The following is a 120,710-nucleotide window of genomic DNA, read 5'->3' on the forward strand; positions in this document are numbered from 1 at the left end:
AGAGATTATGTTATTGGATGGGACACTCCTCAATGACACTTTCAGAGTGGATCAGACTCAGCCAATTCTGTCATGTCATTCTACAAAAGTCAATTTTGGTCTCTGACAGAGGACATCCACAGAGATTGGTCAGAGGTCAAAGGCCACATGGACATATTTAAACAGATTCTCTCTGGTAGCAGAACTGCTTGGAAAACAACCAACTTGTGTGACCTCAACTACACTTAGAAACCAAGATTAGATCCAGAACCTAATACCAGAACCAGAGCCATACTACAGAGCCAGAACTCTGGATCCACAGACCTTATGACACACAGCTCCTGGACAGGTGGTTTGTTACCTCTGTGTTGTGATGGCTCCTTTTCCTAGGATGTTTCTGTTGCCATGGTGATTGCTCAGTCACCACAGTAACAACTAAGATGTCATGGTTGCAGCTGTGTTTCCGTGGAGACGGCTTAGCAGCCATTTTGATGAAAGCTTAGTTGCCATGGCAATGCTCAGTTACTGTGGTTACCTTTTTTGTTGTATGTTGGACGTCTGCTGATTGGCTAAAGCCTTTGAAGCAATTGATGCTGATCTTTATTGCTAACAGCAGCTTGGGTGTAGTAAACCTTCTGTTAGGGCCACCTGAGGAAAAAAGATCCTTTTGGATATTGTTATCGTTGCTGACAGAGTGAAGTCCTGTGACTGGTTATCGTTCTGTTGTTATGGTAGTTATTTTTTCCTCTAGTAATTTATTGTGAAAAAGGCTTTTTTCTTCGGTGTGGTTCGGATTCTGGCTCACATTTAAATGGATCATCTTAGTTTATTCTACAGCATGTCATGATGGACATATTAATCAGAAACACTCCATGACAGTTTGTCCCAGGGAATTCCAACCATCTCCATGTGTTATCAGGATTTGTTCTTTGAAGATGAAGCCTCAGAGGGATTTGGTGCCTTTGTGGAAATGTGAAAGTCCAGTTGGACGAGGATCTGTGAGCTTTGGCCATTGATGAACTGAAAGCTGTTGTCTGTGTGTCTGTTCTGCTGCATGTGATCACATCCTGAAAACTGTTTCCATCTGAATGTAAAAATGTGGAGCTTCACCACATCATGTGACGAACTGCTGCTATAAAAAGATCTCCTTCTGTCAGACTAAAGATGATGGTGCATGCTTTGTTCTCGTCTTGATGAAGAGTCTAAAAATAAAACTGTTCTTCATCACCTGCTTGGTGTCACGTTATTAAGATTATAAATCTTCTCTTCTCAGAGATATTGGTGTTGGAATCTAATCAACTGAAATCCCTCCATCAGTTTGATCTGCAGACAGATTATGTTTAGTTCCGTCTTTCTGCCAACAATGGTTGCCTCCAGTGAAAAGCTACAGGCCCCTCATTATCGTCAAAACAGCCTTGTATTTAACAAACTTCTGCAGAGAGCATTGCAGCTGAAAGAGCAGTTTTCATCAAGAAAGTCAAGTTGCGAAATGTAGCTTTAGAATAAATTCCGGTCCTCCAGGAGAACGATGATCAGAACCATGGTTCGATCTGTGCAGAACTTGCTTGGTAGCAGGTGGTAGTAAAGTTATCTAGAAACCAAATGAGCTAGGAATGCCAGTAACAGAAACCTTTAACCACTCAGTGATGTTTTATGTGGCACCAAGGAGACAAAACATGCAGGACAGGGATCCTGGGGGCCAGGGATTCACTGCTGAATTGGATATTTGGGGCATATACCTGATTGACTAATACTTAGAAGTGAAACCGATCTTATCCACCGATCTTGTCTACATATGCGGTGGTCTGAAAATCACCCAATGTCGATGCAGAGCAGTAATTTGAGACGTTTTTGTTGTTTTACAGGTACTGATTATTTTTTAGCACAAGATTAAAATATTGAAGGAACTTTGTGATCATATAATATATAAAAATTTAAAGAATATAAGTTTTAATCAAAATTGGAATTGGATGTTAGGCTTTTTAAAGATAAGCAATTGGTGATCGCCCAAAGAAACTGCAATCGGTGCACCCCTCCTGAGGACAGGGATGGGATCTGCTGCTCTAAGTGCCGTGGCATCCTCCAGTTCTTATAGAGTTTCTTTACACAAAGGTACTTTATTTTCATCACATTCAAGATAGACGATTGTTTCTGCTACAATACAAAGCCCATACCATAGATTCATCAAGCTATTTCTGTAAATGACAGGACTCAGACTTAGAGTTGGAGTAGATTCATGCCTTGTCCCAATTCCTGAAGATTCTTTATTTCTTGGCAAACAGCTTCTTTGAGTCAGAACTGAAGGTGCAACCTCCTGTATGATATCAGTTCCTTTACAAAACACATAGACATAACATCCATGCAGCGCTTCCTTAGGTCATTATGACTAGCTCTTTAGTTAAATTGTTAACAAGGATCTAAACTCCAAACAGAGAAAACTGAGGTATGATCCTACTTGCCAAAAGCAGGTTGTGCAGAAGAATTTAATGTGTCTTTTGTACAACAGAAAGACCCGGATCATGCTGTAGAATTAAACACTGTGGTTCAAGGTTACCATGATTTCAAGGCTTTTATAATTACAATTATATAAGTTTTAACTATTATAGCTTCTATAACGAAAAGATCTGCACCTCACTGCTCTGAATTAATGCAAACTGAGTTCAGAAGCTTGGAGAGTTGATAAAACAGCACCTGTGTTCTGCAGAAACATTGGGTTATGTTGGTTTGTTCTGAATGAAATTATCTGAAATTTAATCTGTTTTTTCGATGAACTAACAAAAAAAAAATGCATGGAATATTTAATGACTTAAATCAAACTGGACCAGCTGATTGTGTCAGCTATGAAATGAAATGTTTCAGAGTCTGGCTGTGAAGGTGAAGTTGTGTGAGAAGAACCACTTGCCCAGCTGTGGTGGAGGAAGTCTGCAGTGACTGGTCCCGATGGATTTTAGGCCGCTATCCAGTCAAACATTGGATCTTAAAAGGAAGGTGAGTTCCTAGAAGAGACAAGCCTAAAGCTGAGATGATTTAGTTAGTATTTTTCTTAGGGGAGCTTTCCTGTTCCAGACATACAAATACAATATAAAGGCCTTCTTATGGGCTTCCTTTTAAGGCGTATCACAGTTTCCATAACAACCAGTTGCTGTTAAAATAAAAGCATAAACACTGAATTTCTGCTATTTGACACTAAGGTAACACTAAATGTTTACATAATTATTTTTTATAAAAGTCTACAAGATACGTTCAGGAACAGAAGAAGTTAATTTTTTTTAGCAACAAAGTACAAAAGTTTTGCAAAAAATAAAAATGATTTTTAAACATGGTTTCAGTCCAGATCTAAAGGTTTTTAAAGGAAGTTAGACCAACATGTTTTCTGTCTTTTGAACTAGTTTCAAGTTGATGATATCTAAAGATATCAGAAAAGGACATTCCCAAGTGAAAAAAAGTAAGTTTCTCCCCTTAGGGGGCAGGGCTTTGAGGATGTCATCATTTGACCAGCCAGTATCATCCAGCTACCAAAGGGACTCATTATCACCAAACTTGGTTTGATTTGGATTTTTTTTCTGTAAAAGCTATTACAGTTCAAATTTCTTGAAAAGTTCAATTATTCAGAGCCCAGACAAATCCTTTAAAAAACTCAAAAAGTCAAGCTTTTAATTGCTTTTAATCTCTAATGCCTTAAGTGCATATTGACCAAGTTTGAAGCTAATATCTCAAAAAACCTTGGAGAAGTTTGTGTTAGGAATTATGCACTAAGCCAAGAGTTACAGCTCTTCTTTGTAGGAATCTGACCAAATGTGTTAGTCCTCCAAAATCCTGACACTCCAGCGTGCAGAACACTAAGCAGAGTCATAGTTTAACACACCTCTCTGCAGCTTCTCTGCTGTTACCCACTCATGATTCCATCCTGATAGTTTCCTGCCCACGAACAAAATCTAATAAATTAGAAAAGATTCCCAAAGGAGTAAATCATGATAATTAAATTAAAATTAAAATATCTCCAATTAGGGGAAAAGTCAAAAATGATTAAATGTGGTTTATTTAACATAAGATGTCTGTCTTCAAAAAGTCTGCTACTTAATTACTTAATTTGTGATAATCACATTGATTTATGTTGCCTTACATAAACCTGGCCACAGCAAGAAACTTATGTGAACATAAATGAGGCAACTATCTCTCATTCTGGGTGAGGAGGAGTAGCAATCTTTCAGCCTGACTTACTGATTACTCCAAAGGCAGGTAATAATTACAACTCTTTTGAACATTTAACCCTTAGTTTCCCTCATCCAATTTGCAAAGCAAGAAAACTTCTTATTTTTGTAACTTTGTATTGTCCACCAGGTCCTTACTCTGAATTTGTAGATGTTTTTTTCTGATTTGGTGTTAAATACTGACAAAGTCATCATAGATAGAGTCTTTAGAAAATTAGGTGATTAGTAAGTGTTGGGGTTTTATTTTCAAGGCCCTTCCAGGTTGGATGCCACATTAATGTTGTGGATTTATATTCTATTCCATTCCCGGCCAGCTGGGAATTTATATTTGTACTTTAAGATGTTTATTTCCCTCCCCGGTAGGGGTGCTTAATATCTTATTTAATCCGATATTATTTGGGCTGTCATATATTGTTTATGAACACACGTCCTACTAGCTGAACAATAAATGAAAGAGTGATTCGATCACTAATCATGGTCAAACAGTTAATTCTGCATCTACATGGAATAAATTCAGCACAACTTCTGTTCAAAATATAAGAGTTTATTAATAAAAATCATTCAGCTCCAAGTCAAATATATAATCTGTTTAAAACTCAACTAGAAATAGTGAAACTCAACTAAACTAAACTACTATGTACAAAGAGGAAGGGCAAACATGGTTGAAAACAATTTAAGGCCCCGTCCACACAAAGTCAAACCCTGGCCTAAACGCACCATTTTTTCACCAAACCAGCCTCCATACGAAGCCGGCGTTTCGGGGGTCTGTAAACGATCTTTTTTATTAAGCCTTCAGAGTGGGAAGATTTTGAAACGCCGTTTTCGCGTTTCCATCTTTAAGGTCTGACCGCATTTTTTTTTTTTACACGCATGCGTCATAGCGTCGCCTCTAAACACGCATGCGCGACACAGTATCACAACAACAATGGCGCCGTACTGTGTTGAATGGTTGCTGCTCATGCTACTCACCCTGCTGTCGGGCTTACAACAGAATCTTCTTCTTCTGGAATATCTCCAGGAAGAACAGAGCAATATCGACGACATATTTCAGCACCTGAATTTGACTGAACCACGAAAATGGGCCCGCAGGGCCATTTTCCGGTTTGGTTGTTGTATAAATATTACTGTGCATGCCCAACATTCGTTGCCTGTTTTCGCCTACTTTTTGCTTTGGCACCACAGTGCCACTTACAGGCCTGGCATACATTTTGCAGCGTTTTCATGCATTCGTGTGGACGATCACATTTATTTTACGTCTTTACGACAAACGTTTTGGAAAATATTAGCGTTTCGTGTTCGTTTTGACTTCGTGTGGACGGGGCCTAAGATGGATCTTGTTTTTCATCATTGGTCACACCTCTGTGGGAATTCCTGTGGCTGCTTTTGGAGGCCTTGGCTGAAAAGGGGGGGTTGCAGAGATCCCACAGCTGCTCACCCACCAAAGCTTTATCCTCTTCTCTGGTCATCAGTTCAAGATGAAATATGGTCACTGGTTCCCAATATCCAAAAACCATGCCATATGGCACAACATCAGTCACTTAATTTGGATGGGATTAAACTGGTTTCAGATAATAAAGTAAATAAATCTTGGTGTTATTTTAGATCAGGACCTGTCATTTAAATCCCATATCAAAGAGGTTTCTAAATTTTCCTTCTTTCATCTGCGGCATATTGCAAAAATTAGAAATATCTTGCCCAGGGGTGATGCTGAGAAACTATTTCATGGATTTGTTACTTCAAGGCTGGTCTATTGTTACTCTTCACTAAGGAAGTCCACAAACTGTAGTTAAAAGCTTTCAGCTAAACCTAACTGTTGCAGCCAGAGTTCTGATGAAAATTAAAAAGAGAGATCATATCTCTCCTATCCTAACTTCTTTTCAATGGCTTCCTCTAAAATCAAGAATAGAATTTAAAATCCTCCTTTTCATATATAAAGCCTTAAATGACCAAGCTCCATCTTATATCAGAGATATGATTACTCTTTATGTTCCCAAAACACCACTTAGCTCTCAATCTGCAGGTTTACCAGTGGTCCCTAGAATTTCTAAAAATAGAACGGAAGGCTTTTTCTTTTAGTTATCAGGCTCCTCTCCTGTGGAACCAACTACCAGTTTTAGTCCGTGAGGCAGACACCCTGTCTTCTTTAAAGGGTAGTCTTAAAATGTTTCTTTTTGATAAAGCTTAAAGTCAGAGTGGCTCAGGTTATCCTGAGCTATCTCTATGATTATGCTGCTGTAGGCTTAGACTTCTGGAGGACTCAGGGACGCCTTTTTCATCATTCTGGTTCAATTCTCTGTTATCCCGTTTTACAGAATCTGTTTGTTCAATCTCTAATGTTATGCTCTCTCTGTTTTTTCTCTCAGTACCCTTGCCTTGTCTGTTTTTGTTTGGCTGTGACCAGGGCCGGTTCTAGCCCTTTGGTTGCCCTAGGCGAGATTGAGTTTATAAAACAACAATATAAAACCGGATAATTAATAACCAATATGCAGCTATGTACATTTTTACAGTAATGGATATTTGAAAATAGCAGCAACATCAGAGATGTGCAGAATGACAGCAGCAGGTTATTTAACTGACTAAGGTTTCTATCATTACATTTGATTTGATTTGTTCCTGCTCCCAGTGGTTGAAACCTTTATTCCACTCTGGATTCATTCTTGTGAGTGTAGTCTTTGTTCACTTTAACTTAAAAAAAAAAAAATAAATAAATAAATAAACAAACAGTTTTGAAAACCTCGGTATTCATTCTTTTCCTGCTTTGTGTGTCAACTTTCACGGTTGCTAAGCAACAGAGCATACTGCGGTAAAACCCGCCGAAGGGTAGACCTGGTCGAATTTACAGCCAAAACTCTTCTGGTCCCCTTATTTTCAAGGACTTCGAAGGATCCAGTCTAGGTAGACCGCGTCCTTGGAGGATGCGTCCTAGGTTTTCGAACAGAGCCTCTGATTAAGAACAGGGCTGCCCGCACTGACGCGGCTCAAGGATTACGTCACACGGAGCGTCGTGCGCAGTGAAATCAGGACATTTCCTCACTTTCTAAAAAAAACCCGGGACGCCCGGGACAGGACGTGAAATACGGATATGTCCCCGGAAATACGGACGTTTGGTCACCCTAGCATATATACTGAGAAAAAAATGATGTCAACATACAAAAAAAATGTTTGAACTGTTAAAAGAAAAAACTTGCCCTACCATTCATCTAATCTCCCGACGTCCAATCTCCACTCATTGTCCGACTCGCTGTTGTTCGTCCGCTGCCTTCTCTTCATCTGAAACATCTGGGTCGAACATGTGAGGCTCCAGACACAAATATTCTTCCTCCGATACATCAGAATGGTCTCCTGGTAGGAATCGCTCGGTTGAAGTCGAAATTTTGCTTTCAGATTTCTCGTTTTGGCTATCACATTTAGTGCAGTAGACCGCCATGAACGCTCCCGTTCTGACGTCACGACTTCCGGGTTGGAGGGCGCTTGAAAAGTGATCAGAGTCTTTTCCGATTTTCTCTTAAATGTGAAAAAATAAATAAAAAAAACTGTGGTATATTTATTTGTTCATATTTTGCTATTTATATATAAGTAAGGTTAAGTCAAACTGACGGACGCTTCATAACCGGTTTAATTCGCTTTTTTTTATAATTCTATGATTAATGGGAAGTAAGCCTAAGGGCGACGCTAGAGGGCGCCCCCAACACATTTGTCGCACTAGGCAATTACCTAGCTCGCCTATAGCAATCGCCGGCCCTGGCTGTGACACCACCTTGGAGAGAAATATCACCTGTGCTGCTGCCATCAACACTTTTGTTTATAGATGTTGGAGATCGATCAGTTTTTCAGTGTAGTCCTGTTTCTCTGACTGTGACTAACTGGATGTGCTCTCTTCATCCTCTGTCATGTGATCTGGCTTGGAGCTCATCTGCCTGGCTGTGTGTTTCCTGGAGCCTTGTTCTGCTGGAAGTTCTTCCTGTTAAAAGGGAGTTTTTCCTCTTCACTGTTGCTACAAGCATGCTTAGTGTGAGGGGTTGCCATAGAGTCAAAGAGTCAATACAATCAACTGGTTTTTCTTAGATAGAAAACTTTGAATCAATTTGACTGTATGATCTGATGGACTGTAGAGTGCCTTGAGATGACATGTGTTGTAAATAAACTGAATTGAATTGAATTTGTAAAATTGGGTAAAACTGTAAATATGTGTAACCTTAAACCATTTGATTTACTTTTGTTTGAGTGATAGTATTTTAAAGTGACAGTGATCTTTGATATAATTCTGATGGCTTTATCTACCTATGTACCCAAACAAAAAATATTTTAGTATGAGTAAAAACAGAAAAGACCTACAGAGCTTAGGTTATAGTTAGACGTAATGTTTTTACACAAGTTTAATTGCTCTAATGTTATTTTCTGTCTGCAGAGCTCGCTCTTCCATTTGGAGATCAAATTAGCATACAGTTGTCAAAACCCAGAACAGAGAATGCAGAATTCAAGGCAGAAAGACACACTTATTTCTCAAAAGCATTTATTATAAAACGAAGGATCAGTTGTAACTGCAGGGACGTCTAAAGTAGGAACCTCTGCAGAGGGAAAGTTCTGGTTAGTTACCACTTCAATCTGATGGAGGAAGATTATGAACACAGAGGCACTAACCTGGTCTTAAAGTTAACTCTGTATCCATAGGAAGAGGTAGATTCTAGCCTGACTGGCTGACAACATCACATGGCAGACACTTCCCAGAGAGTCCCAGATGATAACAAACAGATCCAAGCAGTCGAAGGAAGGTAGGACTATCCAGAAGTAGGAGCCAAAGCCAGTGTCAAAGAGGTTCACAGGAGTCCAAGCGAGAAGATCAGAAATTTGAAGAGGTACAGAAGGACGATGTCGGTGTCAGGAAGCAGATCCAGGTTCAGTCAAATGGTAGAATCAAGCAGGAGTCTGAAGACTGGTCAGGCAAACAGATCAGAACAGGAACAGGCAGGCTCAGATGTCCAAAAACAAAATGGGTCGGGATTAGGCAATCAAAACACAATCAGTTAAGCTAGGGAACTCTTACCAAAGCTAGAAGTGACTGCAGGTTTAACACTTACACATGAAAGGTAGTATGGATCTTCATGGAATGAGGGAGCTGGAGGCGGAAGGCCACCGGGAGGTTGGGATTTCAACTGGTGGCCCCTCTGCACCATAACTGAGTACAATCTGGAAAATCAGTGCAGCATGTTCTCATTCTTTTACACACACACACACACACACACACACACACACACACACACACACACACACACACACACACACACACACACACACAGGCAGTTACTCAAACATACGGGACCATAAGCTTCTGTACAGTTGCTGCATAATTCTGAGAAGCTCACTGTCACTTCTACCAGTGTTATTGCTGTTACCTTTGTTGCTTGTTTGTTCTTTTGTTTCCCTGTGCCCTTTTACAGGAGCCCACTAGGAACAGTTTCTTTTTTCAGACATATTAGCTGGTTGTATGGTTTTGTTGTCTTTTTTTGTTGTCTTTATTCTCTTTCTGTTTCTGTCCAAAGGAACTCTTTCCTTTCCACTGCTTTTCTTTCTTCTGTCTCTCTGTCAGCTTCAGCATTATAAGTCACATGTAAATTTGGTAACAAAATGAATAAATGAAGTAGCTGGCCCACTAATGCTACGTTTAGACCGGACGCAGCAAAAGCAGCAAATCGTCTGCTGCTTCATTTTTGCTGCTCGTACCAGTTAGTTCTGACGCGCGGCTGAAGCAGCTTTGCTGCTCTGCCTGCGCGGTGCAAAAGTGGCTCTGACGCGCGTTGGGCAGACCTACTCTATCCTTTCTCTGCCTTGCAGCTATATTTGCTGTGATCAGTGGGAATAAAGTTTTTAAGTGAGAAAATACACCTGAAAACTTCATCAGTGAAGTCAGTTCAATCCTGATGAACACACGTCCTGCCTCCCAATGTTATTTCTGTCGGAGCCGCTCAGACCCCCACATACCACCGGTGCGCCGACAGAAGGAATCCCTTCAACAGCAGCCTCTGGCCGGGTCGCCTCCTCGCGGTTCACCGCGGCGGCTGGTAGGTGTTTTTCATCTAAATAATCCGATCTGCAGGCACCAGAATAATAAAAGCGAACATATTCTGCCGGCAGATGTATGCATTTTAAGTTAATTATGCGTTAATAAACTGTTTAAGAGGAGTGATCAGAGCGGTCTGCGTCATCAGCGCTGTGTCTCTCTCCTAGCCAGCTCCCAGATCAGCTTCTCTGATTGGTTGACGCGGCGTGTCGAGCAGCAAAAATTAAATTTTTCCATCTCGAGCAGCAACGCGTTTGCGGCGCGTCACGCGCGTCAGATGCTTAAACGCGCCCGACGCGCTGCTTCAGCTGCTCAGACGTGCTGCGCCTGCTGCTCAAAACGCGCCGCGGGACCTTTTGCTGCGCCTTGACACGCGTCAACCATTGACTTTGCATGTAAACTCGCTGCTTCTGTCGCGCCAGCTGCGTCCGGTGTGAACGCAGCATTAGTGTGATCAGATTGACCTAAAATGCTTAACTTGGTTTCTATTTACTGATTGGCCCTCTCTTTCCGACGGTCCGCCTGGGTATGAAAACCTAAAGACAGGCTGACAGAGATCCACAACCACAGCAGAATTCTTTCCAGAACTGGAACTTAAACTGGGAAACCCCTGTTGGAGACTTTGTTTGTCGGTGAGAGTGAGGATTTCCCCCATTTATTTAGTGGAAGGGGGTTTGGGCAGTGGAACCAAATGGACCATCTTAGAAAATCTGTCATTGATGGTGAGGTTGACTGTGATACCTTCAGAACAGGTTAACCAGGTAATGAAATCCATGGCAATTTTAGGCCATCGTCGGGACGGGATGGGTAAAGGTCATAGAAAACCAGATGTGGGACTTCTGGACGTCTTGAACTGATTGCAAAGCGGGCAAGGTGCCACAAACTCTTGTACATCTGACCAAAGAGCCTCTGGATTCTGAGCTCTACACCCGAACAAGTAGGCCGAGACTCTCTTCTAAAAGTGTGGTGTCACTTGAGAGGACATTGAATGAAGAATGTAGGCATCGACCCCCCTTCCTCTTCCACACAAAGCAAACGCTCTACCATTTGAGCCAATTCCCCGCATATACAGGTGCTGGTCATAAAATTAGAATATCATGAAAAAGTAGATTGATTTCAGTAATTCCATTTAAAAAGTGAAACTTGTATATTATATTCATACATTACATACAAACTCATATATTTCAGATGTTTATTTTGTTTAATTTTGATGATTACAAATGACAACAAATGAAAATCTCAAATTCATCATATCAGAAAATTAGAATATTACTGAAGACCAATAAAAACAAAGGATTTATAGAAATGTTGGCCAACTGAAAAGTATGAACATGAAAAGTATGAGCATGTACAGCACTCAGTATTTAGTTGGGCCTCCTTTGGCCTGTATTACTGCAGCAATGCGGCGTGGCATGGAGTCGATCAGTCTGTGGCACTGCTCAGGTGTTATGATAGCCCAGGTTGCTCTAATAGTGGCTTTTAGCTCTTCTGAATTGTTGGGTCTGGTGTATTGCATCTTCTTCTTCACAATACCCCATAGATTTTCTATGGGGTTAAGGTCAGGAGAGTTTGCTGGCCAATTAAGAACAGGGATACCATGGTCCTTCAACCAGGTACTGGTAGCTTTGGCACTGTGTGCAGGTGCCAAGTCCTGTTGGAAAATGAAATCTGCATCTCCAAAAAGTTGGTCAGCTGCAGGAAGCATGAAGTGCTCTAAAACTTCCTGGTATGTGGCTGCGTTGACCCTGGACCTCAGAAAACACAATGGACCAACACCAGCAGATGACATGGCACCCCAAACCATCACTGACTGTGGAAACTTTACACTGGACTTCAAGCAACGTGGATGAAGTGCCTCTCTTCTTTTCCTCCAGACTCTGGGACCTTGATTTCCAAAGGAAATGCAAAATTTACTTTCATCAGAGAACATGACTTTGGACCACTCACCAGCAGTCCAGTCCTGTTTCTCTTTAGCCCAGGCAAGACGCTTCTGACGCTGTCTGTGGTTCAAGAGTGGCTTGACACAAGGAATGCGACAGCAGAAACCCATGTCTTTCATACGTCTGTGTGTGGTGGTTCTTGAAGCACTCACTCCAGCTGCAGTCCACTCTTTGTGAATCTCCCCCACATTTTTGAATGGGTTTTGTTTCACAATCCTCTCCAGGGTGCGGTTATCTTTCTTGCTTGTACACTTTTTTCGACCACATCTTTTCCTTCCCTTCGCCTCTCTATTAATGTGCTTGGACACTGAGCTCTGTGAACAGCCAGCCTCTTTAGCGATGACCTTTTGTGTCTTGCCCTCCTTGTGCAAGGTGTCGATGGTCGTCTTTTGGACAACTGTCAAGTCAGCAGTCTTCCCCATGATTGTGTAGCCTATAGAACTAGACTGAAAGACCATTTAAAGGCTTTTGCAGGTGGTTTGAGTTAATTAGCTGATTAGAGTGTGGCACCAGGGGCCATCAATTTTGAACCTTTTCACAATATTCTAATTTTCTGATATGATGAATTTGAGATTTTCATTTGTTGTCATTTGTAATCATCAAAATTAAACAAAATAAACATCTGAAATATATGAGTTTGTCTGTAATGTATGAATATAATATACAAGTTTCACTTTTTAAATGGAATTACTGAAATCAATCTACTTTTTCATGATATTCTAATTTTATGACCAGCACCTGTACATATACAGTTTATCAACTGCAAGAGTTTTTATCAAAGGTTTTAAGTTGTAGAAAGAAAATATTTAAATTTCTGATAAGGTAGTGTTAAAGAAAAATGATTATTTTTAGTCTTTAATACAGTTAATCTTATGGCATGTGTAAAAGGTATGTTGTATACTCTCCTTGTGAACATATTTCTTAATTTTGAACAAGTTTGTGAAGATAACCTTTCCTTGAACCAGATTACTGAATTTAAGTTTGTTCCTGAGAATTTATGGCAGGAAGAGGCCGCATTCCACACCGAGTCTGTGAGAGCTTATCTTGTGTTTTATGACCTTAAGAATTCTAGATGCCAGGACAAGCTTTCCGCCTTTTCTTTTTAAAACAAAGAAGCAAATGACCCCAGATGTTTGCAGTAAATTAGGTGAAGCTCTAGGCAGTGTCAGAGATGGCTTCTGGTTGGAGGACCGAGGGCCAGCCTTTTTTGAATGGATTAGATACAAGAGGATAAAGCTTTCTAAATAGAAGTTACAGATCAGATTTTGCTCTTGCAAACTCTCCAAAGATGTCTTGTACGTCTTTGCTTTCTTTCCTCCTATGTCAGGTAATGGAATGTATGTCTCTGTTGTTCTGCAGTTTCTGGTGTAGGTTTGTGCATTGTCTTATTTCTAAGTGTATGCATTGTCTTATATTGGATTAAACTCTGTAATTCTGTGACGTCAACACGCAATGCTGGTTTTCATAGAGACCACACGCAGCTCGCCGGGTGGACCTGGAAAGGGAAGAATGACAAGCCAACCTTTTTCCAAAGTTAACTATGTTAGAATATTTTCTTCCTTAACAATTGGGGGCTCGTGCCGGTTCTGGAGTCTCGGCGGGCGGCTGTTTGGTCCTGATTGATCCGTTTCGGCCCGACACTTCGGTGTGGTAAGACAGTATTTGATTATTTTTCAGTTGTCTGAAGCGCCGTGTGGTCGGACCGGTGCTGATTTGCTGTGTGCGGCCTCACAGAATTCAGAAGCTGCAGAGGTAGATAGAATCCCTCCTAAAAGAGTCGGTTGTTTAAGGATTTGAATAAATACACATTACAGGGAACTGTGGCTAGTTCAAACAGAGCCTTTACGTTAACTCTGACTTAAGCTGGGTTTTTTAAAAGAATGTTTTATTGATTGATTAATTAATTAATTGATTAATTAATAAAGATTAATTTATTCTTTAACCCTGAGGAACAATGCCTGTGCCTCTAAAAAAGAATTTCGGGTGTCTGTGTATTAATTAGCAGGGGCTTGTATCAGCCCGGAGATTTCGACTCATCTCCAGTGGACTTATAATTATTTGGGTTAATTGGATCGAGTTGTATCACTCATGGAAAAGGACTAATGGCAGGTTAATTGGACCGAGTTGTATCACTCGTGGAAAATAAAGGACTAATAGCAGGTTGGATCATCTTTCTTTGGCACCCTTAATCGGGTTGCTTATAGTATAAAGGACTAAAATAAATTATTTGATTTAATACGGGTTCAATCGCTCTCCCCAGCTGAAAAAAAAAAAAAAAAAAAACCTTTTGTCACTGGGCGGATTGATTGATCGAATAAACTAAATTGAGGCTTATTTTCGCCTCGAGCTTGACCCAGCTCTGAAGTGTAGGACTGAGAAGCTGAAATGAGAATAAAAGGGATTTGTAAAAGTGAAATTGGAAAATTAAAAGATGCGTCATACATTCTTTTAGCCGGCACCTGACATTTTCTTTTCTTTTCTGTCTTTTCTTGACTGAACTACAACGTTGTCTGTGTTTCTGTGTTTTGTATGTTTCTTTGTGTTTGTGTGCGTGCTTGGCTGTGGGTGATCTATGGGTGTGTGTCTGTCTTCCCCGTTATATTTTCCACCACGCGCTGCTGTCTATTTGTCTGTCTGTGTCTGAATTGTGCTGAGATTGTGCAGAAGTGATTTGTGTTTCACTACGTGGTATGCGGTTGTCTTGTGATTTTTGTGTTGGTGGATGGTTAATGAGATTGTGTATTGAAATATTGTCAAATGTTTGTGCTGGATGTTGTATTACTAACTTTCTGTTAAAATGTGCTTCTGTGGGACAGAGGTGTCTCCGTTTTGGATGCAACTTTTGTTTCACAGCAGGGGGATTGATTGACCCCCCCATTTGCATTTTGGGAGCGCTTCAGTTCTGTGCTATTTCCAGCTCATGCTTTCAGGATTCTTGGATTTTGATGTGAATTACTTTTAGAACTGTGTTTTGTGTTGAAATGAAAAGTACAAAATAACAGATTTACAGATGTTTTTACTTTCTCAGCGGGAGAAATGTGTGGCATCAGTTCCAGGCTGGAGCACTGGAATGATCCAATTGTTTTTTTTATAATACTGTAACATTGACAATCACTTCAATTTCTAGGTTTCCTGACAGGATGGAACACCCTCACTGATTGTAACAAGAGAACAAAAATGAGAACATATGGATGTTTTTCTGCTTAACAGTGTTTTCTACACTGTTAATGTAGGACATGTTGAAACACTAATGAATGACTTTGTTTCTTGTAGAATGATCTTCGTGTGCAGCCCATTTTGCATATTACATGACCACATGAACGGTTTTTGGGTTTTCCTACAGGGGGTCTAGGTAGCCATTTAATAACAGTGGGCTATCATGAAATACGGTTGTGTGTATAATATGGAGTTTTTAAAAAAGGTTCGCTCAAAACTGAACAATATTAGAACTATTGGATAATTATGTCTTTTTTTATTTTTTATTTTTTTCAACCATGGTGTTATAATACTTGTGTTTAAGACTTTTACAGGACGAATTTTGGTTTGAAATCTGGGGTAACATCCTGCATCTTTCTTACAATGGGGTGTTGATGAGTCTGCTTGAGTGTGAATGAGAGTGAATGTGTAGGCAGATGGCCTTTGATGGGTTTTAGGATGCTCTATGTAAATATGACCTCAGTTTAGTGTGTAGCTGTGTGATATTTTTCTTATTTTAAACTATTTAGGGACAGTAAAGGTTTTGTTTCATAAATATGTTTTTATTACTGTTTTACGGACAATTTTAAGGTAAAGACGATTACATATTTTGGTGTCACAATCTGGTTGAAGCTGAATCATCTGCTTGTGCAGTGAAATTAATATGAAACGAGAATTCAGCCTTGGTTTAAAGCAGATAAATGTAGTTATTAGGAAACTGTGTTATCCACTTTGACTAACAACACTAACAAACTAACCTAAATTCTAACTAAATAAACTTGGTTTATATTTCTTATGGGTAACTGATTGGACATGTTGAAATTTTAGCATAATGGGGGAAAGTTCTTCCATTTTTGTTTTTCCACCTCTAAATTGTTTTTCTTTTGGAAATAAGAAAACACAGGGGGATGTTATAAAGATAAGATATTACAGATGGAACTTTGAAATTTACATCATCTCAGTCTAGTTTGAATATTAGATGGAAGATTGGAGAAATCGTGGAACATCTTATGATATTTTGTTTTTTCAGCAAATTATTATATAAAAGTGACATAGATTCTAAATTGTTTTCAAAATGATAATTTTATTATATCAACAGGGGGAGAAGGAGAAGTAGACCCTAATTCCTGGTAAATTTTTGGATATGGTTAATGGTAAATTAGTTAATCAATAATTTTAATTTTTTTTCATTCAACAATAGTGAATTATGGATTTCTTTGATGTAGAGTCATATGGCCTTCCTGCTTTACTACAATATGGTGTATGTGATATAAAAGCTTCTACTAAATTAGATTTGATCATCTTAACAGTAGCTTCTGTTAAGAATAATATACAATTAGTTACATTGGTTCAAAATACCTTTTTACTCCTACTTGAGGAATTGTTAAGTTTTTTTCCCCCTACATTAAAAATTAATTTCAATAATATGGTTTTACTTGGGTATAAACCTTATTTTCTGTTGTTTAAGGAAACCCAGCAGACTGTATCAAAGCTTTTAACACTATAACTAATTTCTTTGTGCAACTGGAGAAAACTCACAAATATCCAAAAAATATAAAAAGCATTTTCTTTCAAGAGAGGAAGAAACCGGAGCACCCGGAGAAAAGCCCAAAATCTCAAATTTGTCCTAAAATGTATGTTGTTTCAACCACATGCAACCACAATCCAGTCAAAACTCTGCTGTAACTAAAACGAGAAAAAAAAAATCTGTGTATTTGGGTGTATAGTGTTGGAACGGGGTGTAGTTTTACAAAAGCCATGGGTGACCCAGCAGATCTTCCAATGGGGGCCAATCCTCGGCGTCAATCATCAGAGCCTTTGTCAGAAAATCTTGGCAATTCTCTGAAAGCGTTTCGCTAATCTCAAATTCGTTTGTGTCGAGGACCTTGTTGTGGACTAATTGGAACAGGACTTCTCCCAGCTGCCATACTGTTGTGGGTTCAGCATTGTGGTCGACTTGACTAAACCAGTCCATTGGGAGGTCATCAGAAAAACTGCCTAAAGCTTGATTAGGTTTTCTTTCAACAAAGCAGCTTAACCCAAAGTCTATGAGGTAGACTTGTGGCTCCTCTGAGCCTGTCCTTATCAGGATATTATCCAATTTAATGTCTCCATGGAAGATGTTTGTGTTGTGGAGGTAAATTGCTGCTTGTACCAGCTGTTTTATAATAATCTTGGCATCCTTCTCTTCGAGGGGAGCTTTTTGCTTTGTGAGGTAGTTTGAAAGGTTATCACAAGGCATGGGTCTCTCCATTATTAGAATTACTTCCTCGTCTAGATCGTACCAGTCTAGAAGGAACACCATGGACGATTGTTGCACAGTTGTATCTCTTAGTTTGAGCATGACAGCTACTTCCAGAGGAATATTTCTGCCATTCTCATCCTTATGGTTGTAGTTCACATAGTTTTTTAGGATGCGTTTGATTGCCACAGGTAATTCATCCTCCCGGCGATAGCCTGCAAACACAGACCCAAAGGCTCCTTCTCCCAGTTTATGAAGCTCAGCATATTTTTCCAGAAACTTGGATTCTTGGGAATCTGCCCCATTATCTGTCTCAGTAAACTTCACCTTCTTGCTAGGTTGTTCAATCAAGTCCTCGGCCTTCCTCTTAAGATTTCTCTCCCTTGAATCATTTTTGGTACTGGTAAGTAGCGGGTTGGGGCTGCTAGACTCTTTATTGATGTCCAATGAAGGCGAAGGTGTAGTAGGGACTTGCTCCAACTGTATCTCCGTTTTCATTTTCTTAGCAGGTGGTTCCGTTTGCTCTACTTCTGTCATTTTCCTTTTTGGACTTGTAATGGTCCTAATCTGGTTCTGACAACTTGTGGAGGGTCCGACCTCTTCAGAGATCATGGTCTTTTTTCTGGGGGTCTCCTCTTCCGCCACGTTATGAGGTCCACTATTTTTACTAGACCCTGACCTTTTTGGTGTCATGACACCGTCGCTATATTGTTGTGTTTTGACAGCTGAATCTATTAAGCTCATTATAGATTGCTTGACCATCTTTGTCATTGAATTTGTTGTCGTACAAGTGTGAGCAGCCTGTGTCTATGTCAGAAATGTCTCAGTCTGAGGTCCAGTTAGAATGTTTCCTTTTAAATTCATCTGTGATGTCATAACAGACATTCTGATGACATCATTTTAGAATGTTCTAGCAACCCGCCCACTTTTTTTTCCCTTTTTTCTTTTCCTTTCTTTTTTTTTCCTTTTTTCTTTTCCTTTCTTTTTTTTTCTTTTCTTTGTTTTTAACATTGTCCTGTCTGGCAATGTGGCAATAGGAATAATTGTCTTGATGCCAAAAAGAGCCAGGCAGATTTTTCTTTCACAAGTGTAGCAGTATGGCAATTGCCAAATAGCTTCACTTGTTTTATGCATATAAATTGCTTTATTATAATTATGCAGGGAGTTTTACAGTTTATATGGACACTGCAATGTAAATAGAGCAGAAAAACAAAAGAAGAAAAAGGAAAAAAAGAGAAAAGATGAAAGAAAGAGGAGATAGAAAGGAGACAATGACAAAACATTTTCAGTCTGCTTCATCACCTGCAACGAGATTGACATGGTACGAGACATACAATAAAGCAACACCTTAAAACTATCACTGAAGTAGTATTATTAAGTCTGACATGTACTCTGTGTTACCTGAAGATATGAATGTGGGCTTTCTGTATGGAAGTGAATCTCTGGGTACCTAGAACCAAGCACCTGTAATTGTTTGTGAGGGTGCACTTGTGCATGTAAAGTTTATCCATAGAGAAAATGCTCAATAGTGGTTGTGGAGAGCTGAAGAGGCACACACCCCAGAACACTGAGTCCAGCGCCGGGAGACCCAAAGCCCCAGACGCCCAAAGGGACCCCAAGAGCAAAGGCACCAAGGAGGGGCCAGCTCAGGAAATCAGACCCCCACCAAGGGAGGAGGAGAGACATCCCAGAGGAAGCCCCCCAGCCACCGCAATGCCAGCGCAGCGGGGGGCCTGGCCGCCAGGAATGAGCCAGTACCCATCCGGGCATCCACCTCCAAACACCAAGCTCCACCAGTGCACCGGCGAGCCCCGACGCCAGCCAGCGGAGGGAGAGCAGGACGGGGGGAATGGGCTCCGCACTTAGCGGAGACTTGAGATGTGTTTGGGAGAGGGGGCAGTTCAGACCCCAAACTGGGAGAAAAAAAACCCAAATCACAATCGCAATCACGCATTCCCTCCCTTGTGCCCCCACTCGCACCACAGAAGAAAAAAAAACTCACATCCAATAATACCAGGACCAAAGACCTGGCGGCACCGGTGGTTGGTACCGGGATTATCGGATAACCCAATAAGTGAACCTAAAATCCGGATGGGGGAGAGGGGAGCGGCGACACCACCACACCAACCCATCTCATCATTCCTGCTTCGAGCCCGGCCGCCCGCACACGGGCCGGACCACCCCCAGCAAGAGCCCCCCCCGGGACCGAGGCCACCCAACCAGAACTGCTCTGGTAAAATTCATAATATAACATTTGACTTCTATTTAGTATGATGTTATCAGGGTAATGCAGAGTCTAGATTTGTGACTTGATTTAGAGTTTTTTCAACAGTTCAGCAGTCTGGTGGCAGTGGGGAAGATACTGTTACAGAAGGGTGCAGCAGGGAGAACAGTCCATGTGGGGGTGGGGGCGCGAAAGGTCGCTGATGATGTTACGGGCTTTGGACATGCAGTGCTGGGATGAAATGTCATTAATGGAGGGAAGAGGAGCCCCGATGATCTTCTCTGCTGTTCTCACCACTCTCCTTACTTTCTTCCAGGCTGAGGCGCTGCAGCCTCCACACCACACAGTGAGACAGCTGGTCAGAACGCTCTCTATGGTGCTTCTGTAGAAGGTTGTAAGGATGTGTGGGGGCAGGTGGGCTCTCCTCATCTTCCGCAAGAAGTACTTGCACTTTTGTGCCCTTTTGACGAGTGAGGAGATGTTCATAGTCCAGGCGAGGTTCTTTGTGATGTGCACCCCCAGGAATTTGCTGCTGCTGATCACCTCTACAGCTGGGCTGCTAATGAGCAGTGGAACGTGGTTTGGTCCGTTGTTCCTGAAGTCAACGATAATCTCCTTCGTCTTTTCACATTCAGGATCAGACTGTTATCTCAGCATCATCCCACCAGCTGCCCCATCTCTATTATGCACTTGAAATAAGAGACTACAGTTGTTTTTTTCTTATTCTGATAAATATAAGTTGTCTTAATCCATTGGTAAAGAGACTCACTTCCCTGCTTAATTCAAGAAAAAAATAATTTATTTTAAGAAGAAATTTCCTCTCCACTGTCACTAAAGGTATGCTTGGTATAATTGCTTTGGAGTCAATGAGTCAATACAATCAGCTGTTTTCCTGAGATGGAAAACTTTGAACCAATCCGACTGTACTACCTGGCGGTCTGTTTTGAATCAGTATATAAATAAACTGCATTGAACTGAATTGAATTGAATTATCCACAGACTGTACACAAAGAAAGAGATAGGGTTCTAGAGGCCTAGTGAGCATCAAATTCAAAAATTCAAAAATACATCAGGAAAATGACCTTAAGGGATGGAGCCCTCACTGAATGTCCCAGACAGTGGAGGTTGGAAATTAAAAAAGTGGAGGAACCATAATGGGAGGAAAAACCCATGCATCGTATGTACCACAGACAGATAACTAAAGAATCTGATATGACCAAGTCATTGTTCATGGTGGATTACCTGGCTCAGGCTAAAAGGGTAGCTATTTGTTCCCAATTGTACTTTGAGAATGCCAGCTTCCTCTTACACAACTTTTATTTGGTGTATCTAGATATTATAATCCCTCTTTTTGTAAATATGACCTATCTGTGTTAAAAAGTAGGCCCCTCATCAAAGATCTTGACAGTGTTGTTTAATGAAAACATTGATTTACAAGCATTAATTATTTAACATTGTTATGTCAAAAGCCACAATTTAATATCCTGTGCAGCTTTACATTTTATTCCACCCATCCATCCATCCATCCATCCATCCATCCATCCATCCATCCATCCATCCATCCATCCATCCATCCATCCATCCATCCATCCATCCATCCATCCATCCATCCATCCATCCATCCATCCATCCATCCATCCATCCATCTTCCTCCTCTTATCCGGGGTCGGGTCGCGGGGGCACCAGCTTAAGAAGGGAGGCCCAGACTTCCCTCTCCCCAGCCACTTCTTCCAGCTCTTCAGGAGGAACCCCAAGGCGTTCCCAGACCAGCCGAGAAACATAGTCTCTCCAGTGTGTCCTGGGTCTTCCCCGGGGCCTCCCCCTGGTGGGACGTGCCCGGAACACCTCTCCAGGAGGCATCCTAACCAGATGCCCAAGCCACCTCAACTGGCTCCTCTCGACGTGGAGGAGCAGCGGCTCTACTCCGAGTCCCTCCCGGATGACCGAGCTTCTCACCCTATCTCTAAGGGAGAGCCCAGCCACCCTACGGAGGAAACCCATTTCGACCGCTTGTATCTGCGACCTCGTTCTTTCGGTCATGACCCAGAGTTCATGACCATAGATGAGGGTAGGAACGTAGATCGACCGGTAAATCGAGAGCTTCGCTTTTTGACTCAGCTCTCTCTTCACCACGACGGACCGGTACAGCGCCCGCTTCACGGCAGACGCTGCGCCAATCCGCCTGTCGATCTCCCGCTCCCTTCTTCCCTCATTCGTGAACTCATACATTTTATTCCATTAAATTTTAACTGTAAGCTTCCTAATTATGAAGAAAAATAGCCTCTTGGTCATCAGCAGGATTTCTCCTAGATTTAAATTCTGTTTTACATGTATCCTAATACCTCTGCCGATGGTTAAAAAACAAAGTTCATTCAGTACATTGAATACAATAATGTAGCTTTCCATTGGAGCTGTTCAGTTGTCTTTCTTGATTGTATTGCAAAGATGAAAATAATTTTTCATCATTAGACAGGCTTCACCCCTTTGGTTAGTTGTACTGTTTCAGAGTACTTATGAATAAAACTGGCTTGGTTTTAGAATTCTGTTGCAATCTAAGTCTGAGGTTTAAATAGGGACAAAACTGCTTAAAAATGCTGAGCCTAAATTATATCATAATGTCCATCTGATTTACATATGTATCATTAGCATTTTAAGCTGAAATAACTATGGGTTTGTCATGATTTATTGGCCGGAATTTGTTCCGTTAATACAACTTAAAGATTTGTTTTTTTTTTTTACTTTTATATAAAAAATGTCTCTGTCTAATTAAGATATATAACAAATATCATCACGATCATATAAAAAAGAAGAATTAGGGTGTCATAATTTTTATATAAAAGTAGAGGAAATATTTGAGGCCAGTCTGCAGAAGTTTTAAACATTGTCTTAGGTATAGTACTTGAAAAATACATTAAAAAAAAATAAAGTAGGGCTGTATTTCGGCCAGGGCTTTTCACTCTAGCTGGACTGACTTATTGATAGTATGAGCGTGGCCCAGAAGAGTCGTTAAGGTGGTGATAGCTTGTCATCGCAACACAGGTCAAAGCAGTACTGAGGTCAACTCTGCTGTTAGCTTTTAGTAAATTTTGTTGTTTACATGTATCTTGAGTACATTTAGAACATTTCTGTATGCAAAAGAGGTATTTTTCTGCATCTGTGTACTGAAATTTGAAACCCATTTTGTTACATTTGAAAAAAAAAAAAGCATTGGCTTCAAAAGTGGCAGCATCATGTCTTTGGGTTTCTTTGGCTTGGTCACAAATTGTTGTACCAATTGTTGTACCAAATGGACAATGGCTGGAGGTCATTGTTGTAGTAAATGACTAGAAACTTGAAACAGTGACAGAAAAAAATGCCACATTTAACAGAAGTAATTTTGAATAAAACATAAAATCTTTAAACTAGATTTTTTTTTTTTTTTGGTGAAGACAATGAATCCAGTATCCCACCAAATGAATGAAAACTGCAGCGCTTGCTTTAGACTCCCTTCCATGTGTTCATGTAAATGTGTTCATCGTTTCCATTTATAGTGTCATGTCTACAAGCACTGTAAACAAATGAGGGCAAACACATAAAACCTGTATACTTAAGCACACACTACACTTTAAGAGTGTCCTCTTGCTGCACAAACAAAGCCAAAAAAGCACCGGTCAAACAGGTCGTTTAGAAATGGATGGGCAGGTGGAGGGGAGGAGAGTTGAGGGAAGTGCAGAGGGAGACAGAGAAAGAGAGAAATACACCCTTTAAGGAGTATGCTTCGGATCCAAGGAGCAGTGGAACTACATGCTGCCTCACCTTTTTGCTTCTGGTTCTGAGAAAACCGTACCAGTTTCCAGCTGCTCCAAATACAGTTAGGGAGAGGATAATTTCATCCAGAGACACAAATTAGGGTTCTAACTGAACTAAGGCTGTGTCTGAATGTTTGCCCTAACCACTATATCAGACACTATACAGTGGTTAGGCCATTTTAGATGACTGTCCGAATGTCTAGTGGATGAAAAAGTAGTATACTAGAAAAAAAATCTCCCACAATGCACCTTGAAAAGTAGTGATCATCCATGGTAACCAGACGAGGAGATATATCCTGGAATGATATGCACATGGAGCTCTCCCCACAAAGCATTATGGGATTTGCTGTAACAGCAGCCTGCTGTCACCATGGACCAGGGGTGGGCAATTCCAGTTCCCGAGGGCCGCTATCCTGCAACTTTTAGATGTGCCTTTGGTTTGACACACCTGAATCAAGTAATCAGATGATTGAGAGGACTCTAAAATAAATAACTGCATGCTTATGAGGTAACTCAGCCATTTCATTCAGGTGTGTTTGACCAAGCATGGATCTAAAAGTTGCATGACACCGGCCCGCAGGATATGAAAGTGCCCACCCCTGCCATAGACTATCACTACCTGACAGCGGCAAATATGACAATGATGCCGCAGGCCCTCGTGGGTCGGAGGAAGAGTTATGTGACCAACGGGGAGCAAAATGTAGTGAGTTAACTCTTTCTAAGAAAGGAAAGAGCTGCTTTCCTACCCTGGATAGTGTTCCTACTGTTGACCCTGCAAAGGTGAAGGGACACAGTTAGGAGGTGGCCATGACCACTATTAACCAATCATTGGCCATTGACCGGAGTAGCCCTCCAGTAGGGCACGATTTAGTTTTGGTAAAGCAAGGGGGACACAACAGGCCGAGGGCTTGCTGCTTTTAAAGGCTCTGCCCTGAGGGCAGTGATTCGTCATCTGTCAGATTAAACAAGGCAGCTGGTCACAGGAACCCTCTGCCAACCAGAGAGTAGCAGCAGTGATACTCTCATGCGGACTGTCCTAACAAATACATGTATGAAAAATCAACCATAATATTACAACAAATATACAGAAATAAGTTATTCATATCAATATACCAATATTAAAGACAACAAATACTGAATCTATTCTCTTTTCAGAGCTTGTTTTTGTGTTTTATTTGGAGAATGGAAAGTTATGTGTCTCTACAGGTCATTTAGGTGATTAGAGAACAACTGCTCAATCAACGTGAATATTATGCTGAATCATAAATGAATAATGTAAACAGCTAAAATTTTAAAATATTCCTGCCTATAAATCTCACCTTGGCAGCAGAACCTTCACCAAAAGCCCCTGTAACATGACAGATTTAACTGGGCCAGAACCCGTCTGAACGTGCCAAAGAAACTAGGGTTGGTCCTCACAGTGACAGGCATGCTGCAGTCTTTGCACACACACCTCTCCATCCCTGCATCCTGGAGGATGCTGCAGCTACCAGTTACCATGGCAACAGCAGGATGAAATGTCTTATTGAGGGAAACTTGGACCAGGTCACCGCCAGAAATGCAGACCAGAACCAGAAGTGTTTCTGCCACCCTCATAAAGGCTGACCGAGACTAGGGTTGGTACTGTCAGAAACACAGACCCCAAACGGTTCATTTACTTCACCCCTTCCTCAAATTTCTCTCATAGAGATCCATGCATTTTAATGACACCTCACCCACCTGAAACCTGGAAAATGTTCTCTTGTGTTTTTTTCTAGCAAAGGACCTAAGCCATCTCCCCACCGTTAATACTCTCCAGCCCTCATAGCTTTTCCATATATTATCAGATTCACTGATTCTTATTAATTGTTCCCAACAAGGCAGGATGAACAGGACCTGATCTGATCTTCTCAACGTCAGTACTGGTGCACCCTAGGGGTGTGTAAGTTCACCTGTTCTGTTCATTTTATAAACCAATTACTAGTGTTGTGCCAATGCCATTTTTTGGCCCTGATACGATACCCGATACCTGGCTGTGCAGTATCGGTGGATACCGATACCATACGATACCATCTGTTTAAAATTGATGTGTGTGTGTGTATATGAAGAACTGCATACTACTTGGATGTAAAATAATTGCCATCATGGCTTTGTCAAGAGCTGCCTACCTTTGTGAAGCAGAAAAAAAAAGACTAATACCAAGTGAATCCAGAGTTTTTATTACCTACCTGAAATGGGTGACAATAGTTGAAAAAACCTTTGGCTTTCAAAATGGTATCGGTGCCCTATTTGTCGGTACTGGCCAATACCGATACCACCATTTTAGTGCTGGATTCGGGCCCTGTCCGATACTGGTATTGGTATCAGTGCAACACTACCAATTACTGCAGTTGTATTGCACCAAAGAACTATGTGTTCAAATTTTCAGATGACTCAATTTTTCTCTTCCTCATTTTAGGCACATCAGACCAAATTTGTTACAGACAGCAGATTAAAACCTTTGTTCAGGGGTGCGAGTAACACTTTCTGACCCTTAATGTCCAACAAACACAATAACTGATCACTGATCTGAGGGTTCTCCAGTGGTCATCCGCAATCAGCTAATTGTACATGTACTACAAATATCTTGGATTACAAATTGACAATAAATTATCTTAGATTGCTCAGGTTGATTATGTCCAGCTGAGGCTACATTTTTTGAGGGCCTTTGGTGTCAGTCAGAAAGTCAAGCACCTCTTGTACCGTGCTGCAATATTGATCATTGGTTACGGCATTTCTGCCTGGTTTGATAACCTGTCTCTCCAAGTGAAGGCCAAACTTACTTACCTTACCCAAAGAGCGTTGAAGTTAATGGAAGTCAAGCACTTCAAACCATCTTCATCCATCCTTCCATTTTCTTTCACGCTTATCCCTGCTGGGGTGGCGAGGGGGTGCTGGTGCCTATCTCCAGTTGTCTATGGGCGAGAGGCAGGGTACACCCTGTACAGGTCGCCAGTATGTCGCAGGGCAACACAAAGACACACAGGACAAACAACCAACCAACTCACACTAAGGAGAATTTAGAGAAGCCGATTAACCTAACAGTAATGTTTTTGGACTGTGGGAGGAAGCCAGAGTACCCGGGGAGAACCCACACATGCTAAGGGAGAACATGCAAAGTCCATGCAGAATTGGGAATTGAACCCAGAACCTTCGTGCTGCAAGGCACCAGTGCTACCCTGCTGCTCCTTAAAGCTACAGTGTGTAACTTTTAGCGACATCTAGCGGTCAGACTGCAGCAACATGAACATCCCCCCCCCACCGGGACAAAATGTCTTCCACGACGTCTGCATCACCTACCTTCTCAAGTGATGAGGTTTGTTTACATAGATAATTTTACAGATAGTATTTCATTAGTCTGTGTAGGGTATAGATTTCATGTAAACTTAAGATAATAAATATACCCGTTATTTTTTCTACATCGTTGTGACATTTTGGCGATCTCGCAATCGCTAGTTTGTTGGCTCTGCGCTGCCGTAGCGCAAAGATGTCTGCCTCCATGGCTGCGAGACCCGCTCCTATGTAATTATAAATAACAAATTCTAAGGCAACGCAAATATTAAGGTTAAGACGCTGGGCTCATAGATGATGATAAAATAACATAGTTATGTATAATATATTACATTTCTGACTTTATATCCCTGTAATTATTACACACTGTAGCTTTAAATAAGCTTCAACAAAACAATAACCAAACAGACCCAAAAAATAATTTTCTTCCTTCAACAGTATAAGTAAATAGTAGAACAGGCAATGGTATCCAAAATTTTTACCATTTTTATGGTAGGATCTCTCTCTCTCTCTCTCTCTCTCTCTCTCTCTCTCTCTCTCTCTCTCTCTCTCTCTCTCTCTCTCTCTCTCTCTATATATATATATATATATATATATATATGTATTTTATTTAGTGTTTTTATATGTGAATGTAGTGTGACCCATAGTTTGGACTATGTAGCAGCCAGAGTCTGTACCCAAGACAAATTCATCATCATATTCAGTCCAATTCCGTTTATTTATATAGCGCCAATTCACAAAACATGTCATCTCAAGGCACTTTACAGTTCACCAGATCATACAGTCAAATTGATTCAAAGTTTTCTATCTAAGGAAAACCAGTTGATTGCATCGATTCATTGACTCGAAGGCAATCCCTCACACTAAGCATGCTTGTAGCAACAGTAGAGAGGAAAAACTCCCTTTTAACAGGAAGACTAAGGCAAATGTAGAGGCGGCCCCGTGCAGGAAACACCCAGCCAGGCAGACGAGCTCCGAGCCAGCTTCCATGTCAGAGGAGGAAGAGAGCACATCCAGCCAGTCAAAGTCAGAGAAACAGGACAACACTGAAAATCAGGCAGTTATCCAACATCTATAAACCAAGTTGTTGATGGCAGCAGCATGGTGTCACGGCCAAACAGGAACAGACGAAGCGAAGCTACTATAAGAAAAAGCAGCAAGAGCATGACGTTAGAGATTGAACTAACAGATTCTGCAAAGTGGGAGAATAGAGATAGAATGAAACAGAATGATAAAAATAGGGGTCCCTATGTCCTCCAGAAGTCTAAGCCTATAGCAGCATAACTATAGAGATAGCTCAGGATAACATGAGCCACTCTAACTAAACCAACTATTCATCACAATGTGCAGAGCAGTATTACTGAACCTCCTAATCATGACCTCTGCTAAACCAGAAACAAACAAGAAACAAACAGGAAACAAACTAACTAACATTATTAATCTTAACAATGTCTGTAATTTTAAAGTTGTTTATAAAAGGATAGAGCCTGGACGCTCCAAGGGTCAGGGTTTAAAGAGCTGGCTCCTGATAGTCAAAGCTCAGGGTTTACGCTCACGCCTTCCTGTCAGTCTGCGTTCAGGGCTGCCGACCCTCCCTCCACTTCCGGTGGTGATTCGCAATTAGCAACAGCCTGTAGCTAGCAGCAGCCTTTAGCTGAGGCTCTGCTCATTTCATCCATCGGGCTCTCAGAGTGGCTTTCCGGCCTCCTCCTCCAGGTGGATCCGACCGAACCCGTCCTCCTGTCGGCCCCGAGCTGCCAGCTACGCGCTAAGGCGGAGAATTATCAAGCTTCAGTCGTCGGTTCTTTTAGTTAGCATCGAGCTAACAGCTATCCTGCCGATGAAAACATCGCGAGGAAACTTCACTGACAGGTGAGTCAGACGCACCGGCGGTGACCCATAAACATACCTGAAGAAACCCTTACAAACCTGCAGTACGTCCCTAAATGTCAAAAAGGACCCCTAACTAACCTGCAGGGCCTCCTGTCGTAGTTTGGGGGCCCCTATACATTTCAGAGACCCGTGACACAATCAGCAGAGGCCCCTGCACTCCCAAAGGAGCCCCACCACACCCACAGAGGCTCCCTGCCGTCCCTCCAGAGGCCCTTCTCACCTGAGCAGGAACGCCTTAACTGGTCACGTGATGCAAACTCCGTAGGGAGCATCGGGTCTGACATCTGCTCAGGTAAACATCAGCAGAACCACACTGAGCCCTCTGACCAGCTGAAGGGAGAAACACTGATGAAGCTGCTGCTCCTGGTCCAAATGGATACGAACTGGATCCTTGTGCATCCTGCTGGTTTTGGTTCAGTTTAGGTCCAAATGGGAAACATTCCTAAAAGCCACCAGAGATCAAAAGTTCCAAATAATGTTTTTCGACACTAAGCCTCTGTGTCAGAACATGCTGATAAAAACGATCTATATCTGATGCAGTTTAACTTAAAGCAGCTTAACTAAAACAGAACCAGGTAGCTGGGATGTTAGAACTACAGATGGTACCATCTGGCTTCTCTGGGCTGATTCCAAGTCATTGTTTATGACCTGCTGTGTTTTTAAAAAGACAAAATGTTGTTGAATCTAACAGATTTACAACATAATTTTCATTCAGAATGTCTCTCATTTAAGTTTTTTTTTGGTTTTGATCGATTGTCCTGAATCAGGTCAGTTTTAGGACTTCATTAACTCGAACTAAATATGAAATTAACAAAAGTTTAAGATAAATTTGGTTTCATTTACCCCCCCTAAGTTCCTCAGACCCGCCCTGCCTCTCTGTACTACTTTAACTGGTGCTGACTGGTCTTCATCTCTATCCACTCTTTTTATTCCCTGTTATTTTAGGAAGAACTCATGGCAGCTGGAAGGAACTGACCTCTGATTATATCTTTAATATTGGTCTGTTGTCTTAAGGCGAACATATATTTTAATTGGTTTCATTATCACCTGGAGTATAACCTGTAGTCAGCTAGTCCACTGATACGACTTTCGAAGATAACCAGCTGCAGGGTTTCGTTGATAGGATGGATGGTGTTCCTGTAGGAGCATTGTCTGCCTTTTTCAGGAAGGAGAAAGTTTGAACTGACCTGGCGGTGATGCTTCATGCTTCTGCAAACGCTCCAGAGACGTTCCTGCTCCACAGACGGGGAAAGGGGTCATTCAGGAAGGGAGTCAGTGCTGCCGTTGGAAAGTTGGATGTTTAAAATTCTGAGTCATCCAGGTCATGGAATACATGAAACAGACTCAAATCAGGAGCAGCCTCAGTGCCGCTAAGCTTTCACAAAAACGTTTTGACTCTTAGGCTCCAAAAGAGCTAATATGAAAAACAACGTCTGACAGTAAACTGGGAAACTTTAATTCTTCTTCAAGAATATTTTCCTTTTTTTTCAGAAATTGGGTGTTATTTTCCAGGATTCTGTTTTGTTTTTTTCTCATGAATTTATTGTTATTTAGTTTTCTTTGGTTTATTTATTTATTTATTTTCCAGCAGCGCCTTTGGACTGACAGTTAATTTTGTGCAAAAACTGAAAACCTAATATTTAAGCAAACTAGGAAAACTACAAATAACTGACAAAAGTCTTAATTTCTGACATTCTGTATTTTGGTCCAATAAATGACTGAACCGGGTTTTTATTATGAAACCTTCAGGCTACTCCAGGTCCCAGAGGGTCTCCCCTGTGGACGGTTGTGCCAGAATTGGATCAGAGCTCCGCCTTCATGAAGCAGACCAGAACCATGCTGACCTAGGAACCGATTCCGGAGCCCCCAGAGTCCTGCTGTGACCGTGACCATGTCAGAGAACCAGGCCAACAACAACAATGTTCCTTTGAACAACAACAACATGGGGCCCAACCGGGTCCGAAACCCCAACATCAACCAGAACCCGCTCATCAACGTCCGGGACCGCCTCTTCCACGCCCTTTTCTTTAAGATGGCCGTCACCTACGCCCGGCTCTTCCCGCCGTCCTTTAGGAGAGTCTTTGAGTTCTTCATCCTGCTAAAGGTGAGACATCCTACAGAAAGGTGACAGGATGAGACCAGGGGGTTTCATCAGTGGGTCAGTTTTCAGGGTCTTGGTTCCGCTGACTACAGTAGCTCAGAAGCAGAATTAAAAAAATGTGGTTTTACTGAAGCTCATTTGATGTTTGCTCAACTAAAAATGCTGCTGTCATAGGAGAGAGGTCTGCAGTAACACATTTTCGCCTCCATGTGTCAGACCAGAGGAGCTGATCTGGGTTTAGTGAACCTGTCCACACATCTTAGGCTAGCTTTGCACTGCAGCCTGAAGTCACCTATATTTTTTGGCCCATATGCGATATGTATCTGATCTTTTCATGACAGTTTGAACAACACAGATCTGATTTTTTCCAATGCGATCCAGGCCGCTTGGTGATTTGGTCCTGAATCAGATACGAGTCTGATCTTTTCACATGCGATCTGTCGGATGAATGCGACCTGAACGCTGTTAATACCCGACAAAGGTCACTATTCTGCGGCAAGAAAAACAACATCTATGGCAGACGATGATGCGGCGAGCAGTATTTATGTTTAACCATCTTGAAAAGATTGTGTTTTTATGGTTGGGAAAGATCGCTAGATGCGCTCCAGCACTACCATCCATGTTTACTTCAGTAAACACAGAGCACGCTGGCCTGGGACATCATTGCGTCCTCTACTGTGCATGCGGGACACTTGCGTTGTCACACAGGAGATCACATACAAGTCGCATATATTTGGAAATGTGAAGGGCAAGGCAAAAAAAAATCTGATTTTTACAAAAAAAATTGAATTGAGCTTCAAGGCCTGCAGTGTGAGCGTAGCCTTAGAGAAGGTTCAACATAGCAGCTCCTGTTGCCCTACAGCAGTGCTGAATTAGAGGGAGTCTCCCCAATCCAGGGTGACTTCCTTGCATGTCCAAGAGCAAGGATTTTGATTGATTCAGATATGCCAGCGGTATAGTCCCCTGGAAGAAAGAAGAGTCCAGGACTCCCTCATATAAACAGGCTTGAGTCAGAGCCGAGATTAGTTCTATACTAAATAGAAACAGATTCTGAGAGGAAATCAAAGTTCTTCAGTAGATTCTGGTCCCTCAGCTAACAGCCGGTAATAAGGATGCAAGTTATCAATTAATGAATAAATCTAAAGTTGATTCTATCAATTGACTAACAATTAATTGGTAAGCATCCATTCACCTAAAATCCACAACATGAACCGCTGAATATTTTTATTAAAAAAAATCATCGGATCAATACTGTATATTGTAACAGTTTAGTGGTCTATTTACTGAATAAACAAAACATGTTTTCTTGCACATTATTAAAGTTATTTGTAAGGTATAACTAAACATAACCCCATTAGGCTACAGAATAAAAAAAAAAGGTGCACAAAAAATGTAAATGTAGAGAGAATTAGAACCATTCTTAAAAGGCAAGGTATGTTGATCCACCATGCTGTCAGGCTATTTGCCTTTTTGTTTCACAGAAATAGACGCTGACCATCATATTTTTACTGCAATCCAGCATTCAGTGCCTTTAAACAGGCGGTTCTAATTGCTCTCAGATGAACCAGCTACTTTTTTATGAGTCAGTGAATGTAAGTCTGCCTCTAAAGTTAACAGTTCCTGTTCCCCCGGGTCGGCAAATGACGAATCATAGCTCATTTGGATCTAGAAGAGAGAGAACAAATCTATCTGGTTCTGGTTCTACCCAGTTCCAGTTTAGGTTTCAAGTTTCAACAGGTTAACATCAGATGTATCAGTCATCAGAGCATTCAGAGGGTTATGAGGTGCTGATGAGGGTCTGGAAGAACCAGTAATATAAATCTGAAGTGGGTGTCAATTTTGTTCTATGTAGAGCAGCAGCCTGGATTGTTTATAGCGAAACCAGGCGTCTCTGAAGTGTCTGAGATATCTGGAAACCTTTTTTTTTGTTTTTCTTTTTAAAGGCTGATGCGGGTTATTTTAAGATCCCTCCAACCGATCCCCGATATGTTTAATTTTGTTTTTTGAGCCGATATCTGAAGCTCATGCAGATTTTTCTTCTCCACCTCCATGATTATAATTGTTACGAAGGTCTCAATGTAATAAAAGAGGAGACATCTCTACAGGTGTCTTAAAGCAGAGTGCTGGCCAGTAGCTCCTGGTTGGTTCACCTTCTGTCCTCTCCCTGCTCTGCATCAGGCGCTCTTCGTCCTCTTCATTCTCGCCTACATCCACATCGCCTTCTCCCGCTCGCCAATAAACTGTCTGGAGGCGGTCCGGGACCGCTGGCCCCGCGACGGCATCCTGAGGGTGGAGATCCAAAGGAACTCAAGTCGAGCTGCCGTCTTCCTGCAGCACTATGACTCTGCCATCCTCCAGGAGGACCTGGAGGCTGAGGAGGACCGGAGGGAGCCGGGAGGAGGAGTGGTGGCTGGGATCAGCCTGGGAGAAGACGACGAAGAGGAAGAAGAGATGATGGTGTTTGATAACAGCTCAGTGCATGTAAGTTAGCATCTACATCCTCACCTGTCAGTTCCACCTGTCGGTTTCTACATGCCCGCCTTCACCTGTTTGCAGTTTGAGCTTGACTTTGAGCCGCGGCTGAAACCGTCTGTGATTGGAGGAGGTCCTGGAGGAGGAGGAGGAGTCAACGACAGCCAGGATGTGTCGTTCAGCCCCGCCTCTAAAGGTATGCAGCCGCTGCAGGACTCAGTGTCTGAGCTGGAGATGATGACCAGAGCAGGTAAACCCACCTCTTCCTACTCTGACCCTGCCATCTCAGTTAGACTCCTCCTCCTTCTCACATGCTGACTTCTTGCTTGTGTTCATACATTTTTTTTTCTGCGTGTCAAATCAGTTTCTGGAAATGGTTGTTGATGCAGTTTTTTTTTTTACTTGTTTTTTTCTCATTGTTTTCTTTCTGTTATTTATGTTTATATTTACCTTCCTGCCCTGTTCCTGAAGGCGGCTTAACTTAGTCTGGTTAGAGAGCAGAAATCCTGAGGAAACTATTCATAATATTCAGGATGTTTGGTTTCAGAACAGCTGATTTCGACAAGAGTTAAATAAGTCCTGTTTAAAGGGACTCAGGTGACATGAGATCCACCATGACAAAGGCAGGATATATATACCTTGAAGTAGAGCTTATGATATTTAATTTAATCAGATTAACAAATTATTGAAATAATGATCAACTAATTTAGAATTAAGAATTGATCATTAAATGGAGTATAGAGACTTTAAAACATGCCTTTAGCTGACAGAGAAACCAAATTAGAGCCGTTATTATATAAAAATTGTAAAAATATATAAATAAATGTTTTGCATTTAAGAAAAAACGTTTTTGTCTATATTTACTATCCAGAACTCCTCAAGTGGAAACATTTTAATATCGCCTGGTTTAATTTTGTAAAAAATCTTCTTTTAGGAACCTTTGGCTATCCAATTATTTATCAATTAATTGAACAAAATAATGGTTAGTTGCAGCCATAATATTAATGACGGCATGCTAGTAGAGTTGGACTGATACATTAGTCAACAGATTTTTGGTCAACAATGGTGTTTTTGTCTTGTATCCATATCAACCGTGTATGCATGCACGCATGCACCATGTATGTGCAGGGGGGTTTGGTAAAAAGGAACTGAATTAATAACCCAGTCTGAGAGTTTAAAAGAAATTCATTTATGTATTGAAAGCAACGGTGGAATAAATGGCTAAACTAGTAGCACTTTAAAGGGGAAATGTTAATGATTTAAAGTAGATTCTAGTTTATGACTTTGCAATGTTTAATTCTGTTGATGACTTTTCTTCAGTTCAGAGTGAGGTTAGAGATGAAGAGGCTGCAAAAAATTTAATGTAAACAAAAATAGTACCTTGTAAAGAACAGTTTGGAAACCCTTCCTTTAACCTTGATTTATAATTGACACCTCCGTAGGGTCCGCTTGGCTTAAATTATGTCAGTTTTAGCTTCAACTCCTACAGTACACCTAGTAAAATTTGTAACTAGATGGACAGAACCATGCAGGAAAACATGGCGGCAAGCAGCAGCTCCTACTGGTGAGGGTTCACCGATGTAAAGATCTAGAGACATCTTACAGGTCGGCTCATAAATATCATCCCTATCGACAGATTGTGGAAAAACTGCTGGAAGGAAATGACTACTGCTCTCGAACAGCATAAAAAAACTTTGATAAAATTGTAACGGCTGAGTTTTCCTCTGTGCTGTTTGTGCTGCTTCAGCACAGAGTATATTGAAATATGGGAAAGGTCCTATCAGTGTTATTGCATACAATTATGTTGCAATTTAGATTGATATTGAAATATTGTGCAGCTATAAGTTTGTCATCAAAATTATTCTTCCTTACATATTCATAGGCGTGCATGACACATCCATCGTGGTGTAACCCAGCAGGGTCAAAAAGGACATAACTAAAAATGTTTTAAAGTTTTTTGACATGCAAATGCAGTTTAGATAGTTTTCTGTTCATAAATCTAAGTGCTAAACAACTGCATGAGATTTATTTACAAGAAAACATGCAAACGTAAAATCAGAAAGAAATTAGCTCTAAAAAATGTTTGGCTTTAACATTGTTGATTATTATGAGCTGCTTCACATGTTCCTCATGGCACAAAGCTATGATTAGCTGCTATGGCAACAGCATTAGCACAGGTTAGGTATATCTATAATAGAAATAGAAAAGAAACATAAAACCTAGAATAGATTAAATAAAAAACATTTACATTTTGGACAAACCGATTATAAAATAGGCATCATTAAAGCAGTTAAATTAGAGGTTAAGAATAGTAGGGTGACATTTTTAACACTTGATCAGATTTAAAGCTCTACAATATGATATAAAACATAATATAAATGTTTTTATTGAAGGAACAGTGAATGTGATGCCACTTATACCAGAAAACTCATATATATATATATATATATATATATATATATATATATATATATATATATATATATATATATATATATATATATATATATATATATATATATATACAAATAGTCTAAAAATGTGAAGCAGTTCTTTTATTTCTGGGTTCTCTTGTCACAGAGGGAAGGAGAACCTTCAGGCTTTAGGTTGTGACCGACACCTAAATGTTTAAGGTCACACTGATCTAGATAAAATCAAATAAGGTTGAACAAACATGAACCATTTGTGCCTGATGATAAAACACTTAGAGAAACGGATCAGCAATGAAGTAGAGATAGACCCAAACTTTGGCTGGCTGGTATTTTGGACTCATCTCTCTATATAGCTTAATTATCGAGATATATTGACTGTGGTGATGAATCTATGAACCCAAACCTACAAATACATTTACTTGCATGGAGCATTTTCTCTCCAGGCTCTACAGGCTCCTCTAGTAAATGAAACGCCATATCTGAAACTTTCCAGTATCTGATCTCAGCCCTAATGTACAACAGACAAATCTGCTACCACCAGCATCAGTGAGAGAGTAGCTTGCATTTGTAGCTTGACTCTGAAATGGTTAAAATGGCTTCTAAAACCAGAAACCCCAGAAGTGAATATTAGTTCTTATCCCTCCTTCAGAAACGGGGCCCACATGTTTTTTTTTTTCCTTCTTGCTGTCAATACAGAGCTCTTCTTTTTAGGACTGGTTGGTTTTTGCTAAATGTTTCCATTCAGTTGTGGTCAGTTAACGCGTTGTTGTTGTTTCAGTCTGGCCGCAGGACGAGTACATCGTAGAGTATTCCCTGGAGTACGGCTTCCTGCGGCTGTCGCAGAGCACCAGACAGAGGCTGAACATCCCCGTCATGGTCGTCACTCTGGGTCAGACTCTGAGCTGCGTCACATGAACCCGTCAGGTCACATGACCTCGTCAGGTCACATGACCTCGCTCACATACCATGTGGTCTTTGTGTAGATCCCACCAAGGACGAGTGCTTCGGAGACGGCTTCAGTCGCTTCCTGCTGGACGAGTTCCTGGGATACGACGACATCTTGATGTCGAGTGTGAAGGCGCTCGCTGAGAATGAGGAGAACAAAGGTACCTAGGCTCCACCCACTGGCCGGGCATCACCAGTTCCTGTCTTTTCAACAGGTTATGGGTATACCTGTTGGATGGAGGGTGATGTTTCTGTGGTTCTCTGCAGGCTTCCTAAGGAACGTGGTGTCTGGAGAACATTACCGTTTTGTTAGCATGTGGATGGCGAGAACGTCGTACCTGGCTGCCTTTGTCATCATGGTCATATTTGTAAGTTCATCTGAAGAAGGACATAATGGCTCGGATCAGAAAATTATGTATCGAAATTATTTAAAACGGAGGCCTTTTAGCAACCAGGAGGAGAAAAAAAAAACTAAAAATAAAATTAAAAATGAAACTTATTAGAAGTGAAAACAAAAAACAAACTAGAGATCTAAAACTAAAATAAATATTTAAATGAACAACAGAAAAAACTAAATAAAAAACGTAAAGAAAAACGAATTAAACAAAAAAAAATCTTTATGAAACAATTACTAAATAAACTCTGGAATCCTTTATTTACATCTAACTATCTACATATCCATCTGTCTATGTGCGTGTGTTTATATAGATAGGTAAATAAAAAAAATTAATTGGGCTATCAGAATGTACCAAAACGAAAATTCTTGGCCTAAACAAAAAAGACTGAGAACCGAATTGAATTCGGAAATATTTTAACCTAAACATTTTTGTATATAATGTGTTCTAACTTGACTAAAATCAGGGCATTTCAACAACAAAGTATCAAAATATCTAGTTATCACTGACATTTTTTGTTGTTATGCCCTTTACCTCAGCCGAATCATTGGGAAACTTTCCTGCCTTTTCAAACCCGTCCTTCACAGACTGAGTTGGCATGTTGGCACAGTGCGATTTTTTTTTTTTTATTTTATTTTTTTTCCAGCCGTGCGAGAATTTTCCGATCGTGCCGACTTCAAGCCTGATCGTGCGTCATGTAGTGTACAGGGGGTAACCAGGGGTGATCAGCCCCCCACGACCACCACCCGATCAGGAATCGTGAGGTTGGGACTAGAGACTGACATTTTTTCGGGAATCCCACGGGTCACAGGATTCCCGTGGGATGGGAGTCAGTATTAGTAACGATCACGTGATTGGGACGGTACAGGATTAAACATTAACGGGGCAGACGGGAGCGGGAGCAAACCAATAATAACAAAAAAAAAAAGCTAGGATCGATGCCAAAAAATAAAATAAAATAGAAAGAAAAAAAATCCAATACTGGCGCGGCGCCGCCATTTTGTAGTTTTTTTCCTTGAAGCCTACACTATGATGGGAGTCAAAAAAACTACACGACCCAAAAACCAACAGTGCTTCCGCTCTGAGTTTTTTACCCGCGCTCAAAAAAAAAAAAGAAACAAGAATGGGAGTGGAGCGGGAGCGGGAGTCATTCTGAATGGGAGTGGGAGTAATTTCACCAGGAGTGGGACGGGACAGGATTTAGATTTCTACTCTGGCCCGGGATCGGGAGGGGACACAATTCTTTTCTGTGGGAGTGGGACGGGACAGGAGTGAAAATCCACTTCCGTGTCAGTCTCTAGTTGGGAACATCCCGACCGTCGTGGGCAAAATTGCTCAGGGTGCATGGGCAAACAAGGACTCTTCTTCTTCTTCCTCTCAGATGTAAACGCATAAGCATGGCGGGGGTGCGAGTGAAATGGAATTGTTTCTGTAAAATTGACAGACCATAGTAGCCACGTTTGCTCAGCCATGTCTTTGTCCAAATACATCGTTGCCTTTTCTTTTTAGGGTTTTCTGCACAAAATTGCACTAATTGCCAAGGCAGCGAGTTTTAGTCTAGTGAGCTTCATATTCCTCTACTACTCCTTTGGCTTCCGGATAGACGAGTCCGAGTAGCGCCATCTCAACACGTAGCTGAGTCTGACGTGGTTTTTAGACGTACAGTGTGAGCAGGTAGATCAAATTAGAGCGTCAGGCTGAACATGCATCGTGAGCTGTGTACGATGCACTGTACGACGAAACACTGCGGTTTTGTCGTGCAGTGTGACCTGTAGCTGTGCACAGTGTATGCCCGGCTTTAAGTGTCAGTTTCCTTTTCCATGTCGGATTCTTCTTGTATTCAGAATGGTGATGGGAACGTTTGGATTTTTGTGCGACTGACCTGAGCTCGCAGTGAGAACGATGTGCAGCGTTTAAACTGGCACCCTCTCCCTCAAAGCCTGTCTGCCGCACGCTCGTATCTAACAAACACTGCTCTGCCACTTGTGCTCTCCTGCTTCAGTGATTTTTGTTGCACGTTTCTGCAATGTTCATGCATACTCCCTGTTCCGCGTCATTACAAGTTTCGGCTGTGTTGTTTCAGTGTTAAATGTCTATCAGCCGATAGCTGATAAACAGGACCAGAACGTTCACATTTTGGACAAAGAAGACAAGTGGTTTGAAAGGGGTGTGAAGGAAGCCATTTATGTTAAGAGAGAAAAACTAACCTTAAACAGAGGGGATGGGCTCAGGTTTCAACTTTCAAAGACCTACAACGCAGCAGTAGAGTTGATTCCTTCCTGCTACCGTAATCCTCATGGCCATGCAGGGGACCAAGACAACTCACCTGGTCAGCCAGGCCAACAATGACCCTAACAACTCCCCCCTTTCAGAGGCATAGGTCAATATCTGGAATTGCAGGCTAATAAAGATCTCAACGACTCCCCATTACTAAGGGGCGGACCTGTTCTTCCAGTTCAATCTGCATGTTTTCTAAGCCATAACAAGGTTTTGTTTGGGCTACTCTATAAAGCTTGGAACTCTTTTTTTTTGAATTGGAAAAAGCTTCCTTGATGGGAAGCGAAACGTCTTTAAACTTGGAAAACAAAGTCCAGTGTGTTGTTTTTTTTGTTTTTTCTTGTTTGAAATCAGCCAATAGGTAATATAAATGAGCTATAGAGGGACAGAAAAGAAAGGGAGAAACATGATTCTTCTCCACAAACTTGGAGTTGAAGCCAAAGGGACGATGACATCTAATAATTGAGGGGAAGCCAGAAAACCTGGTTATAACAGTGATGAATCAGTATCCTCCTCCAGAAAGCAGCAAAGCTGCTTTTTATTCCATGTTTAATGTTCTAGATACTGAGACTGGAGGATTAGTGATCTATGGGGGACACTGGGATAGAAGAATAAAAACCATTTCTTTAAAGTTATCATTGGAGAGAAAGGGAATAATTGATCAATGGAGAACACTTAAGTAATTTAAATGAAATTTTATGCACTACTTAATGAGCCATTATGAGCATTTCGGTTTAGATTATAACCATGGAAGTAAATCTGATGTAGAGTATAGAAACATATGATTAGAGCAGCAGACAGTAGATTACAGTGCTCTATATATGCAAATGAACACTAACAGTATGGAGGTTAAAGGTGTGAAACGGGTAATGAAGGAAATGGAAAAGGAAATGATACAGAGTGAGGTCGATTCATGGATAGTGAGGGAAACTAAAGGTGTTTTTGTGGGGAAGGTTCATAGCTAAAAAGGCAGAAATATAAAAAAAGAGGAATCCAAGCTTATGGAAACTTAAAAAAAAAAAAACAAAGGAAGAAGAAATATATCAGAAAATTCAAGAAATGTAGAAAACAGACTGTATTCTTGTCAGAAATAAAGTTTAAACAGGATTTCTACTGGAGAGGTGACTAATATTCAGGTAATGCTGCATATAAGCAACAGCCATTAACAGCAAATAGAAGCTTCACTGAAAAACTCTATTTAACCAGAGAGAGAATAGACTTATTATTAAAAAACCTTATATAACCCAAAGATGGAATAAGGATAAATGGAAACCTGATGAAAAAGCGTAGTCTGCAAAGGTCGACTAGATGGGGATGCTGCCTTTAACCTGGTCCAATGCTACATTCATTGAACCTTTGACTCAAACACGAACAACCCAATAATTACAGGTCTGAACAATAAACATAAATGTGACTTTTCTGGATGTCACCCTCCCAAACAGCTAAATACATCATTTCTCGAACTGCTGGAAAGTTTTGAAAGTATACGGTAAATATTTCAGAAACACAAACACTTTAATGGTATTCCTTATAAACACATGAAGAAGAGCTATAAATTAAACTGGAAATTGACATAAAAAACTGTGCAAGACTTTTTTTTTTTATTTTTTATCCTAGCTATCCCAGAGTAAAGTAGGAAGCTAAGAAAGATGGAGAATTGTTTCTATTCCCAGCATCCCCAGCACAGGTCAGCCTAGAGCAGTTTGTTTCTTGGGAACTGATCATTTCTGGGTTTATCTGGATGCATGGAAGATCAATGTTGTGTCTGTTCAGAGTTAAAAAGAACGAGCTGAAACAGCTGACACAGATAAAAATGAACTAGTTCATTTGGAAAATTAAGCCCCAATCCTACACAATAGAGCCACATATTTCACCCTTTAAATGTGTGATCATAATACATATAGAGAAATGGAAAATACTTGATGCAGTCAAGGTGTACTGTATGTGCAGTGAAGCCTTTAATCAGCCAAATTACACAGAACTTCAGAAAAATACAGGTACGTTCAGGTTCTGCTGAAAAGATCTGGATCAAAGATGATTTCTTACATTTCTCTTTCAGTAGCAGATATTCCCCAAGATAGCTCAGATGGTTAAAACTCGATTTGTCGCTTCAAATTTAAAGTGGATTTGGCTGACGTACAGAATCGTCTGTTAAGTCTCGCACACTAGTATTAGCAGTAAACATGCTGGTCTTTTGTGCTGTTTGACGTAATAAGTGCCGTAAAACTTGACTTTATCCCATAGAAAAGTGTTGTTATCAATTGAATGCTAATGTCAGCTATGTGTTGAACTGAGTTGGGAGTGAGAATATGTTAATGTCGTTCATTATTCTCATACTGAATTCCGGTGAGGATTCTCAGTCATCCAGGTCATGGTCATTCCAAAAAAAGTAAAAATTAAAACAATCCACTGGACTTTGCTTCAAAGTTTGAAGACATTTTGCTTCCAATCCAGGAAGCTTTTTCAATTCAAAATGTCAGGAATAGCGTTGAGTTCAAGGTTTTATACAGTAAACAAAGCCTTGTTTTTTGTTTTGAAAACATGCAAATGGAAACGGAGAAAGAAACGACCCCCATTCCAAAGGGTTGGACACCTTCATCCGTTTCTCATACTGCATGTCGCTCTTGTTCACGTTCATTACTTTAAAACTAATCTGTTCAGTTCACTGTTCACTAAAAATGTGAACGTTTCACTGAACGCATTCATGCACAACACGACTCAAGCTAAGATCTACACAATATAATGAGAATTATATACTATAATAAAACTCAGTAAAGGATAAGAAACAAAAATTATTACATAGAATGACAGCTTTAATTATATCTGAATACCAAATGGAAATAAAATTCCAATTTAAAACAAAAAAATAAATAAGAATAAACAGATTTAAATGAGATCAAATGGTAACTTAACGGGAACTTAAATAAAATAATCCTAAATAAAACCACAGAATGTTCAAATGTTTAGAATTATATCGAAAAATAGCTGAGATTTGGTCAGTGAATAAAAATGAGACCAAATAAATGAAAAGAAACTAGTTTCCTAGCGGTTCTGTTGGGTCAAAGCACCTGGATCTTTCTCTGGTTGATGAGAATCTGCCGATCTGAGCTAGTAAGGGCGCGGTGGGGCGGGTTGTTCTGGAAGTCTGTGAGCAATGCAAAGGAAGGAGCCAACTGGATCAGGACCTCAGGCTGTCCCGGATCAGAGTAGAGGTCCGGCTCCAAGGTGCCTTCTAGTCATTTAAAGTCTAAGATCACCCTGGACACCAAAGGAAGTGACATCATGGCTTCAGTGTGGAGCTGCTGCAAACGAGATCAGGGTTCTGTTTCCATGATGTAGGAGAAAGAGAAAAATGATGTTTATCCTTTCAGGCAGGAATGTTTCCACTTTCTGTTGTGACAGGAAGTGATGAACGTTCGGTTCCTGTTTGAATCTCTTATGACTTTCGACCTTTTATATAACATTTTTGGTACAGACATGGAACAAACAGGAACATCTCAAAGTTCAGGTAGAACCAGCCTGATGAGGAGGATGATGATGATGAGGATGATGAAATTTCTCTATCGTTCTTGTGTTTTTATTTTAGATTTTCTTTTGGAATTGGTAAAATAATACAAACTAATATTTTCTCTACATAAAATAACAATGTTTCTTCTTGAAAAAACTTAACTGGGAGATGAATTTGACTGAAGTAAACCTTGGTCAGCGGAACCGTAGGACCAGAACCGGTTCGGAGCTAACAGCGGTTCTCTGCTCTGTCTTTCAGACGCTGTCTGTGTCCATGCTGCTCAGATACTCCCATCACCAGATCTTCGTCTTCATCGGTTAGTTTGTTGCTCGGTCCGGTCCAATCAGGGCCTGATCCAAGGTTCTGTGTGCTGTGAACCTTCGGCTGACCCGTTCTGTCATTTTCAGTGGATCTTCTTCAGATGCTGGAGATGAACATGACCATCGCCTTCCCAGCAGCCCCTCTGCTTACGGTCATCCTGGCGCTGGTTGGTAAGTTCTGTTTGGTTCTGTTGGAGGATCCGGTTCTGTTTAGGTCCTCTGTGGTTCGTCTACAATGTCACTTCCTTTGGTCAGGCATGGAGGCCATAATGTCGGAGTTCTTCAACGATACGACCACAGCGTTCTACATCATCCTGATCGTCTGGTTGGCTGACCAGTACGACGCCATCTGCTGCCACACCAACACCAGCAAGCGCCACTGGCTGCGGTGAGTTCGGAGCGCCACTGCAGAACCTTTCTAGCACACAGTATCTCCAGTCTGTTAGGGGCGTGTGCTGATGTTTGGGGCGGTTCTCCGCCTTTAGGTAGAATCTGTATTTACTGGATTAATTCTTCCATCTTTATGGTTCCAGTTCTCCAGGTAACCCCAGGAGATCAAACCGACGCCACATTCAATATAAACAATTCTGTCCTTTTTCCTGCTAACCCAACTAGCTAGCCCTCTGACATGGTCTCACCTGGTTCTGTTACAGGTTCTTCTATCTGTACCACTTTGCTTTCTACGCCTACCATTACCGCTTCAACGGGCAGTACAGCAGCCTGGCTCTGGTCACCTCCTGGCTCTTCATCCAGGTCAGAACCTTGGAAATGGGGGGGGGGGGGGATGCAATTTGGGCATGAAACAATTTTTTTTTTTTTTTAACAAAAACGCCTTGAGAGTAACTGCTTTTTCTCTGCTTTTATTATTTTTTTTTTCAAATGGTCTTTGAAATGCTGTTTGAAAAACAGAAATTGGAAAAAATAAAGTATAAAATGTGTTTAAAGAAAATTAACAAAATTTGAACAAAAATAGACAAAAGGAGAATATTACATTTGTAAAAAGGTAAAATTTTAAATCAACTATTTTATTTTATTATTTTTACAAAATATGTTTTATTCTCGCAACAATGATGAACAAAATCCACTCCTTTATTCTTCTGCTCCTGGTGCTTATATAGCTCCGCCCCTTCTTAATCAGGCTGATGCTTTTCTCTGATTGGTTAATGCTCTCTCTCTTGCTGGTTTTCTGCAGCACTCGATGATCTACTTCTTCCACCACTACGAGCTTCCTGCCATCCTGCAGCAGATCCGGATCCAAGAGATGCTTCTCCAGAATCAGCAGGCGGGTCAGAACCAGACAGCTCTGCAGGATAACCTCAACAACAACAACACTGCAGCCGCCGGTGCCGCCGCCGCCGCCGCTGCTGCTGCTGCTCCGGCACCAGCTGGAAGTAGCCAATCAGGAGACGCTGGGAGTGAGCCTCTGCAGGCTGACGCCCTCCCATCATCATCCTCGGCTGCAGCAGGCGGAGCGGGAGAGGTCAGAGCAGAGCTAAACTGGGTCGCTCAGACGGCAGCCATCATCACTGAGGCACTGAGCTCCTCCGTCGACTCAGGAGGAGGTGGTCAGGGAGCAGCAGGAGGTCAGGGAGCAGCAGGAGCAGAGATTGGTGTGGAGTTCTGGGTGGGAGGAACGACAGAAACCGCAGCATCATCTTCAGCAGCAGCAGATGGAGTTCCTGAAGCTGCTCCATTGATTGACAGGCCTGAAGCGGGCGGAGCTGAAGCCGCCCAGAGGGGCAGCAGGGGCCATGAGGAGGAGGGGGGGCCCTCAGGTGTGTCCTCCCCTAACACTGCTTGCCCAGCCCCTCCCACAGACTGCCAGTCACCTGAGACGCAGCGACAGAGCTCCGCCGCCCTCGGTACGTCGTGAGCGTCCAGGTGAGCTCCTGCTGACATCATCATGTCACCATGACGACTAGATGCTTCAGCTGATCCGGCTGGTTGATCGTTGATCCGACAGACAAACAGTCTGAGCTGCACTTTACTCCAATTAACTGATTGATCAATTAACTAATTATAAAGTGATCCGAGGGAAGCTCCCTCCTGACGGTCGCTAAGCTGAGCTCTGGTTCTTGTTCTGTTCTCTGTGACCCGTCTGCAAACCCAAATGACGTATTTCAGATCAAACACTCGATCAATAGAAATGAAACTGTCCCGGTTGCTGCTGAGTAAACCAGCAGAACCCCTCAGAGTGATTATTGATCCGAGATCGGTTCTGATTCTGACAGACTGAAGCACGAATAGAACTGCTTAAATCTGCTTTTATTATGGAGGAAGAACAGGAAGCTGTTGTTGGACCGGTCGGCCAGGCGGATCGCAGGCAGAGCGAGATGATCGGCTGTGCGTTGCTGCATAGGCCCTGTCTCTATTTGGAGGGCGTGGCCTCTTGTCATGACGTGTTCAGGCCTCATCTGGAATGAATTTGAAAAATAATCAGCAACATCAGGCTAAATCATCTGCATGAGCTCAGCTTTCAGAACCAGAACCAGTGATCCAGAACCTTCCTGATTCGGTATTCTGATTCTTCTGTTTCCAACAACTGTCCGGGAAGGAGAGCGGGGCCTGAACACCTGTTCCTGGGCGTGGGACTGTGGGCGGGGCTTGGGGTGGGCAGTGGTTCTTTTTGGTGCCTCTCTGCTGGATGACTGTAGCCTGTTAGAACCTATTTAAACCAGCAGAACCGGCAGCTGTGGGAGGTTTTACCTGCAGAATGGGTCGGGCCTCCTGCAGACTGAGCAGGTATCGCTGATCAGAGCTGAGTCACCTGTAGGTCAAAAATAAAACGTTGTGAAAACCTTTTCTGTTTCCTTTATTTGTACCTGTCTAAACCAATATGACTCCGTTTGGTGGAGGGATGAGCAGAAACACCTGAATGGTCCATAAACTCCTTAGATAAAACCCAGGAACCCGTTTACAGCCAATCAGAGATAAAGCCCAGCTTGATTTAGCCTGATCATTTCTTTCTGGATTCATCTGTTCCACGAAGGCCAAGACAGGCTCAGCAAGGCAGGTGTATGTATCCAGTTAGTCCCTGAAACGGTAAGAAGAACTTTATCATATGTTTAATGTTATGTTGTTTTAAGAATTGAAGGTATTTGATTAAAAGGTGACAAGTATGCGAAAGTGTGGGGACAGTTGCAACACTATTTAACCAATAAGCATTAAGTCAGACTTATGAGGATACTGCTGCACAGGCTCCCTTCTCCCCTACTTGTTCCTACAAGACAGCAAACGCATCCCATAATACCTTCAGAGAGAACGTGACTTGGCTCAACAGGTTTAAACACAGAGGGAGAACTAATGTTTTAAGCAAGTATAGCAAGTTTAAAGATTGTAGTTATGAGGGGCATCTATTTATCAAATTGATCTCTAAAGGTTTAATCCAAAGTTGAATAAGCCAGTAATTAGATAAAATAGTGTGATCCAAAATGAGTTTTATTAATAAATCACAGTTTCAACCGTACAACTACGTGTTACCTGCTTTACATAAGGCTCCTGATGGGTGTTTAGGGGACAGAGGTACGTTTACCATGTTCAAGTTTTGTCATTCAAATAAAAAGAGGCTGTGAGAATTTAATGGAAAAATAAAAACAGTTGTAACCATCCCCACTCTCACCTACTGAGTACTAAAACATCTGAGATTTAATATTGTCATAAAGACAGACCAAAATGTCAATTATTTACAGACTCTTTTAAAGGCTATAATGTAATAAAACAAAAATATTGTAATAAAAAAAGCAATAAAATGTCCAATATTTACTCTTTGCTGTCTATAAGCGTGCCCTTCTATTGACACGGCTCATATAAGACAAACATGAACTGTGTCTTTATCTAGAGCACTTTAAAAAATGTGCTTGTTATTCAGCAGAGTCACAATAGATGTTACAATAATCTAATCGTTAAAAGCATATTCTTTTGGTCAAAATGTTACTCCTTTAACTGAGTAAATGTAACTAGTTCTCATCCTTGAAGTAATTAAGCTAAATTGGGTCTACAGTTCTCTTCAGCAGAGCATGAGGTCGATCACAGGTTCATTGATTCAACAAACAAGAGCAGATCCAGTAAATTCCTAAAATAAACATTACCTTCAAAATTTAAGGAGTTATTTTTTCATTCCTTTCAAACAAATAACTGTAAACTTAACAGTGGCTGTAACATTATCAGATATACATAAACCCTTCATTCCTCACCTTCGGTCCCTGTGTGATGACATCAGTGTTTCTGCCATAAGATCTTTGTCCAGATATATCACCTTGTATTGTTCCACATCCTATTAATAGTCATACATAGCTAATATGAATGGACCAAAGAGGACCTGACAGCAGAGATGAACTAGAAGAACCTTATCTGGAGAAAATGTTGATTATAATTTACAAATAGTCTCTACTAACAATTTAAAATGTGGCTGCACACGTATTTGATCCTCTTTCCTAATTGAGGTGATTAAAATGTGCTTTTGTCTTGCACTGATCTTGTTTTAAACAAGAGTAAAAAAGCAAAGAGGCTCAGGTTTATAAATACAAGTAAAACAAAGATATTTATTTGTAATTCTGCCGCGGTGCCCCTGAACCTCACTGCACCACAGAACTGTCAGAACATCAAAAATCAGTGTCAAGAACAGAATGGTGTCTTTTTGTTTTGACCCCTGAAAAGGAGAACAGGTTTCTCTGCTCCAGCTGCTGTCCTGCATCAATCATCTCCACATGAAGCCACATGAATCCATGGATCCTTTCCACCTGCACGGATCTATTCTTTAGGAGCAACCTTTATCACATTTCATGAATTAAACTTTGTGTGGGAGCTGATGGGTTTTAATGAGGTTTAAAGGTCAGAAAGCTCCAGTTAACATGCTGTCATCTAATAATCTGTTTGCAGATCAGCATCTAATCAGATTAAAGGCTTAAAGGTTTGAGTATAAAAATAGTTTTGTCAAAACTTTTTTTAGTTATTCAAGGATTTGAAAAGTAAGTTAATATCCTGAAAAAAATCTTATATTTTAACATCAGCGGTTGTTTACTTTGACTTGGTTCAAGCTGGAGCTTCAGAGAAGGAAGACCTTTTATTCTCGTTTGGACTTTAAAAATTAAACATATCAGATTTAAGAGGAAATATCAGATCTTAATAGAATTAAAACAAACTGAGTGAATCAGTTACTGGATGAGCTGTGTACACGTTAACAAGGCCTGACGCGCCTCATATCTTAAAACTTAGGTGCTTTAATAAGTAAGAAAGGCAAAAGTAGAAAGATAAACACCATAAATTTTATTTAAACACAAACTTTAGACAAATTTATAGGTTTACTGCATAAAAACACCAAACATGTTAAAAATCCCTCTGATATATTCAGCAACATTTGTTTTCATGTTTGCATATTTGAGCTCAACCAACCAAATATAAAAAGACAGTTTGTTAAAGGTGGAGTTCCTCAGGATCCACATCCTGGTCCTGAGGCTTTTATTATTCATTCCGACTGAAACGGCTTGTTCTCTTTTTCAGACATCCTTACAGAAACAATTTTAAACATGAAGTGAAAACAGTTTTAATAAAATTAAAGCGACCATTTAAAAAAATAAAATATTTAACCAAGAGTCTCAGCAGCAATGAATAAGGTGATGGATGCAAGCTGCTTTCATAACATCTTTGTGCTGGTTTCTCATTTAAACAATGTCATTTCAGAATAAAATCTGTCTTTTTCTCTCAGTCCAGTGGAAGCCGGGGAATGCATCACCTCCTCTGATTGGACAATCTGCTGCGGAGGGGCTGAACTTTGGACAGCACCTTGTGGGGGGGCACCGTCATGGTTGTGACACTCTTCTTGTCAGGAGAAACACTTGTTGTTGTGGTGATGGTTGGTAAGGGTTTGGGGGGGTTCCCTGTTGTAGTTATCTGTTCTGGCACTGGGTTGGTTGTAACCGTAGAAACGGGTTTGGCCAAAGTGGTCTGGATCTCAGCCCTCCGAGCCAAAGCGACTCTCAGCTTCTCCCTCATCTGCTCGATTTGTTCCTGCAGCTCCTGCAGCTCTCCAGGCTGGGGAGGGGCCGGGATGGAAGGGGTTGTAGATACTGGAGGAGCAGTGACAGCAGAAAGGGGAGGGGCTTTAGCTACAGATGGGGGGGCTGGAGCAGCAGATAGAGGGGTGTTGAGTTTAGCAGAGGAGGAGGAGGGTAAGGAGAGCACCAAACTGGCCAAAGAAGCTGCCGGGCCTCCATTCTCACACAACCTGCTGGTTGGGCCCCCCTTCGGCTTTATGGGCTCCTCCACGTCACCTTTGGACCCGGCCCCCTTTGCTTCTGAGGCTGCAAGACGAGCAAGAAGGCGCCGGGTGTTGAGGGTCTCCAGGCTGAAGTGGACCCGCTTGAAATCTCGAGCATCTGGAGCAGCTGGACCGTCCTTACTGGTTTCATTATTCCATTTGGCAGTTGCAGCACAGGCTGGGGGCCCCGGGGGGCCTAATGTAACAGGGTTACTGTGAGCTGTCTGGGGCTTCTCCAGGTTACAGCTGAAGAGAGAGAGACAGAAAACAGGGGGGGTTTGGGTATCCTTTATGCTGATGTGTTCAAATGATTCAATTCAGTTTATTTATATAGCGCAAATTCACAACAAATGTCATCTTTACAGTTCACTTTACAGTTCACCAGATCATACAGTCAGATTGATTCAGTTTTCTATCTAAGGAAAATCAGTTGAATGAATCGACTCATTGACTCAAAGGCAATCCCTCACACTAAGCACGCTTGTAGCGACAGTGGAGAGGAAAACTCTCTTTTAACAGGAAGAAACCTCCAGCAGAACCAGGCTCGGTGTGAGCGGCCATCTGCCGAGGCCGACTGGGGTTCAAGGAGACAGAAGCAGAGATACAAAAGGCAGCTAGCTGAAAAAGACGTGTTCTCCTGAGGGGCCTGAAGATGAGCTCAGTGAATTCATGGAAACAAAGTCTGATACTATAATAATAAATACAATCATGTTATTAGAAATGTCACCACTAAAATAAACTACAAATGTTTGGAGTAAAGAACATCATAATCTGGGTTAAACCTGCCAAACTAACCTTTTCTCTTTCTCAGCTCGCTGCTTTTTAACATCCTCATACGTCATGTTGAGAGCTCGGTGGATTTTCTGTCAGACAGAAACATCAGACTCAGTTTTAGGATCAGAAACAGGAGGACCAGGCCAGAGTCACACTGACTTAAGAACACTGAGCTGGAAAAATCATGTGGAACCCACCTGGGAGGTGTGCAGCCAGTACTTTAGGTTCTGTCGGCGGCGGATGTGCGGCAGGACGAGTCGATAAAATCCATGTTCACCTGCGAGGGTCAGCAGAGCTCCGCTCACTCCAACACACAGCAATACAAAGAGTCCTGAGAAGTGACTGATGCCCATCTGCAGAGTCTGGAACACAGAGTGGGATCAGTAAGGTTCCTGAGTCAGCCACCAGGGGGCAGTGTTGCACATATTGTGACTGCTTTCACATGTTCACTGCTGCTGCATGTGAGTGTCTCACTCATGTCTTTTTCTCCAAATCACAATGGGACACTTTGGAGACAGGAGGACAGTATACTATAGAGGCCTGCATGGGGCAGTTAGATCTCATTCATAGCTCCAATTCAGTTCAGTTTATTTCTAAAGCGCCAATTCACGACACATATCATCTAAAGGCACTTTACAGTTCACCAGATCATAAAGTCAAATTGATTAAAAGTTTTCTACCAAAGGAAAACCAGTCGATTGCATCGACTTGTTGAATAGAAGGCAATCCCTCACACTAAGCATGCTTGAAGCGAGAGTGGAGAGGAAAAACTCCCTTTTAACAGGAAGAAACCTCTAGCAGAACCAGGTCATTAAAGGTTAAGTGGAGGATTTTTGCAAATTTCTGAAAAGACCCGCCCTCTCCACTTTAAACAAAATGCACATGCGCAGCACAATCCTATACCCACTCTCGAGAGGTAACGCCTATTAACCAAAACGCATGCGATAGCGTGCACGAGACCATTTCTTTTCGAGCATGCTCCGTTTAAAAGTTGCTGTTTGCATCGCTCACAAAAGCTTACTTTCCAAAAGAAGATTTGCAATTTTTCCACCATGTCAGACTAACCACTGGTATATATCACCAGAATGATTGACAATTAGCAGGACCACTTATTTTGATGATCCACCCAGAAGAAGAACATCCTCCACTATACCTTAAAAAAAGTCGCTTTCAAAGGAGGTAGGCAAACGTCTCCAAACAGTACATGGTGAAGCGGATATCTTGTTATTTCGGTCCACGTTGTTAAAACCATTTTCAAGTGTTTTTAATGGACTGTTTGACTTTATTCTCAACACTATATTTCAACTTTCTTCTTAACATTTCTACTTTACTGACTTTTTAAAGAAGAGGGGGAAAAATTACTCCTTCTCCGAATTTCTTCCTCACCGTGTCCCAAATATTCTGTCATACATTTGTAATAGAAAAAAAACTCTACTTCCTGAACTTCAGCCATCTCTTTTAAAATCAAATAGCCACTTATTTTTTCTTTTGATATCTGTAACTAAAAAGTAAAGAAAATTACCAAAAAAAAAGATACACCTACAACAAACCATAAACTGTTATTTTTCAATCACATCTTTGTTTTTATCAGAGCTCAGTTGGAGGTAGGGCTCCTCTCACCATTAAACACGGTTATCAGTCACCAGATTTTGGCTTCTCTAACAACTGTTAGCATACAGAGTAAAACAGAAGGACTGCATACAGCTCTGAGGTGAACCAGTGGAAGTACACACATGAACAAAACTCTAAGTACCCCTAGAAAAGAAAAAAAAAATCAAATTGCCAACTAATTAGCATCACAGGTGTCTACAGAAATACATAGAAATACAACTTGTCTCAGGAGGTTAGAAAGAAAGGTATAGACCAGGGGTCACCAATGCAGTGCCCATGGGCACCAGGGGGCCTTCAAGGACAACATTGGGTGTGCTCAGAGTCTTCAGAGAATAGAACAACTCGCCTGTGGGCTAAGTTTGAAATGTTATTTTATTCTGTTGCTGTTCTTTTAAAATCATTTATAGAGTATTTCAAAATGACAATGTCTAAAATACAATTAGGGATTTCTTTTGGGACAATAAAGTTAATCTTCTCTTAAGAAACAATAAAATGTGTATAATGAATGAGGTACAACTTGGCATATAAAAAGCAGCGAACCCTGCTCTCCAGAGTGAGTAGATTGGTAACCCTGCCTCCTGCTCTCCTCTATCTTGTCTGCTGTCATGATTCATGCAGCTATTATTTTATCCAAATGAAAACTGGAGAACAGATAAGCAAATCATGGCTTGTCTACAGTAAAAAGAACTGTGATATTTACTTTTGCTATCGCCTTTTTTGGAAACACAGGAAGGAGCAATCAGCTCAGGGAGCTTAGTGCTTGGAAATAAATCTTTCATTCCTTTTGAGACAGCATGAAAAGTCAGCTGAGTACAAAACATAGAGAGGAAAACAACAAGAAAAGGGACAAGAAGAGAGGGACAAAACGTAGAACAAACAATGTATGTCTATTCTATTAAAATTTCTGTATCTGTATAAAGAGTCTGTTTTATGTGTTGTCTTCTCAATTCAGAGGGCCCCCTGCATGGCTTTGCCTAGAGCCCCAGTATTCCTAAATCTGCCCCTGCCTGCTAATCTGACTCCGTCAGATGGATTTGCTCCACATATCCATCTGGAAACCTTCCGTTGAAGTAATTTTGGGAAGGGGCGAAAATACTGGTCAGCTGATTGGCCTATGTTGGTGATAGACAGGCCAAATAAACCAATCAGATCAACGAAGCATATGAAGTACTAACAGAGTGACGACGAAGAGGAGCCAATTGATAGGTCAAACTCTTGCAGAAACCAGTCGGGAGAAGAGCAAAAACATCTTTTCCTCTGAGAAAAGCCTCCAGAGCAGTGTTTTGCTCTTCTTCCAGTGAAGAAATACTCTGTAATTCCGATAAAACTTGCTCGATAGCCACGCTAACGCTAGTTTCATCGGCTGAAGCCGCCATGTTCTTTAGACTGAACTGTCGCGCTTCTCGTTGCGTCACAGCTCAACCCGCCTCAAAGCCAACGCTGATTGGACGTTCGTTTGGTAAACTGCTCCAAATTTTCTTTAACGGAGAGTCTCCAGACTGATTTGCGAGTGAAACCTTGAAAGCTCGCGAGATCAGGATGGTCTCACAAGGCTACCTGCCTGCAGGATCTGTTTCAGAATTACAGGAGTGTTTTGGGAGCATTGAATGGACATGTTCCGGGAGGCTGCAACTGAAAATCAACATCCCAATGTAAAAGACTATGCCGCATCAGTTTATGCATACACCCAGACATGCTTGGAGGATGTCTTTGCAAACAAGATCATTATGGGGCAAATCAGAAACCATGGATTACCAATGGTAATCCAAAAACTAGTAAATAGCCAGTAGTTTAAGAACTCAAAATAGCTTTAAATTACATTCAATTATTAGTCCTTTTCTCCACTGAAAGCCTGAGAATTTGTTTAACCAAGGTAAAAGGAATCCTGGGAATTCCATCAGACATTCTGCAACACCAGAGACAATTATTTAAATCAGTCTGATAAAAACTGAACTACACCCTCAGTCCAGTGGGTGACGGAGATAAAAATGCACAACTGGTTTTACTCTCTAGTGGTTTTACTCTCTAGTGGTTTTACTCTCCAGTCCCATTTAGACACCCTGGCTCTGAATGCTGCAAATTGTAGCATCTCTTCCTTCACCTTTTGTTGGTGCAACAGTTAGAACACTAGCCAAGCTACGAGTAGGAAAATAATTCTGGTCTGTAGTGCTGAATCCACACAGACCTCAGCCTTATTAATATTTTCTCACACACAAAAAATGCACATGGAGGATGCTAATCAAATTAGGACTACAGCCTTACAATAAAAAAAACAAAAGTTATAAAAATGTAACAAACAGCTGAGACTCTGTGTTATAAACCCTAAACATGAAAAGGTGTCACAGAGTACAGGGGAGAAATATGTACTTGTGGTATTCCACTTCATTCAGAACAGGGCCAGCAGTCTCAGCAAAGACTCCCAGACTTCCCTCTTCCCAGACACCTAATCCAGCTCTGCTGGGGAAGCCTGAGGTCCTCCCAGGCCAGCTGAGAGACACAGTCCATTAATTGAATCCTGGATCGTCCCCTAGACCTCGTCCCTGTGAGACATGCCTGGAACACCTCCTGAGAGAGACACAGAGGGTGCGTCAGAAAATATGTCCACGCCACCTCAGCTGACTTTGTCTGATATGGAGGTGATGTGGATCTACTCCAAGCATCTGTAGGCTCACAATCAGAATGAACTTACAGCACAGATGAAGTTTTAAGGATTATGTTATTTCTTAAGAACATATTTAAACATATTTTTTTTTTGCAACAATCACTTAGCCAGATTTATCTACAGTGAGGTTGAATTAACGGCTGCAGTTAAGGGGAATCCGGCTGGGCCAGCAGCCACAGCAGTCTGGCAGTGTGAAGCTGCGCTGCTCCGCAACATCTGAACGCAGATGAGGGTTTAATTTCTTGTTTACATCTTAAAACCTCTTTTGGTGACAAATCAAAGGTATAAAAAAAAATCAGTTTTTACCTTAACTTTCTTTGCTGGTGGAACAGCATCCCTTCCCCTCTAACAATACAAAGGACTTTTTTTTTTTTTTTTTACACCTACTTTTAAATTTAGGTTTAAAGCCTGAGTTAAGCTAAATTCTTCTTTTAAATGTGCATTAAAGTTTGGGACACACAAAAACAAGCAAAGCTGTGATACATTCAGCATCACCAGGCCCCTTTGACCACAAACAAACCTGAGTCATGGTGGGTCAAATGTCTTGCCCAATAACATAACATAACAGCTGCTCTCAGTCCGGGGACTTGAACTGACAAAGGCCAAAACTGTTAAAGGCCAAATCCATCCGTCCTGAGCCACTATCACCCCTTGCTGAAGGAACGAATCCAGTCTAGAGACAGAGAGGTGCTCAGATCAGCCTAAGATCTGAGCCATCAAAACAATAAGATGTTCATCCAGACCATCACAGACTACAAGGCTGCTCCTTTACTCTATCAGGACAACATAGACTTGCTCAACACCATCAATAATTCAAATTTGACACTAAATATGGCTCTACTCCACCACAAACTTCTCCACCCTCCTAATTTATACTGTGTCCGCCTGGAAGAGGTGCTCCAAGAAGCATTTTGATTACCTAAGTTAATATTTACAGCCCAGTAATTAATCTAATGTGTACTTTTGCTAATGTATGCATGTTTATGTAAATATACTAGAAAATAATTAATTAATGTAGAAAGGTATTTAAGTAAATCTTTTTCTTTCTATTGAATTGCTTTGTTAATGTGGATGTTGCAATCGTTTTGTGTACTGTTCATGTAATTTCTATGCTCTAACTCTGCTAGAGTGGCACAACTCCACTACTTCCTGAACTTCAGCCAGCTCCTTAGTTTCCTGTCTTTCATTACTGGAGAGACGTGTCCGACCAATGCAGCTATTATTACTGAAGTCAGATACATCTGGATTGATCAGTCTTTCCAGTAATGAAGACAGAAACAAAGGAGCTTGTGTAACACCAGGAAGTAGTGGAATTGCAAAAATAGCCTGTTCCTCACCAAGTCCCAAATATTCTGTCATACTTTTGTAATAGAAAAATGAAGCACAACTTCCTTTAAAATCAAAAAGCCACTTATTTTTTTCTTTTTGATATCTGTAACTAAAAAGTAAAGAAAATGACCAAAATAAAGATACACCCACAAGCAAACCATAAACTGTTATTTTTCAATCACATCTTTGTTTTTATCAGAGCTCAGTTGGAGGTAGGGCTCCTCTCACCATTAAACAAGGTTATCAGTGACCAGATTTTGGCTTCTCTATCAACTGTTAGCATACAGAGTAAAACAGAGGGTGACAGCATACAGCCCTGAGGTGAACCAGTGGAAGTACACACATGAACAAAATTCTTAGTACCCCTAGAAAAGACAATAAATCAAATTGCCAACTAATTAGCATCACAGGTGTCTACAATCTTGTAATCAGTCAGGGTGACTATATAGGGCTACAGTGCAACTGTGCTGTTTGTTTACATGGTGTGTACCACACTCAACATGGACCAGAAAAAACAAATACAACTTGTCTCAGGAGGTTAGAAAGAAAGGTATAGACCAGGGGTCACCAATGCAGTGTCCATGGGGACCAGGGGGCCTTCAAGGACCTCATAGGGTGCCCTCAGAATCTTCAGAGAATAGAACAACTCGCATATGGGCTAAGTTTTAAATGTTATTTTATTATATTTCATCATAGGGCATTTCAAAATGACAATTTCTAAAATAAAATTAGAAATTTAATGAAACAATAAAAATATATTTATAATGTACAAGGTTTAGGTGAATGCTGCCCCTTGCATTTCATGGGTTAGTAATGGTCGACTTTCCTATGACTCAGTACCCTTGAAGTGACCCTGAGCCTTATAAAGGTTGGTGACCCCTGGAATAGATAAAAATGTTAAAGGTAAAGGCTATATATATTTTCAAACAGTTTAATGTTCCTGTGACTACAGCTGTACATGGGACTGTAGCCAACCTCTCTATTAAGTTGAATTTTGCTGGCTGTCTGTCGTCACCTTGCCTACCATTCATAAATGCTCCAATTGATGTTAATGGCTGTGTATTTCCTTGGAGCTGGACAGAGAGATATGGAAAAGGATGCAATGTTTTTGGGAGTAAGTATTTTGGTCAATTTGAAGCACTAATCAACACTCCTGTGAGCCAGATGAAAAAGGCACTCAGAGTTAAAACAGCAAACGTTCTAAGGATGGTGAGAAGACTCAACATACGAAAAGCAGTAGTCATTGATAACATAGCGGTGCTCAAATACTGTGCTGACCAGATGGCTCTTGTACTCAAAGACATATCTAATGTTTCAGTGACCCTTGCTGTCAACCTATCCTATTTCAAGACTGCAACCATCACAGCAGTAGCCAAAAAACTCACAATTTCATCACTTAGCGATTATTGCCCAGTCGCAGCAGCTCCCATCATAATCAATTGCTTCAAGAGGCTAATAAAAGATCCCATCATTTTAATGCCTTCTTCTTTTGATCCGCATCAGTTTGCTTACTGCTCTGACTGCTCCACAAAAGACACAGTCTCCTCTACGCTCCACCTAGGACACCTATAGAATAACAGCATCAACATGCGAGTGCTGCCTCTGGACTTCAGCTGTGCATTCAACATGATAATCCCCCAGGACCATGCGCTTGTCTGTTTGGGAAGGCAAAAACACATTTATCATCATCTCCTTCAGCAACAGCTCCCCCATGGTTGCGTACTGAACCCACTGCTCTTCCCCCTGATGACCCAAGACCTCTCTACCATGCTCAGAAGGAACCACGTCAAGTATGCAGCCGACACGACATGGTGGGTCTCATCAGGGACAACAGCAAACTGGCCTCCAGAGAGGAGGGGAAATAGTGGACTAGTGCAACACAAGCATCTCATCCTAAACATAAACAACAGAGACAAGATTATCATTGACACCAGAAAAGGTCCGCCAAGTCGCACACCCCTCCACTTATTAATATGGAGCAAGTCAGCAGGATCAATTTACTGGGGATACAGACCACAGACACCTTGACCTGTTCCCTTCACGCCTCTACCCTTGTTAAGAGAGTAGAGCAGCATCAACGCCTTCTGCATCAGATTAGGAGAGCAAATCCCCACCCCATCCCCACCTCACCTCTTTCCGCAGAGGGACAATAGAGAGCATACTGACCAGCTACATCTCTGTCTGGTCTGGGGGCTTCAATCACCCATATCAGAAATGTGTAGAGAGATTGTTAAGGACAGAAAAAAGAAACACTGGGACTGCTCAGCACACATGCTGAACCACTGACATACAACTGTGACCAAAAACAAACATTTTGAACCATAATAAGATAGTACAACCATTGACAGATATGAGGAGCCTTAAACAGAGATGTAGAACCATTAACATGCAAATATAACCCTAAATAGACACCATAAACAAACAAGTGGAATTGTAAATACATTAGTGGAAGTAGTATAAAAGTGGAACCATTAACATGCATAAGTACTGAAAACAGACATGTGAGAAAAAGTACATATAAATGGCACCATATACAGGTTATTCGAACCAATAACATACAACTTAAACCATAAATAGATATGTGGAACCATTGACATACATGCTGATCCATTAACATACAAGTAGAACACTCAAAAGACATGGAGAACCCAAAAAACAGACATGTGGAACTACTGAAAAAACAAGATGAACCCTAAAGAAAAAAGTGGAAACATATAAGTGGTACCATGAAAAAACACATGGAGCCATTAAAAGATATGTAGGATCATTCAAAAATAAGTGAAATTGAAAGAGACATGAGAAACCATTAACATACATTTGAAAATATTAACAGATTTGTTAAACCATTAATATTTAATTTGAACCTTAGACGGACATGTATGACCAAAAACATTCAACTCAGACGTTAACAAGCATGTTGAACCCTAACAACACACGTGGAACCATTAATTAACATATAAGTGAAATCATAAATATACAAGTGGAACTCTAGGTAGATATAAGTGTTGGGTTTAAATCCAGAGAAATGTGAATTTAAAAGATTAAGAGGACGAAATGATCAAACATAGACAGGGATTTTGTCAACCTCTGCATAGGGGAGTGTTAGAGTGATAATTATAAAATTATTGTGTGGACATATGAAACATTGAAAGAAAAAGGATGCTACATTTCTATGCTGTGTCAACCACAAGGGTCATAAACTTTTATGACCTCCAGTCAGAATCACACGGTTGTGTGACTTCCATCCAGCCAGTTGGTCAAATTACACTATCTTGTTACCTGCATCCCCCCAGATAATCATTACTGGGTCTTCTGTTTAAGGCACACCCTATGATGTTGTAAACTGTTAATAAAAGGCTTTGCTATGAAGGGATCTGTGTGAGAAGGTGCTGGTTTTCCGAGCCAGCAGCTTCTCTCCACCCTGCGGACACTGACGTCAAAAAACCCTGTCTCTGTGTTGATCATTTCCTTTTAATCTTTTAAACTCACATTTTTCTGGATTAAAACCCAAAAGGGAGAAAGACTGCTGGCTCAAAACCAGCACCGTTTCACTCAGATCCCTTCACAGCAAAGCCTTTTATTAACAGTTTACAACATATTAGGGTGGGCCTTAAACAGAAAACCCAGTAATGATTATCTGGCAGGATGCAGGTCATAGGACAGTGTGAAATGACCATCTGGCTGGATGGAAGTCACACAACCGTGTGACTCTGCCTCATGACCTACTGGACGCAGGTCATAAAAGTTTATGACCCTACTGATTGAATCACAGGATAGAACCAGAACCAGAATATTTCATATGCCCATACATTAATTTTATAATTATCACTCTAACAATAAGTAACCAAAAAAAGACCCATGCAATCCTTCAAGAGACATTTTATACCATCGATAGACACGTGGAGCCTTGGAAAGAACCATTGTTGGAACCATTACCATACAAGTGGAATTCTGAACAAACGTGAAACCAAAGACATACGAATGGAACCATGGAGAGAAATGAGAAACGTACAAACAGACATGTGGAACCACTGACAGATGTCTGAAACAAAAAACATTCAACTCGAACCAAACAACTAAGTTGGACCTACATACAAGTGAAAGCCTGAATATAAAACCAGACCTGCTGAACCAGTTCAACCATGAATATACAAGCAGAACCCTGACAGACATCTAAAACCATTGACAGAAACAAGGAACCCTGAAAAGACATTTAAAACCATTATTATAGAAGATAAATTCCAAACAAACATATGAAAACAAAACATACAACCATGGAAGGTAGATGAGGAATCTTAAAAAAGATAAGTGGAACCATTTTCATATAGGTGGAACCATTAACATACAAATGAAACCAAAAAACAGACACATGGAACTTTCAGATACAAGTGGAACACTGTGGAGTCATTAACACAAGAGTGAAACTTTCTGCAATCACATGGAACCATTTACATACAACTCGAACAGATATGTAAACAGATATGTGGAACTTTGACATTCAAATGGAACCCTGGACAGACATCTGGTACCATAACCGGACATGTGGAACCAAAAAAGATACAAATGGAACAGTAAACAGACACTTGAAGAGTCTGACAGACCTTCATCTATTTACATACAAGTAACAAACACTTGGAACTGTGAACATAAAAGAGTAATTATTAATGTAGAAGAACCAAAGAAACAGACATGAGAAACAACTGACTGACATGTGGAACCTTAAATGTACAAGTGGAACCACATACAATCGAAACCCAAAGAGAAACATGGAACTATCCAAGAGGAACGCTAAACAGTCCTGTAGAAATATTAGGATGAATGTGAAACCATAAGAGTCACATTGAACCATTTACGTAAAACTCAAAACAGTAACATATAAGTGGAACCATTGAAATACAAGTGGAATCCTAGATAGATGTATATAACTGGAAAAAAAAACAGATCTGTACAACCACTGACAGATATGTGAAACCATAAATATACCAATGGGACCCTCAACAGAAACGTGGGACCCTAAACAGACAGGATATGCCTGGGGAACCATTGACTTACGAGTGATAATGGCTCATCATGTATGTCATTATCAAATGAGTGAAACCCTAAACAAATAATTTAAACTGATAACAGAAATGTGGAAACAAAAAACATATGAATTAATTTAGGAACAGCCATGTAAAATCCAAAACCATAGAGGTGGAAACATAAATAGGCACGTGGAACACTAACACAAGTGAAACTATTAACATACAAATCGAAGCATAATCAGACACTCAAAACCATTAACATACAACTGGAACCCTAAAGAAACATGTGGAGCCATTAACAGACATGAGAAACCTCCCCCCCACCCCCCAAAAAGAAACCAATACCATAGAAATTGGAACCTTTAACAGAAACGTTCAATTATTGTCATATCTATGGAACTCTTGACAGACACCTGAAACCATTAACATACAAGTAAAATTCTAAACAGACTCGTGGAACCATTATAGTATAAGTGGAGCCAAAACAAACATGTGGATCCCTAAACAGACACATGGGACCATAAACAGACATGTATAGCCAAATAACAGACATATGGAACCAATAACATACAACTAGAACCATAATGAGACAAATGAGACACTAAGCAGACATGAGGAACTTTCTACAGACATGGTTTGAGGACACCTCAAGGACTGACCTCTGTGACGGCGAACACTCGGTTCCCACAAGGAACTACTTTGTACCACTTGTCATGCAGCAAGTCCATGTAACCTTCTGACTTGTACCTGCTGATGAACTCAGAGATGTTGGAACTCAGAGGAGAGTTCTGGGGTAGTCCGATACCGTAACCTGGCAATGACACATAGTAAGATCAGTCATAATCAACAGCACCAGTACTCTATTAGTATTAGACTGCTAATGGAGCTAATGCTTAGTGGGACAGTATCGATTGTAAAACATGGATTGGAGGTACAGCTTTAGATTCATTGGGGATTTCCATGAATTCTCTTTACTTATTAATTGGGAGGCTGGCAGTACCCTGTCAAATAAAAGTAAATTATTGGACAAGTTTCATCTCTCTGATTGGACTATCCTCTGAATCTCAAGGACAGACGCACCTTCGATGGCGAAGGGTTTCCCAACGGTTGCCAGTTTACAGTCTGCATCGATGGAAACTTCGTAATCCAGGAGGGCTTTGTCCATGATGAAGGCATCCAACTGAGGAGGATCTGTCCTACAACCCAGAGAGACATGGTTATACGATGCTCTAGATACTCTGTTAGTAATTTTGAGGATCAGAAACACATCATGGGTCCGTTTCAAGAAGCAGGTTTAACAAATTCAGATTTTACTTTGCCACTCTTAATTGATCTAGCCAGGAATGCCAGGAACTCTAAGTTTTCGCTTTCACAATGACTGCTATGAATTAGTTGAATCAACTCTAAGTAGGTCCACTCAGAGTTGAACAAGTGTGTAACGATTATGAAAAGCCATTATCAGCGTGGACTAGATTTGACGAATCACCATGACAACAGGCAACAGGAAGGGCCTGTTTCACCCCACTGAGACTAGAGATTTTAATGAAAAAAAAAAAAATGGAGAATGTGTCTAAAATACAGAGAAACAGCACTACAGCTGTAAAGGTGAGGAAGATGGCGAAGGAGTGTTGCTCGAGTTAACGTGCAAGTTTATATGAATTCCCTGTGGCAGACCTTTTTACATTTATAAAGAGCACTCTCATCCAGAGTCCTGCATGGGTTGGATTTTTCAAAACTATAACTGCCCGCCCCCGTTGGGGTCAGAATTGAGACCCGACCCATTACCAACAAGTATTCCCATTTAAAACCTGGCCGGTATTGTGTGGATCGTTAAATGACAAAATGCAACCCGACAAATGATCACATACTGTATACACAGCCAATAACAGAGGCAGAAAAGATTATTGCCTCCAGTACGCGCTGCGCTCACAGATTAAGAGTTGTAAATTAGCTGAAGCGAGAAGGTTTGCCTCGTTGCCTAAAAAATTACTGTTATCTGGATATTCTTGAATCAATTATTTTTTTTAAGATGTAGAGTTAATAGATAAAAATTTTTAAATAAGTTCAATTCCTGCTGTAACTCTATGATACCCGCATTTTGTTCATATATACCCATGCTCGCAATAATATATATATTTTTTTGTCTACCTGTAGATGTACGTTTGTTTTTTTTTGTCTACCTGTAGATGTACGTTTTATACGGCTACCCGACCCAGTTGCAGGGCTCTCTTCTCTGTTGTTCCATTTGTGGATCACTAAAATCAGATTCTTCCTAATCACGACCCCACTCCTAGACTGAACTGTAAAAATGAATATTTTACGTTTTTGCAGAAAGTAAATAAAACAAACTTATACTAGTAAGTTTTACATACCTAGAAATGTTTACGCATTTTAATTGGTCACTTTGATATTTATCAGCCTAATTGAATATGTATTTATGATATCTGAAATACATTTCTTAATAGTGAGAATAAAACAGGATGACCGCTACCACAGGAATATGGAGATCTGAAATTAATTTCTAGACATCCAGAATGTTTATTCTAGATGTGAATAATGTCATTTTGTTTGAAATATCATTTTGACAAGGCAAAAATGTTTCAGATATAAGGAATATATATCCAGTAAAACTAATACATATCCAAATAGCGTGCCATAGCCTGCTAAAACCACGATAACATTTTATTTCTAGTTTATTTCTTGAATTGCAATGGATCAAGATATTACCTATTCATATACCTGTGCATCATCTCATGGCATTCCTCCTCATGTCATTTCTGCCTTCCATTACACATTAAATACTAAAGCCAGGCATACACTGTTCAAAATTCTCAATCGTTGCACACAGCTACAGCTCAAACTGTATGAGGAAACTGCATGGTTTAAAAGTTCTTGGGATCTAAAAACCACACAGCGTCGAGAGATGGCGCTCGTCAGACTGGTCAATCTGGAAGAAGAACTCCCTTGTTTGCACATACGCAGTGCTTGAGGTCCTGGTAAATCGGCTCATAGCTCTGCTTCAACAGTAAGATTTGCGACAGCTGAGTGAATTTTAAAGGTGTTTGACTTTCTCCTGACCTTACGATTCCTGATCAGGAGGTGGTCTGGAGAGGCTGATCGCTTCTCGTTGCACACTGGAGAATTGTCCCGAAAAGGGCAAAAAAGTTTAAATGGCCGTTTGCAGCTGCTTCGGATTTTATCATCCCAATAAATGATCGTTATTAGTGTTTATCAGTCCCATAGAATAGCTTCAGATCGTGCCAGTTGGCTCAGTAGGTTGTTATCACATAGTCAATCCCAATCTTAAAGGTAATTCCTTTTCTCCCTGTGGAATTAATTCATCATTTTATGTATAATCTGAAAATTATTTCAGTAGTTCTTCATGTACTCTAAAAATAAATTCATAAACATAAAATGATCTACATGTTTCTCATATTAAACAAACAAAAAATAAATAAGACTCATATCCTTTAAACTCTGTTGTAGAATCCTCTTCCTATAAATATTTAATTATCTTTGAATTAATGCTGATCATTCTTTATTAAGACCTTTGTCAAAGGCCATGCAATGTTTGTTTTTTTAAGAACAAAACTACATAAAATTCTCCTGACTAAACCAGGTTAGCTCTGGTGAGAATGTTATTAAAGTGACTGAAACAGTGGCTGAGTGAACGCTCTTTGTGAAACAGAAAACTCCAGGTTTCCCACATTTCGGGTTTAGAAAACAGAGTTAACTTTTCAGTAAACCTGCCTTGTGAAACGGATCCCATATTTGCAACAAAACCACAGATCTTCCTGAGTCAAAATGAAGACACTTGTTAGACTCTTACTTTAGGGTGGCAACACCGTCAGGCGTTGTCGGTTCGTTGAAGCGTCGCATGTACTCGTGCATTTCTGGGAAGCTCTTCTTCATGTAATCTTCCGCGCTGCTCTCTCTCACCGTACCAAAGCGGAAGCCATGTGATGGGTGGTGCAACTGGACACAAACAAAGAACAAACATAGAAAGAAGAAAGAATACCTGTTCTGAGGCAGAACTAAAGTTAGTTTAAGGACTACAGTATACAATGTGAGAAGAGAAAACACAACAATGAGTTTGAAATAGGATTAAATTTATTTAAACTGAATAAGTCACTTTAAGAGAGCATTGAGATATGAAATATATGAAGATATGAAAGTATCCAGTATCCAGTGCAAGCTGAGCTGTTTGGTTAATGTGAGCTCTGGGATCGTCCATTGGTGAGATCTAAAAGTTTGCATATTGTCTAAAGAGACAAATCTGCCGAAAATACATTTTTACAACCAGAATGTTTGCGAAATCTTCCATATTAGACAAAAAACTACCAATTCCCCCTGATTAAGAACTAGTTGAGCCCAAAACATCCACTCCATTACCGCCAAATCCATAACAATCTGATCCAAAACCCTGGTTGGAGAACCTTCAGATAAAGCGTCACTTATTCCAAAACCATCCTTCACCCTTATTACTAATTTTTGTTCCAACACTTTTTTTAATCACTGTGCAGGTAAAAACACTACTGATGCCAATACATATTTTATGCTGATGACTATGTAGTTTATGACAATTTATTTTACTGCCATGCTGTTCCTGAGGTGCTTGAGTGTCTGCAGCTTTTGTTATTCTTCTCATTCTGAGTTGTTCCATCTCAGATTTACCCTAAAGGCTGAAAAGAACAAGGTCAAGAATTCTCACTCCACACTGTAATACTGTGATGCTTAAAGGTCACCTGACTGCTATTAGCAGTCCACAGACTCATGTGTACATTTTTATTCTCTCACTAAGATAGTCCATAAAAAGATCTCTCCCTTAGGACTTTCATTTTTTCAGGCGCCCCGTTAATACGATCAGAGCTTGTTTAATACCGATTACCCAGTGATTCCACATCCTCCACTACTGTATGTCTCAGTTCTTTCTCTGTGTGCTCCTTATAAGCAATGCCTGTTACATCCTCTGTAACACAGTTGAGCTCCACTCCAAATTCCCTCCAATGTGAAGAGAGCCTGTGTGAGAGATGCCATTAGAGCCAAACGAACCGAATTGACAAAGAACGACAGAGAGGGGATCCATCCATGCTGACATTTGGAGAGGTCAGAGAATGTGGAACTGCTCCCATTAATTTACTGCTGTAAATGAGACGATGGATCTCAATACGACAACCTGTATAAAAAAAGTAAAGTAAAATAAATTATAGATACTTATTTGGAAGATCTGTCAGGATTACAGTAAGTAGAAGCTACCTTTCTTATGCACCATGCCTTGAGACCTTCTATAGATGCCTATAATATACTCTGTCACATGTTAAACAATGATGCTAACTGAGTTTCTGTCTGTGGGGATGTCCTGCTCCTATCATAAGTCCAACCTTTCTTCTGCGATGGGCCCTGTAGTCGTCTGTAAGATGTTTCCACCTACATCTGGTAACAGCACAACATGTCCAATTTTTATGTTCCTAGAAAAGGCTAAAACATGACCACTGTGCTTCAGACATCTCTCTCTCTGGAAAGGTTGGAGAGAGGAGTGCATCGCTGCAAGCCAATGTTCATGCAGCAGCCGCAGAGCTTCATTCTCTGCACATTAAAGGATAAAAGCTCTTCACACACAGATGGACGTCCAATTAAAGCCCTTTGAGCTCCCAGCAGCTCCCGGCTGTACAAACACTCAGCTCCGTGCTTCATGCTTCATTTGGCTGCTGAATTAAAGTGTGATTAGAGCAGAGCAGGTGATCCCGAGAACAAATTTAATCTGCAATTGGTCCAGAACAGAACCAGTGGAGTGGAGTGACTCAACTATCAGATCACCTTCATCATCAAACAGAAAGCTTTGAATGAACTGACTGTGAAGCATTGAGCTGAAGTTCCAAGAAGTTCCACTCACCCAGTTCTGACTCTGAAAATATAATTATATGTAAACTGGTTACTGACTCTTACCTGCAGGTTTTCTACAGCCCAGAAAATGGACAGCTGATTGATTTAAGGCTAGGAACCGAAGCATGTAGCCTGTGCAAGATGCTTTAACTCTCTCACCTTGGTATCATGGATTCCTGAAACCTCCTCAAAGGTCTTTTCCCCCACCATGACGGCGGCGAGGTTGGCAGTGTAGCTGGACAGTACCAGCAGGCAGAAGATAGCCCACAGGTTCATCAGAAAGCGGCCTGTCCAACACTTTGGAGTCTTGGAGGACACAGTGCGCCCAAACAGGATGGCATAGCACAGATTCAAAGCAGAAGAATAGGAGAACACCCTCATCCTATTGCGACCATGAGGCGTCATCCCAAATGGACTCTTCCACTCATACAGAGTCAAGAAGAGCGCCGTGATGTGAAGCGCCAAGAAGATACCCACCCACATTGACCAATGCAGGGGCCACATGAAGGCACCAATGGGAGCTGCGGTGTCCTTACTGCGTACCAGGATGCCCAGACTTGTCGAGAAGAAAGGCGAGGTGAAGTCAATCACGCGGCTGCGGGCAGAGTTGATGCTGAAGGAGGTGACGGCCATGTCTGCCAGACCATTCAGGAGATCCCCCACCAGCCCAGTCCAGCGACCCCCTTTCCACGCACCGTACTTTCCATCTCCGACGATATAAAGGTCGAAGTCGAAGCCTAGGTCCTCGGCAAGCTTCTCCAAGAGGTCAATGCAGTAACCATAGCAACATTTCTTATATTCCAGAGGCAGTGAGCTGCCATTCCCAGCTGCCAACTCCCTGAAGTACTGCTCCAGAATCTCTGAATTGTTAGTGCCAGCGTCGAGGCAGAACTGGCCTGCAGGGCAGCTAGCATCAGCGTCCACATCCCTTGTGAAAACGAAGGGATGCTCCACCAGGGTCACCACCCGGACCCGAGTCCCCGCCACAGGCATCCCGGGCCGCCAGCGGCCTCCGCTCCTCCCACTGAACGACTCTATCCGGCGTCGGGGTTTAGGACCCTGCCACACCTCCTGGTCCTCAACCTGCAGCTGGCCCCCCTCCCAGCTGCCAACCGTCACCCAAGCGGGCTGCCCCAGTGGATCCCGACGCAAGCTCCAGATGTGGAACCGCTGCTGGGTCAGCACCAGAGAACAGTTGTGATCAACTCGAACCGGACCAGTGAGTCCGGAGAAGGAGATGTTTGCCAAGAACCTGCAGGAGAAAAAAAAAACAGCAGTTGGTCATGAAGAAGACATTAGGTCTTGTTTTTTTTGTTAACGGGCCGCCATTTCAGTTTCAGTTTATTTATAAAGCGCCAATTCACAACACATGTCATCTCAAAGCACTTTACAGTAATCAAATCATACCGTCAAATTTATTCAAAGTTTTTCTATCTAAGGAAAACCAGTTGATTCCATCTACTCATTGACTTGAATGCAGCCCCACCAATGAAAATGGAATGTAACCAGGGATCAAACCCAAAATGGGTTTCTATCAGTAGCAAGTTAAATGAAGAGCATAGTGGCAGTTAATTAAAAGATCCTGTCATCTAAAACCAGTTTTTAATCATTCTGTGTTGACAGCCTCTTTAACGTGAATCCCTTCTAGACTTTAGAAGGAGAAACTAAACGTCTCAACTCTACTTCTAAAGACATTTTCTTGGCATTAAAAATCTAATTAAGGATAACAGCAAAGCTGATTACCTTGTAAAACATCTCTGGCTGCAGAGGCAATAATCCTTTTACATTTTCATGTATTTCAGTTTCAGTTATTTATTGAGCATCAATGCAGAACAGCCTTCTAAAAACATAACACACTGATCCAGTATAAAGAAATATGCATCCAGTTCGGTCATGCAGACAGATTCCAAGGCAGGATCATCTCTGTGTCTGTACTATCACTGGGATTGACTTCATAGATTCCTCTGATCGGATGAAGAATGACATAAAAACCTTTGATTGGTTGGGGAAGCAGCCCTCTGGGGTACTTTGGTCAACTTAGTTTAAAGTGAACCCTAAATAAATCAGCATCAGCTTTATTTGGCAGATATGTGTACACATGAGGAATTTGACCCTGAATTGTACAATGCCTACAATATGTTTACTTATGTAATAACAGTTTAAAACAACAGAGTACAAAGCAGTACTTAAATTATTAAATGCATAATAAATTATATGAAACAAAGGCTGAACAGAGGTACATTTGCTGGGTTATTGTACAGGAGTTCCTGACACTGTGAGTCTGTCATGATTCTGCCCTTTCCGGACTTTTTGGTTCTGTTTACGTTTTCTTTTTTGGTTCTCAGTTATGCTTTATTTTTTGTTATTCTGTGTTTGTGAAGATTTATATCAATGAATCTGAAGTCTTAGTTTTACTTTCCCTTGTTACTTTTTCACTTACTTCTTTTCAGCACTTCTGGTATTATTTATTCCTTGTTCTAGTTTTAGTTGTAGTCATTAGTTTTATTTCCTTGAGCTTCATTTAAGTTCTTTCCCAGTTACGGTCAGATCCGGTTGATTTCTTGGGTAATTCTTGTTGTTATTTGTCCAGGGTATACTCTGCCTTGCCCATAGACTGCCGGAGGTAGCACCGGCCCCACCGCCACCCTGACAAGGTATAAGCGGTAAACGATGGATGGATTTTTTTGTTGCCCCCTAGTGTCCCTTTCCTTTTCCCTTAGCTCCTTTTTAGTTTCTTCTGTCCCCTATCAGCTTATTCGCCCATTCATTGTTTTTATCTCCCACATATACGCAGCTCCTGTGTAGTTCCTCTTTAGTGGATTCTGTTCATTTTGCATGTGTGTTCCTCCCAAGTGTCTCCTCGTTTAGGGTTCTAAGTTCCCTGCCAGTTCAGTCTGGATTTTTGCTTCTGTTGCCACCAACTTCATAATTAAACCTACAATAAACCACCTCTGCTTCTGTCTCTGCATCTGGGTCCTCTACAAACATGCCCTTAGTGTTTTAGACCTAATAGCAGACCAAGAAATTGAGAAGTCATGGAATTAATTGTTCTGGTCTGTCACTTTGTCGTTGATCCAATTACTCTCTGCTTCCCACTATTATTGCTCAATCAGCACACCTGTGCCACTCCCGCTTACTCTCATCAGCGTTCAGTCCTCCCAACTGTGATTTAGCCTTTTTAATCAAGCATTATACCTGTTGATGGGGCCAGATCATTGAAAACCCTTGGTTAGTAGATGTCCTGCATACTTTTTCGCCAGATTTCCTGTTTGTGATCCTTTTTCTGCCCTAAGTCTTTCTTGCCTTTGTCTCACCCATACCAGACCTCGCTGGGTTTTCTGATTTCAGGGTATCAAATACGTTTCTGCCTCCTGACCACTGCCTGTCACCTAGCCCCCTGATCTGTAAGCTTGATTTTGCCTCCTCGGTTCCGACACTGTCTCTGTCGCAAGATTTCAGATTCAGGGTCCTCTGTCTGGCATTTCACAGTAACTTGTAAATTCAAGGCGACATTCACTTCTATAATTTAAAGGTACACTATGCAACCGGTGTTGATTTTCCAGTGAGGCTCCCTCCAGAGGGCGAAAGTAAAAGTGCACTGTCGTAAATATGTCCCAACTGTGATTTAGCCTTTTTAATCAAGCATTATACCTGTTGATGGGGCCAGATCATTGAAAACCCTTGGTTAGTAGATGTCCTGCATACTTTTTCGCCAGATTTCCTGTTTGTGATCCTTTTTCTGCCCTAAGTCTTTCTTGCCTTTGTCTCACCCATACCAGACCTCGCTGGGTTTTCTGATTTCAGGGTATCAAATACGTTTCTGCCTCCTGACCACTGCCTGTCACCTAGCCCCCTGATCTGTAAGCTTGATTTTGCCTCCTCGGTTCCGACACTGTCTCTGTCGCAAGATTTCAGATTCAGGGTCCTCTGTCTGGCATTTCACAGTAACTTGTAAATTCAAGGCGACATTCACTTCTATAATTTAAAGGTACACTATGCAACCGGTGTTGATTTTCCAGTGAGGCTCCCTCCAGAGGGCGAAAGTAAAAGTGCACTGTCGTAAATATGCTCAGCTGTTCTCCTGGTTTCTCCGTCAAGCCAGGCGCGGTTGTTTTGAGCTTAGCAGCGAATGACTAACGCTGCGTTCACACTGGATGTAGCTGGCGCGACAGAAGCAGCGAGTTTACATGCAAAGGTCCCGCGGCGCGTTTTGAGCTGCAGGCGCAGCACGTCTGAGCGGCTGCAGCAGCGCGTCGGGTGCGTTTAACGCAGGGAGAGAGACACAGCGCTGATGATCACTGCTCTTAAACAGTTTATTGACGCCTAAATTAACTTAAAATGCAGAAATCTGCCGGCAGAATATGCAGTTTGGATTATTTAGATGAAAACCACCTACCAGCTGCCGCGGTGAACCGCTGCTGATGAAGGGATCCATACTGTCGCCGCATCCCTGGTATGTGGGGGTCTGAGCGGCTCCGACAGAAAAAATATTGAAGGCAGGATAATAATCTGAATGAACTGACTGCACTGATTACGTTTTCAGGTGTATTTTCTCACTTAAAAACATATTAAAACTACTTTATTCCCACTGATCACAGCAAATATAGCTGCAAGGCAGAGAAAGGATAGTGAAGCTCCGCCCAGCTCGCCTCAGACACACTTTTGCAGCCAGAGCAGCAAAGCTGCTTCAGCCGCGCGTCAGTACTAACTGGTACAAGCAGCAAAAATGAAGCAGCAGATGCGATTTTGCTGCTTTTGCTGCGTGAACGTAGCATAACTGCACAAAGATTGCCACTGTGCTAGCAACGAGAATGCTTTTAACTGGGGGGTGTAGCAGTTCTCGCCGTAAAGCAAGACTGACTCTCACGAGACTTCTGAGCCTGTGGGTGCGGGTCGGTGCTCCTGCAGTTGCAAGTGCAGTATTTCCCCCACAGACCACCAGGGCGGCCGAGAATACCTTTGTTCAACCTGAAATGACTCATTTAATCATCCATAACGTTATGGAACACATTAATTAACTGAAAAATGTTGCATAGTGTCCCTTTAAAATAGTCTGGATCATGGAACCAAAATATTTTCAATCAGGTATGTGTCATACCCGTTGATTTTCTAACAACACCTTTTAGCTTAGTTAGCACTTGTGTTTAAGTGGAGCTCAGGTTGCCATTAAATGGCTGATCTGGATTGGATGCAGCAGATAATAAAGGGCAGTTTTCTTTTTTTCCGTCAGTCCTGACTAACCAATGTAGTCCGTTCCTTCATTTTTCATGACAAATCCAAACCAGGCAGTGATGGATGAGTAGAAGAGAGACTGGATGATGGTTGAATACACCTGATCAGCAGGCCCGGCAGACAGAGGGCTGGTGCGTTCCCCAGGGTAAGTTGATTAAAGTCTTTGACTGTTATGCTGTGGACCTGGGTGCAAAACAATGGTTGAGTAATCAAAGGGAATTAGGAAAAAAGACTTGGCCGAGATGACTGTTATGTCATTAATGAACTGAAAGAGATTGACTGAGTCCCCTAAGTTGCAGTCCCTGGTTGAGAAAGAGGACAGTGGGGAGAAAACACAACCCTGAGGGATGCCAGTGTTGACAGTTCAAGTGCTGGATGTGATGTTCCCCAGCCTGTTAATCAGGACGTTTTTTGATCCACCATCAGGTGAAGGCTGGTACAATTAGCTGAGGGAGGGTTGGATCTGTGGATGTCTGGCAGCTGTTCTGCCCAGACTTTCAGACCATCTTGATCTATTGTCTCTACATCTTCTTTACAAAGCATGGATGCAGGAGAAGAGTCTGCAAGATGAGGTAGAAGCATAGCTTAGCCGTGAATTAGGGTTTTTGATTTTTATTTGAGCTGTAGGTTTTAATCTGTTTCCACATGTCCTGACAAAAACAGATATAGGAGGTGACAGCATCATCTAGTGGAATGAAAAATGTATAGCCAACGTAGAGACAGCCATCCTCAGGGGAAGTAACGTTTGTAAAGCTGTTGGGAATTCAGGTTCTCTTAAGGACTCCAGGCCAGGAGGGGGCCCTAATCAGCTATAATGTCTGCTACCATAAACCCATGGCCCTCTGCTGATTCTTCCATCATGTGAAGGTTTAATTTCCTGCATATCAGGAGTCTCATTTGGTTTGATAGTCTCTTGTAGCTTTAGATTCTCTGGAGGTTCAGGATAATAAGAACATGATAATAGTTTTTTGTTTCCTTTCCAGCTGCATGCAAACAGACCGAGAGCCGAGGGACTCTGGTTATCTTCAGCACTTGTTTCTGCTCCAGCAGCTGGAGGTCTGATAGGGGGACGGAGCTACAGGCTCTCCAATAAATCCCCTTATGAATAAAACTCAAATCTTTGTTTCCACACAAAGAAATACACCCAACACATCTTCTTGAATATAAATGACATTAATATGAGTGTTTTTCCAGTAGCTTGGCTTAGAGACAAAAATGGGCAAGTCAGATTCACCCGAGGGTTTTCCTCCAACAGCTGCTGGAACCCATTCATAGAACAACTAATAAAAAATGTAATATGTGGTTAAAGTGCCTGCTAATGTCATTTCTAATCAAGGGTTGGCAGTGGCGGCACTAGAGATTTATTAGTCAGGGGAGCAGCAAAGAGAGACCTCAGTTTTTATAGGGGATCCAATTAAATTTGATAAAGCAAATAATAATATTGATAGAAAGTATGAACTGATCTCAGGCTATGGTGACTATATACTTTATATATACTGTAATGCATGTTACTAAATGATTATTATAGACTTACACAGCATATTAATGAACTTATTTAAATTATCCATCACATATTAAAAAAGAAGCTAAAATTAAGCTGAAACAAACCACAGAAAACCTCTTTGCAAGAGGTGACAAAATACAAATTCTGGATTTTTCTAGCCCTGTTATCAGTACCTCAGTTAATACTTTATATAAATGTTTTACTTGAAATAAAACTTATTATAACCTTATTGCACATATTTTTTTCAGTTATACAGAATTTAATTTTGTATTTGTAATAAATTGCTATGACTTGTCCTGTTTATTATAATGTCAGAATTCTGCCAAAAGTGCACATGAGTAATAAATACACATAAAGCAGTGTTTTTGTATACAAACACATGTAATCTACTATCTAATGTGAATTTTGGGCATTGCATGTGTTAAATTATATAATTAATGCCCCGATTATATCACAAGCGAGCATGCGCCCTATCAGTGCTCATTGCTTGCTTTTTATGTGCTTCTTGATCTTTTTTTACGCGCTCATATCAACATTTGCTACTTTGAAGTTGGCAACCGCCGTAAAAAATTAAAAGCCTGTGATTGGATTCTTTCAGGAAATCTCCCCTCTTGAGGCAGTGGCCGACCGTTTCTTTCTGGTTGCTCTAACATTTGTAACGCATCTTCAGGCTAATCTCTCTTCTCTTTAAGATATGAATTCTGACTTCATAGAAACAGCCACCTCCGGCATTCACTGACAATTTTGTAAACACAATGCTGGACACAAAGGAGGGAATGCTTCATGCATAAAACATTCAAAATGCTTGTTCTGACTAGAGTTATTTACATGTGTGTGTTTAAAAAACTGTTTGTATGAGTATTTGTGAAACGTGTGCCCTTTTGGCAGAATTCTGACTTTTCATATCCTCTATGGGAAGGATTTGTAGGCTCAGACAAGGGCTGAAGGGGATCTGGTTTTGAGACCAGTGGTATTTCTTCCTTCTTTTGCAGATTACCTTTTTCTGCAGGCTTCCTCCTGCCAAGACCTACAGCACGCACTGGGACGGTCAGAGCCAGGATGAGTATCAGCTCCAAGTCTGAGGCTGTGGTTCTCATCTATAACAAGGTGTCTTGCCCTTTCAGGTTAGTGTGAGGGGGACTGATGCCTATCTGCAACAGTCTTTGGGTAAAATGAAGGGCACAACCTGGACAACTCTCTAGCGCATCATTGGGTAACATTAATAAACATTTTGCATAATAATTTGTTAGAAATACAATGATTATTCTTTATACAAATATTTTAAACATCCATTCTGATTAATATTCCGGTGAATACCTGTCAGGGATTATTCGAACGAATGATTAATTTCTAACTCTGCTTAAAACTCAGTCAGTGGAAACTATTGTTGTTTTTCCTGTGCTGAGAATAACTGTGTGTCTGTAAAAAGCTGCTGCAGACAGAGGTGCTCCTATCTAAATCTTCTGGAACACTGTCTTCATCTGAAAAGAAAAAAAATCAGTTGGTTGAACCTATTGTTCCTGACAGCTAGCTGATGTAGGCATGTCAAACTGCTGCTGGTCTCCTTGAACGAGTGATGAAGAGGAGAAATGGTCTGTGTGCCAGAATATATATATATATATATATATATATATATATATATATATATATATATATATATATATATATATATATATATATATATATATATATATATATACGTCTTTTTTTATCTCTCTGCAAGATATTTTTTCAAACTAGATTAATGGAGACAGAACAAAACCTCTCTCCCCAGGTTGAGCAAGTGTGCGGAAACTCTATGTCCACTGAGCTTAACAACTGGACTTTCAGTCCTGCAGATCATGTAGCAATGCCTGATTGTTTAGGATGAGAAGGCTCTTCTGACAAAACTTCATCTACAAGAATTTAATTCAATTTAGTTTATTTATATAACGCAAATTGTAGCAACAGTAGAGAGGATAAACTCCCTTTTAACAGGAAGAAACCTCCAGCAGAACCAGGCTCAGTGTAAGCGGCCATCTGCAGAGGACCTTCAACCTTTAATGCCTTAGAAATTAAATTGAGTATTTAATAAATCCAGATTCTGTTAGTAAACCAGCCTTTCAGAGAAAGTGTCATAGTCTTGGTTCTGTTATGCTTTCTTTTGAGTATTCAGTTTTACTCTGCTCCGTGTTTTCTGGTTTTGGTGGTTTAATTCTTATTTTGTTGTGTTCTCTGGTTATTTTTTTTCCTTCAGGTTTTTATTTAATGTCCTCTGCTGCCCTCTTGTGTTCTCCTTTTTCCCTAGCTCTTTCCTGTCTGCTCTGTTCACACCTGCTCCCAATCTGCTCGTTAGCCCTTGTTAAGTCTCCCATAAATACATTCCTTATGCAGTTCCTCAGTGCTGGTTCCTCGTCGAACTTCGACTTACACCATCTTACAGTGTCTTACCTCGTCTTGATTGTTTCCCCCTGATGTCCCCATGGTTTCTGGTTTGTTTAACTTTTTTTGGGGGGATTTTTGGATTCCTGCCTCACTTATTTGTCTACCTCGCATTAAATCTACAAAAACTCACCTGCCTCCCTGCCCCTGCATTTGGGTCCACAAACCTCAACCCAATCCTGACAGCAAGTTATGCTTATATAAGCCGTTTACCATGTAAACGAAACCAAAAGAATCCTTCTCAAATCCATACAAGGTCACCTTTAATTGATATATTTAAGATGTAGGTCTTGGAGTTTCTTTTTTAGTAGGTTGGAGGGGGGTTATGTTTTGCCCATGCTAGACTCAATCAAGTACAAAACTGAACATAAGTGTTCTTCTGTTTCATGTGTCAGTGTCTGAGAGGTGGTGTCTCACCTGGAAAGGTACTGGCCTGATGTTGCTGCTTCTTGTGTGTGGTAGCAGCTCCCTGTATTCTGGACCAGAGCCAGGTCCGGTCTTTCCATTGAAGCTGCAGCAACAGCTCTTGTGATGAGCTGCAGGGCATCTTTGATGTAAAAGTCGAGGGGCTTCCGGTTGACTTCTCCGTAAGCGAGCAGGCCGAGCGGCAGGCCAATGGTGTGCAGCACATCGGGGCTAAGTGGCTGGCCCAGAACCCAATGCACCGTGGGTAAGGTCAGGCCAAGGTCCTGAGCACTGCGCAGCACTGCAGCAGCACATTCTGGGTCCGCTCCAAACAGCAGTACTGACGCAGGTGGGGGCTGGTTCTGATTGAAATGTCGGGACAAGAAGTCATGGATCTGGGTGTCATCGTGGGCTGACTGCGTCAGATTCAGCAGGGCTTGTAGTCGCCAGGTAACTGGGCCAGCACCATCCCACGAAGCAAAGGGCTGTGAGTCTAGGAACCGTAGGAGACCACCTGCCTCCTCCCAGCCTCGGCAAAGAACCACAGTCCCTTCCTTCCAACCAGACCGCTGCAGAACCGTCAGCAGCAGATCAGACAGAGCTGACTCTTGAACTCCGGTTACCATCTGGAGGTGGAACTGGTTCTGTGGAGAATAGCAGCAGGAGGAAAATCAAATTAGAACCTAAAGAACTGCATCTTTGATGAATCAGAACATATCAGAATGTTTCATCTGGAAACAATGCAATAAGACGTAGCAGAGCCAGACAGACAGTTCTAATTCTGTTTCAGATATTCTGTAACAATCATAACCAATGTTTAACATTGAAACCCAAACAGGAATGAATATTCTGAGAGCTCAGTGGGACCAGAACTAAAAAACTTAAATTCTCTAATAAAGATGGCGTCACAGAACCGTTGAGTGGGGCCAGAATTGTCAAACTGTAATCCCCATCTTCTGCTCCTAGCGCCTGCTGTTTTATAAGGTTAACATTGAGAACACTATCAGACTGCAATTTCAGATGGCTTTTACCCTACCGGACTTCATTATTTTTTGGAAATGACATAGAGAATGCTAGTCAAATCCTGGAATACATCTTTTTGAAGAAAACAAAAAAACAATCTACCAAAAAACAATTTAAGCCCTCCATCATAATACCTGAAACATGAAAAAGTAAAGCCTTTATTATGTGTCACACAGAGTACATGTGAAGAAATAGTGGATTTTTGTTAAACTCTGTAATGTGGGCTGTGCCTATATGTACTGTCACCAAAGGACTGTGGCTCCTTAACACCAGTAAGGGACTTTGCAATTTCTCTAAACTAAAGGAAATAACAGGAAGCATACAGACTCCTTTGCCTACCTCCTTCTTTACTGCAAGCACTATTTAGACAGCACTTATCACGGTAAATGCTGATGCACACCCACTATGACTAAAGACTCTGTAGCAATTAAAACATTTCGGAAACAGCCATTGTAATAGAGTTGTTCCTGGTCTGAGTTACCAAGGGAACCCAGGTTACCCAGAAGCGAGTGTTTTTTTATTTTTATTTAACAGGTAAGGTAATAAGGTTCCTTATAATCAATATTCAACTTAACAGTAAAAAAGAATCAGGTGCAGATCTTAATGGGAAGGACCAAACCAGAACTATATGAGTCAAAAAGTTTATTGAGGCAGCTCTGGAGAAGGCCGTATGGATATCCTCTTAGGGTCCTTTCCTGAGCCATTTTGGGACAGCTGAAAGATCAGATCTTTGGGACACAAAGATCTGATCGAGATGACTGGGTTTCATTTTTTACGAATGTAAATGCATGACTCCACCAGCATTCAAGGATCATAATGGTACGATCAGGGATGCTCTGTCTGGACGCAGTTGATTCAGCTCTGATATTTAAGGAGGGAATTGATCATGGCTCTGCTGAATGTTTGAAGAATTTGGAAGAATTGTAAACCCAGAATCTCATATTCTGATTTCCAAATTGGTTGATGAGTAGATGGTCATAAGGAGAGGTGTTTGTCACTAGCCTGGAATTAATGTAGTTTAAGTCGTAGGGATGCGGCTGTTCCAACTGTTGCATTTCCAGATTCTCCCAAGTGGTGCCCGATTTTACACGACTGAATAAAGTGAATGTGATTGGTCGTTTATCAAGGGGGCTGGGATTGTTGTGGTGGAAGGTTCGCAAGCAAGTTTGATTGTGGCCGGTTTGTGAAAAGCCTCTTGCTAACCAGTTAGCAACTTAGTGCTAGTAGGTTCCCAATGGGAAATTCCATTGGGACCAAGTAGCACTAAATTGGTGACTGAGAAACGACACTGTCAAGGAACGCTATGGACAGTGGAAACATGCAAGAGGAGGAGAGTTTTGTGATGGAGGTCTTGGATGAGTCTCCTCCGTCATACATTTTTTATCTAGAGGAGGAAAGTGGGGACGAGGAAGTTGTAGAAGAGGACGCCAGGGCGGCAGAAGCTTGGTTTGGTGTAGAAGGCTTACAGTCGTACATGTTTGAGCCCTTTCCTCGCATTGCTGCCAGTTCTGTTAGCTCTACGCCTGCTGAAGACACAGACGTCCATCCCCGTGAACACTGTGATGGAACTCAGTGGTAAAGGAAATAATTCTTATTACAACCGTAGCTTATATTAGCTGCTACATATGAATCAAGATGCTAGGCCCCAAAAATTTTGATTGACAGATGACCATTGATATATGATTGGCCGAATTTAGGTGTAAAAGCTGACGTTTAACTAACTGGCCTGATTAAAATAAAGGAAAAAAACACCACAGATTTTAAGACAGGATTCTTTTTTTAAATAGAAATTTTCTAACTTTTGGGACAATATTGTGTGATAAAGAGTACGTTTATATACATGTTTAAGCCAATGATTTGACATTTAGATATGACCTCCCTACGACTTTAAAGATCAGGATACTATAATCCATATTTTATTTTTTTAGCAGAAAAATACAACATAAAACTTCAAAAATGATTCCAGTCTTATGAGAAAGCATACCGTGTGCAGGGAGCATGGCAGAATAGGCGGACCAACTGAGAGGTATTGGAGAATTAAACCTGCTAAGGTGTTAGCAGAAGATTGTTGTGGAAAATGGAGAAACTTCAGTTAGATAAATATCTGAATCTAATGTCATGTGTCTAAGAGAAGTAAGAGATTGCATCAAAGATGATATATTGGTAACAAGGGATATGAGTTGCCTGAAGACGGAAATGATGCTGTGTTGAGATAAGAATCAGCCACCATTTATGTCCCCAAAAGGGTAGTTGCAATAACGACAGAACAAAGCTTATGAAGTGTATAAGAGAGTAAAGTGGACTGTGACTGACTAAAATTGAACTCCCTTGTAATATTTCAGAGCGTAAATAGCAGTGAGTGAGTCTTTTACCAAAATGTCTAATAATTCCATTGATATAAATCCAATAGAGTTGTTCACCTGATGTTTGTAAGTTTTTTCTGCACTGCAGAAATAAGTGTATTTGCCCTTAATTTGAGAAGGAAAACAAAATTATCTGCCAAAGGAATTAGCATTAGATTAGTTATTATGCACTTGAAAGAAGAGACTGCAGTTCTTTTCTTATTTTAAATGTAAATTGTCTTATTCCATTGGCAAAGTAACTCTCTTATCTGCTCAATTCAAGAAAAAATGCAGTTTTTAAGAAAAATTTACTTACTTAGAATTACATTTTTTGCAGTGTGATGAGTGTTTCTATAGGATCACAGTAGAACCAAATACACAGAGCAAAGCAAAGCTCACCAAACACTGATGCAGGAATCACAGTCCCACCTTGAAGCATCATTTTATGATGCTTTTTACATACTGTATATCATGAAGTGTAAAATTGACAGGAGAGTTTGAGATTCCCTGATTTTTTTTCTAGAGGCAGAGATGCCCAGAAAGAAGTAGAATTCAGAATAATAAAGGAAATGTATTGAATTGCAATGACCAATGGTTGTTTCTCCAGAAACGGGCTCCATTTCTACCAGAGAGCCCCTATTGTGGAGCAGAACAGAGATCTGTAACAATTAAAGTAATTGAGGATATTAGGAATGGAATGGACTAAATAAATAAGGTGCCTGAGATCATTGTAGACAATTCCTTCTTGAGGCAACATCGATTGATGATGATCAAAATATAATAATTCCTTTCTGTAACGGCATGTGATGCTGCTGTTTGCAGTCCCATAACCAGTTCCAGTCTGTTCCCATTCCTGTAATACCTATTTACTTTGAATAAATTCATACAAAACTACTTGTGGAATAACAAGGTGGAGAGGAACAGAGAAGGAAAAGTGAATGAGACCTACAGTAAAGAGTCGTAAAATAAGGAACAGTGTTAACAGTGAGGAACAGAGGTTGTACATGCAGTGTGTGGATGGGATCAAGAGCAGCCCAGAATAACCAGCAGCAAAGGTAGTGAAAAGGATATTATATTGACAAAAATATAGAGCATAAAGGCAGATCAATTATTAGACTTTGAATTCTGACCTGACATTTAGATCTAAGGGGCAAATTCTTCCCTGAAGAGGTCAGAGTATGTTCAAGTGATGATTTGTCAGTGAGTACTGGATGAGTGACTTGGCTGCAAGTGGACCTGCTGACTGAAGCTGATGAGCTGTTGGGGGATTCTGAAAGTTTGTGTCATGTGAAAAAAAGCAAGTACTGTATTAACATGCATGGAGGGATTGGGTGGCGTGATGAAAAGATGTATGTGAAGTGTACAAGGTGTGCACCAGGATTTAGTGAAGCTTTTAAATACATGGATGAGTAAACATGGAAGAGGAGCTGAGAATACTAAGAAGCAGGGGAAGCAGGAGGATGTAGGATCTGGTTAAGGTTGATGTCACCGTGACATTTTCACAGTAGGTTGACTCGGAGAAAGAAGTTGATAGTCCAGGAGCCTGAGCTGTCGAAAATAACCTTTGATTTATTGCTGGTGCAGCGGAATGAGTTGGCTTTCCCTTTTAGCCCACAGTCACATCTTTGATGATGAAGGTACTGGTAACAGAGGAGGGACACTGGGGCTAAGAGTTGGTGAGTGATGGGAACGTTCTGGAGGTGCGACTCAGTCAGTGTTATCATCCTGATAACCTGATGATTTAAAGGCAGGAGGTTCTGACAGAGACTGGTTTCAATAGCAGGGAGTTGCAAAAGCAGGAGGTTTTAAAATTAGGGAGCAGGAAACAGAAAGAGAAAAAAAACAAGTTTAGAAACAGCTGGAGACTTATGCATGTGTGGTTCTGATAGCTTTAAGTTCTGATAGTTGAAGGTTCTGATTGCTGCAGCTCTAACTGATTAAAAGCAAGAGGTTCTGACAGAATAAGGTTCAATTAACAGGGAGCTCCAACAGAGAATGGATCAGAAAGAACAGGGTTCTAACCAAAGGAGACTGGCAGAAGCTGGTCCCACTAACAGAAAGGTCCAATAGCTGTATGTTCTAAAAACAGGAGTTTGAATGGTGGGATGTTCTAAATACAGAATGTTTAGACAGAATGTGTTTCTGAGAGCAGCACTTTCTAACAGGATTCTAATAACAGGATTTTCTTGGAGAGGAAGGCTCTATCAGAAGATACCTTTAATAGGAATCGGTTGAACAGCGAGAGGTTCTGACTGTAAGATGTTCTCCAGTTTCAAACAGGAGAAGATGGTTCTTGCAGTAGGCCCAGAACCACTCATGTTCTTGTAACTAATGGTTCCCTTTTTTTGTTGTTGATCTGGATCATGGAACATGCTTTCTGAGTCAATCAGACTAATGTCTGTAGTCAGTCTGGACCTTAAGGAGGTTCTAATGTCTCTGCTCTTTCAGCACTATTCGGGTCATGTTGTTGAAGGAGAGGATTCCCTCCTGGCTGTCCAGCTGAACCACTGTTACCTAAACTCCAGCTGACATCAAAACGGATTTTGATCCAATAGGAGGTTTCGATCACAGCAGAGGCCTGAAGACGTACTCTACAGCAGAGGTCTTCAACAGGGGGTACGCAACCCCTAGGGGGTCCGCGGAGGTACTGCATGGGGGTCGCGAAAGTCTTGGTTGATTACTTTTTTTTATATTCCCCCTGCAATTTTTTGCACTAATTGAAATGTCTTTAAATCCACATTGACAAGAATCCAACAGACTGTAGTAAACAGATAAATGGAGGCAGAAGATGTCTTTCAGTCATCAATGCTCACATTCAGTGACACACAGGAGCTCTTTCAAGCTGGGCACCGTTTCATTCACAACACCTGTCCCATCAACCAGGAATCAGAATCAGAAATACTTTAATAATCCCAGGGAGAAATTACTTTCGTTACATGACTCTATATGTAATAGAGTGACTATAGGACCAGTTTGATATAACACAATTTCATACAATATATATAATTAGGGGGTCCCCGCTCCATTTCGCAATCAGTTTGGGGGTTCTTGGCTTTGAAAACGTTGAAGACCCCTGCTCTACAGGTATGACTCAGAAAGAACATCAAACACCTGTCTGTCTCTGTTGCCATGGTGATTTAAGATAGATCTTCCATCACCATGACGACATTCTGACAGATTGATGGGTCAAACTGGATCCCCTCCCTCTCTAAACTTCTCCATCTTCCTCCTCCTAATAATGTTCCTTGCTCCTCTTCCCCCTTTCCCTCCTGCTTTTTCCTCTGACCCATCACAGAAGGTCAAACTCATCAAATTGTTTGGGTTTATCAGCTGATTTTTACTCCTCTCTGATGTCACTTCCTGTCTCTCTCTCTCTGCCCCTTCATTTGACTAAAAGCCCATCCCGGTTTTTCCTCAAATGAAAACTGGACCCATTCCCAGAGTTCCTTGGCACCAGACAGGATTCCATCCAGGCAGCGCTGATTCAGATGTGACTCAGCATTCAGTCTGATTAATACCAGAACAATTCAATCTGAGTCTTGTCTGCCTTCAGCCCAAACACATCAGCTTTCAGAACCCTGTTTAATTACCTCATTAGAACAGAAAAGAACCGTCTGCTGGCTAGAATTCAGCCAAAAAGCTCCTGCCTTCAGAACCTTATAAAATTCCCTCATGAGAACAGAACCATCTAGCATACTGGAACGTGGAAAACAAGCCAGGTAATGGGAATCTCTTAGAACTGAGTAAACCAGAACCAAGGAGATGAAAAGCTATTCTCTTTTCTTTTGTCTGATGGACCCTGGAACCAGTCCACTCTGAACCTTGGAGTCATTATTGATGTAAACCCACTGCACTGTTCTTAAATTTGACCTATTAAGACAGTTAAATTAGATAACCTTTAAATTATATAAAGACACATTGTATGTACATTATGCATTATGTCAACTGGTTCCATTATACAAGATTGTTTAACTGAAACATTAGTATGTTACATTCCATCAACCAATAATGTTAATTAAACTTTATTAAACTGGTGAAATTACCCCTTTTGTCTGTGTGTCTCCTGTTTTGCTGATATGGCTCTGGGAATAAATGTCCCAGAGCTAGGTGATAGCCCAACAGCTTTGCTTTCACAAGCAGACCATTATGACTGTTGAAATAAGGTTCCGCTTAAAACCTGTAATTGTAACTTTATTAAAAATGATTTGGGGAGTAAAGTTGTATATACAGCGGAGACAGGAAGGGAGATGAGAAAGAAAGCGAGTATAAGAACTAAGGGGGGAGAGAGAGATAGAGACAGGCAAGAGTGCATTAAAAGAGAGAAATGACACAAAGCAGCAAAAATAGACAACACAGAAGACACATAGTAACTCTGAGAATTCTGCTTCCACACCTGTTTGAGATGAGAGGAACGCAAAAAAGACAGCAGACAACCAAAGTAAGTAAAGGTGTGGGCGGCTCCAGACTCCTTCTAGAGGGCCCTGGATAGAAAAATAGGCAACGTGACCCCCAAATATCCAGAGGCTCCCCAGATCACTGGGACACAAGGAGGGCAGACATAGGGATGGCCACAACCACCAGAGAAGTGCAGACAAGACAAGAGCACCAGGAGCCCGACCCTGGTGGGGCAAACCCCAAAAGGGGACTGGTCCCTGAGGGCCATAGTGCTGAGGTCCCACCTGCCTTATACAGGCCTATCAGCTCCAGCAGTGGTCAATCACGTCCCGACCAAACCCTCCAACATCCCTGATGCCCACCCATTGCCAGGAACAGGAATCCCTCATCCCAGCAGACAGAGAAGACATCAAAGCCATAGGACCGGAACCATAGGCTGGAGAGCCAGAAACCCAAGCCCAGCCATGGCAAACTCCAATGGCCAAGCCCCAACCCTAGGTGGATCGGAGAGAACAGAGGTGTGAAGGACACCATGCCAGCCCCCCTCCTGCTCGGATGTAGTGTCGTTGCCTGTTGGACTACCGTGTATTTAAAATGCTTTCCAACAACAGGTGGGCATGAACATCAAAACCGGAAAGCCTGATCCACTGTTAGTGCCGTGAATGTGCCCATCCTGATGCCCTACGTTGTATGTATGTGGGCCACCACCTGCTAGGGAGGACTCAATCTGGTGGTAATGTGACAGAGCAGGTGAGGGGAACTACCCCACCTTTGATAACTGATTTCTTAGCTGTTTTCACTTTTTGTTCTCATACAGACTCCAGGGACTGGATAGTTATAGAGATTCATGGGACATTCACACTGATGTATTTCCTTACACATTTTGTCTCTTTATGTACCTCAGGACCCACATCACAATGATGGTGAAAGATATCTTCCAACCCCCACTTTGGGAAGCCCTGAGTTAGAGTCATTTAACTAACATACATCTTAGACTTAGACTTCTTTATTTGTCATTTTGTATGCACAGAGTGCATACAGAAAGAAATTGCGTTACATACAGCTTATGAACATTGCATTGATATTTCAAATGGCACGAGTTATACAAAAAGTGTAGCAGTGGTCAAAGTGTAAACAGTGCAGAGGATAAAGACAGTGTGCAAATTGCAATGGTTCAGTGCAGATAGGCATAAAAACGAGATGAACTTAAAGGGCTAAAAGTTAAACGTTCAGCAGCATTGATGCCCGATAATGTGCAATAGGTGCAGAGTTCGGTTTGTGGATCAAAGGTTCAACAGTCTGATGGCAGTGGGGAAGAAGCTGTTGCAGAACCTGGTGGATCTGCAGCGGATGCTGCGGAACCTCTTCCCAGAGGGCAGCAGGGACAACAGTCCATGGTGGGGATGTGAGGGGTCTTTGATGATATTACGGGCTCGGGACACACAGCGCTGTGATGAAATGTCCTTAATGGAGGGAAGAGGAGCCCCAATGATTCCTTCTGCTGTCCTCACCACCCTCCTCACGTTCTTCCAGTCGGAGGCTCTACAGCCTCCACACCACAGAGAGAGACAGCTGGTCAGAACGCTCTCTATGGTGCTTCTGTAGAAGGTTGTGAGGATGGGCGGGGGCAGGCGGGCCCTCCTCATCCTCCGCAGGAAGTACAAGCGCCTTTGTGCCCTCTTCACTGACCGCAGTTTGCAGCGGGTTTGGCGGTATATTTTTATGAAAATCTCCGCAAGTTGGTCGGAGCTGTATGCCAGCCGCTGCCGCCAGGGGCGCCGCCATCTTTTATCTCTACTAACATACATCTTCTTCCGTTTATTCGAGGTCGGGTCGCAGGGTTAGCAGCTACAGTAGGGATGCCCAGACGTCCCTCTCCACAGTCACTTGGGCCAGCTCCTCCGGGGGAATCCCAAGGCGCTCCCAGGCCAGCCAAGAAACATAGTCCCTCCAGCGTGTCCTGGGTCTCCCCCTGGGCCTCCTCCCGGGGAGACGTGCTTTGAAAACCTCGCCAGGGAGACGTCCAGTAGGCATCCTAACCAGATGCCCGAGCCACCTCAACTGGCTCCTCTCGATGTGGAGGAGCAGCAGCTCTACTCTGAGTCGTCCCCGGATGACTGAGCTCTTCCCCCTATCTTTAAGGGAGAGCGTAGACACACCACGGAGAAAACTCTTCTCCGCCGCTTGTATCCGGGGTCTCATTCTTTTGGTCATCACCCAAAGCTCATGACTATAGATGAGGGTAGGAACATAGATCGACCGGTAAATCAAGAGTTTTCCTTTTTTGCTCAGCTCTCTCTTCACCACAACAGACCGGTACAGTGCATGCTTCACAGCAGACGCCGCACCAATCCGCCTATTGATTCCTTGCTCCATCTTCCCCTCATTGGTGAACAAGACCCCACTAGAGTCAGTACATCCTCACCAACCCTGAGAAGGCACTATATTCTTTTCTGGCTCAAGACCATGGACTCAGATTTGGAGGCACTGATCCTCATCCCGACCGCTTCACACTTGGCTGCGAACCGCTACAGTGAGAGCCGAAGATCACGCCCTGATGAAGCCAATAAAATCACATCATTTGCGATTAACAGAGACGCAATCCTAAGGCCACCAAACAGATCCCCTCAACACCTTTGCTGCGCCTAGAAATTCTGTCCATAAAAGTCATGAACAGAAACGGTTACAAAGGGCAACCTTGGCGAAGTCCAACCCTCACCGGAAATTAGTCCGACTTACTGCCAGCAATCTGGACCAGGCTCTGACACCGGTCACACAGAGTCCTTACAGCATACTACATACATACTCTCTTTAAATTCACATGCCACTGTAAATGAATGTTTACAATAAAAAATAAGCATTTAAATGCACTGGGAACACTCAAATAACAAATCCTAGATCTTAGTGAATTAAATATTCTCATTGAATACATTGTTCTGTACAAATCTGTGACAGTTGTGACAACAAAAATCATCAATCTTTTTTTTTTTTTTACACTGTCCTCTCTGGCAATTTGGAAATAAGAATAATTGTCTTGATGCCAAAAACAGCCCAACAGATTTTACTTTCACAAGTGGACCAGTACAGCTGTCAACATAGTGTTCTGTTTGATTTATGCATATAAATAGCTTTATTATAATTCATGCAGGGAGTGTTACAGATTATATAGACACTGCAATGGTAAAGTAGAACAGGAAAGGAAAAACAGGAAAAAGGGGAAAAGATGAAAGAAAGAGGGGACAAAAGGGAGACTATTGTAAAGGAATCATCAATCAATCATCAATCAAAATGAAATTTATTACCCAATGCAGGCCTGGATTTATAGTCACAGAGAAAATTAAAGTGGAAAAACACACTAAAGGCTGATCCAGCGTTGATGTATTGTTCTTAAAATGGGTCATAAAATGAAGCTGAACATTGTGTGTGTCCCTACAATGTCTGGGCATGCTCCTGAGGAGGTGGTGGATGGTCTTCTGAAGGATCTCCCACAGCTGGACTAAAGCATCCCCCATGGTGTTGAGCTGTGAGCATAATCCCAATCAATGGATGTCACCCCTCATACAATCCTCATGGAGACCTTTCTAACCATCACATGAACGTTTGTGGCCTGCTGGAGGTCATTTTGCAGGACGCTGGCAGTGTTCCTCCTTGCGCAAAGGCGAAGGCAGCAGTCCTGCCACTGGGTTACTGCCCTCCTAGAGCCTCCTCCACATCTCCTTGTGTATTGGCCTGTCTCCTGGTAGCACCTCAAGCCTCTGGATACCACTCTGACAGAGACAGCAAACCCTCTATCCACAGCTCTCATTGATGCGCAACCCCGGATGAGCTGCACTACCTGAGCCACTTTTGTGGGTTGTAGAATCCATCTCATGCTAACACAAGTGTGAAAGCATCACCAACATTCAAAGTTATCAAAACATCAGCCAGAAAGCATAAGTACTGAGAATTGTTCCGTGGTCCCCACCTGCAGAACCACTCCTTTATTGAGAGTATCCTGCTAATTGTCAATCATTTCTACTTGTTATCTATCCAATTTGCACAATTGATAATCAATCAGTGTTCCTTCCGAAGTGGACAATTTCACCGAAGGTTTATTTGCTTTATTTATTTATTAAGCTTTATTTCTTTGCACCTGCTCAGTTTCCCTGTTTTCTCCAGGATCTGTTGTCCCTTTGACTGGTTGGCTGTGTACTGCTGTGTCCTCTGCTGATTAGTGTGAGCAGCTTCACCTGTAGCAGCTCGTTTACCTCATCTCTGCTCCCCCGCTGCTGCCTATGGATTCCTGCAGTCGACTGGGGGCCACATTCTTAAACCATTAGAGTGAGTAGACGTCCTGTAGATTTAGACCCTGTCTTTTTCTGGATATCCCTGCTCTGCCTTGCCCTTGTCAGATTCTCATTTGGCTTTAGTATTCTGGACATGGACCTATCGATCTGTGCTTTGGACCTCGCTCTTTTTGCCCAGACCTCTGGTTATTTCTCTCCCCCTCTTTTATGTATCACCCTTGCATTGATATCAGACTCCTCTTTTGCTTCAGTCCTGTTCCCTTTCTTCAAGTAATGTGTCCCTCCTCTTGTGATATTTTCGTCACTGTCAGGACCCAGATATAGCCCCAGTACTACTTGTCGGCTCCATCCAATGCACCTTCCTCGACTCAAAAAAACTTTTTCCACAGTCTGCAACATGTTCATTACCCTTTCGGTGGTTTCTGTGTAGTTTCCTGGCTGTTTCCTGTCTTCCACCAAAACCTGTTGAAGGGCTTCGTGTGCAACTTAACTTCTGAGTTATGTGTTCTTGGCATTATATTCTCAGAAATGCCACTGAATAATTTCTAGATGGGGGAAATATGTAGACAAAGAAGGATTATACAAATGAATACTAACTACTATATACAAAATACAAAAATCTACTTATCACGATCAAAAGATTTTTTTGCCTAACTTATACCGGCATAGAATGTTACTAAGCCACGTTAATAAGCTCTGCCATGTTATCTGGATGAAGAAGAAACAAGCTTTGAACCCCTTTGAAACACACAGAGAAACATAAAAACATATAAAACTGAGCAGGTCTAAGGTGACCTGGCTTCAGTCTGACAGACAAACCTGAGCAGATTGTCTCACACATGCATTTTTACAGTTATACTTATGGGGACTTTACATTGACTTCCATTCCTTTTCCTTTCTTAAGCCTAATCCAGATCCTAACCTCTGGAACAAAACAACAACTTGAGCAGGGAACCAAGATGGATCTGTAACCAAAAATGGATCAAAACCTCACCCAACAGGCCATCCCTAAACTGGAAAAATAGGGAAATACCCTGCTATCCTTGAAAACCCTAAAAAGTCAGGGCGAATAAAAGGTTAAAACAAAATAGTCTATTTAGCCAAACTTTTGTCTCTTTCTTGATGTATTATTTTATCAGCTTGTTGGAAACTTAATGACACAACTCCCCCTGCTGGCACTGCAGCCACCAACATCCCTCACAGCACCAAGTGATGCTCTCAACAACAAGACTTTGGATTCAAACGAGGGTAGTGGCCTCCTCTATTCAACCTTCCATTTTAATCAGTACCTTTATTTTAGATCCTGACCCTAAAAGCAGAATTTGACTAATATAACCTTGTCCAAACCTATTTTCCTAAAACGATCAACTCAGGAGATTCATCTACTTTTTCTACCCGGGGTTCTAATTTTAGGGTTTAATCCCCAGTATATAATTCCCCAAACGACCTTTTTCTAAGCGTACCCAACTAGAAATGACAGCTGCTCTCATCCTAAATCCAAACTCAAGGTTCATAAAACATTTTCCAGATTGCTTTTCACCAAAGGTTACAGCTACAGACACATCAGCTCAGTTAACTAGTGGACTAAATTTTTACCCAGCAACACAAATGTACCAAATTTAAGCCACAGAGCTGCCTCAGTAGTAGCCAACCCGAATTGGCTTCCCCTTATCACACTATTCACCTTCCCTGTCTTTCTTTAGTCAAATCCTTACTCCTATTCACCTGCTAAGCTAAGCACATAACAAGCACAGCCCAATGCTGACTATGCACAAGCCTTATCACACACACCCCCTGGACCAGGCTTAGCCTGGACCACTGCGCCTCATTCAGCACTTCTCAAACAAAAAGGATATCTCCAATGGCCATTTACTCTCCATAAAGATGGATCCCAGTTTGGATTTGGTCTTTAGTTGGGTGTGTTCGCATTTGACCTTCACAATGAGCTTCATAAAGCTATCAAACAGCAAGGGGAGTTAAAGGCCCAAGTGACTCCACTAATTCCTAAACTTTAGCTAGCTCCTTTATTTTATTTCTTTGATTACTGGACAGACTGATCCAGATGTGTCTGACCTCAGTAACCATGACACCATTGTCCAGACACACCTCTGTTAATCGGGATGTTCAGTAATAAAAGACAGGAAACAATGGAGCTGGTTGAATTTCAATTAATAGTGGTGTAAAGTCAAATTTTGCTGACTGCCCATCAGCTCATTGTCACTATGCCCCACCGTGCGGAGGGAGTGTAAATGCTCCCACTGACTACAATGGCTGTGTATTTTGGAGATGAATAGAGTGGAATGCAAAAGGATGCAATGTAATTTTGGAGTAACTACTTTAGTCGATTTGTAGCACTAATCAATACTCCTGTGAGGAAATCCACACTTCAACCAGATGAAAAAGGCACCAAGAGTTAAAACAGCAAACGTTCCAAGGATGGTGAGAAGACTCAATACAAGAAAAGCGGTGGCCCATTGACAACAGACACCCATGCTGTCATCCTATTCTGTTTCAAGACTGCAGCCATCATACCAGCACCGAGAAAACTCACAATCTCATCACTTAGCGGTTCAATGAAGTGCTTCAAGAGGCTGATGAAGGTGAATTGGGCATACTGTTTAGCCCACGGAGGACTACCTCCCCAAACTCTGACAACCAGTACATACCTAACCCTGACCCAGACCTAAACCCATTTCACTCCTTGTCCTAAAGCTAACCTCTTATTTAGTCTCTCTTCTGCTCTCTGATTGAATGGTTCTACCACATATTGAAGCACACACAAACACACCACTAGACAACATTCAATCTTGCTGTATGTAGAGAGGACCATGTGTTCACCCCCATCGATTTTCAAAACTTCTAACCCTAAAAATAACCCTAAAACTAACCATTACCAGTCCGTACCTCAACATCTTCAGGATTAACAGATTAATGTCTTAGCAGGATTTCGAAAAACAAATTCATACATTCATCTTTAATGGATTTGATCACTGCAGCGATGTCTTGCAATGTTTGCCTGAGAAGTGGATCAGATAGTTGCAGCTGATCCAGAATGCTGCTGCACGAGTCCTTACTAAAACAAAGAAAGTAGAGCACATCACCCAAGTGCTGAAATCGTTACAGTACCTGAGAGTATAATCAGAGAATGGACTTTAAATACTTCTGCTAGTCTATGAATAACTGAATGGCCTAGCTACAAAATACATTACAGACTTGTTGTCAGTGGATCAACCATCCAGACCTCTCAGGTCTTTTGGCTGTAATTTACTCTTTAGAATCAGAACCAAACATGCAGAAGCAGTGTTTACTTCTTATGCTCCACTAATCTGGACCAAACACACAGGAAATGTAAAAGTGCAGAAATTCTCAGCTCCTTTAAATTAGAAATAGTATTTGTTTAGAATGGCCTTTTACTGTGCTATCTAAACATTACTAAGGTTTACAGTCAAACCTTTGTTAAATTTTCTTAATCATTTTTACCTTTGTTTTATTTTTATCAATAACTGTATTTTTTCGTATATATACTCCACCTACTTTAACGTTTCCTTTATTCTTTTAGATATTAGTGTTAGCTCTATGCCACACTAATGTGCTTTCCTTTCCTCCCCCCCATATACAGTATTTTGAAATGTCACTAAAATGTGTTATATAAATAAACTTGCCCTGCTTAACCCTAATCTTAGTCCTAAACCTAACTGTTTGCAAAAGGAAAAGACCAGATTTTTTTCACTTTGATTGTGAAATCAGAAAAAAATGGTCCTCACTTTGATGCCAAATCAGGAACACACAAACCCACACACACGTGCACGCTGTAGACACTGCTGAGGTCGATAATGACATCTTTTCTCTCTAAGAAACGCCCCCTCCCTCTCTGAAAATATTAATCTTTCCATTAGGAAACCTTCATCACTAGCGGGCAGAGAAGCGTCCAGCAGAGCTTCAAAGCTCATTGATCCTCAAATGAAAAATAAATAAATAAATAAATAAAGAAGGGACAGTTTCTCATTTCACTCTCGTTCTACTTCCTCCTGTGAAGCTTCTCTGGTTCTGAAGTTACAGCAGATAATCAGCTTACAGCTAGTGGCTGTCCTGCAGGGGGCGCAAGCTTTTGCTTGACAGGAACCTGCTGATATCTGATTTTCTCAGAAAAAACACAACTAGCAGCTTCTGACCTTCAACATGTCCACACCAAAGTGCAACCCCTTTCTGAAATGGACACACAATGCCACCTCCATGTCAAAGAACAACCAACATCAGCAGGAGGAAGTTCTGGTTCCTTTCAAGACAGAGTAAGCTCTAAAACAATATCCCAAGATTTAAACATCTCCCACAGCTCTTTTCAATCCATCATCTGAGCAATGGAGAGAGGAGGGACCAACTGCTGACCTAACAACAGAAGAGATCTCCACTGCTTTAATCTTGAAGACATTAATAAAAGGAAATAGAAGAAGTCTTTAGTCTTGTTAAGAAGCTATGTTGGGAAGACAGCAAAGGTGAAAGAACATGCTTTGGTCAGAGGGAACCAAAACTGTGCTAGATGCCAGCACTAAGTGTAGATGATTTCTATGACAGTTCACCAGCCTCAACACAGTACCACAATGGTGGCTGCATCATGCTGTGGAATGTTTTATCAATAGGAACTGGAAGAAACCTGTGTTTAAAGTCCCAGATGAGCTGATCCGGTGTCTGGCTACATGTCTCAGATCCACCTGAAGCAACCAGCTGCCCACTGTCACCACATGCTTGCAGATAAAGTGGGATTACTGCTTCAATGATGGACTTCTTGCATAGAAGATGTTTCACCATCCTGATTCTTTAGATGATGCTAAATCTTGCTGTGTGAGTGGACTTCATTAGACCTATTTAATCAAGCTTTAGTTCTGGTTCTGTTTTGGATTTGTGTTTCTTGCAAAGTCTTTGTAGATATTAACTGTGACAGTGACTCCATACATAAACTGAACTGAGGTGATGAGGCACGGCTGGTGGCTCTGAGGCAGAGGAGAGATCTAGCTGAGTGGAGTCGGTTCTTTAAGACCAACAGAACTCTGAAGAAGCTTCAGTTAAGCGGGAATCCAGCAAGTCTGGGTTTTCTCTGGCTGCTGGGAAAGTCTGGGGACTAAAAACGAGGCCTTTGTTGTCAGGTTTTTAATCAGCTGGGTTCTGCTCTGGGATGGCAGATGGAAATGAGCCTGATGCTTCATCTGGTCCCAGTCGCCTCCTCTTGTGTTGATCTGGTTTCCCTCCGGTCCGTGTTCTCTAACAAAACACAGCATTAACTGTTTCTTTCTGTTACATCAGAGCTGCTTGCTTGGTTCCTCAGAGAAACACAGATTAGTTGGTTTCAATTCTGCAGCAGTTTTTTTTATCCATCAGCGCCATAGCTCTCTGCCTCCTGTTGTTGTTCAGGGTGAGCTGAAGACGTGAAATCTTTCACAAATGTCTATTTAACGTTCAGAGTGTCTTTGATCAGAGGAGGATTATCCTGCTGTCATTCTCCTGTCGTTCTGTCAGCACCGCTCTCCACCTTTGATGGAGTCCCACACAGAGGCTCTGCTCTATGCAAAAATACATTACTTCTCTTAACTGGATGGAACCAGAACCCACAACCACAGACCTAGAGGTTCTGTTTCGATACGTTAGATTACAAAGTAAAGACATGATCCAGTGTCCTGAGATGAATCCGGCTTTAGAACATCCAGGTAACACTGTGTGAGGACAAGGAGCAAAACTCCTACAACCAGGATGAGAGTCATGGAAACTATGATCAATGATGATGGAAAACTATGTGGGAACCTGGGATGAAGGGAACTATAATGACTGAACCTCCTATGATGAAAAGAATTATAGTGAATCAACCTATGAAGAAGGGAACTATGGTGATAAAACATATGATGAAAGTAATTATTTTGATAGAACCTTATAAAGAAAGCAATATAGTAATGGAACCAATGAAAGAAACATTGATGATTAAACCCCAGATAAAGAAAACAGAAGGCATAGAGGAAAAGGATGGAATACAGGCCCCAGCAGAAAAATATCAGAGATGTGTGGTGAGAAATGAAGACGATCAAAAACTTCAAGCAGAAGGATGATCAGACAGATGGAAGTCTGGACAGAGCCAATGAACTGAATCTATTCTTCAACAGGTTCAGTTTAGGATCAAGCTCAAGCTTTCTCTCCTGCCCACAGTCAGATAAACACCCAGCCCTCTTCTGCCATTGACTGTACTGCTTGTATTAGGTTATTAAACCAGAAAATGGTGCTGCACCCTCCACTTTTAACCTGTCTGTCTGAAGTCAAGTAAAGAGGCAGCTGGATAGACTGAATCATAAGTCACCAGGTCCTGATGGTGACAGCGCCAAAGTCCTGAAGGCTTGTGTAGAGTAGCTTTGTGGGATTCTACAGCACCTCTTTACACTTAAGTCTGACCCTCGAGACAGTTCCATGGGTGGAAGAGCTTCTGCGTTGTTCCATTGCCAAACAAGACTGAGCAAACAGTCATCAGTGACTATAGACCTGTTGCCCTGATATCCCACATCATGAAGGTCCTAGAGCGACTTCTGTTTCTTCACCTCAACAAGCAAACAAACAGCTATCAGGACCCCCTGCAGTTTGCTTATCGCCATGGTGTTGGAGATGAATGCCTAAATGCCTACTTTTCTTTGATTCTCCAGTGTACTTAACACAATTCAGCCTGACTTACTTTGTGAGAAACTTCAGAAGACTCCTGTGGGGGCATTAATAATCACCTGGATCAAAGACCACCTGACAAACAGACCACAGTTTGTTAGACTGAAGCATCAAATGTCTAATCAAGAAGTCATTATTACAGGAGGACCACAGCGTGGACGACAGCGGACGGTACTCTACATGAATTTTTACTCTGTACACATCTGACTTCCAGTAACAGACGGAGCCCTGTCATCTGCAGAAATACTCAGATGACTCTGAAATCATTGGGTGCATCAAAGATGGATCAGAAGCTGGGTACAGAGAGCTGGTGAACCATTTTGTGGCATGGTGTGGAAACAATCATCTGATCCTGAATGTCAACAAAACAGTGAAGATGAATGTAGATTTCAGAAGAAACAGGAATAAATTGAAACCTATTGACATCATGGTAGAAAAAGTGGAGATGACTGAGGAGTATAAATACCTTTGTGTTAGACAACAAACTAGACTGGAGACACAACTGGGAAGCCGTCTACAAGACCAGGCAGTGCAGATTGTACTTCCTTAGGTAGCACAGGTCCTTCTGCATTTGCAGCATGATGCTACATATCTTCTATAAGTCTGTTATGGAGAGTCTGATCTCTTCTTCCATCATCTGCTGGGGTAACAGTTGTAGAGCTAATGCCTTAAAAATCTCAACAAGATAATTAAGAAGGCCAGCTCTGTTCTAGGAACTCCTCTAGAATCTCTGGAGATTATTTCACAAAGAAGAATTCTTGATAAAGTGAAGAAAATCACGGACAACAGTGAACATCCTCTTTCAGAAGATTTTTAAACAACAACAGAGTGTCTTCAGTAGGAGGCTTTGCCAGATCAGGTGCAAGACAGTCAACTACAGAAGTTCCTTCCTGCCTGCAAATATCAACACCAAACACCTGTTGATAAAAAAAAATAAGATATGATTTACTGCAAAATTTAATTTCCCTTTGGGGTTAATAAAGTATTTTTGAATTGAATTGATTTAGAAGGAGGAGAACTCTGGTAGAGGGAATATAGGATGAGAGGATGGACAGAAATAGGGATCATAGGGAAGCATTTTGTCCATTTTTATTGGTCTTTATCAGCCTTTCAGAAATCTCAGTCGTGGTTATCATCAGGTCTCCATTAGTTATAGCAGTCATATATGGGCTTAGCAGCTCAGCTAGAGTCAGAACTTACTAAACAGACCAGAACAAACCTTACAGTCAACTGGTAGCGAACTGTTCGTTCTAAAAGGTAGTCCTGATAGTAGGAAAACAAACCTGGCATGGTAGGTTATGGCCGTCCACAAATTAGAGAACTGCAGAAAGACACCGACCCAGCATGTTGCTAGAATCAAAGAAAGATGAAAGGGGAGAAAGAAACCCCTGTACCCAAAAAAAGATAATCCTCCTGACCTGAAGGCTGGGGTCTATTTATTCAAATGATTTCAGATCTAAAGTAATAAGGAGGATGTTTAATTTAACAGTCCAGACCACTGAATGAATGACACAAAGATGTCGCTTGATAACTCAAAGCTACATATAAAAGTCTCATGAAAGATTTCAGCTTTGAATCAAATTGAAAAATAAAAACCTTTATTTTAGGTTCTTCAGTTTGTAAATGATTGAAGGATCAAAACAAACTCCAAAAGAACTAAAAGGGATCGACTTGCTTTAACGTCTTGGACTTTTTAAAGTATAAATAATCTCATTAAGGGGAAGAAAATTTGCGGTTCTTTTTGGTCTAGCTCATGGAGACACATTTAAAAGAGAAATAACATTTAGAGCCTGAGGTATGAATAGACTAGGGATTTGGCAGCTCCTCCTTTTTCCCTTCCTGTAGGAAGGGGAAAAGGAGGAGCTGCCAAACTTTTGAAAAACCTGCAAGCTTTTACAATTTTAATAGGGGAGATTTTAGTTGTTTTTTTGGACCAAATGCTAGAAAGGCAACGTACAGAGGTTCTGAAGGAATTAAGCTTAGTAGATGTTTTGAGTGTCTGTCATCTCAGAGGAACAGAATTTACATTAATGTCATGATTCCATGGGACATATCCCGGATTCGATTTCTTTATTATCTCAAAAAAAAAAGACCAATCAGGAAAATGGATGTAGTAATATTGAGCCTATTAAGTCAGACCACAGCAACACCGCAATTAAATTAGCCGTAAGACTACAACACTGCTTTAAGTATTGGAGACTGAATGTTTCATTACTGACGAGTCCTTCGACACGCCGAGAATTGCAAAAGGATCTGAATGAATATTTTACTCCAAGTAAAGGCAAAGATGCACCCCCTTCCCCAGTGTGGGATGCTGCAAAGGCAGCGCTGAAATGATTTTTCCACTATAGAAAAACAACAAAGGCTAATGGAAAAAGAGAAGCTAGAAAGGATAAATTACAGAAACGGCTTATGCCATCAGAAGATTAGCAAAAAATTTGTTTTCCGGAAGGAAGCTAAATCAAAGCTTGACAAATTGCTCACCTATGAGGCAGAAAGCACACTCAGGTTTACTGGAAGAAATATCATAAACATGGCAGCATAGCCGGCATTCTCCTAAACCTCCACCTTTGTAAAGTGCAATAGTTATACCACGAATAAGACATCCTGTTACCAGCCAGGTTATACAACAACCAAAAGCGAATACTAATGCCTGTGAAGCACACTGTAACTCTGCTAAAGCAGGGAAAAGTCAATTTTTTTAAAGAATCTCTAGCATGCCCAAATGGCGAGTGAGGAGCAGATGAGCTGATTAGGCTTATTGCAGGAACTGAGAAACAAGAAACCAAGCAGAAAATTATAAATTGACAGGAAATTATGTTTTCTTAGCCAGCATTAAAATGATCTGGATGGACTGGGTGCATCTCCAACAACCTCAGTATGCATGTAGGGGAACATTTGATAAATGGGTTTCTTTATTTTATCAGGAGCTTAAATCTAGAGTTAGAGCTAATGGCAGCTGCTCAGATATTTTTAAATATCTGACAAGGCAGGGAGATATATTGTCCCCCAGTCATATTTGTTCTCAGTCTGGAACCCCTGGTAGAAAGTTTGAGGGTCACCTGGGATAAAGGAGGGGGGTACCACCCACAAGACAGCACAAGTTGCTGATGACATGTTATTATGCAGAAGCTTATGTCTTTAGTTCCTGCTCTCTTGGAGTTCTTCAACCATATGGATGAATTTCAGGAAGGAATATAGTGCCAATTAACAAGGCAAGATTTCTATCTAGCATATTGCATAGAGTCATTGACTTGCAAAGGGGAATTTTTCCATGTAGTGACAGCTGACAGTTGCTTGCATTATGTCATAGAGTTTGGACAGAGGTTGACACACAAAAGGAACACTACTCCTTTCATATAATACTTTATATTATCGAGAAGGTAGTTCTAAACTAGCTCTGTATATGCATTTGTATAACAAAGAAATAGTTAAGCAGTAGTGATGAGACTCACAGTTCTGTTAAGTGAACTGAACCACTAAAAGCCGTTCCTTAAAATAATTTGTTCAAAATATTTATCAAACAAACATGACTATAGTTTTACTTTCATATTTAAAACTGGCAACAATCAAGGCTTTTGTCACATTTCTTGTGCTACAGTATTTACAGAGTTTTGGCTGCATTTTCTGCACATTTCATTTGTAAGTATGAAATTAGCATGGCTTTAGTGACATTACGTGTGCTAATCATGATACTTTAACACCCTTTAATGTCCCTTAACAGTTCAAATTTTGGAGAATTTCAATTCAGCTTAGTTTATCTATATACTGCAATTTCACATCATACCATCTCAAAACAATTTACAGACAATACAGTCAGATCATACAGTAAGATGTTTGTGACACTACAGGAATTCCTCACACCAAGCATGCATGTAGCGACAGTAGGGAAGAAAAGCTCCCTTTTAACAGGAAGAAACCCCCAGGAGAACCAGGCTATCTGCAGAGAGCGACATGTGATGTTACTGCCGTTAAATATGTGACTTTTCTGCAGGTAAACTTGTGACATCTGTGCAGGTAAACGTGATTTCACCGCAGGTAAATATGTGACATCTCTGCAGGTAAACATGTGATGTCAATGAAGGTAAATATGTGAAACGTGATGTCACCGCAGGTAAATATGTGACATCATCGCAGGTAAATATGTGATTTCACCGTAGGTAAATATGTGATATCTCTGCAGGTAAACATTTGATGTCACTGCAGGTAAATATTTGAAACATGTGATGTCACTGCAGGTAAATATGTAACATCATCGCAGGTAAATATGTGATTTCACCATAGGTAAATATGTGACATCTCTGCAGGTAAATATGTGACGTCACTGCAGGTAAACATGTGATGTCACTGCAGGTAAATATGTAACATCATCGCAGGTAAATATGTGATTTCACCATAGGTAAATATGTGACATCTCTGCAGGTAAATATGTGACGTCACTGCAGGTAAACATGTGATGTCACTGCAGGTAAATATGTAACATCATCGCAGGTAAATATGTGATTTCACCATAGGTAAATATGTGACATCTCTGCAGGTAAATATGTGACGTCACTGCAGGTAAACATGTGATGTCACTGCAGGTAAATATGTAACATCATCGCAGGTAAATATGTGATTTCACCATAGGTAAATATGTGACATCTCTGCAGGTAAATATGTGACGTCACTGCAGGGAAAACATGTGATGTCACTGCAGGTAAATATGTGAAACATGTGATGTCACTGCAGGTAAATATGTAACATCATCGCAGGTATATATGTGATTTCACCGTAGGTAAATATGTGACATCTCTGCAGGTTAACATTTTATGTCACTGCAGGTAAATATGTGACGTCACCGCAGGTGAACATGTGATGTCTCTGCAGGTAAATATGTGAAAAATGTGATGTCACTGCAGGTAAATATGTGACATCACTGCAGGTAAACGCGTGGAATCAGCGCAGGGAAACCTGACGTTTATCGCAGGTAAACATATGACGTCACTGTAGGCAAATATTTGATTTCACCACAGGTAAATATGTGTCATCAAAGCAAGTAGATATGTAATGTCACTGCTGGTAAATATGCAACATCTCTGCAGGTAGACATGTAACATAACTGTAGGTAAATAGGTAATATCACTGCAGGAACAAATCTAAAATCACCAAAGGTAGATATGTGACATAAAAGCAGGTGAATACATTATGTCACTGCAGGTAAAGACAACGCCACATGTTAACATGAGAGATTGCAGGAGGTGAATATGTGAAGTTGCCACACATAATCATGTCATATTACCACAGGTAAACATGTAGCAGCACCTCACCATACGTGTAATGTCACCTCAGGTAAATATGTGACATCACTTGAAAACATAGGACATCAACAGAGGTAAACATTGCTAGTGACTGCAGGTAAACATTTGACTTCATGGAAAGTAAATATATGTTACAGCAGTAAATGTGAAATCACCACAGGTAAAGGTGTGACAGCACTGCAGGTGAATATGTAACGTCACAACAGGTAAATATATGACAGCAGAACAGTACAGGTAAAAATATATTAAATTACCACAGGTAAAAATGTGACATCACAGCAGGTCATTGTGTGACATCATAGCAGGTATAAGTGTGGGGTGACTTCCACTAAACAGGAATATTAGCAGACAAACAGAGCTTTTTGTCTAAAGGTCTGCAGTAACGGTAAAAACCATGCAGCAATTCTCATATCAACGAGGGCAGAAACAGTTTGAAATTGAGGAAGCTTGTTATTAAACTGAGTTTGTTATTCAGAGAGTTTCAGATCCTGCAGGAATAAAAGAATCTCTCCTGCTTCATTTCCAGCTGGAATCTGAAGGTTTTAGATGTTTTATCTGCTGTGAATGTTTAACTCTGACGTCTGAGTGCCTCTAGGCAGCTCAGGGTGCAAACTCTCCATGCACACTCATTCTGTGTGCACACTGATAGTGCATGCTTACCCCGCACACGCGCTCACTCACACTGTCTGTCTTTGTAAGTGTGTGTGTGTGTGCAGTAATAGTCTCAAAATGACGCAGAAAGGGACTGAATTTATTACAAACTCTATCACCTTGTATCATCAATATGTTGAGGTCCTCTGTGGGTGTGTGTCTATGTGTGTGTTGGGTCTGCTTGTGTTTAATAATCTCCAGCTGGTCTGGGATCAGTCTGATGTGATCAGCTGTGTTTTTATCAGGCAAATTGTCAGCAGCTAATTATGTGCTCGTTAAGTCTGCTAACGAGGGATTTCTAACGAGATATTGGACTCCGCTCAACAGCAGACTGTCACACATGTGGGCCAGAGGTCTGGTTTCCGTCACGGAGCAGCATTCAGGGAGGTCAAAGAGGACTTAAAGAAGGTTTGTGGAGAAACTTCTGTTGGGTTCAGCTGGATTCTGCTCACTGAAGCAGAGGACCTAAGCAGACAGCTGTAGGTTCTGATAGCAGCATGCAGAGGGGGAACCAAATGGCTGAGTTGTAGACAATGACGGTGTGCAGAAAGCAGATTAGAGACAGTAGTAAATGAGTCAGAACCTGCTGTATTCTGTCTCTGACAGCTGGTTCCTGTGACTTCGGCTCCTCTGCCTGAATGGTTCCGGTTAGGTGTAAAGGTTCTGGACCAAGTGTTCTGCTGTTGTTCCGCTAAGCATGCTCAACTCTGACAGGCTGACGAAGGTTAAATGTGAAAGTGTTAACCCCATTAATCTTGTTTAGCCAGATTAATCCCGGTTTAATAATAATAATCCCAGTTTAACCAGATTAATCCAGAGTTTCAACATGCCGTCTGACACTTCCGGTCCCTCGGCTCTGTCAGAAGGATTTTCTCTCGGCATGTGTGGGATTCTCTCAGGTGAAATTAATCTGGAGGTCAAACAAAGAGATGAGCGAAGCATGCTGGGAAAATAATCTGCCGCAGCTCGTCTTCAGAAGTCGACAGCCGAGGTTCATCGAACCTGTCCAGCACCTTAATCAGCAAACTGATGGCTGCTCCTTTATTAGGAAGATGCACACTCCTCAGATGGGTGCAGGTCCAGCAAGAGACAAGATTATGGAATAATAAACTCATTGTATCTTCCTCTGAGTTTATAATTCTGTAAATCTGTGCGGCTGAGGTGTTGCAGTTCCCATAGTACAGCTCGTTTCTGTTTCTATAAATCCTGCTGAAGTGGATGTGCAAACACGCCATCCTGTATGGAGATGGTTGTGATGTTCTGATCGGTTTCTCAGAGAAGGGCTTTGGTCCAGAAGTCAAGTGGTTTTATAAAACTGGAGTAGAATTAAATTGCTCCTTTACATTCTGATTTTAGTTGATTTGGTCTGATCCAGTTCCGTTTCGGGTTATATCACCAAGAACACTGCAAAAACAATCTAGAAAGTAGTATAAATTTCTTAAATTAAGTTTATTTACCCTTAATTTGAACAAATAAATAAGATGATTTGCCAGTGGAATTAGTTTTTTACCCTTGAAATAATATAATTAGATAACAATAACTTGAAATAAGACAATGCAACTGTTTTTTTTTTCTTACGGTATTTTAAATGTAAACTTTCTTGTTCCATCAGCAAAGTGTCTCACTTACCTCCTCAATTCAAGAAAAAATGCACTTATTTTATGAAAAAATTATTTATTTAGATTTGCATTTTTTGCAGTGAAGGGATTTTGTCTGTGATCTGAATCAGATTTTTATGGTTTAGTGCTTTGTTCCTCAGTGACTGATGTTTTTAAACAGAACTGAAAACAGAACCTAAACCTATGAATCAGAAAATCACAGAACCAGTTTGGTGTCGATTTAACAACACTAGCACAGAACGATCAGAACCACCAACCCAGCAAATCCGCCCACAATTTATCGTGTGTTTTACCCTGTTTAAAGAGCCAGGCAACTGGTCCAAGTCAACGTTCTGGCTGAGGTCCAGGTTCTGCTGCTGCTCAGACACCTGTGTGAGTGGGCTGAGCAGCATGAAGGACACGATTAAAGAACAAGGAGCAGCTGTGAAATCCTCTAGGAGCTTTAATGAGATTGTTCCCAGCGAGGAAATGAAAATCCCTGCAGAGTTAATCCCATCACCACACTCAGACTTTTACTCTGAAAACCTCCACAGGAAGTGCAGCACCCCCCACAAACACAATACTGTTTAAATCTGAAGTTCTGACTCGGTTCCAACATGTTCTGAAAGCGGGTAACAAACAGCTTTGATGGAACAGCTTGAGGTTTACAGTGAAGAGGATCCAGTGATTCATTAAGCGAATATTAATATCAGAAAAAGAGAAGCTGAGTTCTCTCCAAATCGGCCTGACTCCAAAAGAGTAAAAAGTAATTGCCCCCTAAGCCCAATAAGTAATTGTTCTTCCCTATGCAGCTACAGATGATGACTATGTGCACATCTGATTAACTAAATAAAATGAAATCTATACGTTTGGAGGGTTTTACAGCAGAAACGACGTGCGGATGGTCATTTCAGAGCAGTGTCATCAGATTTAGGTCCAGACTTTGACTAGACCAACATCTCTAACGGATGTGAGCTTTATGGAGAGCCAAAGTATAAACTGAAATATTTGTAAATGTAAATGTCTGATTAAATGAATAAATTAGGGAAATAGTTGCAATATTTTTTTTCACCTCATTTATGACTCAATAAAACAAATAACACACATATATAACATACCATTCAATTGTTAAGTGCATAATCATAATTACTACCTCACTGTCTCACTGAATTAAAAACTTCATTTGAAGTAGATTTAAAGTGATTTCATTATTAAATGTCATTTAAAAAGAATTAATTCGTTAAAAATGTATACAATTACTTTAGTCACATGTATAAATACATATAGACTGAAGTAATTTTCAATATTTTTGGGCGGGGAGGGTCATCAGACTGTTGAATTTTTACTTTTGGGGTCTCAAGCTGAAATGTTCTGGAACCTCTGCTTTAGATCATAGTTCTGCAGAGGAACCTAAATAATATTGAGCTTCATATCCCAAAGTGATTTTCTGCTAAAGAACAGAGTAAATGTTTTCCAACACATACAGCGAGGTCTCCAGGTCCAGTCTTAGTCCATCACTGAACCACCGCAATGTCTGACCCTAGATGTTCTGGTTCTGAAATGCTGTTTTGTATTTTTTATAGATGTAACGGGACCAACAACTTCTTAAAAGTTCCAGGGTTTATTTAGTTTTGTTTTACTCTTGTGGTTTTGTCTTTATTTTTTGTTTTATCAATAATCAAAGTTCTTAAAAGATAGTGTTGCCCCTAGCAACGCTGTCAACCACACCTAGTTTGCTCAGTCATCGTTGTTGTCCATCTGACACTCAACTTACACTAAAATGTTTCTTTTCTGCAAAGATAGGAGCTAAGACTCAGACTCTGCAGGTTTGTGAAGACTCAGATTTTTGTGAAGACAGGCCTTGATCTTTAATCAATCCCTGAGCTCTACTGGCTATACTTACCCGCCCTTTTCAAATTCAGGTCACTGATGTTAGCCCACAAAGTGCTCTGTGGAACGCCTCCCATTTATTAATAATTACTAATAGTTTCCCCAAGGCTTACATCTCCACTAAATCACTTGTGTTGCCTAGCAGCACCTAGTTTGGCCTCAAGACAATCTTTTCTCATGTGTCATTCCACAATGGTGGACTGGCCTACTGTGTGATCACAAAACAAGAAATCCTTGTTTATCTTCAGGAACTTTTGAGAAGAGCAGCTCGTACCAGTGCTTCCCTACTTACTCTACCAGTCTCACATTTCCTGTTCTTTTAATAAAAATATCAGCCAAAGCAGAAGCATAGAGTAGGAGGTAGATCTTTTGTCAGGCTCCTTTAATGTTTTAGTACCATTGCTACGTGATCATCCAAACAAGAATGTGTCCTGCAAAGACATTCACTTGATGCAATCAGCTCGTTTTCCTTATATTGAAAATGTTGAACCCAACTGACTGCATGATCCGACTTTTTTTTTTTAGATGACATGTTTTGAAAATTGGCTCTATGTAAATAAATTGATTTGAATTTTATTCAGTGAGGAAGATACCCTACTTTTAATACTAGGCTTAAAACTTTCTTTTTGATAAAACTCATAGTTAGATTGGCTCAGGTTATATTGAACCCTCTCTATGGTTATGCTGCTGTAGGCCTAAGCTGCTGGAGGACAAAAAAGACCGCTTTCCCTCTCTATGCTACATTCTTCCTCTACTCCTTAATTATTTGTACCTAAAGTTATTCCAGTGAAGGTATTAAATTAGTCTTCTTTCTTTGTGCTTTACCAATAGAGGGTGTTTGCATCTGTCTATCCAGACCCACCTGCTGATTTGTTAGAAGACGCCTGGAAACTAACCTTTCAGAAGATATTACAAACAGGAAGATCTGGTAAATATCTCTGTGCTTGCTGAACTTCTCATGTGGCACTTGTTTAAGTGTAAAAACACAGAACAGCAAGCAACAACCCTGAAACTGACACTGAGGCATAAATCATGTCTCCTGGTCCATCCAGTGTTCTGTCCTCGTTCGTCCTCAGCTGTCCACTCAACAGAAAGGTATTGTTGGCTCGGCAATGAGTGAATCGTTCAAACCAACAAAACATTTCAAGTTACTAAAAACTAATATAAAGCTAGCTTATATTTACTCAAGAAACTGCTGGACACAGAGAAATGCTGACAACAAATGACTTGCCAAGAAATACTTACATCAGAGGTCACAGATTAGTGGACCGGGGTCCTGATCCTGACCCACCTGCTGACTAATCCAGACCCAACCTGATTTGAAACCTTTATAAATTACTGCATGTTGTCCGACGACAGTGTCTAACTTCACTTGTGCCGCTTCTCCTGTCAATAGGTTGCACGTGAACCAAATTAGCCAATGAGCTGTCAGTCTGGGTTGCTGCTGCTGCTACTTTTAGACACAGCAGGCAAACCTGTGGCAAGCCAGGTGATGGCAAAGAAGGAGAAGACAATGAGACAAAGTGAAAGAAAGTGTGGACTGCTGGAAGAACTGCGGTGAACTGGTGAAAGAAAAGTGAAATGGTGTCCTCAAAAAAGGAGACCCTGCACATTTTGAGTATGTTTGGCTCAATCTGCTGCTGTGAAGCAGGATTCTCTACCATGAACATAATCAAAAATAAATATTAATCCAGGCTCACGAATGAGAACCTTGTCGCCATTCAAACCCAGGTTTAAAGCCTTGCAAGGCAGCATAAAGCCCACTGCTCTCATTAAGCCATGAAATAGAAAGGAAAAAAAAACAGTCAGTTCAGGTGTTTTATAAAATAAGTAAATCAAGAAATTGTCTAACTGAACGATTGTTGTTCTCTTAAAACACTTTTGATTTTAAAATGGAAAAATTTTCTAGTTTTTTTAATTTCAAAATTCAATGTATATGTACATATGTACATAGATGCATAAAAAACCCATTTTATTTCAGTGTTAAATTCTGTTTAAAGTAAGAGATTATAATTAAAAATGTCTCCAGACCTTTACTGGTTGTTGATTTTCTATATTCGGACCCCGCATTTTTAATTGGTTACCCCTGACTTACAGAAAGTGTTGCTAATTCACTAACTCCTGTAGTGCACGAATCGCAGAGTGATTTGTTCAGGGGTGTGGCAGTAATGGTTCTCTTTCTATTGTACCATACAAATAAGGCTGTAATTTATTTGTGGTGTGATTAGACTGTTTTATGACATGAACAATTTTAACACAAAGACAAAACATGCCCTGATTCATGCAGTATGCTGCTATTGAAAGTGATGCTGTTTTACTTAGATGTTATATCAATAAACTGAAATAGATGGATGTGACCTGGAATATAATACAGTGGTTTATAAATGAGACAATCTCAACATAATCCCGAAATAGATTCTTTCCATAAGTAATTGAAAAAAGTAATCTAAATTTACAACAGAGTCATATTCTTTCAGTTTTTCATCAGAGCCATCTGACTTCCAGTTTAATTGTCATCCACAGCTGCAGGACAAATATGCCCTCAACGAGAAGATGGCCCAAACATCATACAAATGAAGAAAAACATTGAAACTTTCATTCTGTTTAGAGATCGACTGTTTACTGTATGAATCATGTATCCTTCAGAGAGAACAAGGTATCCAAATATTCTACCAAAGAATAACTTAACTATTTCTTCTCTCCTCCCCCTTCTCCGAGGATGCAATATCTAATCGGCACATCGTCGTTAGTTCAGTCCAGTTCAAATCAAAACACAGCTTCTCCATCCTACAGATGGGTCTGGTTCTAATACTCCAAAACATCTCATCACCCTGACATTTAAACTAAATGTGAGTTTAATCCAGAGATTAAACCCAAACCTGGGAATAAACCTTCAACTTAGTCCAACTTCAGCAAATCCCCCACAGCAGCCACAGCTGGAACCACATCTGTAGGCAAAGGTCCAAAACGAGGAACGTTAAAGGAATAGTACACCCAAAACATGATTAGCCTTCATTTTCTACTCACCCCCATGCTGAACAACACTCTGGAGTACTTTTTTGATATCTCAAATGCATCTGGAGATCTGGGAGGCTTCTTGCTGTCTGCTGACATTCAAATAATGGAGGTCCATGGTGCCCGAGGCAGAAAGGTCCATAAAAGTCCACAAAAAACATGTCAATATTCCTCCATACTGCTCGTCCAATGTAATCCAAGTGTCCTGAGTGGGTAGCGTCCATAATTTACTCGAAACAAAGTCATTTAGAATGTTTTTAGAGCATGAACAGTAGTGTATAGGATTTCCTAAAAGCGCGTGCCTGCGCGTTCATGACGCTACGGAAGCCGGCAGACCAAACTAGATGAAAGTGCGCATTCAGCGTCTGCTCTGCCGATAATGGAAGCGTAGAAGAAGAAATGTGCTGTTTACCTGTGCAAAGAAAGAAACAACAAAAGAAAAATGTCTGAGGACTTCAGTGTTGAGGAAGAGCATGAGTTCTTTGCCGAGCTGAATGCGCACTTTCATCTGGTTTGGTCTGCCGCGATTTCCGTAGCGTCGTGAACTCGCAGGCGCTTTCAGGAAATCCTATACACTACTGTTTATGCTCTAAAAACATTCTAAATGACTTCGTTTCGAGTAAATTCTGGATGCTACCCACTCAGGACAATTGGAATACATTGGACGAACAGTATGGAGGAATATTGACACGTTTTTTGTGGACTTTTATGGACCTTTCTGCCTCGGGCACCATAGACCTCCATTATTTGAATGTCAGCAGACAGCAAGAAGCCTCCCAGATCTCCAGATGCATTTGAGATATCAAAAAAGTACTCCAGAGTGTTGTTCAGCATGGGGGTGAGTAGAAAATGAAGGCTAATCATGTTTTGGGTGTACTATTCCTTTAAGCTTGCAATGAAACATTTATAACATCTTAGATTTTATTAATCATCCAAACATGCTTTTTTAATCATCCTGGAATGTTTCCTCAGGGTGGAACCTTTACATATTTCTGTACATGCAAATGTTTTGCAAACACATAAATGACACAGAACCACAAATTAAAGGGAAGTCTGGTCGAATATCATTTGATGATTTCCTCCTCCCATTGGTCTGCAACATTTCTGAGTAAATCAGTTTGCAGTTTTTCTTAACTCACAGTGTTTGCAGTGTGTTTGCACCTTTCAGTCACTGTAGCTTTATCCTCCCCCCACAAAGTTCTGTTCTGACCTGTTCTGACCAGAGTCTCAGACCAGTCTCTTAAGAGTTCTGTCACATTTAGAGTTCTGATCAGGGTTCCTCTATTAAGGGTTCTGAACATAATTTGTCTTTCCCCCCTAAATCTTTCAGCACAGAGTGCGCCAGCGTGCAAGCAGCAGCCCGCGCCCCTCAGACAGAACCAGGTCAAGGTCAAATCTGGAAGAACCGAACCACAGCTGCCGGTGGGGCGGAACAGGTGGGCGTGCACGCGCACAGGTAAAAACAGGCTACTCACCTGCATGCGCAGTGGCTCCGCGTCCTCGATGACGCTGATGATTGGGACCTGTAGAACCGAAGCCAGCAGGTCCACCTGGAGGAGCTCCTCGCGGGTCTGTGGGAAAGCGAGCGCGGCAGACACTCCTTCCACCAACACGCGCTGACACGCGCACCGGATCAGAGACTCCGGGTCCGCCGCCGCCAGCTGCCGGGACACCAGATCCAGGCTCAGGTTGTAGGGCAGGAAGTTCACCCGCTCGGGGTCCGGGTCTCGGTCCCGATCCTTGTCCCGACTGAGAGCGGCAGCTGCCCGGTTCAACGCCGCCTGGACCTGGACGCGAGCGTCCCGCTGCGCCGGCAGGAGCGCACCGACGCGCACTGCGTGTCCGATCTGCGCCAGGAGGTGGCAAGGCTGTGGATGGAGGTGGCACTGTGGAACAAGAAGGAGCTGCAGGACGAGAAAGGTTCGGAGAGTTCGGGCAGTCCAGAACCACGAGTACAGGGAGGTGAAATACATCCTGCCGCGCTCTCAGCATCGCTCTGCCGCTCCTGCGCTCCTCTTGACGCTCCGGCGGAAAACAGACTGCCGCTCAGAGGAGGCGGGGAGGAGGGGGTGTGTTACCGGGAGATCCTGGGGAGAAGGAGAAGGAGGGGGGGTGATGCTGAAGGGGGAGACAGTGGAGGAGGGGGAGAGGAGGACCCAGAAATAAGGAGGTTTAAATAGGAAAACAGGGAGGAGGAAGGAGAGGAGATCAGAGTGAGAAGGAGGTGCCTTGGGGAGGATCAGCAGCTCTCTGAGGAGAAGTGAGGAGGAGATCAAAGAGGAGGAGGTGGAAGAGAAAACAGAGAGGAAGATCAAAGAGGACAGGACAGTGTGGAGGTGAGGGAGGTGAGGAGCAACAGCCTCTCCTTGAGGAGACAGTGTGTTTGTTTATTTGTTTATTTGTTGTTCAGATGTAGTTATTTTATGAGGAATGAAAACAAGCCAGAGATCAGATCAGACCTCCTGCTGATCCTGGACCTCCTGCTGATCCTGGACCTCCTGTTGATCCTGACATCCTGCTGATCCTGAACCTCCTGTTGATCCTGCACCTCCTGCTGATCCTAGACCTCCTCCATAGTTCATTGAGAAAAATCCTGTGAGTTTCGAAGGAGGATCAGGTTCCATTCGTCATCCTTAGAACATCACAGCTCAGAGCTTATGTAACTCGGACTCAGTAAATATTCTGTGTGATCCAAACCCGCCACAGAACAACTGGAACAGAACCATCGACATTAATTAGAAAATAAATCCACTGTTTGATCCTCAGCCCGTGAAGCCACGCTTCTTCACTTTATTTCCGCTGTGCAGCATCGGGTCAGCAGAAGTTCACTACAAACATAATCCTATTCTCTAGGAGCCCGGTTTGGTTCTGTTACTGCAGAAGAAATCGACTCACGTTGAGCTTTTTTCCCCTGAAGCTCAGAGTTTTGCCTCGGTTCTCCGCCTCTAGCAGATGCTGTTTCTACATCTAGGAAGCCATCCATCAGAAAGATACTGTTCACTCTGAAGGTCAGGATTGATCCGGTCAGGACGGCAGCTCCAGCTCCTGAGTGACTGTCTGCTGGTTCTGCTTGCTTCCTTTGTTATATTAAATCAGAGGGTTCTGCTGAGATGGAGCCTGGATGTTCTGAAGACACGTCTCAGCTGAAATGTGTGTGAGATAGAAGGCTCCTCTTTGGTCCTGTTCTGACCCAGTTTTATGGCAGAGTTGGCGACAGCAGCACCTGTTAAAAACCTGAACTGACTGTAAATCACCAACAGAACTGATTCACATCCACTGATACCCGGTTCAGTCCAAATCCATTTAAAAGGTTGTAAAAAAGTAACCCCCACCCTCCCCCGGATGTTTCTGATTTTTTATTTTTATTTTAGTTTTATATGAAACAATCCGCTTTAAAGAAAATTCATTCAGGGCCTTGGAGGGTTTAAGGTTAATGGATCCTTTTTGGCCGTCAGGGAATTTCTTTAATGTTCTTGAACTTCTTTAGATCCGTTCTGATGTTAGAAAGATAAAAACACAGAAGTCTTAACAATAAAGGCATGTTTCATTAAAACGTTCAGAAAGAGATCTGCATTTAATTCAAAGGACCAACAGAAGAAATGGTTCTTCAAAGGGTGGAGATGGTTCCACTCTGATGTGGGTTGGTATATTATCCCACAGCTTTGGGGTAGAAACAGAGAAGGCAATATATCTGAGAAATTTCTAAACTGGACTACAGAACATCAAAAGAATGTTTGACTGTAGTGTTCTTCCTCTGAATAATGTAATATAAGATGTTCTAGGGCTTCCTGGGATGCCTGGCCTGACTCATAGTGAGTCCTTCCACCTTAATCTAGGAACTAGGACTAGGAAAACTTGGCTTGAATCCCAGCCTGGTCTGCCAAGGTCGTAGTGTCCTTGGGAAAGACACTTTCAATTTAATTCAGTTAATTTAAGCGCCAATTCACAAAACAAGTCATCTAAAGGCACTTTACAGTTCACCAGATCATACAGTCGAATTGAATCAAAGTTTTCTATCTAAGGAAAACCAGTTGACTAAATCAACTCGGATGCAATCCCTCACAATAAGCATGCTTATAGCAACAGTGGAGAGGAAAAACTCCCTTTTAACAGGAAGAAACCTCCAGCAGAACCAGAGTCAGTGTGAGCGGCCATCTGCCGAGGCCGACTGGGGTTCAAGGAGACAGAAGCAGAGATACAAAAAGCAACTGTAAAAAGCGGCCCCGTCAAGGAAACACACAGCCAGGCAGATGAGCTCTGAGCCAGCTCCCATGGCAGAGGATGAAGATATCACATACAGCCAGTCACAGTCAGTGAAACAGGAATACACTGGAAAATAGGCCGATCTCCAACATCTACAAACAAAGGTGTTGATGGCAGCAGCACAGCTGATATTTTTCTCCAGGATGGTGTCACAGCCAAACAGGAACAGACGAGGCAAAGCTACTACAAGACAAAGCAGAGAGAGCATAACGTTAGAGATTGAACTAACAGATTCTGCAGAGTGGGAGAATACTGATAGAATAAAGCAGAATTATGTAATGGGAGTCCCTATGTCCTCCAGAAGTCTAAGCCTATAGCAGCATAACTATAGAGATAGCTTAGGATCTCAGGATAGAGATAGCTTCATCGGAACTACCAACTGATGTTGTTTAAAGGATGTGGTGGCGCCTGTGTTCTGCAGCCTCGTTACTGTCACTGATCCCAGGGCAGTTGGGGCTACAGTGTACCTCGCCACCATCAGTGTGTGAATTACTGTAGCATAAAATGTTTTGGAGTCCCGACTTTAAAAAGAGCTATGTAAGTAAAAGTAAGTTTACCTTTGTTTAATTTCTACTTGAAGTATATCAAGATTTTTGTTTTAGTAGATAACTGCATCAGAGACAACAAACATCACATACGGTGTTCCCCAAAGATCCTGCTTAGATTTCCTCCTATTTAATATCTACATGCTTCCCCTAACTCTGATCTTAGTATACAATTACATAAGATACCATGACTATGCAGACGGCACAGCTATACATTACAATGTCAGCAGGTGACCATGAACCCATTCAAGCACTGGCTAAATGCATAGAAGGAATCAGCGCATAAATGGGACTAAGTTTTTCTCTGGCTGAATCAAAACAGAACAGAAACCATCTTTGGGGTGTGCAAGTGGCCCAGTGGTTAGTGCACACGACCCATGTACAGAGGCCTTAGTCCTTGACGTGGGCGAGCCGGGTTCAAATCCTTTCCTGAATGTCTCTCCCCTTCTCTCATAACCCCTTTCCTATCAGCCTACTGTCCATTAAAAAAAAAAAAAAAACACTAGTGCTGTTAAAAAAAAGAAGCTATCTTTGGATCAAATGAAGAGTGTTCATTTCAAAGTTAGCATCCAGCTAGAAAAAAGCAATTAGGCTCTAAATCTTGGGATAATGATGGACTCAGATCTGAACTTTAATAAAGACAGGAACAGTCAGCCTTCTATCACCTAAAGAACATCTTCAGGATTAAATGTCTAATGTCTCTGCAGGACCTTGAAAAATAAATTAATATTTAATATAACTGATCCCTGCAAATGGATCAGATACAGCTGCAGCTGATCCAGAATGCTGTGGCCTGCATCCTCACTAGAACTTAGAAAATAGAGCGCATCAGCCCAGTTCTAAGTCCTTCCATTGTCTCCCCATATATAATAGACTTTAACCCTTGATATCCTGGAACATAAAATTATTGACAGAAAATAATAAATAAGAGTCGTCATTGAACATTCTGACAAATATTTTTTATATTTTTAACATAAAGTTAAAACCCTCAAGCACCCTGCAGAGGGTGCTTGAGGGTTCATGGGAGTTTGCCCAACCAGTCCACATGTGTTTTGTGGACTTGGAGAAGGCATTCGACCGTGTCCCTTGTGCTGCCCTGTGGGGGGTGCTCCAGGAGTATGGAGTCGGGGGCCCTTTATTAGGGGCCATCCGTTCTCTGTACAAGCGGAGCAGGAGTCTTGTTCGCATTGCCGGCACTAAGTCGGACCTGTTCCCAGTGCATGTTGGACTCCGACAGGGCTGCCCTCTGTCACCGGTCCTGTTCATAACTTTTATGGACAGAATTTCTAGGCGCAGCCAAGGACCGGAGTGGTCTGGTTTGGGGAACAGCGGATCTCGTCCCTGCTTTTTGCGGATGACGTAGTTCTGCTGGCTCCCTCCTGCCAAGACCTACAGCGTGCGCTGGGGCGATTCGCAGCCTAGTGTGAAGCGGCCGGGATGAGAATCAGCTCCTCCAAGTCCGAGGCCATGGTTCTCGACCGGAAAAAGGTGGTTTGTCCCCTTCAGGTTGGAGGAGAGTCCCTGCCTCAAGTGGAGGAGTTCACGTATCTTGGGGTCCTGTTCACGAGTGAGGGAAGAATGGAGCGAGAGATCTATAGACGGATCGTTGCGGCTGCTGCAATAATGCGGACGCTGCACCGGTCTGTCGTGGTGAAGAGAGAGCTGAGCGAAAAGGCAAAGCTCTCAATTTACCGGTTGGTCTACATTCCTACCTTCACCTATGGTCATGAAATTTGGATCATGACCGAAAGAAAGAGATCCCGGATACAAGCGGCTGAAATGAGCTTTCTCCGCAGGGTGGCTTGGCTCTCCCTTAGAGATAGGGTGAGGAGCTCGGTCATTCGGCAGAGGCTCAGAGTAGAGCCCGTTCTCCTCCACATCGAGAGGGGTCAGTTGAGGTGGCTTGGACATCTTTTTCGGATGCCCCCTGGACGCCTCCCTCGGGAGGTGTTCCAGGCACGTCCCACCGGGAGGAGCCCCAGGGGACGACCCAGGACACGCTGGAGAGACTATGTCTCTCAGCTGGCCTGGGAGCGCCTAGGGCTTCCCCCAACAGAGCTGGAGGAGGTGTCTGCGGAGAGGGAAGTCTGGAAGTCTCTGCTTAGTCTGCTGCCCCCGCGACCCGGTTCCGGATAAAGCGGGAGACGACGAGTACGAGTACGAGTACATAAAGTTAAATTAGATCATTTATTTGCATCAATATTGATGCATTAAGCACTTCTGTATAATCTTTTATACTTTCTCTCTTTGCTACATTTGTCTGGTTGTGTAAGTCAAGGTTTTGAAGAACGAAAATATCACACTGATTGTGCAGAGGTCTTAAAAAACTCATGTACCAAATATGATACCCTTGGCTTTAAAGGGTTAAAACATTTCTATTAGACCATAAATCCCTGAAGAGCTTAGCTTCCAAATAAATTATGCTGGATTAACAGTCAGACTTCTCAGGTCTTCTAGCACTAATCTACTCTGCATATCTAGAACCAGAAACAAACATGGAGAAGAAGTTTTAAGTTCTTTTGCCCTAACTAATCTGGAACAGACACAAAGAACACAGTAAACCCGAAGTTGCTTTATATTGAGATTAGAAACTTGGAGTGGCCTTTGTGCTATATAAACATTATTAGTTGTATTTTTTGTATTTTTTAGTCCAACTTCCCTTTTTATCTGTCATTTAATCTTATTTGCATTATTCACTTTAATTCTCTTTAAGGAATTGTGCTTCCTTTATTCCTCTGAAATCTCTTGTATTTTTATCTTTTACAGCACTGTGAATTCTCTTCTCATTGAGTTATACTGTAGAAATAAAGATGCCTGCTTCAAAGCTCCACTGTAAACCTGGGTAATTGCCTGATGTCGTGTCCGGCAGAGATTAGCGAGGTCCAGCCTAAACAGCGGGTGACTGAAGGGCAGCTCTCTGGACCAAACTCTGCAGTCTGTACTCAACGTCTCAGGACAGAATATGGGTGGGATCCACAGGACACCTCCATCTGTTGTGAAACTCTGACCTCAACAGCATCAGACCTGCCCAATCCGCCCCTGAAGTGCAGCACAGCCTCCCTATTCATGTCATGAGGAAAAATGTCCTCACACCTTGTCAAGCCTTGGAAAAATCCAGCCTAGGCAGACAGCTGAAGCGTCATTTCTCTCACTCCCTGAGCGGCTGATAGGGGCTCGCCGTGACTCAGGTTCCGAGCAGAACATGATGAAGTTGTTTTTACGGAAACATTAATCTGAGCTCCAGGACAGAGTGACCTGCAGAGATCAGGATCATCCCAGGACAGCGGCGATGTTTTATCTCTATGAAGTATCCCCCCAACATTTCTCACAGCAAACCAAACAGTCAGCACAAAAATAAAAATCAGCGCAGGTAGATAGAAGTTCCTCCTGTTACCTCTGGGCTGCTAGTTTGATTTCCCTGTTCAGTCTTCTCTGTCTTTGTGTCCATGGGCAAGACACCCGCTCTACTGGCTGTAAATGCTCAGAGAGCCTGGTGGTGCTGTTATTCTGTATGGAGTGCTTTCTGTTCTGACCTGATAAAACGGTATATAAGTACAGGCTATGTACTATTTAATGTAACAATCATTCCTAAAGAGGTCATTACAATATAATCAAAGAGATAAACGGCTGTTTCTACACCACTTCACCTGATTCATCTCTGCTCATCTCAATGGGTTGAGTGTCTCATTGGACATCGTGTAAGAAGTAAAGTGAGTCTCATTATCTGGTGGTCACTATTTACTCTCATCTATTAGTTCTGTTGTACTTTTTCTATCTAGTTTCTTTGTTGTTTCTATTTTCCCAGATCATTGCTCAGATCCTTCCTTGTTGTTCTCATTGTGTTCCTGATTAGCTAAAATAAGCAAAGAAAAAAAGCTTTATTACAGGGGGAAAAATGTAACCCTAGCCTTAAAAGTAGACTGTCTGCCTCACCGACTAAAACTGGTAGTTGGTTCCACAGGAGAGGAGCCTGATAACTAAAAGATCTGCCTCCGAATCTACTTTTAGAAATTCTAGGAACCACTAGTAAACCTGCAGATTGAGAACAATGTTCTCCATTCATAAGAAACATAAAGAAAGATCAGATCTCTGATCTAATATGGGGTTCAATTAGTGTTGCTATGTAGGACAATATAATCTTTATTATTATTTTACATTTCCAAACATTTACCACAAAAAATACTTAAACTGGACGGAACCAAACTTGTTCATTTATTTCTAAAAACATGTTGACACCTCCACTGCAATCCTGTCAGCTTGCACCGGAGCAAAAGAATATGCTGTTAGGGTGGGAGGTACAAAAAACCACGGACGCTTCTGAACCAGCGTTTTTAAGTTGCTCAAAGAAAGTCTATAAGAGGAAGCCACAACTTATAAAAATTATTTCCTGAACCAAAATTGGAACACTTTTTTTTTCTCCCAACTATATATTGGCCACCATCTCTTTAACTGAGTGTACATGTTTGAGGATGTAGATTATTATTTTTTAATTTTCCAGCTTTGTATTGTCATTACACTGCCACAAGTACAGAGCAACAAAATTAACTCTCTGCGTTTAACCCATCCCTTTGGGAGCAGTGGGCTGCCATTGTGCGGCACCATGGGAGCAGTGTGGGGTTAAGGGTCTTTTGATCAGAGAGCCAAAGTGGCAGTCTGTGGGTGTGGGGCTCGTACTGAGAACTCCAAGCTCTATCCCCAAACCACTAGGCCATCACTCCCCCCACTTGTTGTTATTTGATGTTATTTAATCAAATATCTTTAGACTTCTATGTGTTATTCTGTGAACAATCGCCCAGCTGGCTGAGTGTTAGGACAACAGCAGAAAAATTGTAACAAATGATTTAAATGTGTCATTCATATATTAAAACTGGAAATAAATTCTGAATTTATTCAATAAATGCATAATTAATTATATGGGCCTCAGTTAAATATATTTATTTTATTTTAAGAAGTGAATATAAACAATTTATGATCTAATGAATTATTTTCTGTTCCTGGTATGAAGTACACCATGACTTGATTTAAATAGTCACATGTCCATCAGGCGGAGCTAGAGCTGCTTACATAGAAACCCCTCATGTATCATTTGCTTCTCACTGAAACTTCTTCCCAGTTTCTTTTTCATCTGAAGTCAATATTTGAGCTCTTTAAAAAAAAAAGAAAAAAAAAAAGAATTATTTAACAGGAAGTAAGCCTGTAAGAAGCAGGCTTATCCTTTTAAAGCCGCTGAAATACAGGCCTGGTAACACAATGGAGGAAGGGCACCACAGCTAACTGACTCTTTAAAACATGACAAAGAAAGGGGGAGAGGCCATCAAAAAATGTTATTTTAAATAAAATAGCGGAACCCATAAAGACCAGGGGATTTACCCGAATGCACAGTTAATAATGCCAACTGAATTTCCACTTTTATGATGGGAGCTCAAGAGTTGCTTTAGGTTCAAGGGGAATTAACAGCACAGTAATAAACCTAAATAAAAAAAAAATCTTCAATTCCTTTAAATTTACTGTAGATTTTAATATGTATAATTTGGACTAGTATGACTTACACTCACCGGCCACTTTATTAGGTACCCCATGCTAGTAACGGGTTGGACCCCCTTTTGCCTTCAGAACTGCCTCAATTCTTGGTGGCATAGATTCAACAAGGTGCTGGAAGCATTCCTCAGGGAGTTTGGTCCATATTGACATGATGGCATCACACAGTTGCCGCAGATTTGTCGGCTGCACATCCATGATGCGAATCTCCCGTTCCACCACATCCCAAAGATGCTCTATTGGATTGAGATCTGTTGACTGTGGAGGCCATTTGAGTGCAGTGAACTCATTGTCATGTTCAAGAAACCAGTCTGAGATGATTCCAGCTTTATGACATGGCGCATTATCCTGCTGAAAGTAGCCATCAGAAGTTGGGTACATTGTGGTCATAAAGGGATGGACATGGTCAGCAGCAATACTCAGGTAGGCTGTGGCGTTGCAACGATGCTCAGTTGGTACCAAGGGGCCCAAAGAGTGCCAAGAAAATATTCCCCACACCATGACACCACCACCACCAGCCTGAACCGTTGATGCAAGGCAGGATGGATCCATGCTTTCATGTTGTAGACGCCAAATTCTGACCCTATATCCGAATGTTGCAGCAGAAATCGAGACTCATCAGACCAGGCAACGTTTTCCAATCTTCTATTGTCCAATTTCGATGAGCTTGTGCAAATTGTAGCCTCAGTTTCCTGTTTTTAGCTGAAAGGAGTGGCACCCGGTGTGGTCTTCTGCTGCTGTAGCCCATCTGCCTCAAAGTTCGACGTACTGCGCGTTCAGAGATGCTCTTTTGCCCACCTTGGTTGTAACGGGTGGTTATTTGAGTCACTGTTGCCCTTCTATCAGCTCGAACCAGTCTGGCCATTCTCCTCTGACCTCTGGCATCAACAAGGCATTTCCGCCCACAGAACTGCCGCTCACTGGATGTGTTTTCTTTTTCGGACCATTCTCTGTAAACCCTAGAGATGGTTGTGCGTGAAAATCCCAGGAGATCAGCAGTTTCTGAAATACTCAGACCAGCCCTTCTGGCACCAACAATCATGCCACGTTCAAAGTCACTCAAATCACCTTTCTTCCCCATACTGATGCTCGGTTTGAACTGCAGGAGATTGTCTTGACCATGTCTACATGCCTAAATGCACTGAGTTGCCGCCATGTGATTGTCTGCTAAGAAATTAAGTGTTAACGAGCAGTTGGACAGGTGTACCTAAAAAATTGGCCGGTGAGTACATATGTGCAGTTAACCACCTTCTGATCCGATGCCACGTTTCCATGGTCTGTTCTATCAATGGCTTAGCCCTAATACCTCATAGTTGATCCTCCAGGGGTTTACCTCCATTTTCACCTCATGAAAATGTTATCACCATTAGGAACTAAAAAATGACTCAAACATTTAAAGTACTCATAAATTCTTTAAAATGTTACATAGAATGAAAAATTGAATAGAAAATTCCTTTGTTGTCATGCCTTGGAAAATTGTTGAAATTGTGTGTTATATGCTTCTTTAATTAGCAATGCATTAGTATGGTTAATTAACAGTATGAATTTAGAAGTAAAAAAATATTAAAGTTATAAAAAGGATTAATCTAAATGACCTTACTGCCTGAATGCTGATGCTGAGACTTTAAATGGAGCCTTTAAGCAGATGTGTCATTTCCCAGCATGCATTGGCTCTTATGGCAGTGGATTTTGTAGCTTTCCTCAATGATAGGCAAATTTAAACTGGCAAGCAGCTAACCAGTATAAGGGCTGAGTATGCACCACAGATCACCAAGTGGAAGGTCAGATCAAAAGCGAGGATAACTGTTAGATCCACGGTCTGATTCCTCCTAACCAACAGGAAAACAAATATGAACAACATCATTTTTTAACTAATTCACTGAAGCAAACTAGATTTTCATGAACCCCCTGCTAATAAAAAAACACAAATTAATAGATCTATGCTGTCTACATTAATTATTTATGATTCTGCATAAAACACACAGTAAGTGGGTTAAGCAGCTGTTCATCTCTAATTACATAGAAGCTTCATAGAAAACTTGCAAAGACAGAAAACTTTTCCTTCTCCCCCAATTCACAAAAACTACAAAAACATCGAGGTGGCTCTTTCTACTGACCAGCCTCCTTCTGATTACCTCAGATTATAGCTCCAAACTCCTGTCCCTCCCCTTTTATTCTGTGAGCTCTCTATGAGATCAACAGTAGAATTGTATCCAGGGTAGGAAAGGAACTCCAGACCTTTGTTCTGAATACAGGCAGCCTTCAGCCTTACGGATGTAATTACAGGACAGAGACGCGCATGGATGATGATGATGATGATGATGATGATGATGATGATGATGATGATGATGATGATGATGATGATGATGATGATGATGATGATGATGATGATGATGATGATGATGATGATGATGATGATGATGATGATGATGGTCAAATTAGGACTACAGCCATAAGGGAAAGAACTACAAAAACAAAAGGTACACAAATGTAGTGAACAACTAAAGCTCTCCATTAAAAATGTTATGAATCCAGTTTGTGTGGGTTGTTTTTGTGTTTTCTTTTTCCACCACTAGATGTTGCTCTGTCCTCGTTTGGGCCTGCGGCTCTTTGGGTCATCACGGGAGGAGTATTTGAGCAGCGGGCTGTCACTACCTCGAAGCCGGAGTGTTTGCCAGTATTGGGAACTCTAGCCAAACTGAGATTTGCTGAGTCTAACCTTTAGCCTTGTCTTTCTGTGACTAAGTTTTTTTTTTCTTTGTTCTTCGGCAGGAAGCCTTCCTG

At 41.5% G+C, this 120,710-nt stretch overlaps 2 protein-coding genes and 1 long non-coding RNA gene across 4 annotated transcripts; 1 reads left to right on the top strand and 2 right to left on the bottom strand.

Annotated features, from left to right (window-relative positions):
• Positions 1–8,578: 8,578 nt before the first annotated feature.
• LOC119791227 lies at positions 8,579–29,203 on the bottom strand. The gene is made up of 5 exons (XR_005281823.1): positions 28,918–29,203; positions 26,443–26,570; positions 9,269–9,406; positions 8,832–9,123; positions 8,579–8,758 (listed from the first exon to the last, which is right to left on the bottom strand). It is a non-coding gene; the product is annotated as an uncharacterized LOC119791227 (long non-coding RNA).
• Positions 28,536–46,091, top strand: tmem259 (transmembrane protein 259). Of its 2 annotated transcripts, none has more exons than XM_038297211.1 (13): positions 28,536–28,818; positions 28,939–29,131; positions 30,589–30,943; positions 33,119–33,421; positions 33,497–33,662; positions 36,623–36,733; positions 36,828–36,950; positions 37,057–37,157; positions 43,228–43,285; positions 43,377–43,460; positions 43,545–43,677; positions 43,943–44,042; positions 44,482–46,091. In XM_038297211.1, the coding sequence occupies exons 3-13, from the start codon at positions 30,731–30,733 to the stop codon at positions 45,160–45,162; spliced, it is 2,073 nt and encodes a 690-aa protein (XP_038153139.1). In that variant the 5' UTR covers positions 28,536–28,818; positions 28,939–29,131; positions 30,589–30,730; the 3' UTR covers positions 45,163–46,091. The 2 variants fall into 2 exon arrangements, with proteins under 2 accessions (XP_038153139.1, XP_038153140.1); XM_038297212.1 differs by having other exon boundaries at positions 28,537–28,818; positions 33,497–33,608.
• Positions 46,092–48,357: 2,266 nt separating this feature from the next.
• grin3bb (glutamate receptor, ionotropic, N-methyl-D-aspartate 3Bb) lies at positions 48,358–109,864 on the bottom strand. Its single transcript, XM_038297191.1, has 9 exons — positions 109,056–109,864; positions 76,403–77,034; positions 66,988–68,080; positions 64,775–64,920; positions 62,026–62,141; positions 61,605–61,756; positions 50,517–50,681; positions 50,341–50,408; positions 48,358–49,791 (listed from the first exon to the last, which is right to left on the bottom strand). Exons 1-9 carry the CDS (start codon positions 109,551–109,553, stop codon positions 49,017–49,019), a joined length of 3,645 nt encoding a protein of 1,214 aa, XP_038153119.1. The 5' UTR covers positions 109,554–109,864; the 3' UTR covers positions 48,358–49,016.
• Positions 109,865–120,710: the final 10,846 nt, after the last annotated feature.

Source organism: Cyprinodon tularosa, unplaced genomic scaffold, assembly GCF_016077235.1.
Source record: "Cyprinodon tularosa strain WSP-4 unplaced genomic scaffold, ASM1607723v1 ctg385, whole genome shotgun sequence".
NCBI classification, from domain to species: domain Eukaryota; kingdom Metazoa; phylum Chordata; class Actinopteri; order Cyprinodontiformes; family Cyprinodontidae; genus Cyprinodon; species Cyprinodon tularosa.

What these genes read in the sequence shown, in the direction of transcription:
- tmem259 (XM_038297211.1), top strand. Translation starts at nt 30,731, where the DNA reads ATGTCAGAGAACCAGGCCAACAACAACAATGTTCCTTTGAACAACAAC. An exon ending in TGAGAATGAGGAGAACAAAG is followed by an intron (nt 36,951 to 37,056) that starts GTACCTAGGCTC and finishes GGTTCTCTGCAG; the next exon opens with GCTTCCTAAGGAACGTGGTG. An exon ending in CCTCCTGGCTCTTCATCCAG is followed by an intron (nt 44,043 to 44,481) that starts GTCAGAACCTTG and finishes GGTTTTCTGCAG; the next exon opens with CACTCGATGATCTACTTCTT.
- grin3bb (XM_038297191.1), bottom strand. Translation starts at nt 109,553, where the DNA reads ATGTATTTCACCTCCCTGTACTCGTGGTTCTGGACTGCCCGAACTCTC. An exon ending in CGGAGCCACTGCGCATGCAG is followed by an intron (nt 77,035 to 109,055) that starts GTGAGTAGCCTG and finishes TATTCTCCACAG; the next exon opens with AACCAGTTCCACCTCCAGAT. An exon ending in GAGTGTTCGCCGTCACAGAG is followed by an intron (nt 50,682 to 61,604) that starts GTCAGTCCTTGA and finishes TCTGTGTTCCAG; the next exon opens with ACTCTGCAGATGGGCATCAG.